The 144,179-nt window shown below is 40.3% G+C and overlaps 1 protein-coding gene across 1 annotated transcript; it reads left to right on the top strand.

The window, feature by feature from the left end:
* Nucleotides 1–46,149: 46,149 nt before the first annotated feature.
* Nucleotides 46,150–137,689, top strand: COX10 (cytochrome c oxidase assembly factor heme A:farnesyltransferase COX10). Its single transcript, XM_083597801.1, has 7 exons — nt 46,150–46,269; nt 49,104–49,227; nt 49,810–50,134; nt 54,795–54,919; nt 103,610–103,680; nt 124,627–124,859; nt 137,084–137,689. The coding sequence occupies exons 2-7, from the start codon at nt 49,135–49,137 to the stop codon at nt 137,488–137,490; spliced, it is 1,254 nt and encodes a 417-aa protein (XP_083453927.1). The 5' UTR covers nt 46,150–46,269; nt 49,104–49,134; the 3' UTR covers nt 137,491–137,689.
* The last annotated feature ends 6,490 nt before the right edge of the window (nt 137,690–144,179 follow it).

Below are 144,179 nucleotides of genomic sequence, written 5' to 3'. Positions count from 1 at the left end.
ACGGCTCAGCCTCTTAGCCATTGAGCTATATGAGCTCTCATCTGTATCAGAACTAAAAAATACATTTACGTGTCAGTTCTCCCAGTATTTCATTCTCTCTCTTTCTTTAGCACATGGCTCTGACTCTGTAGTGTAGGAGAAGAGCGAGCTAAGAATTGGCCTCAAGTATATTTAAGATTCATTTCAGTTTCTTCGGAGTTCAAGGTGCTAAGTTTAATCTTTCAGAGCTGATTACCATTACAGATGCATATTCTTGGGAGACAAACCCTTGTCCAAAGAGGCATGAAAGTGCAATGTGACCATTACACTAAATGCATCTGTCGCAGAAGTTTGGTATTGAGAACAAACTTCTAAAAGTAACTCCTGACACCGTGAGAATTGTCCCTCTGAAGCAGTTGTATGTTGTATGACAGCTTTGACCTAAGTTTTCATGACAGCTTGTTTGGGGAAAGAGTGCCATTCCTGAGTCTACTGTCTTACCTTCCAATGTAATATGAGAAAGCTCAAATGCCACAATTTCTCTGGGCAACCCTTTGGGAACTACAGGTCAAAGGGAAAAAGGGGGTGGAGCAGTAAATATGACTGTTATCATTGTACGGTAGACTACATTCTAGCCACACAAAGCCAGAGGTTTCTACACAATCCACACACACACACAGAGAGAGAGACCCTCCCTCCAGGCATGCAAGATTATCACACTTCAAGCCAGGCAAAAGCGCTTGAGGGTGCAGAACAGGGCCATTGAGGGGGTGTGGCCTGGGAAGAGGGGTGTGGCTTAGGGAGGGTGTGTGGCCTGGGGAGAATCCCAAAGGCAGGAGAAAGAAGTTTGGAGATCCACATTTCCCGCCTCAGCCTGAGGTTCCCTACTGCAATATGTGGATGCAACTGAGAGGGTGCAACTTTGCAGAAATAGGTTTTCCAAGCCTTTGGCATAAGCTTGTTCAATGTAATCATGGCAACCAATGCCATGGTTGTTTCACAGTCCTGAGTCTTTTTTAAGTTTAACAAGAAACTGAAGCTCTTCGCATTTTACTCCACCCATTGGATATGTGCCAATTAGTGGCTGAAGGCAGACCATAATGGTTTCTTCAGCTGCATCATATGGCTTCACCAATTCATTTGGGAATCTCAGCCTTGTGATGCCCTGGGGAAGTTTGTTTTTTTATATATATAAATTTTTATTAATTTTCCAACATATATTAAAACACAATACAAATGACAATACATAAACAAACAAACATAAAAACACGTATAATTTCGTAACCTCTTTTCCTTAAACCTTGTTTCAACGACTTCCCCATACCTCCCTTTTCTGCATCCCTGTTTTAAACTTTTCCAGCAACCCCTAATTTCAATTACTTATAATTCACTTTCTTTAATCCTTTTTCTCTTACCCAATTATTTATGCCCTGGGGAAGTTTGTTCCCTTTCTCTATACCCCAATTCCACTCTCCTAGGTAATGTGGACATATTCTATTCAAACGCAAGCTCTTTTGAATCCCATTAATTTCAATGGAGGAGTTTGGCTGCAATTCTACAGACACTATCCTGAACAAAAGTCCCATTGAACATGGTGGTATGGGACCTACACCTAGTAGAGATGCTTATGATTACATGAATATGAATCCCAATGAGACTTAAAATGGGACATAATTTAAGCTGGACTTTGGCCTGTTTTTAGAGCAGCCTGTTGTCTCCTGACAGGAATTGTGCTGCAGAACATCTGGAGGGCACCAGGGAGATGAAGACTGCTTTTCAGTGCCCCCATAGCACAAATTCATCTCTCATTCCCATTGGCTGACTTCCAGAAAAAAGATACAGAGCCTATCTTTTTTGGCTTGTTGGTGAACTTGTGTAGGAGTTAAGATTCCTGTGGTGTTTAACTATTTGAGGTTTTAGTCTTCTCTTTCATTCCCCATTGGAATTAATCACTCACTCTTTCAATTATTTACATACACCCAAAAGCCAAGGATGTCTGGGCAGGCACTAGGCACATTTTTTAGAAATAGTAATTTGTGCTCTTCTGCCATCTTTGATGACCACCAGAAATGGCACTGCTACATAAATTATATCCACATTATTAATGCAATAATGGATTGTTGGAATCAGTGGTGGCTGCTATGGAAGATTTGGAAATAATGCTTATATAACAAGGGGAAGTGTTGCTCCTTCCAGCACCAGATACACCTGATTTAGCTTTTAAGAGGAGAAGAAAAATACCTAAGACATTAAACCTCTTATCCTCCGCCTGATAGAGCAATATTGGAAAAACCTGTTATTTGGCAGCAAATGGGTTTATTAACTTCTAAAGGGGACCATGTGTTTGAATGTGATAGGGAAAGGAGCATTCGTCAGAGTGCTCATTGGATCAAAAGATGAATTAATCCTTTGAAGAAACCTAGCATTTCAAATCTGCAACTTTAAGCAATCTACCAGGCTACAGACACAGAGCCACAGAAATGCTGCCTAATCCCTTTCATCACACTGAAAGTTGATCTGCTGCTTTTGGTTCCAACCCCCCAGAAAGTTGATCTGCCATTCCTGTCTTGGGGAAAGAAGTGCAATCCAGAACTCTGGAAGGTAAACATAAATGACAACATCTGGTTGTGTTTGGTAGAATGAAGTAGAAATGTCTAGTGATGGAATGAATCATAATGCAAATGTCACTGCTCAGTGGATAGAGAGATTGTCCCCACACCTCTGGATTTTGGACAACCCAAAGCTGGTTCCCACTATCTCTGGATGAGAGACTGTCTGCAGCATATGTTGCACTTTCAACCTCTCAAGTTCCCTCCTACCTCCTTGACTCAATTTGTCTCGATTCAGACCCTACTACTCCTGCAAAGTGTGCCATACTCCTCATCTCACATATACAACCAGCATATATTTGACTGTATCCCGTGTATATCTCATTTTATTATATGTAAGTTGAATTTTCATACACATCAACAGCATGTATTTTGTACATATTTATTTAAAGAATTAATATCCTACTTTTTGCTCAATGTGGTTCACAATATTAATAAAGTTCGGTGGGTAGGATTTAAACTAAGTTGGTTGCGCTTAGTTCTCAATGAGCTCAACAGGACTTGACACAGGACCAAACTACATATAACATTAGTCATATTCATTCATTCATTCATTCATTCATTCATGCGAGGGGTATTAAATCCCATTCTTTGGTCAAAAAGGTTCCCAAAGCAGCTTACAAAGATCAATAGAAAGATAGTACCAGACTGTGCCCTTAAGCTTACTGTTTAAAAGATGCAGTGCAAAAGGAGCTAGCATGTGGATCCGCAATGTGCCCCTCTTGTGTTTATATTGCTCTAGTTGTAACATTTGGGGCTTAATTGGAGATCCAATGTGGTATAGGCATTAGAGTGTTGAACTAGCAGCCCAGAAACCCAGTTCAAACCCAGTTGTTTGAAGGGCTGCCTTTGAAGACAATCCGAAAGCTTGAATTACTGCAGGAGGCAATACATTGTTCAATTAGCCAAAGGCCTGGAAGAAGAAGAAGAATGTTTTTGTCTGGCTCCTGAATATATGTAATGAAGGAGCCAGGTGAGCTCTCTTGGGGAGAGCATTCCACAAATGGGGAGCCAACCACAGAAAAGGCCCATTCTCATGTTGCCACCCTCTGGACCTCTTGTGGAGGAGGCTCTTGAAGAAGGGTCTCAGATGATAATTGCAGGGTCTGGGTCAGTTCATATGGGGAGAGGCAGTTCTTGAGGTATTGTAGTCCTGAGCCATTTAAGAGTTTATAGCTCAAAGCCAGCACTTAGAATTGGGACCAGAATCTGTTTGGCAGCCACTGCAGTCGGGCCAGGATTGGTGTCATATGCTTAAACCACTTTGCCCCCGTGAACAACCTGGCTGCTGAATTCTGCACCATATGAAGTTTCTGAACCGTCTTCAGAGACAGCCCCACATACATACTTGTAGCATAACCAAAGACTGCTGGGCCTGCAGCATTCAAGTAAGTAGCCATATTAATTTTGCATGAAATTGATAATCCCTTTCCTTCTTTCTAGTAATGAATGGCACAACAGTAGCATCATAAACCACTTCTGCCACATGGTAAGCATTGCAGGCTCAATTGCTGCATTCCTTTTTTTATGTCCCCAGAGGATGACAGTGAGCAAACCTTGGGGACTTAGTGGCCCAGATGCCACCACATTGTTTTCTGGAGGGCAGATTAGATGCTATCAGAAGGTAGCCGCTAAGAATTATTAGTGATCTCGGCTGGATCAATGCCACTGCTGTTTATAGCCTGCAGGCAGTCAATCCTCTTAAGTCTTTGATCCCCATGGCTTCATTTCATTGCACTTGTCCTGAGAAGAGGCTGCAGGAAATATAACCTTCCTGCCTCCCAGACAGACAGCTGTCATTCTGCCTGGTCAAAGCTGCAGATGAGGATTTCTGCTGAGGTTACTGGCATGAATGATGAGCTAGCCAGAATCAACCGCATATCTTTAATCCTTAAAAAGAGAAGATTCTTCTGCTTCCTCATTCCCGATATAGCTATTTTGAGCCCAAGATGCCACAGTGTCACATTTAGCTATCCCATCCCTATGCATCTGGAGACCTCTGTAATTGCTTTCTTTTCTGAGGTGGTAGCTTCAAAACTCAACATAAATTATTTGTCTCATGGGAAGATGGCTTTAGAATTTATTTATTTATTTGGATTTATATACTGCCCTATACCCGGAGCTCCTAGGCCAGAGCCATAGCTATGGGAGGCAGAGGGCTAGTTGGTCTTTTGCCCCAGGTGAAGCCTCCAGAGGGGTCCCCTTTAGACTCCTATCCTGTGTGTGTGTGTCCATGCAAATTTGTGTGGGTGGGTGCCAAACAAGGTCTTTGATCCAGGTGAAATGCAGCCTCCTTTTGCCCCTGTCCTGGGCTCATGTATGTGGTTACTCCACCATCGTACCCAGCCCAGCAGAAGGCCTCTACCCAAGTCAGCTAAGCTGGGGCCCTTTGAGGAAATGCTCAGGAAAGCTGATGTGTCAGATCTATTCGTTTTGTTTTCATTCATAAAAATGTTTATATACCACTAACTTGCATAGAAAGCATCTAAGGAGTGCAAAGCAAATATAAAGTCACAATAAATAAAAGGGGGGGACATGAAAGCAGAAAATGTGGGGCAATGCATTTCAGATAGAATTGGATATGCTCACTGTTTCACATAGGATGCATGTGCGGGTCTTTGCCAAGTCTAACAGTGAGGAGGATGAAGCCGCTCTGCATTTATATCTCTATAAATGCATCATCTTTGGGATACTTGGAGTGGGGGGAGAGAGAGAGAGAGAGAGAGACCTGGCAGGAGACTGACAGCAAAACTGCTTTATTGCCAGTACGAAAGCATGACAAAGAGGACCATCCTGGCCTTGTCAACCCATTCTGCAATCCTTCTACCCCCGGAGAGGCCTTTGATGCTCAGCAATTTGTGGCAACCTTTCAAGACAAAACAGGGTGGCTCTCTAATTAAATGTGAAATCTCCCCCCATTTTGGCTGCAGCTTTAATTCATCATGTTCCGCAGCTGGTGTAATGATACTGTGCAGTGCATCTGTGATGGAATTTTCACCATTAGGAACTTCCTTTTGTGTTCCAAACAAATTCAAATACCGGTGCCTTATCTGCAATAGCTGCCTTATCAGAACTCAGAAGAGGACATAGCAAAAGAATGGCATTGGTTTGGGTTGATTAGCGAGAAAGGAGAGACAATTCACTGGGAAAGGCAGATGTAGGAGGTTTCTGAACTGTCCAGTATGAGGGATGGGCGATTCCTAATAACCTTAGCCAGCAAAATAAATTAAAAGAACCTGTAACACTGGTTTGATCATCTCCCCCTTTGGGAGACAATTTTGTGCAAAATTCACAGTGGAGACCCACATGGAAGTAGTATTGAGTTGGCATGGGTTTAATAGTCCTGTTGCCACTATGCACTTAGCACATCTGATTAATGATTTTTGCAGTGTTACATACACAACGGCAATGATGCACATGAGTTGGTCATCTGAATCTCCACTGTGTGATGATGACTGCAAGTTATTCTGCAGAGGCAATAGACTCAGTCTGTACAAATTACCTATGAGGTGGTGTTCCTGGATGGTACCACTTTAGACTGCAGGGAGAAGAATCACATGATTGTTTCCCCTCAATTATTATTTTTTATTACCCTGCCCAGAGAACATTAAGAGAAAATGAGAAAGATTTTAGTTTAGTTATTCCCTCTCATGTTAGTTTTCCATCTGAAGGGATTTATTGTGAGGGAACATTCAAACATGCAAAATATCATCCCTCTCTGCCATCACTTTCAAGAGGTGGGATAGTTGAGAAGCAGTTTACGACCTCATCTACTCTTTGTTTGTAGAAACAGGATTTCATGCTAAGGAGGGATGCTCTACTCCGGGAGTAGGCAATGTGGTACCCTCCAGATGTTGCCGGACTACAACTTTCAGCAACCCTGACCATTGGCCTTCCTGGTTGGAGCTGACGGGAATTGGAGTCCTAGATTAGAAGGGCATAGAATGGTATCTCCAACTCAAAGAACACATACTTTAAAAAATATATACAGTGGTACCTCGGGTTAAGTATTTAATTTGTTCCGGAGGTCCGTTCTTAACCTGAAACTGTTCTTAACCTGAAGCAACACTTTAGCTAATGGGGCCTCCTGCTGCTGCCACGACGCAGGAGCACGATTTCTGTCATCATCCTGAAGCAAAGTTCTTAACCTGAGGTAATATTTCTGGGTTAGCGGAGTCTGTAACCTGAAGCGTATGTAACCTGAAGCGTATGTAACCCGAGGTACCACTGTATTAAGTTTTACCAAAAAAATTAACATAAAGACTGCCAACAATATATTCACAAAGTAAGTTGTCAGTCTGTTTGTGTGTCTCCCCCCCCCCCCGACTTTCCTCAACTTCCCCTTCTGGTTTTTTACATATTCATTTCTCCTGCTTGTAATCTTACCTTTTAATATATGCAGCTTAAAATTCCACATTGTTATTATATTCTTAACATTTCATCCTCCTCTTCATATTCTATATGTTTTGTTATTTGTAAGTGTTTAGTCAAACCCTCAAAGAACACACACTTAATTAGTTGGAATGAAAGGTGTGAGTCTTGCCATCTCAAACAAAATTGGCCAGCTGCAAAGTTTCTTAAGTTGTCAGGCCCAGTCTTCACAAACAATTGCCCATGTGCTAAAACTGTTTATAACCTGTACTGTACTATTTTGCACAGGGTGTGGAGACATTGCATCTGTGCATACAGAAAATGATGTGACAAAAAACATTTCTGCCTCATGTCATATATTTCATTTGTTAGGAAATGTATATGTTGGTTTTCAGTTCCATCAAGAACAACCAAAGTGGTTTGCATAAGAAAACCACAGCATAATTTATATTAAAATGTAATCATTTTAATCACATCAAGTAAAAAACAGACACAATAATCACAAGATCAACACCAGGATCTGGCATAAACGGTCAGAAGGATGCTTGAGTACGGTATATAGAAAACATTCAGTCATATCACCACCTGCATCCAAGAGCGTTGTAGTCAAGGAACATGTTTACCATGCAATTTTCTGTTTATGTAGATGGCTTATGATATACACTTAGTCTAGAACTCCCACCTTCATTTCCCCTTCTCCATATATATACCTTACAGCAATCTCCCCAAACAGGTCCTCTTCAGGAGTTTTGAACTACAGCTCTTATCAGTTCCAAGCAACAGCCATACTGACTGGGGTTGATGGGAGTTGTAGTCCAAAATATCTAGGGGATGCCTGGTCAGTGAAGGCTGCTTCAGAGGCATTCTAAGAAAAGTTTTGCTTCTAGGTCTGAAATATTGTACAATCTGCTGCCTGTGCCAAGAAGAAAATGACATTTCATTAAGCTCTGAAATCTGAGCAGAGAGAAAAGGAAGTTTAATAGTACAATTATGTTTTGGTTGCTGCCTTTAATCCTAACGACCTCCCCCAGCATGGGGAAGAAGGGCTTTTATGAACAATGCCAGTTGCTTCTGTGACAGAAGCTAGACTGACCAAGGGAAATGAATTCACTTTTTTTTCCCATATAAAGATATCGCAAGAGAGAGAGAGAGAGCGCAAGCACGCCTGGACGCGAAATACACCCTAGCAGATGTGTAATATCATTAAAGCTGGCTCTAATATAATCTAAGCCACAGTTTGGTGTATTAATGCTTTGTTTATCTTGAAGCACAGATGGATATTTTTATTAGCATTACTCTGTTGATGCAGCTTCAGGAAAGGTTAGTCCAGAGGGCAGATGTCTATGTTATGAGAGAACATTCGCTCTGAAGCTGACTAGCAGGAAAGGTGAAGCCTTTCCATGAAATGTCAATTAGAGAATTAAACCTTGTAGATGTTGGTGGCCAGGAATGTCAGTGCAGACTTTAGAAGCAATTAAATCTAGTTATTTATTTATTTATTTTTTAAAAAATCCTTCTTTCACTCCTACTGCAGGAAATAGGTACATTTTTATCAAACACGTTATTTTTCTTTTTTTGCTGGATCTTTTCAAAGAGGGTAGTCCAAAACTCCTTTCTCTTAGATTAATTGGCACAGCACTTAATATCCTGCTGAGGGGACAATGGAAAATATTCTCGTGATTAGTATGCTAGGAAATGAGGAAAGGGAGAGGAGGGGTTGAATTTGGGGCTAACTCTGGAGTCCATTGACAATGGAAAGGACACTTTTGCGCAACCTTTTTCATTCCCTTTTAAGGAGCACTGATGTTACTTAGGGATAAGCACTAAGTCCACATTTAATACCGGAGCAAGAATGAATTCTGGGAGTGACATTCTGCAGGGCTTAAGGGTTTCATGAAATAATTAGCATAGGAAAGAGTGAGTCAGTCCGTACCTACGGTCAAATCATAACCCTGAGGATGTTGCAAGCTCTGGGTTTGATATCCTGGCTGTGCAAAGGAGTCTTTTCTTCAGGGTAGTAGTACAGACCTTTTAGAGACTCTGAAAACATCGTAGCTGGATCCAGTCCAGATCTTTTGAATACTCTGAGCAAGATCAAATCCAAAGTATCAATAAGAACTGCAGCAAGCAGGCAATTTCACAGCATGAATTATGTTTGAGCTCTGCTTCTTTATTATGCTGAATCATTTACCAGAAGCAGCCATGACACTGTCAAATATTTCATTCCACAAACCTAGAACAGTTTCCACAAAAGGTTTAAATGTAGCGAACACACCACATATTTAAACTGGCCATCTTCAACTTCAGTTTGCCTTTTTCAGTTACGTGAAACAGAGAAAGTTATTTTTTGAAAATCACTGTGTTAGTGTGACACTATGGGCCTAAATAAAAGTTACGGGGTCTTGTAGCTCCTGACAGCATGAGTTTCCTCCAAACTTCTCCATGGTAATCTCTTGTAAAATAAATACGTGATGTAACATCATTTTGATAAGTATTTTCATGTCCCCACTACAATTCACTGGGTGCCACTTGGAGAGAAAATATCTGGGAAGGCGGAAACACTGAATGAGATGAATCTTTGTTACATGTGCTGGGTTTTACTGGGGATGCCCGTGGCTGAGATATGGGCTGGAGGCAGCTACATGATAGCCACCATAGCATCCTGTTCGGTCCTCTAGGTAAAGGTAAAAGGACCCCTGACCATTAGGTCCAGTCGTGACCGACTCTGGGGTTGCATCGCTCATCTCACTCTATAAGCCAAGGAGCCGGCATTTGTCCACAGACAGCTTCCGGGTCAAGTGACCAGCATGACTAAGCCACTTCTGGCGAACCAGAGCAGCACATGGAAATCCCATTTACCTTCCCGCCGGAGCGGTACCTATTTATCTACTTGCACTTTGATGGGCTTTCGAACTGCTAGGTTGGCAGGAGTGGGGACCGAGCAGATTCGAACCGCTGACCTTCTGATCGGCAAGTCCTAGGCTCTGTGGTTTAACCCACAGCGCCACCTGTATCCTGTTCGGTCCTCTGAAGGGCCATTAATGTGTGTGTTGTGTAATGCCCCAAGGAGTAAGCATCTGACCATTTTAAGGCAGGGGAGCAGAACCTTATTTCTTTAGTGTGTTTTTTTTTTTTTTTTTTGACTATGGCAGACCAACACGGCTACCTTTCTGTAACTTATTTCTTTAGAGAGTCACATTACAGTGCAAGGAGAAGTGATATCTGTCAGGGACCACATGCTGGAGCTGGAGGTGCTAACTGATGATTGGTGGAGGCAAATATAAAAATGTTACAGATTTTGTAATCTTGAATGATGGGCGCTCACCCTGTCCATAAAAGGTGGGTGGCAATTGTGACCTGGCACGCCAGCTCCTTCTCTCTCTCACACATGAAGCACACCATTTCCCCCTACGGCCGTTGGCTCGCACCCCCCTGGCTGCTACGGGGCATCACGGGTCACCCGCCAGACCCTATTTTGAATCACTCCCATCTAATGGGAACAGACCTAGGAGTGGCAGTCTTCACTCCAGTCCACTCCAGGACCATAAAGAACTGGCTGGCGCTGCTCACTCCTTCTGATATTCAGATCGCTGTGAAGAACCACCCCATCATTAGTTTCACTTGGATTTTTGACCAACCCTGAGCATTAAAAAATGACGGTTCATATTTCCAAAAAGAAATATGAATCAACTGATGAGACTCTAAAATTGTGGTCCTCAATATCGCTTTAATTATTATTTCACTGATTTTCATTCAGATATGCTAGAAAAATAACAACTTTATCTGCTTGTTCCAAACCGAAGGTCATCACCTCCATAGGCAGAGCAACCTTCAGCACTAGATTTTTATCCGATGAGTCCCTCTCATTCCAACCTAACCATGTCTTTCTTTTTTATTATTAATAAGTGGAGATTAGAGTTAGCTTTACTCATATGCTTGGGATCAATTTGGATCATCTACCTCGAAGCTATTACAAATGAGTGTGTCATCCTTTGGTGATGCTTTTCATAATTAATGGCATAAATGGGAGGCGGCAGATTCCTTAATCTGAATAATGTGTTTGCAAACATCTGCTATGCTGGGAGGAGAAGTGGGGAGGGGAGGAACCCTCCATCATGGAACAATTCTGGAAGTTTTTGGAAAGTCATTGAGGAACAGAAGGATGGGAGAGTTTATTTCGTAGAAGACTCCTGGAAGGATTCTTCAAGATAAAGCATTCCTCATACCTTCCCTACATTACTCACATCAGGTGACTGCTAATTATATTTATGCCTTGATACAATTTGCTAGTTTGGTATGGATAGGTGAAGTCTGTGCTTCGTCATCTTGGCATCTTCTTTTTTAAAAAAAAAAAAAAAAAAGACGGATGAAAAATCATCAGGAGCATGGAGCCAGGAGCAAGAAAGATAAATAACGCCAGGAAGCTGATCGCTGCCCGTCTGTCATAAAATTTCATTAGTTCTGACAGCCTGTACAACATAAGCAATGAATGAATACTAACTATACTTCCTCCCTGTCTGCTTCCATATTTCACTCGTATCGCTTGGCCCACAGAAAGCACCAGGCTAGGCCAGCCTGGGAGGAAAGAGCTGCCAGAGCATTCACACACTAAATTATAGTCTACCCCATTAGAATTATCTATGAAGAAGAAGGGAAAGGGCGGTGGCGGCTATATTTAATATACAGACTTTCTCAACACTATGCTTTGCATGCTGTGCAGCAAAAGACAAGAGGGGAGGCTGAAATATTATAAGAAGATAGTCTTCCTACAGATCTGTGGTTATTTTCGCAATCACAGGGACAAGGGAAACACCAGTTTTACTTTAAGCATGGTAAGGCCTTTATTTCGACATCTCTCACTGTCAGAAAGCCAATCAATATCCACTCTATCACACCGCCAAAATTGTGCTGCCCTGCGTTTAAGGTGAAATGTTATTTTCCAGCTCTCGGACAAACCTTTGCAAACGTGCATCTAGAATTATGGGGGAAGGTTTTGAACATAGATTGGATATTGGAATGGATTATGCTACTGGTTTATTTTAATCATACTTTGAGTAGTGTCTGGCTTTTTATTGTACTAATATATGATTGATGATGGCCTCTGGCTAAGCAACAACATCTGGAATCCATGGGGTAAGAGCCTAACAGGAAGATGCAGGCAATGGAATGGTTAAACACCCCTGTACACTGCTCTGTTCTGCCCTGCTCTGCTCTGAATTGCCCCTTCCTGAAGCTACAGTACTTTCCCCTATAAGAAGCAGCCACTGGAGTTTAATATGCATCTGCTTGTGAAGGTACATTCTTTCACCTTTGGTGGACGTGCCCAAGAATTAAGGCTTTCTGGGAAATGATCTATAATGAAATGAAAAAGGTATTTAAATATACCTTCCTGAAGAAACCAGAGGCCTTTCTTCTGGGCATTGTCGGCCAATTGGTGCCAAAGAAGGACAGAACTTTCTTTATGTACGCTACAACAGCAGCAAGAATACTTATTGCAAAGTATTGGAAGACACAAGATTTACCCACTTTGGAAGAATGGCAGATGAAGATGATGGACTATATGGGATTGGCAGAAATGACTGGCAGAATCCAGGACCAGGGAGAAGAGGCGGTGGAAGAAGATTGGAAGAAATTTAAAGACTATCTACAGAAATATTGCAAAATTAATGAATGTTAGAATGATGGATAGAAATTAAGTGGTTTCCAGCTGTAATGCTTTAAGAATATGGAAGAAGGGCATAAATAGGTATATAAAAAAAAATAACTAAAATGGTGTTGGATTGGAAATAAGTGGTATTAGTAACAAAGTTAATAAGAATATGCAAAAATGAATTGATAATGGATGAAAATACTGGGTTATAAAATGTTAAGTTATAGAGATAAGATAAATGAAAGAGGGTAAGGATTTGCTGATTTGATTATTTAAATGGGAATACAAGAAGGGGAGGTGTGAGGAAGTCAAAGAAACAAGCAAATGAGTTTTAAATTATGAAAAAGAATTGTTTTTAATTTTTTGTATTTTTCTTCTTTTTGTGTGTGTTTACTCTTATTTTTTTCTTGTTTTCTTTCATTATGTGTTTTTGTATATCTGTTTTTTGTAAAATCTTAATAAATATTTCTTTAAAAAAAATAATAATATGCATCTGCTTGAAATGTCTGTGCAGCTTCGAAGGGGCACCTATTGACACATTTCCATTGGTTTGAACTCCTTCTTACAAAACTGTGCCCCACTTCCACACAGTAAGCCCCAGTGCAGCTCCAATTATCCTTTAGTACAGTCAGCAGTCCACTTAGAGTTGTTGCATCAATAAATGTATAATAGAATTCACAACATATAACAAATCAAAAGCATGCCGTATTGTTTGGTGATTTGTTTTCCAGTGTTCAATAAATGTCCATTTATTAATACTTCCTTTCTTTTACACACACACACACACACACACACACACACACGTTATTTTTGACATGAAAGCATACTCATGCAACTTAGTTTCCCATTAAGACAATATAGGTATCACTGACAACTTTGGGGATCTTGCGTAGCATATCTGTGCAACTATTACATACGATAAGCTGGAGGCATTTTAAGCAGGGGTGGAGGAGATACAGATCACTTTTTTAAAAAAAAATCAAATAATCTAAAGCAACCTTCCCCAGCTTTGGGTCCTTCAGCTATTGGTGGACCATGACCCAAAGGTCAGAGATGCTGGGAGTTGTCCCAGCAACATCTGGGGACCCAAGATTGGGGGTGGGGAGACTGATCTAAAGGAAGATAAATATTAAGTTAGCACATTAACCATTTTCAAATAACCCATAATGGCCCTACGCCTTTCTCAGGGCTTCCTGCAGGTCCCACGCTGTTGGCCTTTGTTGTCAGGCTGGTTCCTGCTTGTTTAAGAAAGTGATACTGAAGCAGCACTCCTGTTGGCCTGTGTTCCCTTTCCTTAACAGCAGGATGGGTAAGGCTACTTCATGCAGAGGCCCTAAGTTGCAGCAGGCTAGGTCCTTGAGAAGAGCTCATCATCGTTATTTATTATTATTATTTATTAAAATTGTATATCGCCCTATGTCCATAGATCTCAGAGGGGTTCACAACACCAGGGTTCTTGAGGCCATGCTATGGTATGTCCTGCCACCTTATCTAAATATAACTGTGTCTACCCAGTCCTTTTTTACGGCAATGCGACTTAAATTAGTTGCAGCTATCATATTCCATTGTTTTCAATAGCACTTAGTCATAGGTAACTTTAGCTGGATCTTAGGTATATGTTCTCATATGCAGATTGTATCTTAAAAGTTTAAAAAGATGTTTCAGAGTGAAACTAGGGAGGATAATTAATTTAGGAAAACAGACATGCAGTTTTGCAAAGATTTAATGGAAAACCATTATGATCTTGCAAATGTCAAGGGTTACTAATACGGTGACATGGTTTCAAGGACAGAGTGGATGAGGGCTTTCAGTGTTTCAATAAAAGGCCTCATTCACTATGGACATGTGTTTAATTAATAAAATTCATTTTCACCTAGCTTTTCAATCTGCTTCTGGCTCCAGCGTGCACTAGTTCAAATCGTTCCTTCTGTTTTATTATTTTTATTAAGTACATGGAGTTTATTAATACAGTTATTAGATATGTTTCTACAGCCTTTCACTGGGATTTTCATTTGCTCAAAACAAAGATGGCTCTTGTGTGTCCCACACAGCAAATTCACTTCAGAGAAGGAATCTGACGCAACAAACCCTCCTTTGCAACACACACCGATCCAAAACAAACCTTCGAGACACACTCCCCCCTCCAGGGTTTCTGGCCAACCAGCCAGGAATCTCACAAATAAATAGAGTTGTGGCTCCATGGGTGAGCTGAGAATAAATCTGTTTCACCCGAAATGAGATGGAAAGTAGAGGTCAAGCTTGCTTAGTGAATTGGTGGCCGAATGCCAAAACTAGTCACCCCAAGGGCAGCATAAAATGATTCATTTGTTAGCCTGACCCAACAAATCTTGTAAAATAAGGTGGTACACCTCTCTCTTCGGAATCTCGGTAGAAAAAGTTGATGGCAGCACTTTTTCTGAATGCATGTATATGCCCATTAAAAGATTAGCATTATAGCATTATAATTATTTTATATTACTTTTAGCATACAAACCCATTTTCAATGTGGACTCGTTTATCACTGGAATAATACTATCACATCATTATCTGAGCTGGCTATGCTCCATGCACTGAGGTAGCCTAAACATTCAAGCAGAGAATTTAGCTTCAAAGGAGCCCCAAATTTTCACAAGACAAAAAAAAAATTCTAGCTCTCAATGGAAATGTGAGGGAGGAGTACACTGTTCTGATGTGCTAAACTTCTCCTTAACCCTTTTATAATGTGCCTTCCAGTAGCAACAAATCTTCATATTTATTACTTATACATTCTTTTCTACTCTCTGCTCTGCATTTTGGGCAAATTTATTCCATACCCTCAGATATTGCATTCAGAGTTACATATGCCCATTTAGTAAATGCATTTAAAGTTGTTTGGATTATAGTACTCATTTGTTGCATTCTAGAAGATGGATTTATTTAATCATTTAGTTTGTATCCACTGCATCCTGGTCATTTTTAACCTATGAAGAGGGCAATCCTAACTATGTCAACTCAGAAGTCCTGTTGAATGCAGTGGGCCTTACTCCCAGGAAAGTTGGGTTGGGATTGCAGCCTAAAGCAGGGGTAGTATACCTCAGAGACTTTATCCCTTTTCTGTCTTGCTTCTATGTAGCTCCCTCCTCAACCCCACCTTTTCCAAATTTGTGCCTTACCTAGTTTGGGTCTGGTTGTCTATTGCCCCACAATATGTGGAACTGCCAGCTCATCCAGCTCATGTCTCCATGTGATCCTGGATGGGATAAGAGTCAACCAGAAACCCCATGTGATGGCCTGGGAATCTGATTCAGAGGCTGAACCTGAGGAATCCCAGCCTCCAGGGCCAGCTGAGCTGGGGCAGGGGCTTGAACCTGAAGGGCCCCCACCTGTGCTGGATCCTCAGGAGCAGACACCAGATGAATCCGCTCTGGCTCTGGAGGTGATCGAGGACCCATTGCCTGCAGGTGCTCCTCTCCCAGCCCTGTCAGGGGAAGGTGAGGTTGCCTCTGGGTCCAGTAACTCTCCAGCCTCTCCTGAGCTGCAGAGGCTCAGGGCAGAGAGGCGGAGGGAACTAAGTTCTCGCAGGAGGAGTGCTCGCCTCCAGGCCAGGAGAGGTGAGTCATCTGTGGACCGGGACCGCCCTATGCCTCAGAAGAGATAAAGGCCAGCCTGCCCAGTCCCAGGTTGTGGGAGCAACATTGTTGGTCACTTGTTCCTGCCGGCACCCTGTCCTGCTTTCTGCCAGAGTTCCTGACCATGCCCAATTCCCTGCCTTGGACCCCGCTTCAGCCTCAACCTGGACATGGACCACGCCGCACGGTAACCCCCCCCCCAGACCAGCACACCCCAAGCACTTTTGCAGGCAATCATATCAGATGCAGTGAGCATGTGAATCAAGTGTGAAACACGCAGAGATTTGTGTGGAACAACTTGCAGCCTGGTTCTGTGTGAGTTTACTTGAAAATAAATCCCACTATGTTCAACGGGGCTGATTTCTAAGTACAAGGTTGGGCTCCAAATTGCTTGCCACTCAAAATAGGCCTTGGAGTTGCTGTCAACAGCTCCATGAAAGCATCAGCTCAATGCACTACAGATTTTTTTAAAAAAAGAAGGTGAATGGTAAGTTAATAAATGGTGTATCCAGAGCTCACATACTTATTATTTGTAGATTTGGTAATCCCATCTCAGAAAGGGCGAAGTAATACTGGAAAAATACAGTGTAAGCAAGAAAAATAATCTGAGGTACAGAGCACCTTCTGTCAAGGGGGGAAAGAAACACCAGGGAATGTGATCAATATAAACAAAATTATGGATATATGGGGGAGGGGGAAGCAAATTAGAAAGAGTTGTTTATCCTTTCAGCTCCTACGGTCAGAGGGACCTCCAAAATTTTACCACACTGCAAATTTAGAATACATAATCATATCCAATACCGTTGCATTTTGAAACTTGTCTTCAGCAAAAGAAAAAGAAAAAGTGGTAACATTGAACTGGATCGCAAAATTTGATGAGTGCATAGAACACCATAATATAAGCAGTGGCTGGGTGTTGTTGTTGTTGTTTAGTCGCTTAGTCGTGTCCGACTCTTCATGACCCCATGGACCAGAACACGCCAGGCATTCCTGTCTTACACTGCCTCCCGCAGTTTGGTCAAACTCATGCTGGTAGCTTCGAGAACACTATCCAACCATCTCGTCCTCTGCCGTCCCCTTCTCCTTGTGCCCTCCATCTTTCCCAACATCAGGGTCTTTTTCAGGGAGTCTTCTCTTCTCATGAGGTGGCCAAAGTACTGGAGTCTCAGCTTCAGGATCTGTCTTTCCTGTGAGCACTCAGGGCTGATTTCCTTCAGAATGGATGGTGGCTGGGTAGAACACTCAAAACATGGCGTGGCGTGCTTAGAATGTCCCTCAAACTGCTTGGTCAGGGATGGGGAACCTGTGGCCCACAGCCCTCCAGATGCCATTGGGCTCCAACTGCCACCATCCATGAGAGTTGGCCATGCTGGCTGAGGACTAATGGGACCAGTGGCATAGTGTGGGGGCTGGGGGGCCTGTGGCCCCGGGCACATGTTTTTGAGGGGACACAATCAAGCACCCCCACGACAGGTTCCCTCATTGTGGGAAGCCGCACCTTAGCCCAGCCTTTAGGGCTGGGGTAGCAGTGGCAGTGGCTACTTCTCCTTAGGGTCACCCTGGGCTGGCCACGAGGGAGGGGGAGGACACTGCCCCCAGCAGGCCGCAGCTCCACTCCCGCATCAGTCCTGTCCTGGGGGTGGAAGCGGCAGCGAGGAGGGGAGACAGTGGCTGAACAGGAAAGAGAAGTTTTTTTCTTCCTTTCATATAATACAATAACCTGTGGGCTTCCAGTGAAAACTGAATGATGGAAGTCTCAAGACAGACAAAAGAAAGCACTTCTTCATGTTAGTTTCTGTTTGCCACTGAGCAGCTGCTTAGAGTCACAAGGCTCTGTTTACATTCCAGAGACAGTCCAGGCTATTGGAAGTCTCACGGGAGACTAGAGACGGATGTGGCGTTACTGGTTTCCTGTTTCCTTTGTTCCTTTGTTTCAGTTGCTCTCTGCTTTCATAGAGAGAGGATGTACATTTCTTTGCTGTCTGCGTAGCTTAGAAATAAAACTCTTTGCAATGTAGCCATAAATCTCATCACTTCCGCATGCTGCTGGAAACTCTGCTGAATGGGGGAACATGCCTTGGAGCCTCATCAAAGGCTCAGGTCATTAATTATTCATCGGGAGGGTGATTCCAGAGGAAGATGAGCTTTATCAGCTTGGCTGAGCGGAGATCCCGACACTTCACACCACAAATAAACTATGGGAATTTGGTACCCAAAGAGGCAGCAATGATGGCTACCAACTTGAATGTCTTTAAAATGAGTAGAATAAGGCTATCCATGTCTACTAGCATGGTGGCTGTGTACTGCTTGTAGTATCAGAGACAATGCGCCTCTGAAGACCAGTTGGGCATTTACAGACCCTGCTGCCATGATCCCAATCATCCTTCCAGACACTGAATTTACCAGGTTTCCCAATGCCTCCACAGGGCCTGTGTTTCAGTTTTGATATTCTACCTACCAGATCTTATATTTTAATGCCGGTTACAAGCTCACCTTTGTGCTACCCAAGTGGTGACAAGGACGGAGGTTGGTATCCTCATGCTAACCATATCTGCACGTGTTTATTCATTTGCAGTCTGTCAGGCTTTCAGCTGGTTATTTATGAACCTTTTAGATTTGCATATTTTCCTTTTCAGCGCAGCTAACGGGTTGGCTGCCCACCCCCTCTTGCATGCAAGGTCCTGTTATGAAGGTGTATGCAGAGTAGGATTCTAGCCCCCACAGGAACAGAGGGGCTATTAACTGCTGCTCACAAACAGCAAATGGGCTGTCATAAAGCAAGCACAGGAAGGAAATTGCTTACAGAATCTCGTGCCAAAATGTTTCAGATCGAGTCTTTGAAAAAACATGCACATCCACAAACACTAGGATGCCATCTTTGCCTGTAATTACTCTTTTACCATTGTCCTTGGGAGAGAACATCTGTTGCCTCTTTGCCAACTGTCTTCTCATAGCTCTTTATTCCCTCCCAAGTATCTTAGTTTGTGTTGCAGCAGCTGCTTTTGCTGCTAATAGCTGGACCAGTCATCCTAGGCTGAAGTCCTTTGCTCCCCAGGCTTGCTCCATTATCCACTGCAGTTCTTTATGCTTCAGAGTTATCTGTTTCATCAATACCAAGGATAGGAAGGAAGGCAGGAAGGGACAGGATCTCTTCATAGGCTTCATTTCACTCTTTGAATCATTTCAAATATAACTAGGAGACAACCTGATTTATCTTGCAAATTAAGCCCTAATCACAGACAAGGAATGATGTGATGCCTGGAAATGTTTTGGAGAACAGTTTTTCAACAACATGAAGTCTCTATGTCAGAGTCATCCTTGCCTCATCCAGAGTCATCCTTGCCTCAGGACTCACCTCTAGACCAAACATATGCTATGGGTCCCACTTCTACTAGAATTGCCCATTTTAAGCAAACTATGGCCCAGTCATAGAACCTAAGCTACCATCTTAAGGTTGCACTGTGAAATCCACATACTGAACTCACAGAGATTTATGTATGTATATTTTTTAAAATGGCAGCGGAGATGCAATCTGTGTTCAAAGCAGTGATCTTCCTAATGTAGTCCAACAAGATAATAGACATGTGCTTCTTTCAGAACATACCTATCTACACAGGAGCATCTCACACTCCTGATTGGGTGCTTTATCACCAGAATGGAAGTATGAAGTAGCAAAAAGGCATAAGACACAACATCCAAAGGTGCAACTATTATAACTCCCATTTAGAACAATGCTGGAATGAGGATACAACATTCTATCACATGTGTTGGATAGCCCTGGCCCCAGGCACCTGGGGTAAAGTCTGGGGTAAAGTGTAAAGTTTGCAGGGAAGGGGCCGTCATATATGCAGCTGTCTGCATGAAGCTTCTACATGACCTGGAACCCAGCAAGATCATACTGCTGTATGCACAAAGGTCCCCACTCTCTCTGTAGAAATTTGCATTGCCCTTCCAAAGGTCAGGGAGTCATGCCCTTCAAGACAGTCCCATCCACATCCTTGCTCCCAGGTTGCCCTACATGGAAAGTGCAATGCCTAAATGGTGCCAAAGAAGAACCTTACACAGAGCAAAGCATATATTTTTTTCTATCAGGAAAAAGGAAGAGCTGTGTACCGTATCTCTCTCTCTCACACACACACACATTTGTCCAGATTGGAGGCATGTAGCAAGTATATATATTGCCTGAGAAGTCTAGGTATCAAAACAAGGGTGACCATATTTTCATTATCTGGATACACATATCTGAGTTGCTGGTGGAAACTTATAATTGCCAATTCTAAATCAAAAGAAAATCTAGTTGTTTCAGGTGTGGTGGACTGAGCATTGAATGGTATTTGGTGGCAGATGGTATCAGACACTGAAGTGCTTAAAAGACCAAGTATTGCAGGCACAGAGGAGCCATACTAGTAAAGGCACACTGAGGTTGATTGAACATCTTGTCTGAATCTTAAATATTATTGCCCATGAAAACATTCTCAGTACACTTGCAGCAACGATCTCAGAAGGCAGAATGATTGCTGAAATTCTCAACAAAACCAAAAAAAATTGAGACAAATCATCTGACAATTGGCAGCGGCAGCAGAATGCAGATGACAGGGGAAATGGCAACAAATCATTGCACAGCAGAGAGTAAAGCCAATTCTGACTGCCTCTCTATCCTATGCATCCATAATTGGAGGCCGAAATGCTTCTGAATACCAGTGGCTGGAAGCAACATGAGGAAAGAGTGCTCTTGTGTCTGGGTCCTGTTTGAAGGTTTCCCATAGGCACCTGGTTAGCCACCATGGTAACAGGATGCTGGACTAGATGGGTCATTGGCCTGATCCAGTAGGCTCTTAAGTTCTTAAGTTTCTTATGAGAAAGAGAGAGAGACCCTAACTCTCACCTCCACACCATTCAGTGTGACACCCATTCTTTGAAGGAAGGAAGGAAGGAAGGAAGGAAGGAAGGAAGGAAGGAAGGAAGGAAGATTGCATTGCTCTGGGAGGACCCCTAATAAAAACAAATGAACTAGAAGAGGAGAGAATTAGGGGTGCCATATTTCAAAAGGTAAAAAAAACCCAGGACACCCTGAAAATTGTTAATTTGTTTTTTTTTACAAAAGCGCCAAAAAACTGCAATTTTTGATTGACTTGCCTTAAATCCAGGACTAAGCACCGCCTTTCAGGAATCCAAATGTATAGCAGCTCTAGAATAGATTAATAGATTGGCTACCAGTATAAGTAACAAATGAAACCTGATTGCAGATTTTGCACTGCAGTCCACCCCCCAAAAAAGAAGCAAGAGAAAGTAAGTTATTTGAAAATCCTTATTGGGTCAGTTGCCTTTATTGGGCCAACCAAATATCACAGAATGTGCAAGCTCTTGAGTCCCTTAGAACTTCTAATCAGGCTAGATGTTAAACAAAGCAAGGGTGGAGGAAAGGGGGGAAATGGCTGGTGGTGAAGTCGTAAGTCTGCATCTGGTAAGTGTCTTAAGACAGAATGTGGGAGAAGGCAGCAGACATTCAAATGAAGCTGTTTTAGGTGCCACACAGGTATCAAGTTGCAGCAAGGCCTACTGGGAATGGTTGATCCCCCATCTCTGGAATTACATGAACCAGCTGTTACCCAGGTCTGTCTCTGTCCTTAGGCAAAACACTCAGGTTTCTGGATAGGTGGAAAACAGGAATAAAGAGAAACTAGGCAGTCTTTTTATATTAACAAAGATTATAAGTTGTTTGAGTAGAGTCTGCTGTCTGCCTTTCAGCAAGTATGTAATGTTTTTCTTTGGTTGTCAGGAATCCAAAAGGAAGGAGAAGACAAAGACTTTCCAATGGATCCAGATTAACCATCCAATCAGTATCAAACTTCTGAAACTATGAGAAATTCATTGGCAGGGGGAACACATTTCCATGGTGTTTTCATAACTTTGAAGGACTGAACCACAAAGAACCAATGTGGAAACCTAAGTTCTATGTGGAAGAAATAAACTGATAAGAAACGAAATGAAACTTTATGCATTCAGTGGGCTCATATGCTGAAACATTCCATGGACAGTATCACTTCAGGGTGCAAGCAGAAGGCTGCATGCCTGAATCCCACCCCCATGTTATCAATATTATCATATTAGTAAATCAGGGTAGCATGTGGTAGCATTGAAAGCACTTCACAAGAATCTAGTAGCAGGAAATCCATAGCACACCAGCTAAATTCTACCACAACTAGGAATCTATTGCATGTCTTAGATACATTATGTATTATGTGGAGCACCTACAAAATTGATCAATGTGTGCGACTGACAAATGTGGTGGCAGAAGGACATAAAGTAGGTGTTGCATGTAACGCTAGCATTGTGACTATAATTGCAGTAGGAACACAAGAAGCTGCCTTCCATCAACTCAGAAAATATCTCCACCAAGCTCAAATTCAGTGATATTGACCAGCAGGAGTCTTTGCAAACCCTACCGAGAAACACCAGTGATTGAACCTGAGATTTTATTTTCTGTTGTACCCAAAGCATTCACTCTACTACTGAGCTGTGGCCCTTTCCCTATGGATGCCACGGATGTCTTTCAGGAATACTCAGGGTTGCTACTCAGGAGGAGCCACCATACTGTGCCAATATCCTTTTCACCAGTTCCTCTGATGCACTGGTCTTCAACTAGGGGGACAGCAGCCACCAGTGGGTCACAACAGGACTACTCCCACCTTGCAAATACACTGTGAAAGATAAAGAAATTGGCTCCCCAATTCATGTTTGGGGTAAAAGAAGAAGAAGAAGAGTTTGGATTTGATATCCCACTTTATCACTACCCGAAGGAGTCTCAAAGCGGCTAACATTCTCCTTTCCCTTCCTCCCCCAGAACAAACACTCTGTGAGGTGAGTGGGGCTGAGAGACTTCAGAGAAGTGTGACTGGCCCAAGGTCACCCAGCAGCTGCATGTGGAGGAGCGGAGACACGAACCCGGTTCACCAGATTACGAGTCCACCACTCTTAACCACTACACCACACTGGCTCCCCTGTCCTGGATCTGAAGAGGTTGAAGATGCCTGCTGTAATGGTCAGGGAGAGGTTGAATGCACACACACACACATCAGCAGAGAAGCTGCCATGGCCACAGTGACAGCAATAAGCCCCTGCTTCTCCTCTGTTCTGATAAATACTCTGCTTACTTGGCTTGAGAAGCAGCAACAGCAGCCTCCCAGAACATCAAGAAAAGCTGACCCATTTCCACCATTCATGGTCTGGCTTCATTCTGGGGGCTGTTATTTTCAGGCAGCAAAGCAATGGATATACCCTCAAGCCATAAATGGTGGGCTCTCAATGTGAGTCCATATTCTGCAGATAAGAGTGCTGAGAAAGAAGTAGCATGCCTATGCAAATATCACTGCACAGCAGGAAAGATGGCTGTGGCAAAGATCATAATAGTCAAGCCTTACTGCCTCTCTTGCTTTGTAACCATCTTTGGCTTCAGAGCAGCGTGCATCTGAATTCAGCACTGTACCTTTCCATCTGGGATTGAATGAGCTTTGTTTGCATTAGGCTGATGTTTGTTTTCTCCCACAGAGCTCTCTGGTGGAGTTTTTGCTGCTTCTCTCGCAAGCTGCAGGCTTCTGCTTTTCTGTCCTCAATCAAGCATTTCATTCATACACTGAATATTCTATAAAGGGTCACAGGGAGCCTCGTAGCACACATAGATGGCACAGAAGGCCTGGGGTGACCATTCAAAAGAGATACAGCACATAAGTGAATAATAACGGAACTGCCTGACTAGTGGCGACAGAGGCACACAGCAGTCCTTGCAGTTCGAAAGGGAAAAGGGGAAAAAAACCAGACAACCTTATGCCCATCTGCAGACATCATGGCACCTTGACTCCTTTATGGACCAGTTTCAAGACTGACCTCAGCATCAAATCACTCCACAGACCTCTTCCAGGTGACAGCCAAGACCCAGAGTATAATTCTCATTTGTGCCAAAGCTGCCTTAAACGATTCAAAAGTGCTAAGGGGAAACCAGTGTAATCCACAGCTTCCCAAAGGGAGAGATGCAGGAGTTCTGAAAGCATTTAGGAATTCAGTCATTCGACACGCAATTCATTTCACTTCTTTGACTGCATATGAAAGCAGCAATACAAAAAGTAGTTTTCAAAAAGAAAAGTCAGCAATGTATTAAAGCTTGAAACTTATATTAATATAAAACTGATAAATTAAAGAAGTCAGATGGAATTCCCCCTGCCCTCACCCAAAAAAAGTAGTTTGTTGTTTTTTCTCAGTAGCAGCCACAGCCAAAAATCAATGACCTGTTTTCTATAAAGTTATGTTGAGGTTCTAGACTATTTTAGAGGTCAGTTGATAAGCTGGTCAGTCCATCAGTAAATACAATCAACAGGAAAATGTAAGTTGTTTCCAACAACTAAAGAAAATAGCTAAAATAATAATACTCAAATTATTGTCATATGACAAGATGTTTTACAGGGCAATCCTGTGAGGTAGGTTAGGTAAGTGAGAGAGTGGCTTACTCTGAACTACCCATTGCACAACAACAACTGAATGAGAATTATAGCTGCATCCACACAAAACACATCCCACCCACATTCCACTGCTGTAATACTGGTGTGTGACCACAGTTCCAGCATCCATGGATAGTGGCAGGGATCTCAGCACCCACAATTGATGCCTGCCCCGCCCCTTCCTTAATGTTTTCCCTTATAGGCAGCATTTGAACAAAGCACTAAGCACTATTTCCACCACAGCACCACTCTGGGAAATCAAAATGGCACCTCCCAGTGCCTGTTCAGAGTGATACTAAAGGTAAAGGTAAAGGTACCCCTGCCCATATGGGTCAGTCGTGTCCGACTCTAGGGTTGTGCGCCCATCTCACTTAAAAGGCCGGGGGCCAGCGCTGTCCAGAGACACTTCCGGGTCACGTGGCCAGCGTGACGAAGCTGCTCTGGTAAGCCAGCACCAGCACAGCACACGGAAACGCCGTTTACCTTCCCGCTAGAAAGCGGTACCTATTTATCTACTTGCACTTAAGGGTGCTTTCGAACTGCTAGGTGGGCAGGAGCTGGGACCGAAAGACGGGAGCTCACCCCGCCGCGGGGATTCAAACCGCCGACCATGCGATCGGCAAGCCCTAGGCACTGAGGTTTTACCCACAGCGCCACCCGCGTCCCTAGAGTGATACTACTACCCACTAATGTCATTGCATTTGGGGCAAAAAAACAACCCATCACACTGAAACTGGCCCTATATGACAACTTGACCTGTATCAATCATGTGGGCTTACGGCCCACTGAAGAGACTGGTGCAGTTTAGGAAATTGCTTCTTTCATTGGCCTTGAAATCCTGTTCTCAAGCATCAGAATGCTTTTCTTGAAGGGACTGTGTTCCACAAGTGTTCTATTAAGCAGAGGCTTGACAACCATATGTCAGGAGTGCTCTGATGGTGTTTCCTGCTTGGCAGGGGGTTGGACTCGATGGCCCTTGTGGTCTCTTCCAACTCTATGATTCTATGATTGTTCTCAGCCCTAGCACCACCTCTGCTTTTTATTTTCTCTAACCCCCTCTGACTTTTCGGTGCTGGAAAGGCCGTTGCCTGCCATTTCTGGTTGTCTTGTCCATCTTGTATAAAAATATATTCATTATTTTAATCTTAAAGCATCTTAATCCTGTAAGCATGATCAAAGCTGTGCCTGAAGGCATTTCTCCCCACCCCCCACAAATCCTGCACATTTAAATCTCATGTGACCCACATGATCAGTATAAATACTTCAACCTTATATGTCTTGCTTCTCTCTCCTACCTTGATGTGGTCCAAGGTCCCACACAATCCCCAAGGCAGCTCCTGAGCCTTCTCTGTGCAGTTGGATGGCTCAGTGATTCCCATGGCAGTGTCAGTATGATGTGATGGACATGGCCTCCTCTTTCTCAGACCATATTACTGCTTGCTGACTTTTCATTCACTGTCTCCGCTAAAATAAATAATCTTCTCTCTTACACTCTGAGCTCATAAGGCGCTCTATCTGTGAGGGCCCAACGATATGTAGCATTAATTATTATTATTTATAAAAATTATATAGCACCCTTCATCCAAAGATCATAGCGTGGTTTACAGTTTAAAAAGACAAAATACATAACATAACAACAACAAACAATATCCTCCCATTTAATGGCCATTAAACAGGCTACTTAATGATGTATGTATGTATGTATGTATGTATGTCAGTATATTTCATTCTCCCGTTGCTGGATGTGTGATTGTTACATCACATGTCTGTGTTTACTTTCCAGGCTTGGAAAGTATGAGAACGGAAGTCAGTCCTATCTCTTTCGCTGTATTATACTTTTGTACTTGCTCTGTCTCTCTTGGAGAAGATGTGAGAGGACACCATGATTGCTTTGTCCTGTATATATTGCTTAATAAATTACTTAGAATGCCACACCTCATCTCCACATCGTTTCTGCTATATTCCGCTTTTTGAGTGCACGCATATCTGAGGATATGTGTCACTGATGCGCACCGGGACTGAAGATTTATGAACATCCTGAGCTGCGTTTCACAAGGAAGACGCCCAGAGAGGTTTGTCTCAGTCCGGGGGCTGTGGGTGCCCCCCAGGTGTGTTCAGACAGTATATACACATACACACTAATGGCAAACTAATGCTACTACTGCTAGTAATCCCCTATATTATGCTTTGTAGTAGTCAGATGAATGGGAGGTGCAACAGCTGTATCCTTTCATGTCGCTTTTGACCATTTCAAGGGTGCAGGCATGACCTCCAGTTTGACAATGGAAGAGTGGAACTTAGTGTGGATAGATGCAGGCAGTTGATGGTCAGCCCCAGGCCAGTTTGGGCAGCAGTCCAGAATCATGGGTTAGGTTTCAGTTAATGAGGGATTCAAGTTTGGCAGGATCCTGAATGGGTGCCCATTCTCGAAGGCTCTGGTTTATCAAATAATCCCCCTTTCTCAAACTGTGGTGTGAATTCATCAACATGTTGTCCCCAGCTTCAACAAACATGCCTTGGATCTCCTGATCTCCCAAGCATAAATGGTTGCTTCAGTGTGAACTGCAGATCCTGTGACTAATGCAAGTCTTGGTGCTGTGTTTTGTATCAACAACTCCAAGAAGGAGGTTTTGCAGCTGGGGTGATAGAGAGATGCTTTATGTATCTAGGTTGGCCTCCTTGTTTTTCAGGTGGGTTACAGTAGACTCTGTGTACTAGAAATGGCAGCAGTGCTTTCTCCTATAAAACCGTATGAAAGCCCTCCACTGTTCCTGCAGATTTAATTTTCCCACTCAGAGGCCACGGAGAAACAAGCACATGGAAACTTTTAATTAAACAGTGGGATGGGTTCCATTCTGATAGAGTGGAGTAGTGTGTTGGGTTGTTTGAGAAGCTGAGGATATACACGGCGGAAAGGAGCGGTTACCTGTAAACCTGGAATTTCTGAATTAACGATGAGCCACACTCTTGCCGCCAAGCAAAAAGACAAGACAAATGGTATAAACCACTGGGAAACTACCTTTTACAAACTTGTGCAGTTCTCATTCATTTCAATAGGGTTAACGCAAGAAAACTTGCTTTTGGAGCCCCAAAGTCTTAATAGCAATAAAAGCATCAATCTGGAGAAATAACGGTGTAAAAAACCATTAATCAGAGACAAGGTTAACTAAGGGCTTTGCAATGCAACAAGCTGAAATAGCAACAATGTTATTAATGGCAAGGCATAAGTTTTATGTAGTGCTTTTGAGTTCAAAGCGCTTCATATAACACTGTCTTCTAGCAGTCCTTCAAAACAAAAATTCTTGGGGAGGGATCATAGCCCATGCTTTGTATGCAAAAGGTCCCAGGTTCAATCCCTTCCATCTCCACTTAGAAGGATCAGAGGTAGCTGATGATGCAGAAGACTTCTGCCTGAACCCCTGGAGAACTGCTACTCTCCAGAATAGGACCTTTGTCCTAAGTCGAGCGCTTTCCCAGTCTACATCTGTACTGGAATTGTTTTAAAGATGTTTTCATTGTTTTATCATTTGTTGTTTGCTGCCCTGGGCTCCTTTGGGAGGAAGGAAAGGATAAAAATTTAATAAACAACAACAACAAATAATAATATTCGCCTGTCCCTGCTGGCTACAGTAATTCATCATGTTATTTACAACAGGCGAATGGATGTTTTAACTCATCTTTACAGCTGTTACTCCCATGAGTGGGATCAACAACCTTTGATTGGGTTGTATAAGCTATAGGAAGAGAAGAATGAAAGATATTCATCTTTTGGATTTCTAGCCTTAGAAGTAGATTTCTGTTGTATTTGGTGCAACTTGGATTATGGGGATATTGTAGGTATAGCTGTGGAACAAATTGTCCATACACAATTCTGAAGAGTTGGGAGAATAAATGCTTGCCGGTTTTTATGTTTGCATGTAATACACTGTACTTTAGGCTTGGCAGAGCCTAACATTTACACTACTTAGATTGAGAAGACAGTGTTGAGGCTGTAATCCTATACAAACTTACCTTGGAGTAAGCCTCGTTGAATACAGTGGGATTTCTGAGTAAACTCACATAGAGTTGCACCATGATAGAAATAAAAGAGAAAGAAAGATTTTGGTAGTCATGGCTGGGGGTGGGGGTGGGGGCAATGTAGAAACCATACCAGGGTGAACACAAGCAGGCAATGCATTCAAATAGATGACAAGCATAGTAACATGCATTAATGTTCCCATAGGTATTAATAATGGCTTTTAGAAATATAGAAAAGGAAAGGAAATAGCAAGACAGAAAGTGGTTCCATCAATAAATAAAGAGTAGATTATATGAATGACGACTCTAAAATGACTGAACTCCTGAAGTTCATTTAACGAAATCTCTTAGTAACTGAGCAAAATAAGGGGGGAAGATGTAAGGACTCAGGAAACTGGGCTGCCTCAGTGTATGACATACTACTCACAGTACAGACAGCACGGGGACTCAGAATGACTCTCATCCTGGCAGATAAATAAGTTGTCTCTTTAAGAGTGCTTTACTTTTAAAATTTGGCTGGAATTGTCCATGTTCCTATATGAATATAGACCTTCACTAAATTTTGGATATTCACTGACCATCTGCGAAACAACTGGAGAGAACTGCACCTATTCAGTTGCAAGCCCACAGCTTGCAGGGAGCCTGTGCCCAATTGACAAGGCCCATGTGTGAACTTGTAAAAGCCCCTGTATGGTGACTGCAGTAGTAGCATCCAGTGAAAACCCAGGGTTAGGCCCTCTTCCAGCTGTCTTGGACTACATCTCCCCATTGTTTCTGCCTGTGAGCTGTGTGGCTGGGGCTGATGAGGAACTGTAATCCAAAACATGTGGAGGGCACCAGAAAGATTCTCTTAGAAAATGCTCAGGTTCTGAACTCTTTGCGGACCTATGTGTAATCTGGAGTGACCCTTTCTAAGGTGGCTTGCAACGTAACAAAATAACTAGGAGACTGGAGAAGTCACATTTTTTTAATCAATGGATGTGGAGGACGTAAGTCTAAACTTAGTTGGATACCCACCCCTGTACCTCAAGCTTGTCTTTGGCTAAGCCTGATATTTGGACACAGGTCTCTCAAACTCATGACCAGTATACTGCTCACAAAACCTCCCTCTTTCTGGAAACACAGCAACGGAGCATGGGCCTGTGATTGCCACTTGGCAAATCAATTACAAACAAGTGACTTAGAGAAGTAGCTCAAGAGTTTCTTTCATGTCTTACCCTCTAGTCAGTCTAGGTACCTTGATATCAAGCAAGGTACATTGGCAGGACAACTGCCTAGCCAGTGTACAGGTAAAAGCATTTGAATGGCAGAGAATAGGGGGTGGGGAGGTTGTCACCCTCCAGGTATCACTGGACTCCCAACTCCCATCAGCCCCAGTCAGCATGGACAAGGGCGAGGGATAACTGGAGTTGTTGTAGTCCACAGACATCTAATGCCCCACAGATTCTTCAACCCATGTTCTAAGAAGGAGTCAAGTGCCTATGATGGCCTTGTTAACAAATACGGCCTGATTTTGGAAGGTATGCATTTTCTAACCAATCAGAGATTCAGCAGTTTCAGTAAGGAGGACATGGCCACAAAGCTATGCAACGTGGAGGTGTTACAAATGTCTGACTGCCATCATCTCCATTGGAGAGCCAAGGGTATGATTGCCACAGGTATTCCTCTTCCTGTCATTGCTGCTCTTGAAAAAGGCAAATGCTGGCTGTTCTGGGCCTTAAAATGCCAAGACTAAGAAAATCACAGCTTGTTGATTTGCTTGGTGACGCCTGGAACTATCATCCTCCCAGAGCATGGAAATTTAGAAAGTGTCAAGAAAACCCCTTGCCTACGTCAAAACAAGTCCTACCCATTTGGGCATCGCTAAGGGCTGGCAGCAATACATGGCTCTCTGTGCGACAGAAGAATCTTTGAATTATGAACTGGCAGAACAGTCAGCAAAGGAACTTCTTTCCCCATCACTGAATTAAAGCATTCAGCTATTTTCAGCAGCTTACACTTCTCACGAATAGGTTGAGCCAAGGAAAGCCAATGCTAATCGGCCGAGAGAACTGCAAATGTTTTGAAATGCTATGTGGATTAGGAGGAAAAGTCCAGATTTAGGGGGGCAGACATGAATTATTGTGTGTAGATACAAATAAATATTTTTTCCCCAGCTCAGCTTCTGGCTCCCGTCCAGTACACTGCAAATTCATTTTCTTTAAAAAAAGAAAAAGAAAAATGAATAGCCTAGTGTGTTAACAAGTGCCTGATGAATGAGGAGAAACTGCCCTAAGGGGGTAGCCTTGAAAAATTGAACCTTCAATGGGAGCTGGTCTGTTCAAAATAGGCTGCATATATACATTCTCTGATTCACACTAAGGCTTTCTTATGGCACTTCGTTAATGGAAGGGGTAGTTTTTTAGTAATCTGCCTTCATTCTACACCCTGCATTTCTACCCAAAGGATTCATATTTTGCAGGCTCTTTCCTAGCTTTCTTTCCCTTGGTTTTACAGGGAAATCATGATGAAACATACACACATGAACATAATATTTAAAGGCCAAGCGGAATGAATTTCTTCTCATGTTTTATTTGCATTAACTGGTGACCGTGGGAGTAGGAATGAGAAAATTCACTCATCTCCTCAGAACTTTTAAAATTCCCCATGTCATCAAATTCACTTCATTTCCCACTGTAGTCAAAATCTAGACACAACTAAAGGATTTGAGGAACCACTCTTGAGGCTTCCGGGTTAGCGCAATCGCTGAATGGCGGATCTCTCCCGGAGCTCCGGGAGAGATCTGCTTCGCGGGTTCGGGTCTTGTTGCTCACGGCGGAGCAAGGACCCTCAAAAGTCACAGGCGCGTAGCCTGTGAACCGGAGACTCGGCGGGCACCTTTGCCCCCCTCCCGACGTCGTGAAATAGCCTTTTTAAAGGCTACAGATCAGCCGAGGGTGCGGGGAGCGGTGCTGAGAGTCGCTCACACCCAGCCTGCGGAGCGAAGCCGCGTCGCCAACAGCGGAGAGCGCTGACTTCTTCCGAAGATTTTGGATTAAAAAAGAGCAACTTTCCGTGAGTAGGATTGAGTTTGCATCATAAATTGGACGTTAAAATTTACGAATTCGGGCACCGAGACGGATAAGTACTAAAAAGGAAGTCTGCTTACCGTCCTGCAGCAAGATTAAAGCGGAAGACAGTGAAGCTGTAACTTTTGACAGGAGCTTTTTACGAGCTAAGAAACCCAACACCAAGTAAAGAACTCCCCCCCAAAAGGCAGGGGAGGGGGGGAAGAAGACTTTAAAGGGATTTCCTGCCTAAATTAAAGGAGATTGAACTGATTACCGCTGTTTATCTACCTGGGGGTCGGACTGCCAAAAAGAGGAAAGACACCGACTAAGGACGGCTGTTACAAATAAGGTTAAAAAGTAACTGATATATAAACTCTGGTTACTCTCAACTTGAAACATCGTATTTGGTTACATAGTAAGTCATTTGCAGGACATTTTCAATTTGGATCTTTTACAAAGTAAGGGATTTGGAGGGCTTTTGCTTTTTGGAAGTGTGGGAACAATTTAAAGTTCAGAAACTGATTTTGCGCCCTCTAGAGGATTTGGTTGTTTCAGCAACTAAGTGGAAGTTAAAACCTGAGAACTCTTTATTGTTGACAGCTTAAGAGTGTGGGAATGACCTTGAATGAAAGACTTTGTTATGGCAGATGGTAAACAGAGAGAAGATTCACAAGAAACAACTCTGAGATCTGGTAGACAATACAAAGTGGACTCTTCTATGCAAAGAAGGGCCTCTGTATCAGGGGCCCCGGCAACTGCAGCTGCGACAAAGGCAAGAGTGAAAACAATGTCTTCAGAAGATGCGTTTACAAAGGCCTTGGGAAAAATAAGTGACTCTTTAGAGGAATTAAAGAAGCAAGGTGCGGAAACAAATAAGAAAATTGAAGAAATCTCTGGGAAAATTGATCTGAATACAAAAAGTATAACTGACCTTGGAAATAAAGTGAACTCTAATGCAGAAGCAATTGGGAAACTATTGGAAGATTCATCTACAACGCGAAAGATAGCTGAAGAAGCGAAGGAAATTGCTACGGCTGTGGAAGGGAAACTTCCACCGGTGTACAGGAAACTGGATGAGTATGAACTGACACTCTCGATGCAGGATATGCAACGTAAGGAGAAAAACCTAAGGATTAGACTTGTGCCGGAAAAAGAAGGAGACAACTTGGTGGATTATTTGACAAAAGAGTTTTCTGACTTTTGGAAGCAAGATTTGAAAGAAGAAGAATTTAAAATAGAGAGCGCATTCAGGTTGGGAACAAGGCAGAAGAAGAATAGACCTAGAGATTGCTTGATAACTCTAAGATCCAAAGAAGAGAGGGATAAAATATTGAACCTGCATTATCAAACAACCCTTCGGATTGAGGATTTTTATATTGAGATTTTTAAAGACATCCCTAAAAGCATCTTGGATGCAAGAGGCCCTTACAAGGATTTGGTGACACTACTGAAGAGGAACTACATACTATTCAGGTGGGAGTTTCCCCAAGGCTTGTCTTTTAAGTACAAAGGAAAGAAAAGAAGAATAAAAACAGTGAGTGATAAAGACAAGTTCTTGGGAGAACACGAGGAAGACCTACAGAAAGAGACCCATCCAGGAGAAGGACATCCTTCAAGATTAGATAAAGACACAGAACCATCGACAAAGGACGAACAACAATTGGGAGCTGTAGGAGGAATTAAATAACCCCATCATGGCTTTGCAACTTCTAACTTGGAATTGTAATGGTCTAAATAACCCTCGAAAAAGAAAAAATATATTTCATGCTTTAAAGAAAGATAATTTGGACTTGATTTGTTTACAAGAGACCCATGTGACAAGAGCACATAGAAAATTGTTAATAAACAAGAGACTGGGACAAGAATTTATATCTTCAGACAAAGTAAAAAAGAGAGGAGTGGTGATCTATGTAAAGGAAAATTTGCAGCCGAAACAAATCTTTAAAGATGACCAAGGAAGATATTTGGCAATTGAAATTCAATTTCAAGGAGAAAAATTTTTGATAGTTGGGGTATATGCACCAAATGAAGGGAAAACAGAATTTTTTAAGAAGTTGCGTGAGACTTTAACGGACTATATGGACTATAAATTGATCATGATGGGAGACATGAATGGAGTAGTTTCAACAAATATGGACAAAGCACAAAGACAGGTAGTCACAAAAGATGGAAGACTACCAAAAACCTTTTTTGAAATGACTGACAATATGGATTTGATTGACATTTGGAGAACAAAACACCCATTAGAGAGAGAGGGAACCTTCTTTTCTGAAGCCAAAATGACATGGACTAGGATTGACCAAATTTGGGTGACTAGCGGTGTGGCGTCGAATATAAAGAAAGTGGAAATCTGCCCAAAAACTCTCTCCGACCATAATGCAGTAAAGATGGTGATGAAGCAAACAACAACTGGCTCTTTTAGATGGAGAATGAATGACACTCTATTTAGAGACGAGGAGATCTGTAAAAAGGCCCAAAGAACTTTGAAAGATTATTTTGAAATTAACCTAAGGTCTAAAGTAGAAAAAAGAATAGTATGGGATGCAAGCAAAGCCGTGATGAGAGGGTTTTTGATACAACAAAATACATTAAAGAGAAGAAAGCAAAATGAGAGGAAAGAGAAAATCTTGGATAAGATAAAAGAAGGGGAAAGGAAATTAAGATTGAAGCCAAAGTCGCAAGAGATTCTAAGAGAAATCAAATTGTACCAAACACAATACACGGAACTGATGAATCAAGAAATAGAATGGAAAATTAAACAAATGAGACAAAAGACTTTTGAATCTGCAGATAAATGTGGCAAGTTATTGGCTTGGCAAATAAAGAAGAGACAAAAACTCAACACGGTAATAAACTTAGAAGTGGATGGAAAGAACATATGTAACCCAGTGGAAATTAGGAATTGTTTCCAGAGCTACTTTAGACAATTGTATACACAAGGGCCGCAGAATGAAACAGATATACAACAATTCCTCGAGAAAAATGGGCTGAAAAAGATTTCGCAGGAAAGCAAGACAATTTTGAATCAGGAGATATCAACACAGGAAATAGAAGATGCCATTCAAAACATGACGTTGGGCAAATCACCTGGACCAGATGGACTGACTTCCAAATATTACAAAGTCTTGAAGGAAGGGCTTATACAACCTTTGAAGGAAGTCTGCAACGAGATTATGAAGGGGAAAAGGGCACCCGATACGTGGAGAGAGGCCTACATTACACTTATACCAAAGACAGAGACTGAAAAGACCCAACTTAAGAACTACCGACCCATCTCCTTACTAAATGTGGATTACAAAATCTTTGCTGATGTTTTAGCAAAGAGACTGAAAAGAGTTTTGATGGAGGAGATTCATGGGGACCAAGCGGGCTTTCTCCCGAAAAGGCATTTGTCGGATAATGTAAGGAATATAATTGACATTTTGGAGAAGTTGGAAGTGAATATAAACACTAAGGCTGTTTTGATATTTGTGGATGCCGAGAAAGCCTTTGACAACATTTCTTGGAGTTTTATGTTGAAGAACCTCCGGGGGATGGGGGTAGGCCAAGGGTTTGAAAATGGTATAGGTGCAATATACTCTGAACAGAAAGCAAAATTAATTGTAAATAATGTGGTAACAGAAGAGTTCAAGATTGAAAAAGGGACACGACAGGGGTGCCCTATTTCCCCATTACTTTTTATATCGGTCCTGGAGGTTTTGCTTAATATGATCAGGAGGGACCAGTTGGTTAAAGGGATTCAGGTCGGAGTTAAACAATACAAATTGAGAGCATTTGCAGATGACCTGGTACTTACATTACAGGAGCCAGAAGCTAGTACGAAAAGAGTTTTGGAAATAATCCAAGAGTTTGGTCAATTGGCAGGATTTAAATTGAATAAGTTAAAGACTAAGGTATTGGAGAAAAATTTAACACAGACTGAAAAAGAAAGGTTTCAGAATGAGACGGGGTTGACTGTGGTTAAAAAAGTGAAATATCTGGGTGTGAATATGACAGCCAAGAATGTGAATTTATTTAAAGACAATTATGAAAAAACTTGGACAGAAGTGAAAAAAGACCTAGAGACATGGTCAAACTTGAAGCTTTCCTTGTTAGGTCGAATTGCAGTTATAAAAATGAATGTATTGCCAAGAATGTTGTTTTTGTTTCAAGCATTGCAGATAATGGATAAAATGGACTGTTTCAAGAAGTGGCAGAAAGATATATCTAAATTTGTCTGGCAGGGCAAGAAGCCCAGAATAAAATTTAAGATATTAACGGATTCAAAGGAAAGAGGGGGGTTTGCCCTGCCAGACTTTAAATTGTACTATGAAGCGGCAGCTTTCTGCTGGCTTAAAGAATGGCTGCTTCTTGAAAACACAGACATTTTGGATTTGGAAGGATTTAATAACATTTTTGGGTGGCATGCATATTTGTGGTATGACAAGGTTAAAGCGCATAAAAGTTTCAAAAACCATATTGTCAGAAAAGCACTGCTGAATGTCTGGGTTAGATATAAGGACTTGTTGGAAAATAAGACTCCAAGATGGTTATCACCAATGGAAGCTAAGGCAGTTAAAAAGCTAAATATGGAGTCGAAATGGCCAAGATATTGGGAAATCTTGGAAAAGGAAGGGGATAAACTGAGATTGCAGAGTTTCGAAAAACTAAAAGAGAAGGTGAGAGATTGGTTACATTACCATCAAATAAATGAAGTGTTTAAATTAGACAGAAAAATAGGTTTCCAGGTGGAAAAGTCAAAACTAGAGACTGAACTGTTAGAATCCAGCACTAAGAACTTGTCAAAAATGTATAATCTGCTGCTGAAATGGAACACACAAGATGAAACGGTTAAATCAACTATGATTACATGGGCTCAGGACATTGGTCATAACATCATGTTTGTTGACTGGGAAAAGTTGTGGACCACTGGGTTGAAGTTTACGGCGTGTAACGCCTTAAGAGAAAACATAATGAAAATGATTTATAGGTGGTACATAACCCCAGTCAAACTTGCAAAGATCTACCATTTGCCTGATAATAAATGTTGGAAATGTAAGGAAAAGGAAGGCACATTCTTTCACCTCTGGTGGACATGCCCGAAGATTAAGGCATTCTGGGAAATGATTTATAATGAACTGAAAAAGGTATTTAAATATACTTTCCCCAAGAAACCAGAGGCCTTTCTCTTGGGTATTGTCGGCCAGGGGGTGCTAAAGACAGATACAACCTTCTTTATGTATGCTACAACAGCAGCTAGAATACTCATCGCAAAGTACTGGAAGACACAGGATCTACCCACACTGGAAGAATGGCAGATGAAGGTGATGGACTATATGAGCCTGGCAGAGATGACGAGCAGAATCCGAGACCAGGGAAGAGAAGCGGCGGAAGAAGAATGGAAAAAGTTTAAGGACTATTTAAAGAAATATTATAAAATTGGAGACAGTTAGAATGATGTTGGACTAAAATAAATGGTTACTATTAGTAATGATTATGACAAAGAGAATAAGGGTGATTAGCATAAATTTATAATAAAATAAGGTAAGATTTCGCTGAAAAACTGTAAGAATTTGGAATACAGAAACGGGAAGTAAGAGGAGGTCGAGGAAGAAAGGTTTAGAAATTGGGTTATGAAGTGGTACGTGTTTTTTTGTTTTATTATTGTTGAATGTTTGTTTATGTACGTCTTGTTTCTGTTATATAAAAAATTGTTTAATAAAAATATCTTAAAAAAAAAAAAGAGGAACCACTCTTGAGAAATTTGCTATTCATAGTGAAATATGGCTGTTGCAACACTTAGTGGAACTTTTTTCGGTTTCACTCAAGATCATGGTAATGTTTCACCTGAAGAAAAGGCTCCAGATTTGTCTTCGGACGAGACAACTTTGGGATGTGCAAGATGACCGTGAGAAATTTAGGTCATTTCAGTGGTAAACTTTTGGCTTTCCTTAATATTTCTCAGATGGTTCACCTGAGAAGTAAGTACCAAACTTGCATTGAGCTATACTTTAGCTAAATTTCAGTGACAACTCTTATGTTAAGGATTTTGCCTTTTTCTTTAGAATATGACACTGATGGCTTGCTTTGCATGTATAATTTTCTGCACATATACCTCATCTATAATACGGTGAGCACCCTTCAACTCAGAGCTTACAGCAAACTGCAACCTGAACAAAATAGATTAATCTGTAATATTTATTACTTTTTAAATCTCACCCTTCTTCTAAAGAGCTCAAAGTAGCACTTTATCCCCACAAAAACCTTGTGAGGTAGGTTAAGCTGAGAGATTGTGACTGATCCAAGGTCACCTGAGAGCTTCACGATTGAGGAAGGATGCAGACCTAGGTTTTTCCTCATCCTAACTCCTGAATTGCACTGCCTCACTACTGTCATACCTCCGCAAACGTTCGCCCCTTCAATCGTCCATTTCGGTGGACGTCCGCGGCAAACCCGGAAGTACTGGAACGGGTGACTTCCAGGTTTGCTGCTTCGCGCATGCGTGAAAACTGCTCCACGTGCACGCGCAGAGTGATGCTCTATCAAGCGTCTCTTTCGTCAAGCGTCCAGGGCTCCGGAATGGATCCCGGACGCTCAACGAGGTACCACTGTATTTATTTCATAGGGCTATTGGTGACACAACATCCTGTCTTGCTGTGGTGTGTAATGGATGGCCTAAAAATACTTCCAGAACCTACAAAAGGAACACCTTACTCATGAATACCAGTCTTAGCAATACAGTGGTACCTTGGTTTATGAACTTAATCCATTCCGGAAGTCCGTTCTTAAACCAAAACCGTTCTTAAACTGAGGCACGCTTTCCCTAATGAGACCTCCTGCCGCTGGTGCCCTTCCACCATTCGGATTCCATTCTTAGACTGAAGTAAAGTTCTCAAACCGGGACACTATTTCCAGTTTTGCAGAGTTTATAAACCGAATCGTTCTTAAACCTGACTGTTCTTAAACCGAGGTACCACTGTAAATCCAAAGGGCTTCAAATGGAGGAGAGGCTGCACTCCAGGATCTATTTTTAAGCTAAAATCCCCAATAAAGCTTACTCTAGAATAGACTAAGAGGTTTCAGGAGAAGCATTTGGGAGCAAATGAGTGAGAGTTCTTTGGCCATTTCCCATTAATAAAATTGCCATGTTTGGCAACAAATATTCTTTATTATATGCGTTCCTGAACCACAATAGATGTCTCTACTTCCAGACACAACATTAATTAATTCCATTCCCTCCCATTATGGTTTCTGTGGAATAAGAAAGGTGTAAGGGAGAAGGTGCAAGTGATGTTCTCAGGTTCTCCCCTGGCTTGGTGTCATTCCTTGTCTTGTTGCAGACCTTTTCCTAACAACCTACTGCACAGGCTTGTTCAATTATTTTCTGGGGCTTTTAGTAGTTTTCCTATTACTATCACAACTTCATAACAAAGATGAAACATTAAGTCATTCTGAACCCAAAATTAGACAGGAGGAACCTACTCCGCTCACGGTCAACGCAAAGCTGGAGAGGTTCTGGATTTTCTCAGACGTTATCTAAGGCAACTTTTTGCTGCACTCTGGCTGTCTTGTGTGGGAGGAGTAGCAAAGTATAAACTTTAATATATTAAACAAAAAAATGACTTTAGAAGGTAAAGTAGGCCATGATAGACAGGCTGATAGAAATAATGTCACTTACTTGTCAGCATATAGATAGTCCCGCCAGCATTCTAGGATTTATTTATTTAACGAAAACATGTGCAACTCAATTCCACCAATATGAAATCATGCCCATGCAGCAAAATAGGTAAAGCAAACATTAAAGCTCTCCCTAATCTGACCTTGGGTGTTCTCAGAACTATAAAAAGGATTATTTATGGAACCTCTGGATCAGTGATATAATAGCTTTACTATGCCTAATTACAATGCTCTGGAGTGAGATTACCCTTGTAAGTCAGTCACTCATACACTTAAATGCAGTTTCTCTGGCTGGAACATCAACATCAGGGACAGAGCGTTCGCATTGTGAGAGAGCACAGTTGTAAATACAATTTTTCTAGTGACAAAAATTGTTTGAATTTGATGTTTCTGCTAACGTTTTACAATATTAAGTGTTCAAATTCAGTGCTGTGTTCACAGGTTAACTTATTTATTTATTTCTTAAGAAAATTATATTGATTGAGGCATTTTTAGTTGTATCTGTTTTAATTCATGTTGTGAGCCACCTTGGGTCCTGTACTTGGAGAAAGGAGGGATATAAATAATACAAAATAAATATAAAGCTTTGGGAAAATATTTTGTCAATGAAATGATCCACTGGAAAAAAACTTAAGATATTCTGCTGCACTGAAAGAGATGCATTATAAACAGCAGGAAATTCAGTAAGACTTGAGGCCTGTGTCACAGAATGATAGAGCAACTGGGCTGAATGCAAGTATAGATGTAATAAGATAAATAGAGATGCTTAGGTCATATTTCTCCAGTGATAATTATCAAGCAATACCTTGGTTGCTTAAAATCTCCATTGCAGGTCAGCTATCACAGACTGAGCCTTCTCATCACATGAATGATGGTAATAGGAGGCATACTGGGATACGATAAGCTTATCATGTGCTAGCAGCCACTCAAACAGCGAGTTCAATTCATCCTAAAATATGGATGGATAAAATATGTCGATGAAGTTGGATAAAAAGCAAGGAGAGACAGAGTCGATGCAGACAGAGGTCAGTGGATGAACTGTATTAGGACATGAATGGAGTGCATTTGGACAGGGCTGGATAGATATAGAGTGCCCATGGGTAAACAGATGAAACATATGCAGAGAGGAATGGATGGATAAGACGCAGTTATGGATGTATTAATAGATTCAGATAGAGTGCACGCTGGTGAAAATGGATAGACGGGCTGTTTGAAAATCAAGATGGAGGGATTTATAGGTCTTTTTGAAACCGTAAGCAGACATATTTGGAGTCGCTTGCATCAAAGCAGTTTTGGGGGTGGGGGAAGTTACCCTCATCCAAAGCAATAAATCTTCTTAATATCAATAGTATTCGGTGGTGCCATGAGCCTTTATTTTACATTTAAACATTCTACTTTGGATCACACACACACACAAACACACTCACTCATGCCACCCACAACCTCTGCTGAGCGGTAGCAAGATTCCAGGGGGTTCCAGGCACTCATGCAGGGGGTTTCAGGCACTCATCCAGTCACTCAAGGCACAGCAGAGATGAGTGTCTTTAAGAAATATGGTTTGTTTTACTCATATTGACACCTAGAGCCTTCAGTGGAGGGGGTGCAGAACATGACGCCCCAACTGTGTCTCTCATAACTTCAGCAAGCTAGGGCCCAAAGCAACAGCCAGTCATGGCCCCCAGCCTCTTGGTGCAAAGCCACTTCCGAACTGGAGAGGAGGTGGGGTTGTGGGCCCACGCCCTCCCCCCCCACACGGGGGCTGACTCACAGCCCCCACGAGAATGAGGGACTCCTCGGGCGCGTCATCGCCCTGTCCAGCTAATTGGCTGGCCAGGAAGGTGTGGCCTGGGCTATTTAGGGCCGGCGCGCCCGAGGACCGCCCTCTCTTCGCCGTTGTTATGCAAATGAAGGGGGGAAGGAAGCGCCATCACCTTCCCCCAAAGCAAAGGGTAGTCCGGTAAAGGATTCTGGGGGGCATTGCCCTGTCTGAAGCCTATGGAGGTGTGGGCCTAAGGCACGCCCCCGAGCGGTGACCCTGGGGGAGCTCCTAGTTGATGTACATCAGCAGGACTGCCCCCACTGGTGGTTAACCCTTACCGGCCTTCATGCAATCGGGCTGAAGCTGGTTAGTTGATAGGACCAATGCCTAGGCCAATACCGCTCAATTCTTGCAATCAATAAAGTTGTGGCCTTTTCCGCCCATTAACCTTAAATACCGTGTCCTGTGTCTTTATTTCCCAAGGGGGGGGGGGACTTGCCACACAACCTCCTCCAGACAGCGCCACATGGAACTCCTTTTTGTTCCCAGGACACCTTGCCAAAAAGCCTCTGAGTAAAACAGTAGTTCTCATCATTTTTTTCTCTAGGCCATACCTTCAGAATAAAAATTTGCTTGCGCCACAGTAATTTTTTTATTAATAAGGAATACATTGGGGGGGGGGGGAGTCCTAGCAGTGCTTGGTTTTGAAAAGATACCTATCCATATTCTGTAAAAACATATAAATAAAAATTTGATACTCTACTATACCATGCTACACTGAAATGTTTAAATGTTTGATTGTCCTTGAATTGTCCCGCCACACTTGCCATCCTCTCCTGCCATGCCAGTGTGGTGTACCACACCCTTTGAGACCCACTGGTGTAAAAGAACAACTTTTTTTCTATGTGACATAAGGCCCAAGTTGCCCTGGCAACCCCCCCCCCCCTACTCCCATAGGGTTACCTGTAGGGTCTTTTGCCTTGTAGATGACATCATCTCCCTCTGCCCTTCTTAATGGCAGAAAATGACAGGCAGAAAAAGCAAGCTTAGCCTGTCAGCTCTGATTAAACCCCAGCACCCAAGAATCTAGATGGGAAAATCTGGTACCCAGAGATCTGGGGGATCCATGTTCCCCCACTAACCCATAACAATACATACTTAGCAGACCAGACCAGACCAGAAGAAGAGAACTACAGCTATGCAATGTCTCCAGTACTACATCCCACCATTGAACTAAATTTCCTGGCAGTTACTTTGATAACCTTTTACACATCACTTAGGAAATGAAACAGCAGGTACCCCCACCCCACTCCGCTATTTCTTTTGCACTTAGGTTTTTTTAAACCCTGCACTGGAAAGTATGCCAAGTCTCAGTGGGGTGCTAACATCAGTGACAAATTATATGAAGCACACATGTATTTTTATAGTAGGACTTAGCATCATTTTCTGACAACAAATCTATCTAGTAAAGACTCTTGGTGGTGTTTTATCTCGCGAACCATATACAGCCCCCAGATTTGTCTTTTATCATATTAAGTCATTACATTTGAATGTTTTTTTGGAATTAATTTAAAATATTTAAATACTGGTGGCCATCAAGTGCAACGTACAATGGCAATGCAGAATACAATAGAGAATTGTACAATACAAAATACGGTAACATTAAACTTTTGCATTCTTTGTGAATCAAAACCCACATCCACTTGATATTGCATTGATACTATATTTGCAGTTGTATTAGACTGCAGAAACCTAATTAAGCCACCACTGTCATATTTATGATTTGAACTAATAGGAAAAAGGACTGCGTAATGTTTTTAATACATAGGTATAATTAACATTAATAGGGCTCAATTTGTTAAATATTGCATCATCCTGAAGTAGCAGACACTAGTATGTCTTGTTTATATAGCAGCCAGTGAAACATGAAGAATAAAAAATCTATGCATCACAGCAATTCACTGGGTAAAATTTAGACTTCCTAGAAATATTGTTTAAATGATGTCTGGTCTTGAACTCTAGTAGAATGTTAGTACAGAGCCAAACAGGAAACCGAAAACGTATTACAGAATGAAGTTCAATGTTGGAAGATTCAGAAGAGACAAAAGAAAGTGCTTCTTCACACAGCATATAGCTAACCTATGGAATTTGTACCCAACAATGAAGTGTTGGCCACCAACTAGGGTGGCTTTAAAAGAAGGATACCGGCCGTGATGGCTCTGTTCTATCTCCACTGTCATAAGACTGTGCTGGCTGAGGCTCATGGAGCTGCAGTACGAAACAGCTACAAGGCAAAAGCTTAGAGAAGGATGCCCTAGCCATTTCAGTACAGATACAGAATGAATAAGGGGAAACATGCAAGCAATATTCTAGCTATTGGCTCAATAGGCAACCTGGGTCCAGAGGCTAATGGTTGTTGTGACATCAAAGACAAGTGATTGCATTTCCAATGCCTTAAAAAAACAAAAAACAAAAAAAAACACTAAAAGCAGCCATAGCATCCTCCACCCCCAGTTTGGATCAGAACCATGGTGCCTGCAGGATTTAACCCTACCACCTTCTTTCAGAGCACTGATGTCAATAGTCAATGTCAGCAAACAGTTGCTATTAGCCATGAAAGCGAAAACATACGGACCTAGTGAGTTTGTATTGCACCTATATTACCCTCCCCATATCCCTCTACAGCAAATAGCAACTTTGTGGGTGCGTGGCTTGCACTGGGGCTGCCGCAGCATGGGGAAGAAGGATTAAGATCTCCTTCGTCCTGATCCAAACTGGAGCAGTCATGGCTTCTTTCAGCCAACTGGCCAGCCAGTCAAGATGCTGGGAAGAAAGGAGTGTGACCTCCTAGAAGCCCTTCTTCAGCAGCCAAGAGGAGGACTCTATGGCACCAATCATAGTGGAGGATTGGCAGACAGAAGGGAGTGCTGAACCTCTTTCATGCCCCCGCCCTTAATCTTCAGCAACAATTTTGAGTGGAATAACAGTCCAGGGAGAAGGGAAGCGTTAAGTGTCTCCTACTCATACATCAGTCTTCGCCTATGATTGGTGCTAGGCTTTTGCTCCTCTCACTTTGGCATTTATAGCACAGCTTTCGTCAGAGCTATATGCCTTGTGACTCACCAAACTAAATGCTACCCATTGGCTACATATTGTGGTCTTTCGTTTATCGGACTCCCTCCCTTCATTACTATCTTGGAAAGACAGTAAAAAGAGGCAGTTTAATGAGATCCTGATGAGATAGCACAAATCAGCGAGGGTCTGCTTTTAGCTTTGTAGGTAAAATGCATTTATTACAGTTATAGAAAAGTGTATTTTTCATTATCTCTATTGGAACTGTTCTTTGGAAAAAGGAAAAAAAAGCCAACCGCCTCTCAACAAGGAATCGTTTCAGCACTTAATTGTTGATGAATGTGAGGAATGTCCAAATAAACTACAGACTCCAGTGGGGAAAGGTTATTTAAGGTTCCCAGCTTTTTCTTTTGCTTCCAACATTCTACTATAAAGTCAGAAAAGTCCCCAATCCAGTTCAAAACTCTCCAGGGAAGGTAAATGCCAAAGCCTTCAGCCTGTCTATAATTCTGAAACCAAAACTCGGTTACTTGGCTGTCCAAAAGAAAGAAGCTTCTGAATATTTCTCAGCCTGAGTTTCTTCAGGGAATTTCACTGCAACATTTCACACCACAACCACCAACACAGTATAAACATGCTAGTGTCCAACAAAAATCGCAGTTGTGGGATAAAAGAAGGCACTAAGGGTCAAGCTACATGTGACTGACAGCTGTGTGTAACTGTTGCCTTGTCTGCAGCTGTGGGAGGTTGTAGTCTTGAGCAATGGTGCTTAACCCTTTCTCTTGAGTGATCTGCCTATTCTGAATTCTCAGTTGCTCCAGCCATGAACAGTTTTTATCCCAGCAAGAAGGTAGCAGTAGTCTTGAAGGAAGCAGCTTAACCCTTTCTCTTGAGTGATCTGCCTATTCTGAATTCTCAGTTGCTCCAGCCATGAACAGTTTTTATCCCAGCAAGAAGGTAGCAGTAGTCTTGAAGGAAGCAGCACTGTGTTGGCCTGGGCAGGATTGTAGTCCACTCTAAATGCACACTTAGATGGATTAAACAAGCTGATACGTACAACATTCCACTAACCGCCCTTCTTGGTTTTTGTCATCAGGAGGCGAAATATCGCCTTTTGTGATCCAGAGAGTAAAGAGGGTGGGATTTTCCTACTTTTGACTTGCATGGATGCCTCTATTCGCATGCTCACTGGCTGTGGTACCTAACTCCCAGCGTCAAATCCATTCCTGCCTAGAGCTTGGCTCAAACTAGCTCATTCTGGCATGTAAGTGGTATGTAAACAAAAGAATAAACAACCATCAATAACAACGATCTGTTTCTGTGAAACAGAATTGACCCAGGACGTTTCAGCATGTCAGTTTTTCTGTGGAATTGCTGGTTGAGCAGCACCAACCCTACCATCAAACATCTGCCTGGAAGCACCCTATCTCTTGATTTTAGGTACTTTGCAGGATAGAAAATAATGTGCGCTGCCATCCTATATTATTTGTAGACGTTGCTGACAAGACCGCCAACGCAAAACACAGCAGCGTGGTCGGCCCGCTTTTCTCCCACGATGTCCTTAACATCAGGGGCAGAAGTTCAACCGGCGCAGCTTCGCTTTTTCCCGCTAGCCAGGAGCCACTGCTACCCTCCCCGAGGCTGAAGCATATTTGGAGACACCGGGTACGAAGAGGGACCCGCTCTGCACCACCGCAGCGCCTGCGCTTCGAGCAAAGCACCTGCCAGGTGCAGCGCGCGACCTCCGCCCGTTCTTTCCCCCCGACGCGCGCGCCTAGCGTAAAACGCGACTTTCTCCAGCCGCGCGCCCCGAACTCGCCCACCTCCCGGAAGTCCCGCCTTAGCTCCGCGGAAGTGAAGCGGAATCCGGAGGGCGGCCGGGTGGCATCATGCCGGGCAAGATGGCGGCGCCCACGGAACCGTGCTGAGGGGAACGAAGGGCAGGGCGGGCACCGAGTCCCGCTCTCTGCCCTTCCTACGCCGCGCACCGCCTCGGGCTCCCGCAGGTACCAAAGGGAAGTGGGGAGGAAAAACCTCGGGGAGCTCTTGCCCCTTCCGCCGGGGCGGGAGAAGAAGGGAGGGGAGGACAGGGACTCTTAGGTGCCAAAATAAGGCGAGAAGGGGCAACGCCTTTTCGGAAGGTGCCAGAGGAAGGAATGGCTCTCTCCTCCGGGCTTCTCTGCCTGTCGCCTCTCCTCTTTGCACGGCTGCTTCTGCTCCCGTGTGTTCGGAAGGGCGATTCTAGGTCATAAGAACCTGCCTTGCCCCGTGTCAGACCGTGGCACCGCTTACTAAATGTTATGTGAGGTGCCTGTCAGTGGCTCTCCAGGATTTCAGGCAAGGCCTTCCCTTATCCCTACCTGGGCATCTGAACCTGGGACCTTCTACGTGCAAAGCAGAGGCACTGCCCGCTAAACAGAGGCGGAGTGATGGTAAAAGAAGCCGAGCCGGAAGAACGAGCGACTAGTCCAAAGCAGTCTTCTCCCAACAATGCTATAGATATGATTGCTTTTCCTAAATGGAAAGGGTTTGCTTTACGGGACCCAAGGCATGTATGCTTGATTACTGAGCTGAAGCCGGTGTTGTTGGCTACAGCTTCTGTTTCATGGTGTCAGTTTTAGATTACAAGCCTGTGGTAACTTCTGTGTACACAGGTGGTGCCAAATAAATAAATAAATAAATAAATAAATAAATAAATAAATAGCTAACATTGGGGGAGAAAGCAGCCCCCCATTCTCTTCTGCTGTGTTTGCTGACAACAACAACAACACCCCACCCATCTGGCTGACTTGCCCCATCCACTCTGGGTGACTTCTAACACGTATAAAAACATAATGAAACGTTAAACATTAAAAACTTCCCAATACAGGGTTGCCTTCAATAAAAAGTGCAACTTGCTAAAAATCATAACTTGCTGGGGTTTTGGTTATTATAGGCAGGGTGAGAAAAATCTTTCTCTGCTTACCCACTCTTATTCAATTATTTTCCTATACTGTACTATCTTAGTTGAACAAAAAGAAAAGATGGTGGCAAGGATACACAGGGAAAGAAGGTGCATTCATTTCAGTTGTATGTTTTAAGGCTTATGTTTAGTGGGAGGTGAAGACTAAAGGGCTGTGTCTAAGGCCTCAAGAAGGATTTTTGAGGGGGTTGGCAGTCACACCATCCCTTAAAGTTCTGGAAGACAGTTTAGGGTACAAGGGGGCAATAAGACACAAAGGGTGGATAGTTTTGAGGGAGCTGAGATCCTTTGGATGGTCTGTGGTGATGGAACAACAGGTTTAAAGGTCAGTGTCAGAGATCTCTTGGGATATGAAAATGCAAGATTAACAGGGTAAGGTCAAGGAGGATTTGAAGGAAAGATTTGTGTGGATCTGAAAGTAGGTAAGACATTGGCAGTGGATGCTGTTCACTGGTGGAGAACTTCCTTTGCATTACAGAATACCCTAAATTCAGTTCCTGGCATAGTTGGTTAAACCACACTGGGAATTGTAGCTGTTTGAAAGGAAGAGGGGTAAAGCTCTCGTATGGTTTGACCCTGGTATAAGACAGTTTCCTATTTTCCTTAAGAAGGGGTGTTACATGGAGGTAAATGAAAATGTTGGCAGAGTTCTACGCAGAAATATGGCAATGAAGAAAGCTTCAGGCACTTAGACTTACTAGTGTCTCTTTTTCAGGACTGTAGTTAATGTTGTGATGGGGAGAAATGAGCTTCAGTTCTCTAAGTGAATTCCCTGGTTCACTGGTTTAAAATATCAAGAAAGGGGCAATTTGGCTAGGATGTTGCACACCTTCCTTAGTGACTTTTCCCCTTTGGCCTCACGTGTTTCTTTAAAATATGTTGATTCTTTTATATATTATCTAGACAATGTATCCCTTGCCCTTTCGGTATTTCAGTTGCTTGGCGTGACTTGCAACAATTAAAAACAAATCAAAACAAAACCGTCCCCTACAATAAAAGTTTAAACAACAGCATAAAAATGGAAACAGGTTCAGCAGGTTCAGGGGTTTTGTGATGGAGAGAGAGAAAATGTTTTACTATGTAGAAGTATTTAAGTTTTCTTTACATTCTCCTTGTTCTCTCCTTTAAATGTGTATATGACTAAAGGTCCCCCCCCTTCACCGTGGATTTATGTTACTTTCTTTTCAACTCAAGATTTGTGTTCCTTTGAGAGAATATGCACTTTTCCTAGTTAAAATAATGTGTGTTAATAGGCATACTTTATCTGAGTAACTTGTGCAAGCATACAAAAAAGCATGTTAAATAAATGAAATTGTTTGTTCCAGACATAGAAGCTACTTTTTAGTGAGCATTCAATGGAATTGTGATGTGTCGACTTGACGAACTGAAGCACGTACACCAGGCTCATAAACATTGCTTTAGTGTTTGCCTTTATTGTCATGAGACTTTTTACTGTGACAATTAAAAATGAAGTTTTATGGTTGTCTTATATCATAGCTGTAGTTTTTAAGATCTGTAATAAACACACACATTGCAGCTGGTGCAAAAACCAGAAATGTTCTCCTGATGTGAATGTTCAACTCTGGTGCTATTTTAATGGGCAATACCTACTTTTAAGTAAATATTCCATTTTGTTGATGCTTGTCTAGTTATAAACAGTTTTATAGCCAATGGCAGTAGCAGGAGTGGAAAAGATTAGCTTGATCGGTTGTTTGAAAGGAAACACTGAATGACTTCCCCTTGGATTTTGCAAGGATTTTTTGTTTTATGCTTTGTTTTCATTTGCATCTTTTCCTGCTGATGAAACTGAGAATTTGTAATAGTTTCCAATCTAATCTCTATTGTAAGTAAATTCAGACTTTCCCCCCTTACTTGTAGGACTTTTTCCAGCACCTTCAAGAAAAAAGCCATGCAGCAAATGCCATGCAAGTTTGCTTGTTTCTTTAGGGTCACCAAAGAAAGAGGAGTTACATTTCAACAGTTAAATTTCATCAAGCGAATGGTAAGTTGGTGTAATACTGTGTAGTGCTACAAAAGGGAGTGAAAATCAAAACTGCATTCATTGTACTGTATAGATTTCTCGCATAATAGTATTCATTACTTACAAAGGGAAAACAAAGACTATTCCATGAAACTTCTTGAGGGGAAAATAAATAAGTAATGTGATTAGAGCAGTGATGTGAGGTGAAGCTTTTTCTATAAATATCTGGTGTTAGTCATACACAGAATAGACTGATTAAAACCAGTTCACTTAAATCCCCTGATTTCATTGTGTCTACTCTTGAGTTTGCTTTAGTTGCATATCAGCAACAAAGAACTTTCCTTGTTGAAACAGCATAAACAGTTTACAGCTCTAATTAAAACTACTCTCTAGGCCACATTAGCTCAAGAGAGGTTTTCACCTTTCTGTGTATTTAGGATAATGTGACCTATGTGTCCAAGCAATGTGATAGAAACCGCATAATCTAAAACTTTTGAGAATCTGAATTAAATTTGTAGATACTTACATAGCTTCATAGGCCCACAGAATCTATAATAAAAAGTAGTTTATTTTATTTTACAAATTTATATTGGTTTTTTTCAGTATGTAACGCAGCATAGCAAAGCCCTCAGCCAGCGAGCAAAGTTGAAGTCAGAATCAACTGCACCTCCTTTCCTTGAAGGCCAGCATTCAGGTCAGGGAAAAACGGTTATCCATGAGGTCAGATCGGTTTTACCTCTTTTGCCGCCTTTATCTGAGAAACGAGTTATTAATGAATCTGAAGCACTGAAGTCCACAGTAATCACCGGAGGCACAGGAACTGTAGTAGGACCTGCATCCAAGGAAGAAAAACAATGGAAAGAGATGAAACTAGAGCTGGATGATTTACCAGGCATTTTGGCTCGTTTGTCCAAAATCAAACTTACAGGTAATATTGTTATTCTTTCAGAGATGTAGGTTATTGCAATATATATATATATATATATATATATATATATATATATATATATGTTATTGCAATATATATATGTGCATGCTTCTCCTATTCTTGTTGTAAAAGTAAGGGCTGCAAAGTTCAATGGCATTACTCTAAAATATGCATGTTTGGGATGTGCCATGTAGCCAGGCTTTGAAAGGTGAGTTCAATTGAGGGTGACTCAATTGAGGAAGATGGAGACATGTACTATAAAGTAGTTGTACTCTGATATGAGGAGTTCTTCCTTTATTACCTGTTTGAGCTGCCTTTTTTACATCCTGATTTGGAGTGGAGCAGAGATTTCTATTTATGTGCTTGTACCTGGAATTATCAAGCAGAGTGTGTTCAAGGGTTTAGAGAAGAAATTTGAAAACCCAAGTTTAATATGCCCTTCCATCTTTGTGCAAGCAACAGACGGCTAAGTCCCCCTTCTCCACTGTTCCCTTAAACAAAGTGATGTGGAGAGAGAGAGTTCTATGCTATGTGCTTTCTAGCATGAGTGGATTTATATACTGCTGCTGGTGTGCAGTAATGGGCAGTTATATTCCATCGTGGCTCCGAAAATGGCGTGGGAGAAAGGGGGAATTCTTTTTGGTTCTCTGCAGAGCTTTTTAAGAGTGCATTAATTTAAAACACCTTTCTTGCTGGTTCATTATGTTTTGTTTCTGAGTGAATAAGATTTGGGTGAGCATGTGACTCTAAATCCTGTTATTTAGTTATAAACCACTGCATCATCAAGATATATCACAGTGGTTTACAGTATAAAAACAAAAATCCAAACAATAAAATTATAAAATGTTAAAAAGAAATTAAGAGCAAAAAGAAATTAAAACTTCCCTGCCTGACCTTTGATGGTGCCCATTTTTTTGCCCTTGCATCTGTTCTGGATAGGTATAACCAGGGTACTACAGCATGGTAATATACCTGATGTTGGTGTAACCTTCGGCTGTGCAGGCACAAGGGAACTTAGTTTGTATCCATTGCTTGTGCTGCCAGCATAAGTCATATCTTTCTTTGTGCAGTTTAACCTTGATTAAACACACCTAAAGTTTCAGTACCTTAAGCTGAAACCGTCTCAGGCCAAGTAATTGTGTGAGCAATCTATCTGTTAATACAAAATCAAAGCACTGTATCCAGTGGTCACACAAGTAGATTGCAACTCACACAACCAATCTTTCTCTTACTTGTTTCCCCTTGCAAAACCTCTTTGGAAGGTTGGGAGGGCCTTTGCTAAAGAGTATGTAAGAGGATGAAGGGAAGTAATCACCTCAAATCAGGCAGGGAAGCTTGGCACAACCGAAAATAAGCATAAATGAGAACCCATATTTGCAGCGGTTGTGTGGGTTGAATTTTAGAACTAAATATACTTGCTACACATAGTGGATGATGATTGTAGATGCTAATACTGTGCCTCACATGGGTCAAGTAGGCTATTACAATTTTAATTCATTGATTTATTTAAATTAAATACCGCCCTTCATCCAAAGATCACAGGGCAGTTTACAACACACAAAAACAAAATGCAAAACATAACAAAAACAGAAATAAATACACTCCCCCCCCAACACCATTAAAAGGCCATATATTGTTTTAATACCCAATGGCCTGATTGAAGAGGAAGGTTTTCCCCTGGTGCCTAAGGACAAGTGAACATTCAAAAGAAGTAATTGTTTTGAAGCTTGGGAATATTGTGTGTTCACTTTTTAGGAATTTGGGTTATTTATACCAAGTACTGTAAAGTCTGAATAGAGAATAAGCATTGTCTTATATTTTGCTTCATTGATAGAATGCTTCTTTATTTAATTGAGTTACTGAGAGCAGAAATTAGTTCTTAAACATTTAAATCTCCTAGACGTTTTAATAAAAAACTCATTATCTTATTTCGTTCCCTAATACTGGTTACAAAACGTTTGGTTTTCTAGGCGGCTCTAATTTTAGTTGTTGTTCTCCTACCAAGAATACAATATAGTACTCCTAGACTTTGCAGTGGTGCACATTCCACCAAAGGTATTCCATAGATTTTACAGATTCTTGATAGGTACTATATTGTAGTTTCATAAAGAATTGCTTTTCTTGATGCACAGAGGAAGCAAAATAAAAGAGTTTGCACTTCAGCTTCTCTTCCTCCAAAAGTTCCCTGATATAACATAGCGTCACAATCTGCTTTATTTTTAGGGCTCCTGCTTAGTTTCTGCAAGAAGTGTTATGAACATTTGTTTCAAATTACTGTTAAATGCAAGAATGCTTTAAGTACTTAGCCTCTTTTTAATGTTCATGCTGTAACCTCTAATGAAACATATATAACTACTCCAAACAAATCTAGGCTTACTAAGTAAACAAATTGGTGAGTCTCCTACCACTAGCATTACTCTTATATTTAGTGTTTCAGTGAACAAAGTGTGAGAATGTAAGGAGAAAAACATTCATGCCAAACGCTTTAGGAGAATGGTAGCTTTCCTTGGGGAAATATTAAAACCTGCAGTAATATGATCAAATTCCTCCCCCACAAATTAAATAAGAAACACACCTTTTTCTCCAGCTTAGTTTTAGCATAGAAGTTCTGAAGCGTAGGGATTTCATTTTAAAAGTTCAAATGAAAAAGGCTGGGATTAAAATTTAATTTTCCATATTTTAAATGTTCTAAGAGTTAGGGTTTTTATTTTATTGCCGCTATTGGAAATTCATAAGCAACCTTGAGATGGGCATATATGGATTTTTTTTTAGTGTACAGTATATGACAAACTAGTAGAATGCGGGTATGTTTGTTAAAAAAAAATTCACATTTAACTTTAGCTGTCAATGTGCAATCTGCAGACTCTTTTCCTTTAAATTTTGGAGTCAATGGGAAAGGTGTAGCCACTTTTACATCTAGATGTAGCTGCTTTTTGCAGGTATTGGCTGTGTGACCAAGTTCCCCAAGCACTCCTGAAGTTGCCACCCATTAGCTGATGGGTGGTGACTTCAGTCCTTCTTGCTGTAGGGATCAATTTCCTCAAGGGGAACCTGATTGCACAGGCAATCCAGCCATGTCTCTAGCTACCCCACCCTATCCTTAGGGTATGGATAGGTACATATGGAAGGATGCATTCCATTAGGTACCGAGTTCTCAAGCTGTTTTAAGATGTCATGGGCCAAAACCAGGACCTCTACCTGGGTTCAGCAATGAAGCTAATGCACTTAAGGGAGGACTGAGAAAGAATTAAAGAATTCTGAACCAATGATTTTGTTTTGAATACAATAACTGAACTGAGATCACAGTTCTTCATACAAAATTAACTTCTGCCCTAACTCCAATTTTCATTTGAGCAGTAAAATGTAGGGTTTGGTGGGAAGAGTCATTTTGTTGCCATCAAACAACAATGTTAGAAGTTTGAAATCTTTGCTGATCTATTTCAAATCACCCAGAGTTTTACCTCCCTACCCACTCTACTTTATAGTTGTTGTTGTTGTTTAGTCGTTTAGTCGTGTCCGACTCTTCGTGACCCCATGGACCAGAGCACGCCAGGCACTTCTGTCTTCCACTGTCTCCCGCAGTTTGGTCAAACTCATGCTGGTAGCTTCGAGAACTTTATAGTAGGCAGCTCTAAAAGTTAGAAAGGCATAGATGAAGGTCTCTAGGTCTGAATTTGAGGCGTGCACTTTAGCCAAGGCCCTGATGATGCACTTGACAGCATAAACTTTGTTTTATGAGTGTGGGATACTGGGCAAGCTTACAGAAATATCTTTTCCAGTTGGATAAATGAGAATGTAGTGCAGCTGCTTTTAATGAGATCCTGATAAGTTGCAATGAAATGACTGCCTGAAATTAATCTGGAGAAATCAATGGAGACTTTAATTAGAACACTGGCTACAGTATGTTAGAACTTCTTTGAGGGTCATTGTAATGATAATGTCATACAGACAGCTCCCCCTCCCTCCTCCTATAAATGAACTGGTGTTTTGTTAAAATAAGTAGATTTTGAGTATTCGCTCTGATAAATTTAATTAAAATTTCTTGTCAGAATTTAAAGGAAGGCATTTACCTTTACTAATGGAAACCCAGTGTTTCTGACAAAACTCAAATAGGAAGGCAGCAAAATATGTCGTTTGTGATTTTTTTCTGGCACCACCATTGACTTACCTCTCCACCTCCATCTTTCCTTTATTTAATTTCAGCCTTATTTTTTTTTATTATGCTGTTTTTTAAACTGTCATAAGGCTAGGAGGGTGGAAGAGAGAGCTGAGTAGTGTGATAGTGGTTGCACATGTGACTTTAGCTTCCTGGTTATGGGAATATTCCTAGTTGCTTGGTGGAAATTGATACTCACCCTAGGCAAGTTGCTAAAGGCCACATGCAGAGAGCATACTACTATGTGCCAACATGGGAACACACCCTCATATTTCTGAGAGCAGGAGCAGCTTCTTCTATTTCCCTTGTTTTAATCATGAGGCGGGGGGAGGACACTGTTTTCAAGGCAGTATTATCAAAGAGAGTAAGGATGATTCAGAGCTGGAAGTTGTCTGTGATGAAGTTGTCTTTATAATATTGTAATTTATATGCAGTGGTTCCAGCTGCAAAACTGTGATATATTTTATTAACATGTTGGTACTAAAGTGTGTGTTTGCATTACAGCCCTGGTTGTGAGTACTGCCTCAGCTGGATTTGCAATGGCACCTGTACCATTTGACCTAACGTGTTTCCTACTTGCCTCCCTTGGAACAGGCCTATCGTCCTGCGCTGCTAATTCCATCAACCAGGTTGGTGCTTCATCATTATCTTATCTTCACAGCTCAGTGCTATGAATATACAAAGTTACTCATTTTTGCAATTCCTGTGTGATGGTAGATCAAAATATGAACATCAAGCATAACATGTTTATTTGGGAACACGAGTTAAGACAGCATTAAAGCCTTGTCAAAGTGGTGCTACTTTTGATGGTATAAAAGCGGCAGTCAGGGTGCAAGCAGTTTTTCTGGCTCCCAAAGACTTCACCTATTTTGGCAGCAGTAGTAAAAATAAACAAAATAGACTCAGTGTTGGCTTGGGGGGAACTGAGTAAATTCAGGTGTACATTCTTGAAACTATGGTTTATTGTTATATGAATAAGGTGCTTCTTCTGCCATATAATGGGAGGGAGTTTCAAAGGGTAGGTGCTGCCATGCTAAAGGTGCAATTCTGAGATCGTGTGGAACGGACCTTTGGATAGGTTTGTATCAGCTGGATGGCCTCCTGCAGAATATAGTGGTCAGCTGGGTATGTAGGGGATGAGATTATCTTTTTGGTACCCTGTTCTCATGCTGCATAAGGCTTTTTAGTCCAGTACAGCACCTTGAACCTAGCCTGGTAGCTAATTAGCAGCCAGTGCAATTCTTTCAGCAGTGGTGTAATCTGATTGTGATATTACACCCTACTGAGTGATCAAGCTGCCACCTTTTACACTAGTTGCAGCTCCAAGGGCAGCCCCACATAAGCACATTACAGTAATCCCATCTGGAGTTATGAGCGCATAGCCAACAGTGGTCAGGCTATTCCGATACACAAATGGCTGGAGCTGTCTTACCAACCCAAGCTGGTAAAATGTACTTCCAGCCACCAAGGCCTCTAGTGACAGATATAGATCCAGAAGTGCTCCCAGATTATGAGCCTGCTCTTTCAGTGAGAGCATGACCCCATCCAAAGCAAGGAGTGGATTAATTTTCTGGACTCGGGAACTACCTACCCACAGCAAGTCCATCTTTAGAGGTTGGTTCATTGGCTGTCATTCAACCACTGAATCCAGGCACTAGTCCAGGGTTTGCTTGGCCTCTCCTGATTCAGATGTTACAGAGGAATGGAAATGGCTTTTAGTAGTAGTAATACTACTAATCATGTGTATAGGGCAGAGTTCACAGAGCCTTTACAGTGGTACCTTCGGTTACAAACTTAATTCATTCCGGAGGTCTGTTCTTAAGTCAAAACCGTTCATAACCCGAGGTGCGCTTTCACTAATGGCGCCTCCCGCTGCTGCTGCGCTGCCAGCACACAACTTCTGCTTGCATCTCGGGGCAAAGTTCACAACCGGGACATCTACTTCCGGTTTAGCGGAGCTCGTAACCCGAAGCATTTGCAAGGACAGTACGTAACACGAGGTTCCACTGTACAGTGGTACCTCGGGTTATAGACGCTTCAGGTTACAGACTCCACTAACCCAGAAATAGTACCTTGGGTTAAGAGCTTTGCTTCAGGATGAGAACAGAAATCGCGCAACAGCAGCGCGGTGACAGCAGGAGGCCCCATTAGCTAAAGTGGTGCTTCAGGTTAAGAACAGTTTCAGGTTAAGAACGGACCTCCAGAATGAATTAAGTTCTTAACCTGAGGTACCACTGTATAGTTTTTAAAAGAACACATTTCTTAGTTTACAAAAGTATGTGCAATGTCTCTTTTTCCAGTTGCGTTTTCTACAGATCAATTTCATTTGTTGTGAGACGTTAGTGTTACATTAGGAAGGAAAGGGGGAAAGAGGTAGAGGGGGGAATGGTGAGTGGGGTGGGGTCGGGTGGCAATGCTTCTATTCTACTTAGTGTATGTGAGCCTTTATAGTTTTTGTGCTTTCCCTCAAAGTATACCTGTGGAGTAGGTCACTGGTTGTTACTGAGGCTGAGTGACAGATTACTTTCGTGTGATGTCGGCATCACAAAAGAGCCAAACTACACATGACATAATATCAGAATTTGCAACTATGGTGATGCAGTATAGTTGCAGGAGGTCCTTCTTGCAACAAGGCAGGTGGAGGCAACATCACTGAACAAGTGACAAATACAAAGTCATAGAATCGTAGAATTGTAGAGTTGGAAGAGACACTGAGCATCATCTAGTCCAGCCCCCTGCCATGCAGGAATATGCAGTTGTCCCATACAGGGATCGAACCTGCAACCTTGGCATTATCGGCACCACACTCTAACAAGCTGAGCTCCACCAAAGTCTTGAACAAAAGGCTTGTTGAGCTACAAGATTTGTATATGTGTAATATAATGCACCACCCTCAAGTCCAGGGGGTGGGGGTGGGGGGTAGAATAGGAAAGAAATCCCAATGATTAATTGCCCATTTCTGTTTTATTAAACAAGTAGGGGGGGGGAATGGAAATCCCACCCTGTGATGTGATCCTGGAGGCAAATTATGTTTTCCTCAGTCTCAGTCGCTTTACCTAACCTGCTTTTACTTTAGTTCAATACCCCTTTTAGGGTTGTAAACCTGTTTTCTGATCTCCTTATGAAAACTGAAAATCAAGCTTTTGTAGTGTCAGATCTTTATGTAGAAAGAATATCTTTTTTTGGAGTTCAGAGATTGATTTATGGCACTGCCATGCAGATAAAACGTGTAGTGTTGTTTACAACAAAACGTACAACATTGAAATATTGAAAGATTGCATGTTCCTCTTAGAAGTCAAGTGCATTCTTCTGAGACCGTGGAATGGTTCAAAGTGGGAGAAGATTGTAAAGATGAAAGCAGGATGTTTAAAATGGTTTGAATTTAGTAGCTGAAAGATAAACTGCTATGGTTAGGTTTGAGTGATAGTACCTTGAGAAAGAAGCAGATGGAATTGCATATCTTGTATTGAACTTCTAAAACTTACAGTGGAAATTAAAGAAAACAACACACAGGGAAAGAGAACAAATCAAAAGTGATGATATACTAACCCCTTCTGATTTGTGGGGGGCAGGAAGGGGAATGTTTGCCTCAGATACTTGTATTGCACATCTGCAATAGCTGTACTTCTGGCATTTGATATAAAATGCTTGCTAAATTTTGTTCTTATAAACATTTCTTAAAATTAATAAAGAAAAGCCAGAAGATGGGTGGTTGTGCCTAGCCTAGCCTGGCCTAGCCTAGCTCTCCATGCACTGGCAGCACTAAAATGCATTGTACCTGGGCTTCCCTTTGAGGACCAGTTGGTTTTCAGCTGGTCCCCACTGGAACCCACTGGATCCCACTGGATCTGAGTTCTAGCACCTCTTCGTTGTGTTCCGGCAGCTCTGTAGTGTGGTGGTCCCACCCCCCTGCACAGCGCTCAGGGCTGCGCAACAGGGGTGGTGGGTGGCAGGGCAATTTCAGTGATGCAATGGCGGTGTAGGTTGGTGGCAAAAGTTTTAAATTTTTTTTTTTTAAATATTTTTATTTTTCCATATAAACACAATACAACAAACATAAACATACAAAAACAAAAACAAAACAAAAAACATGTATCATTTCATATCCTAATTTCATATCCTATCTTCCCCGACTTTAAAATTTCCCCTGCGGCTTTGGGTGAAGCGGGTGCTCCCCCTAAAGAAAGCTCAACAACTTTGGGTGGGTGCTCCCCCTAAAAAAAAGGAGAGCTCTGGAACCTCATTTTCTATTTTTTTTTAAAAAAGCCCTGTTGAGGACCATTTGGAAACTACAATTAGTGCAAAACACAGAAACATATTTATTAGGCAGAAATGGATATTTTCCAGTTTTGAAACAATACCTCAGATTCCATTTCATTTATCACAGAGTGTTGGTTTTGATCTAGATGTAACCCTAGATGTAGGCTTCCACATTTTGATCACCATGACAACTGTGCCATTTCCCTCTAGTGAGCATGATGGGCCCCATTTATACTCTAATCGTGATGCTGCAGAGGTGTGCAGGGTTCATCCTGGAGGTTGTGCAGCCATCTTAGTTCCAACTTTGGCAGGACAGCTGGAGATGGTTTGCTGAGACACCATACAGGGCCAAAGTGGCGCTCGTTCCAATTCCCTGCTCTGGAGCACTTCCTTAGTCAAACTGGTAAGCTCCATGCATCTCTTTCCTACAGGAAAGTGTGGCGGTGGTGTTCTTGGCTACTGTGGTGTTGAGCTCTTGACATTTGTTTCATTCTATAGTTTAATTTTGTTTTTTGCCGTCTGTTAGGTTAGCTTCAGTTGAAGGACAGCGATTCTTATGCCTGGATACATGTGAAAATGCTATGTAAGATTTTTCCTATGTTTACACTGGGCAAGATACAAGTGCAGACTTGGAGCAGGCCCATTGAAGTCATTGGACTGAAGTCCATTAATCATGAAATGGATCTGTTCTGTTTATCTGTTCAGTTTATTCTCAACTGCAGATGACCAGGTTAGGAATGAATACCAGGATTTTAATATTTTGACATGTTGAGTCTTCCTGAACTTCATCTAGTTGAAGCTTAGAAAGACAAAGGGAGGCTATTCAGTTAGTGGTGCTTGTTCTTGGTTTTGCCTCTGGCCATCTGCCAGACCAGAGAGAAAGCGATCTGAGTTATGTGGGCGCATGGTGTGGTTTTGGTTTCCTGCGGGAGGGGTGCCAGCAAAGCAAGAAACCAGTGAAAACTGATGGGGCTTCCTGTTGGTCACAAGCCTTATCAGTCCATACCGGCTGGAGTGTTGGAATGCACAGTCCACACAGCTAACCACATTGTATTAATTAGGAGGGAGCAGGTCAGCTCACTGCCTTCTGTCTTCAACAGAACGTAGAAGGAGCGTGTTCTTCACTGCCTTTACTTCCTTTGGAAGGGGGAAAAAAGGCTTTAAGACAAGGTTTGAACAACCACAAACATCTGAATACTGGATTCATTTAATTTAGAGAAACTCTTCTGTGAGATTCTGAGCAATGTGCTGTCACACACACACACACACACACACACACGGAGGAAGTGCTTTTTCTCCTGTGTATGGCATGGTGAGACAACTTGTAGCTGCCTGGAATTTTTTGAAATTAATAGAGAATGGAGAGCCAATACGCTTGACTTCTGTATAGTTCATTTGAGATTAACACCTGATGCATCTCTGTCTGTCTTTCTCTGAAGTTTCCTTTTGTTTTGACTGAGCAGACGGCCTGCAGCAGGCAGCGCTTCCTTTCATCTTCCTCTGATGATCAAAAGATTGCCAAGTGGTGGTTATTAAAACCTGGTGTTTAAGCTCTGGAGTGCAAGGCTGTCAGTGTAGGAGGCAGCCAATGATGTAATTTACAGTATATAATAAATATAGGAGAAGTGCAACACTGGAAGTCTATCTCCGTGCTCAAAAATGTTCTGATATATGCTGCTTTGATATTTTAACTGCTTGGCAACCTTCATTAGTGGTTACTGTGAGGATCATAAGTTATGGCTAGTCCGATGATTCATAATTGTAACTCCGCTAAATCGGTGAGCATCAAGAAATCCTCAATACTGAAGACGAATGGTTTGACCAGTGATGGTATTATTTCATGAGCTGCGAAAATGATGAGCACTTAGAGACCCAACCTCCACAAGTACAATAAATTTTAAATGCAGAGATCATCTTTCTAAAGCATAAATTATTTGACCTGTGGCTGAAACTTGATAAAGGATCTTGGGAAGAATGTTATAAATTAGTGGGTGCCGTTGTTAGGAGAGTGTCTCAGATAATAAGCATAACCAAGGGAGGAGGGAAACCTTTGCAAGCATTTGTGTGGTGTGCATGCATTATATTTTGAATTAAATGTCCTGGCAAGGGTGAAAAAAATAGCTGTAGAAACAAGCTGGAGAAAGTAACAAGTTATTTTCCTTTTCACAAATTGTTTCATTTAGTCATGCTTATTTATAAATATGAAGCATGTCAATGTGGAGCAACATTCATGCTGCTTCTTGTAATCCTGTGAATCCCAGGTATACTTTCGAGACGGCATGGCTGATGAGAGTTTTGAGTGTGTGCTGGCAAACATTTCTGGTATGAGTCAGGGTAACAAAAGCCTGACTTACCTGCTTCATAACAAAGCACTGTATGCAACAGAGATGTAAAGTGGGACTGCATCATATTTTTCTGCTATTTATACCCACACTGCTGTTTTAACATTGCTTGATAGCGTCTATGTGCACAAAGGGAGATGCATTCCTATATAATTTTTAAAAACAGGCTCTGATAACTCACTGCAGAGACCCTCTTAAAATACTGTAGCTGAGAGCAGCCTCCTGCATTAACTTAGAAAGCCCATTGTGCGTGCGCATGTGCGTATACAGGTGATTTCGTGTTTGCATTACAAAACTTCTAACAAAATTTTGGTTTTGTAAGAAACAATGTAAAGCAAAATTCTCCCATCATAATAAACATCAATCAGAAGAAGATCAGAATGCAGCTAATATGGGAACAACTTCCCCTTTTCTTTTGTACAATAATTAATAGAAGATTCCCCTCTTTAAATTAAGGATTGTCTGAGACACGTGAAGATGGGACATAACAGAAAAGTACAAAATAAGGAGACAAAATACATAATAAAACAAAAACAAATCAATAATCCCCCTCCCACAAGCATATTTTAAATGCCATGGAATGTTAATCAGCCAAACGGCTGGTTGAAGAGCAATGTTTTTGCCGGCACCTAAATATATATAATGAAGGCACCAGGCAAGACTCCCTGGGGAGAGCATTCCATTAACAGGGAGCCACCTTCCAAGATCTCTCATCGAGGAGGCACACAAAGAAGGGCCTCTGATGATGATCACAGGGTCTGTGTCAGTTCATATGGGGAGATGGTGTCCTTGAGGTATTGCAGTCCTGAGTCATTTAAAGCTTTACAGGTCAAAACCAGCACTTTGAATTGGGCCCAGAACTGTCTTCAGAGACAGCCCTACATATAATGTGTTGCATTAATCTAACCTAGAGGTTTACAGTGCATAGACAACAGAGGCTAGGCTACCCCTGTCCAGGTGGGGTACAGAAGGGCCACCAGCAGAAGCTGATGGAAGGCACTCTGCAGCATGAGGCCACCAGAGCCTCAAGCGACAGCAAAGGATCCAGAAAGAACCCCAAGCTACATACACATTCTGGATAATCCCACTCAGCAGTTTAATGTAGATGTTACATGACTACATCATTTTTTATTTTGCTAGTAATTGATTTTTTATTTACCTTCTCACCTCCTTCTAATCTAGTGGGAACTCTTTCATTAACAATACTGCCAGTAGATGTTTCATTGACTGTTTGTCTCTAGAACTTTCACTTTGGATAATGGCTGTCTCATAAGTTAATAGTTCCAGACTTGGTTAAAATCTCACACCAACCAGCATAGAGTCTGGAGCACATTTTTAATAAGGAGCTGGAGTCCAGTGTCAGGTTATGCTTCCTACCCCTTAGGCCACATTTTGTATGTTATCCTCATTCCTGTACCATTTGTTCAATTACAGTAACTTTATTCTTGAGGGTCTGGATTCACAAGTACCCAAGATCAATACATAGACAAAACAGTTTTGGTATAATAATTGAAATATGCTAATTAGACACCAACAGATTTGATGGTAAACTTTCTTCTAAGGTGTTTGAGCAGAGCAGGTTCACATGAGTAAACCTTTTGACTGTACTTTCTACTCACTTATATGAGATTGCTTATTTCACTTTTAGCCAGTCTTTCATTCCATAGAGTCCCAGGACAGCATACAGCATACAAACCCCAACAAAATTCTAACCCACACCACACACAATAACATGGTGAAAAACCAACAACATATATATAGAACCATATAGCAGTTCAACAGCAGGCATAAAAATAGAGATCACTAATCTCCACACCCAAATACCTGGTAGGGAAAGATGCATCTTCAGGTGATGCCAAAAGGTCTTTGAAGAGGAAGGCAACGGTATCACCTTTGGGGGAGAGTTCCACAAATGAGGTGCCACCACAGAGTGTTGTCTTGCAGTGTATATGAGTGTGGGTTGTAGATCTTAGCTCTAGCAACTTCAGTCATCACTGACACTCTTTGACTTTGCTGTTGCTGCAATTTGTAAGCTGCTGCCTCTCATGTTTATTTCTCTCTCATAAGCTCATGATTCTTGTAAAGTGATGAGAAAAGCAGCACAAGGTAGTTTGTGAACTAGATATTTGTTGCAAGCCAGTCTTAAAATAAAACATGCACACACACACTTGCTTCATCTGTGTGGTTTTTTGGTGGAGTATATTCTAAATTAGGTTTACGACCAAGGTTAAGTTATACTCTGTCCAGATGTGGTTAAGGCTGTGAGAAACTAGCATGTTGTCAATTTACTTAACTTTTTTATTTTTTAAAAAATGGAAAGTTGGGAGAGGGGAAACAATTTACCTTTATGATTGATCTTCAGGAAAACTTTAGTTGTGGTGCTCCCTTTAGATGCAGTGCCAGATTTACCCCCGGAAGCACCGATGGCTGGAAGAACAAAGACTTATTAAAGGGTTGCAGTGATGGAATGTAGAGATAGCATCAGACAAAGAGAAAACTTAATAGTTAATAAAATTAATCTGCCTGTGTAATCTGCAGTGGCACTACATTCCCAAATATACTTATCTCTTAAAATACAAGAATGATTAGGTTTTGTTCTCTAGCTTGTAGGATAGCTGCCTGAACTGTTTCAGATTAAGAATGCTTCTTGCATGGCAACGAAATATTAAGTGATGAAAATATTAGTGGAAAGCTGCTTATCTACCAAAAGTTACTTTAAATAGCATCAGAATTGGAATGTCTATGTGTTTGGGGCCTTAAATATAATGTTTGGAGCCCGGGAATAACTTGCATCTATTTTCTCAAGAATAACCCAAGATGTGAATTAATTATTATTTTTATGGTTTTAATGATATTAAAAGCAAAATTTCTCATCCATTTTCAGGAATGACTATTTCACAATTCCAGGAAAAGTAAAATATACACTAATAAGATGCCCCCCCTACCTACCAATAATTGTTGTTTGTTGTTTAGTCGTTTAGTCGTGTCCGACTCTTCGTGACCCCATGGACCAGAGCACGCCAGGCACTTCTGTCCTCCACTGCCTCCCGCAGTTTAATCAAACTCATGCTGGTAGCTTCAAGAACACCATCCAACCATCTCATCCTCTGTCGTCCCCTTCTTCTTGTGCCCTCCATCTTTCCCAACATCAGGGTCTTTTCCAGGGAGTCTTCTCTTCTCATGAGGTGGCCAAAGTATTGGAGCCTCAGCTTCACGATCTGTCCTTCCAGTGAGCACTCAGGGCTGATTTCCTTAAGAATGGATATGTTTGATCTTCTTGCAGTCCATGGGACTCTCAAGAGTCTCCTCCAGCACCATAATTCAAAAGCATCAATTCTTCGGCGATCAGCCTTCTTTATGGTCCAGCTCTCACTTCCATACATCACTACTGGGAAAACCATAGCTTTTACTATACGGACCTTTGTTGGCAAGGTGATGTCTCTGCTTTTTAAGATGTTGTCTAGGTTTGCCATCGCCTTTCTCCCAAGGAGCAGGCGTCTTTTAATTTCATGACTGTTGTCACCATCTGCAGTGATCATGGAGCCCAAGAAAGTAAAATCTCTTACTGCCTCCATTTCTTCCCCTTCTATTTGCCAGGAGGTGATGGGACCAGTGGCCATGATCTTCGTTTTTTTGATGTTGAGCTTCAGACCATATTTTGCGCTCTCCTCTTTCACCCTCAATAAAAGGTTCTTTAATTCCTCCTCACTTTCTGCCATCAAGGTTGTGTCATCTGCATATCTGAGGTTATTGATATTTCTTCCAGCTATCTTAATTCCGGCTTCGGATTCATCCAGCCTAGCCTTTCGCATGATGAATTCTGCATATAAGTTAAATAAGCAGGGAGACAATATACAGCCTTGTCGTACTCCTTTCCCAATTTTGAACCAATCAGTTGTTCCATATTCAGTTCTAACTGTAGCTTCTTGTCCCACATAGAGATTTCTTAGGAGACAGATGAGGTGATCAGGCACTCCCATTTCTTTAAGAACTTGCCATAGTTTGCTGTGGTCGACACAGTCGACCACAGACACAGACACAGACACCTACCAATAATATCATGTAGGAAAAAACACATATAGTAATATTTACAGTAATATAGAAAAATATTACTGTAAAACAGTCGGTTTCTCACTTAATAAATGAAATATCTGAGGGAATAGCATGACACTCCTGTTCAGTTATCGCTGCTGTTGCCCTTTGGATATGCTTGTGCTCTGAAGTTACGGAAGTTGACAACACCAAATGTTTCTGTACTGTTGGTTTTCAGTCTATTAATTCTTGATAGGAATTAAGACCATCAATGGTACAGCACTGGCTCTGTCACAAAGCTATTGTGTGTATGTATTCTAATACAAAAGCAGCAAGATATCTGCAACTTGGATGCTTGGGCATCATCAGAAGGAAAGAGTAGGTGGTAATTAATGCCTGTAGGGCCAAGACAAGTGCTATACATTTTTGAAGTACCACAGGCAAAACATCTCTCTTCTGTTTATCTTCTCTACATCATCTCGTTTCTTATTACAGCCAAGCTGTATGTAATGTTACCAGTAGACTCATGACAACCCATTTCATGCAGAGGCTTTTTCAGTTAAGTGAAGGGGCTTCATTTCACGTAATCCTTTATTTTATTTTATTTTTTTAAAAAATAGGTGGGAACTTTTTTGGAATGAGCTTTTACAAGGTACATTAGCAGCTTCAGAAAGTAAGTCCTATGTTTATTAAATAGCACAGGAGACAAAACAGTCCATTTGGAAGTGCTTCTTTTTACAAAAATATTTGAGAAATGGTTTTGCCCAACCAGACTGCATTAAAAACTGGGAGAAAAACATTATACATCAGCTAAACATCTGCCCTTTTTAACTAGGCAGTTAAAATAGCATGATTCTCTGGATGTTTCCTTCAAGAGTTCTCTAAAGTCTTAGACAGTTTAAATGTACTTGGTAGAGGACAGCCTGCTTAATCCTGGCTGTCTACTCTTTGACATTACAGGTTTTCTCATCATAAGCAAGTTACAAGTTTCTTTATGGTTAAGACTAGTCACATCTGCTCTAGTGGCATCTGTCTGAAGGGTAAAACGTTTCCTAAAGCATGTTCAGTTGTCTTGATTTTATATAAGAACACAAACTTGGCTTGGCCTTTACTCTTAACCTCATTAGTAAGAGTACAGTGTTCTGCATGTTTACTTAGAAGTAAGCTCCTAAATAAGTGTGCCTTGGATTGCAGACTTGGTTGGAGTCATCACTGCTTCTGCTGGATAACCTGGTGTTTATGCAAGAGAGATAGAAAAGCTTGTGGCCATTTCCCACATGTTCTTTTCTACACACACAAAATGTGTCTTAAGGGCAGTGTTTAAACTCCCATTGTTCTTGGCGCAATTTGTGACAGGGAATTTCATTAGCATGAGCAGTTTCTGAGCTCTGGGCGCAGTACTGCGACTAAGATTTCAGATTAAAACTGCAGAATGGAATGAAAGGAGGACCTCCCCATTTCTAGCTACTCTCTGAAGACTGGAGCAGAGACCTGCTTAAGAATATTCGGGGGGTGGACAGGGGAAGGACTAGACCATGTGAAAAATGAACATAATATTTTAGCTGTGGTTCATTTTCAGCTTTGTATTCTTGTTATTAAAAAGTGTGCCTAGACATTCTGTTGTTGTGCCCATAACCTAGGTTTAAGGTGCCATTTAGCTCCTAGCTTTCATAGGGGGGAAGTGTACACTTTCTGCTCACAGAATTGGTGGGGGGAGGTACACTAGAAACATGGAATGACCTTTTTGGAGGAAAATGGGGTGCAATCCACATAACCTTTAAAATGGAGAGCAATTAATGAAGTAATCACATGTGCAAGGCTTATTTTTCTATGTGAACTAAGTCTGGCTTCTTATTGGTCTTTATGTTTCAATGTAGTTAGCCTTCACAGGAAAAGTGAGAGTCATTGTATCCCAAGTTAGTCCATGCTAAGTAAGCCACTTTCAGTGTTGTGTTGTTGACCAGTGACAGCTACTAACTTGATAGAACATACAAAAGAAGTGTATAATTAAATTTGGGGAAACTCTTTCAAGGCACACCTAAACCAATCTCTTGATTCCTTTGAGTACCCAGGGCTGATTTCAGAACTATAGAAATGACAGGATTTAAATGTCTCAGTATGAATTTACCTGACCAAGTTCTAATCTTACCAGAATTTACTCAAAAAATTCCTACAAGGTACTAATGCTTCTTTACAATTATTTGGTACCTCTGAGTTCCATTTCTTAAAACATTGTGACAATATAACACATAGCTGCTCTTTGTGAAATTTAAGTCTGTTTAACACTGGCATCTTCAAAGACAATAAAAATTCCAGCCTGCCGTTTATCTATTCCCATGTGAAGAGTTACTGTACTGTATATTGTATCATTCCATGGGAAATTCTTTGGCTTAATAGTTTCATTTATACAGTTGTCCGAGGTCAATTTTCTATTTTGCAGTTGTCAAACAGCTGCCAAATTAAGCGGCTATACTCCAAAGTTCATTTACATTTTATGCCATTCTTAGGGTGTCTGCTTCATATCTTAATATAACTAATGATTTAGCTGTGGATCTCCGTCATCCTTCCCCACAGATGTTCACACCCTCATGTTCTTTGAGTGCTTAGCAAGTAGCTTTGTTTCTCTTCCAAGGCTTTTTTAAAAAGGTTTAGTCATTTTAGAAGAGAAAACTATCTCCCTAACAGAAAACAAACATGAAATGGCTGGTAACTGTGATTAATTTGGTAATGCTTCAGTAGAATAGGTTTTTGTTTTGTTTTTTTACATTCTCTTCCATTTTTTTATGTTGCTGGAGTAGAAGGTTGGGGGGGGTAGAATTAACATCTGCAAAATGCCCACTGTTCCTTGGGTTTACTAATTGATCACAATAATTATTACGTATTTTGGTTTTCTACTTTGTAATGATTTTGTGCGGTTCCTTTGAAAAGCACACGCTGGAAGGAACTTTATCCAGTGAAGTATCTCTGCAAATCAAGGCATTTTTTTATTGCTGAAATATCAAAGGATTCCACTTTAATAAGGGAACATAGACTACAGTGGAGTTCATTTGTGGTTTTGTAGCATATTTCTTATTTAGTGTAAATGTACAGGCATGGGTGAAATATTCAGGATTTTTAAAATGTAGTGCCATGATCAAAGGAATATCTCTCCTAATGCCATTGATGTCTTACTACAAAGTAGTCAAATAGCCTGGGGTCACCATCCACTTTATAAAAATTCCTTAAAGACAGGTAGGACCCTTGGGTGTTAAATGGATACTTGAGAGTTTGGTATATTTTCTGTCGAGGGAGCAGCAGAGATATATTTACAAGTACTGCCATTCAGGATAGTGCTGAGGTTTAAAGGGGCCTTGTTAAAAGGTAGCCCTAAATTACAGGCTTGCCCCCAGTGCATCATCCAAAAAAGTTTCTGTCTCGTTCCTTTCCGAACTTGGTCAACCCTTCTCAGGACCATGCATAGACAATATACTCTAAGAAGCAGCTCATATTTAAATGTTTTAAGAGAAGCATTTTAAAACCCCGTTGAGGTTATTGTGAGCAAATCATTTGAACTTACTGTGTTTGTACTAGGTAAAGGAAAGCAATACGCTTGCTAGTTGTATACTTTCTTAAGCAATGATTGGTGCTTTCGGTTGATGGGTTTGTCATTGGGATTGCAATAAAATGCAAGCCAAGGTGAAATTGGATACAGGTTGGGAGAGCAGATAAAACTAAGTGAAAATTAATGGCAGATGTAAAAGTTATCAGAAAAAATCTAATAGACTACGGTCATCTGTTAGTAGCGCTTTAGTAAAAGTATTTTTTTCCTTTACCAGATGTGTCTTGCAGCATCTTCAGAGTAAATCATCAGTTTGACTCCTAACATTTTACGTATTGTACGTGGTTGAATTATGCTGTCCTTTCTTGTACTGGTTTGTGGTGGTTAGAGGAATAAAGTGTGTGTTCTTAATCTAGACATAATCATAAATGTAGCATCTGAATTCCAGCTGCTGAACTGTTTGCAATGGTTTGTTTTAAGAAAAGGACATGGAAATATTTTGTCTCTCTCACTCTTAACTGACCTGTTGTTCCATCTTCAGTATTCTAGTACCTCATGCAAATATCCCTCTATTATATGGGATGGCCTGTTAATGTCTTTCTCTTCCATTGCCTGGTGAAAAGTTCAGGTGTGGTTGTTGTAAGTGGGTAGACTGAGGGCAGGATTCCTTGGCAATTGTGACTGGTTGAAGGAGTGTGGGATTTCCAGATATGGGTGGCAGGGTGAAGCACTTATAATCAATCTGAGATTAAGGGATTGTTAGTATGATCTCCAGGGGAAAATGCAAAATTAAGAGTGTGGGTATTTAGACACTAATTCAGTTGCTCAAAATCTTTTGACAAAAGAGTGGGTAGAAATTATTGATAGCTGCTGTGCTTATGTATCCTTTACTAATTGATCTTAGTCACAAATAACTTTATCTGAATCATAGCCATAGGGTATTTCTTTCCTCCCTTTATTCAGTGATATTTGTTTTAATGCAAGCCAGCCCCCCTCCCCTTTTTGCAACTGAGTTATCCTTATTATCTGCAAGTTCATAATGAACTAAATTGTGCAATCACACATTGAGCAAATTCTTGATCTCATAACTTGCGTTATTTTGCTGGGGTGGTGGGAACTGATCAGCATTGACAAAAATGCCTAGGGTTTCAGCTACACAAGAAATGTTTTTATTTTTCTAGTGTTTTATACTTTAAATAATGTATTTTACTTTCTATTTAGGTTTAATTTTTAAACCTCAGGTATTTATTTAAGTAACTTATATGCCACTTTACATTTCAGGAAAAATATCTAAGTAGTTTACAAGTGTTTCATACAAAATAGACTTAATAAAATATACATTACAGATAAAATACATAAAACAAAAAAAATAGAATTCAGTCATTAAAATAATACAGTCAGCAGCAAGACAAGTTAACATCAGAATAGGCCTGAATGACCCTTTAGTTAGCTGTGTTGGTTTTTTGGTTGGCATACTAAGAAAGATAAAGTTAGCAAATATGGGTTGTAATTGATGAAGTTGTTATGTTAGTGCAAGTACTTCTGCCTGTACAGTTGGACTTCCTTTCTCTAGCTCCTCCTTGTTCATCCTGCACCCCCCCATCTGTTTGGGGGTGCTCCAAACCTGCCAGAACAGATTTAGGTGCAGGGGTAGGTTTCCACCAATACCTTTTCCCTAAATATCTGTATTTGACTATAATTCTACAAAAGCAAGTAAGCTATGTATAGATGACTGATGACAGATAGATTTGAGAAGTAAATTTGAAGCGGAATACCAGTGATATTAGCTTTTTTCAATTTTAATTACTTTATTTGACTGCCCAGAAAGCTGTGTGGGAATAAAATAACTGAATTTATTGATATCTAAAATTAAGCCTGGTAACAGGAATTTTCTCTTTTAATTCATATAACTTGGCTGTGGAAAGACTGCAGATACATAAAGCAAACAAGAGGCTGATAAAACACTTTTTTACACAGATCATAAAGTTAATTATACAAATTTGTAGTAAAGAGTCTAAATTAAGAAATGTTGTTTTTATGGTATATTAGGTGGAATTATTTTTATGTAAATGGTTTACCCCAAGGAAACTGTGAAATTGATGCATAAATCTGCTCTGTTCCAGAGCTAAGCATTTGAAATGCAATCTGTATGGGTTTAATGTCTGTAGACCAGCATGTTCTTTTTTTGCAGTGAGGTCTAGGTGCTACTAATACTGCTGTAACAGGTGCATGTAATTTAACTGCAGAGCTAGTCAAAATATCTTTAATCTGTCCATATTAAGTTGAACCATGTGGGTGTTTGACTCGAGTTTTCAGTGATGTATTTTCTGTGTTTCTAGATTTTATTCCTGCCAGTATGGAGGATAAGTCTCATTACTATAGCTACCTTTGCTTGTCCCTGTCCTTTAGGAAGCAACTTAAACTGGGTATTGTCAGGAAATCTGGTTTCTTCATCTTTTATGTTATATAGCTGTTGATAGTTCTGGCTAAATAGGCTTACTCTTTCTTCTGAACACCTCCTGTAAAAGTAAAACAACTTTGTAGAAGAGAGGTAGAGCTTTTCTCCAATGAACGCAGCATGTTTTATTGCCCTGAGCTCAGTGGCTGTCTTGCAGGGGAGAAACAAGGTATCGTGAAGAGAGAATAATAGCATGCAGCTATTTGAATGTTGTTGGTTTTTTTAAAAAAAATACTTAGGGAAATCAACGAGTAAAAATAGCGGGCCATTATTGTGTCATCTGCTCCAAGACTCCAAGAAGGTTATGGGATTCTTTAAGCCAGTCCAGGCTGTAACTGGAAATAGCTGTTGCCTTTTTCCTTTCATAAATGTATCTAGTGCTTTTCATGAACTATCACTGGTGTAATTGTGGTAAAGTGAAATACGTTGTTGTGGAATGTGGAGATCTCTGCTAAACACTAGAGTTTCTAGCATGGAAATCATCACCCTAACTCATAGCAGCAGGTAAGTTGCTTTCTGCCCCCTTCCTGATTAGAAGCCTTCCAAAAGAAAAGTTCTTTAGATTGCATGACTAGTTTTTGTAGCCGAATTATTTCACAGTGACTGGTGTTGCAGATTATTTATTTTAAAGGTAAATAGAAGCAGACTACAGCTAGCATGAATATGTTCCTTTAAGCTTGCAAAAGGCACAGATTCCAGCCTTAAATGCCCAACTATATTCAGTGTTCAACAGTCAATTTTATCCTGCCATGAGCTCTTATTAGTTGACAAAGAGGAAAAATTGTTATTGCATGCGGCTATCTAGCTGGGTGGTCTTCCAGGAGCTATAATCAACACTGTCTTTCTCATCAATACGTAGTTCAACACTGCAAATTTATCTTATCGTGTGGTAACAGCAAGGGTTTACTCTAAGAATTGTGAGAAATTGCAAATGGGCTTTCAAAAGGAAGCAGGATGAATTGCATTTAGACTTGGGTTCCTTTGTGGCATAGCAACTGTAAAGATTTTTTTCCTTACTTTTCATGCTAAATTTGCCAGTTGGGTTTTTTGTGTTGGTCTAATTTTTTAAAGTTATTTCTCCTCTGCAATGAGTCATTACCGCTACTTTCAACAAATGAATAGCCATTTTAGTTAAGATTTATTACAAAGAAATGCACATTAGAAACAATCATCTTGATAGACATGTAAAATTAGTTTGGTGATTCGTAGGCTGTGAAACTGTTAAGTACTGTTAGGTAAATTGCCATGGCACATATGCACTATTTAATCCATTGCATAAATAAAATAGTTTTGAAATATTGTTATGCATGTCTAGAGAATGTGAAAATGCTGACTGTTTAAACACAAAAGAGCATATTTGCAAAAGGAAGCTGAAAATTAGCTTGTCAAATATGGTAGACTATTATGGGTAAGAAGAAGAAGGTAATATTGAGCAAGTTATTAAGGAAACTGCTTTCTATGGTTTCATTATTGTAATGTTCTGGAATGTTATACATTTGCTGGGGGGCAGAAGGGGGGGGAGGGATCTTTTTATTTCTTTCATTTTCCCCTTTTTGTCTTCAATGAAAATGAAGAATAACAACCTCAGACAGTACCAGTAGAGTATGTGCATGTATATTGACCTGTTTCCTTTATGGCACTTGTGAGAAGGCTCCACTTTTATTATGCAGACACTAAGAAGACTTCAGAATTAATGTTCTGGGTATCAGAAGACATCCCACCCCACTTTCAGTTTTTAAAATACACGTCAACACTTAAGTTGGGTAGACAGCAGCACTAATCATATTAAGCACAGTCTCCAAACTCACGGGGAATGCATAATTAATTCATTGTTTTAGAGGTGCTCATTTACTGGTCAAGGGCAAGCAGTCCATGCATAGCTCCCCATATGAGTAAAGAGAAGAGAGCCAGTGTGCTGTTCAGTGTGACACTGCCATTCCCTCTGCCCACTAAATCTTGTTTGTTACACCTCTACCATGAGCCAAAACCATCAAGCGGTTTCCATTAAAGTGTTTGCCACATAGAGTGCAGTAGGATAGTAAATGCTAATTCAGTGTCAATTAGAAAAATGCCTCTAATGGGGGGAGGGGGGGTGTAGTTAAAAAGAGGCACTTCTGTTGATTCATTGCTGAGTCTCAAGCTCTCTTCCCCCCTCCCTTCTCCATTCCTCAGTACTGTGCACTGTAAGCCTCTTTCAACACTTTATGTTTATTATTTTATAGCAAGTTTAGCTTGGATGCACTTTGCTCTGTCCTTTTATTTTACTTTAAATGTAATCCCAGAGTTTACCTCTGTACTTAAGCCCCTTTAAAACCCTGCTTCACAAGTGCATCGTTACATTCCGCAAGTCTTAATGGTTAAAAGGTTTAATATGAATTTAAACGTAATCCTAGCATTCGGGAAATCGGTGGTCATCTGAATTAATCCTGTTTAGTTTTACCCCTGCATTTCGGGTGCACGCTAAAAGTGTGCTCAGAATTAAACTAATGCACATAATATCTGCTTATGTAAACATGGACTTCATTAATATGGCTGGTGAAGTTCTGGATGAAAGGCAGCTTATATCAGCTTCATCTCCGTTACTTTTAAATAGGCATATGAAAAGCATTATGTTTTGACTGTGGCTGACTCCAGTGCGGTTACTATGGGTGCAAGTCCCACAAAAGCTGGGTCTCATTGATTTCATTTGGGGACAGTTAACTCCATCTTTAAAATCAGTGTGATTAATTTTGGAACTGGTATATATCCTCAGTATGAAATATACACTGTGACCTATTGGTTAGTAAGTCAGAACAGGAAGACAGTTTGGGAGTAAAATTTTGTTTTCTATATTTGTTATGTATAACTCAATCCCCCCCCCCCTAAATCTGATAAACTAGTGCATCTTAAGTTATTGTTTTTATACAGTGATTTTTCAAGACTTTTGTTTCCAACCATGAGATATAAAAACTTCATTACACTTTTCTTGAAACCTTGAATTCCTGTTTTGAAGCAATTACAGGGAAATGAAGGCATAATAAATTGGAAAAAGAAATTGTGCATACATATGATGCACTAAACCTCTGCCGACCCTCAGATAAGCACATTCTGTCCATTTATTCCTCTGTCATTAAATTGACTTCACAATTTATTCTTTTCTTAAGTCAAGGGCAGCTTTACACGTACAAGGAAAAGGCATGTGCACTTCATTGTCTAGCATTGCAGTGAATGGAGATGCTCTTGGGTGTGCAGGAGCCTAGTGCATTGCAGATCTTGCCTGTGGGGAAAAAAATTTAGGTCTGAAGAAGCTACGACATTTCCATGGCAACCTTCCTATGTACATTTGCATGTATACTTACAATACTCTGTGTTTATGTAACACATTCAAAGCAATGTACACCTAGATTCTCAGAAATTCTCACAGCAGTTTTATATAGTGGCCAGTATTATTATTTCCCTGTTTCAGCGGGGAGCCTGAGACGGTGGCTTGCCTAAGGCAATCAAGTGAGTGCATGGTTGAGATGAGGTTTGAATCAAGGTTTCCTTCCTTACAGCTTCTTCTTAATCATTGCACTCCCCTAACTTTCTCATTAACTAAGCATGCATGGATATATAATATGGTTTTCTAATGTTTTGATGGTAGCACACAGCAGTACTGGATTGAATTAGGACATAGTTTAAGTTGTATATTCTCCCCTTGGTGTCAGTACAGTATGTGGATGATTTATATGGGAACTAACATAGATTGCATTTTCTCCCCTCTGTTGCTATATAATGTGTTTCTCTTCCAGAGTGTCAAAATGGTGCTTTATAAAACCCACATTAAAGTTATTTTTTGTCTTCCCCATGTTTGTGTTTCATTAATTTGAATTACATTTCTAATAGAGCCTTTGCATTTTCAACGCTGTGTGAGGTTTTAAATTGGAGAAGCAAGCCGCAATATTTTTTTTTTATAAAAGAAAAAAAGAAACACACACCATTGCCTGAATCTCTGCACTTGGATGCAAGTCAGACTGTCTTTTTTTCTTTCTTCTGTCTCTCTCTCCTTTTTTGCAATGGATAAACTTCAAAGGCATGTTGTCAGAAGAATTTAAAGTTAGAACTTACATGGTGGTGTGTGCATAGACTGAAAAATAATTAGGCGTCTCAACAGTAACAAACTTTACATGCTATGCTGTGCAATTCACTCGCTGTGTGGTTTATTGGCCCATAAGCTGAGTAATATTGTTTCTTTGTACAAAATGTAATTTGAAACCACATCCTCATTTTTCCAGTATGTTAAATTGGAATAATGAAGATTAACTGAATATGTTAAGGTACATCACACGGAAGTACTCTGAAACAAGGACTTGTGTTGCTGCAACTCAATGTAGCATCTTGAACTTGATCCTTTCAAGCTCTGCCACACTTGTACTTAGAAACTTCTTTGAGTTCCGCTACCCTCTGTTGAAATAGGTACGTAGGATTGAGTTTGTTTTATTCAGGCTTTGTTTTATTATTTTACCTATCTGCGAAATTTGCTCGTCTTTCTTAAGGAAAAAGGTCTTAGGTGAAACCGTCATGAATAAACCAGGGCTATATGAGCCTCACTGAGAAGGGAATGCCAAGAGTGGGGTTCCATGATGGAAAAAGTTCTATCTCTGGTATCCACCCACCTTCTGGTGGTAGTGACAGGACTTCAAGAAATACCTTGCAGAACTATCTAAAGAAATGGGTAGGTTCATATTTGAGGAGAAATTCACATGCTTGTATGAAACTACCTTATGCCTACTCAGACTATTGATCCATCTAGTCTCCACCGCCCCCCGCCCCCAAATCATCATCTTCCTGGTAAATTAAAAGAGTTGCCAACTATTGAACCTGGAACTTCTTGCATGCAAAAGTGAACTGGTGGAGTTGTTATGAGTGTGTTATGAGTGTGTTTATTTAAACTATTTACATAAAACACCAGCCATTGTGTGTCTTCACCTCATACAAGAATGTGCACATAGCAGCAGCATAAGCAGTCCAGTAAAAATAAGCCCCATGATAGTAATGCTTTTGAAAATTTCACACAGTTACTGGTGAATGTGTGTAGAGTCTAAATGTAGACTGTGCCTTGTGAATGGGCAATGTATGAAATACTCTGTTTATGCCACCAGGCTCTGCACATTCCCTAGCATTGTTTGACAGGGCAATATGCACAGCTTGATGAACTGTTCATTTCTGCACATTGTTCTCCGTGTTCAGAGAAATGTCTTTAAACACTGATGGAACACAGATCACGAAGAAGATGACCTAGTTTCTTGTGGCTGGCGTTAACATAATGGGGTCTGCCACAGGGAAGACCTTCCACACACTGCCTCTACCTGTGTCTCAGAAGGCAGTGGCACACACAAGAGGACCGCATCAGCTGATCTTCCAGTAGCTTGGCCCCAAAATGTTTAGGACTTGAAATGTGATTGCCAGTGCCTTGAGTTATACTCGGAAACAAACTGGCAGCTGGCGCAGCTGATAAAATAAAGGGGCGACATGATACCACCACTTGGCATGCAATGGAGACATGTGGGATATTATTGTATGGAATATTTATTGACCTCAATGCAGCAGGTGCTTCTGCACACAGGAAATAAGATGTGAACCAAGGGCCTATCAGCTCAAGACATTTTCTGTTTACTTCACTGAAGTAAGCACCTTCATGTGTGAATCTTTGGCACATGGAGCTGTTTGTGACTAGGGAAGCTTACTCTTGTATGCTAGTTCAAAGTACACTGAAGTGCACCAGAGTTGTAGATCAGGGAAAAGAGCTTTAAATGTAAACAAGTAAGGTTGTGGTGTGTGTGTGTGTGTGTGTGTGTGTGTGTGTGTGTGTTACAACGTTGCTATCAGAATTTCAATTCTAAATTCAGAAGTCACAGAAATTCAATATCTACCCTAACTTTCTTCTTCTTTTTTGAATAGCAACTACTGATGTTTCACTAAATGTTCCCTTCTCACACTTTTTATTGCTGAAAATTGAGTCGTTGCTTGCCTCTGTAGTCTTCTGCTTATATGCCAGTGGGCATATAAGACTGGATTGTTGGCAAAGCTTGAAAAATTAACTGTGTAATCATTCTGTACCTCAGAAGATTGAGATGTCTGTCTTATGTATGAGAACGTGTGCAGTTTTACAATGCAAGAGTTTTCCTAGAAGCCAGCAGTGACTAGGAAATATTTTACAGTCATCCCAACTATGAAGATTAAAAGCTTTTGTCATCTAGAGTTTCAGAGCAGAGTATAAGGTTCTGTTGGAAGCCTAACTTTGTTTTCTATGTGACCCACAGATGTTTTCATCTCCAAAAAGGGACACCATTGCTCATAAAAGGTGATTAAGGCCGTTACTGTAGAACATGTGTTGGTGCCACATATTATTGGGGAGGGATTCTGAAATCCATCAGGCTTATTGACCGGTAAAGTACTACTGAAAACAATAGCCTGCAATTTTAAGTAGTAAGAATTATGCTGTCTTCAGTGGCAGCTCTGTAACTAATAAAAAGTTTTACTTGATTTTCATGCTCTCGATGTTCTCGTTTTGAGGTGATCCTTATGTTCTAATTTGCTGTGCGCAAAGCACCCTTCTCTTTATTTAGTCTATTGTCAAATAAGAAAAACAAAGCATACCTATTAAAATGAGCACCCAGAGATGTTGGAAGCATTGCCTAATATCTGTGCTAGTTGCATAAAAGAGAATGGTTTTAATTGCAAAGTGATGTCTGACATTTTCAGCTGTACATGCCGAAATATTCTAAATATTTAGAGTAATTCATTTTAGTACTTAGAACTGCATATTCCTTCACATAACAAAGAAAATATATAAACCCAGCTCATACATTGTTGGTTATTCACCTCTTCTGAAATTTGTCGGTTGTCCTTGTAATCTCTGTTCCAAAAATAATGTGGGGAAACATTTAAGGGAGGCATTTTGTGGTGCTTTTTAAAATTCAATTAATCACTATTAAAAATCTTTTCTAAAAAATTTTTATTGTGTTCTTTTTGGATTGATGCATCCAAAAAACTCTTTTGGGGGAGCCAGATAATTAATTGATTATTATTTTTAGACATGTCCTGTGATCCATTATTTTTACTTCACTCAGAAGTATGTGGCTTTCTCCAATGATACGATACCGCTTGTCACAATGGTAGCTGGAGGAATTTCTTTTTATGCAATGCAGCAGGCTTCTGTATGGTGGCATGTTGCCTTTTTTACAGGTAGAGCAACACAACAAGTGATAATCCTATATATCAAGTCACTTTTTCAGTTTTCTTGTTTTTATGTGTGTGTGTGTGTGTGTGTAACAGTAACCTTTTTAACATGGCCATATCAAGAATACGTCAAATGTAAAATTTGCTCTGTTGGGTGTGCTTCCCTTTAGAACTCTTTCATAATATAACAGTGCTGCTACAAAACTGCTTTCCCAAGTTATACAGTGTTGGAAATTTTGTTGTGTTCAATATTTAAATGAGAAACTGCCCGGGATTTCATTTTTCCAGAGTCTGACCCTGAAAAAAACTTTTAAGTGTTGGGTTGGCTGAAACCCCCGATAAAGCAAAAGTCTAGTTGTGTTAGATAGCAGTAGTATATTCTGTGAATAAAGGTTTTGAGTTGGGTCGCGTAATGCAGACAAAATCTATTTAACTGCCCTGAGGCTCAGGCCAGAGTATGACCATTACTAACATACAGCCCATTTCCAAAAGTGATTTTGAAAGTGATCCTTTCCCCATTGAGTTCAGTAAGATTTTCTTCCTATGACTTCAGTTAGTTCAAATTGCAGCCTTAGGCAAGGCTGAAAATATTAAAGTGAGTACCATATGAGAAATAAAGCCACAGAGAGAGCTTGCTCACTTATGATATGACACCCCCTAAATATAAACACTAGTTCTACTTATGTATAATGCAAATAATATATTTAACAAGTAATCGTCTTTTGTGCTAATCTTTGTTAATCAGCTTAATTTAGTACAATTACAAATTGTTTAAACTTGGGTATTTCGCTTGGAGTATGAGAAGAAGAAATTAATCCTGCAAAACAAAATATTTCCACAGTTGAAGGATGATGGTAAAACTTGTTGATAGCATTTGTCTCTGTTTTTGTAAATGTAAGCATTATTATGATGCGTTCTGTGACTCTTACATTCCAAGATATTTCGATAATTCTCTTGAAAAACAAAGCAATAGCAATTACAACAGCAGTTCACTGTATTTCAGCAGTTTATTTCAGCAGTTTATTTACTAAATTCCCTTTCTTTTTTCAGACTATTCTACATTATTTCAATCTCATTTTAACATGTGATGTTACTAGTTAAAGGCAAGCACTGCTGCAGTTTTCTTGTTTAGAGCCATATTCAAAAGCAATTCTAAATAATTTTCTTTAACGCTCTGCATTATTTAGAACCTCTCCTATTGAACTTAATAGCAAAATTTGTGTTTTGAACCAGAAATCTGTTGAAATGTAACAAAACAATAACAGATTGATACATGTTTGGGGTTATTTTTTTTTGGGAGGGGTTTTTTTCTTTTATATTTTGAACCTATAGGGTCTATTTTTGTGTTTTTATATTATCTGTAATCCTCAGATGAGGGTGGCATAGAAATTTTTAATAATAAAATTGTTTAAGCTCCAGTGATTATAATACAGTCTTTTATGTATTTGTTGGAGGTTTATTTGTTAAACACAGTCACTCTGATTAGGCAGTTTATGAAGATCCTGTGTAATATCTTAGTTGTTGAAAATCTATCGTTGCTTGTGAAAAGCAAAGTCATTAATGTTCCTGAATTTTCTTTCAATAGCTCTTTAAATAATATTGGTTTTAAAATCTTGTCCAAAGTAAGCAGAACAGATTGATACATTTCTGATTCATCTTGATACCAGTGTTCCAACTTTTACAACATTGTAATATATTTCATTGTGCCAAATCGTAGCTTCTGTGTTTGAATATTTGCCCCACTGAGTTTAACAGGAATCACTAAGGTAACTCCAATTCCTTCTCCTCCTCCTCTTCTTCCTACTCCTCCTTCCTTACCTGCCTTTCACTGTAAAGTCCAGGGGCTGGTTACAACATTAAAAACACCATTAAAAACAATTTGAAGCAACTGAATTCTTATGAATTACATCTATTAGACTTTAAGGCCAATGAGCAAAACTTATAAGGGATTACCTATGTTGACTGTATATTGGTTGACTGATAAAAATTGCCCACTTTTGTTGGTTTTCGAAAAATATATATCACTTGGATCTATATCTCTTTAAGTATAAAACCTTACTTCTTTAGCCAGGTTTATAATAATGCAATAAGCCACTAATATTTCAAGAGAAGAGTAGTTGTACTATTTATGGAGTGTGTGATGTAACCCACCCTAGAATCACTTGATTTGTTGAAAGCGGAGAAAATAAATAAGCAAATCCTTGTTTCAAGCAATTAGAAAATAAGTGCTCTTAAAATGAGATACATTTAGCCTATGGATGCACTTTGTAAAATTAGTGGAACTGAATAAATTAACACAATATGTTACTAATTGAACAATATATCGGTCAAAAATAGAAATGTAGCAAAATAAATTATTTTTATTACTAAAACAAAAGAATCTATTTTCTAAGGGGCATTTCAAAACTTTGGGAGAATGTCTACAGAATCAATTATTTTCTCCCACTTTTGTTTTTCCTGGTATGATATTCACTGATTAAAATGGCATAAGACTGTTAAAAGCCAATTACAATTTATGAAGGATCCCCCTTCAATCATAACCCCCAAACTAGAATTTTGACCTATTATTCAGGTGCACTATCTCCTTAGCAGCATTTCTGGAGTTGCATTTGTGATTTGAGATATATGTGTAGTCTTGTTAGAGAGAAATACTCTGGTTCCTGAGAGTAATCTGGTTAAATCAATGCATATATTGCTTTTCAAATTGAAGCCATTGCTTTAAGTCTAGGCTTCATTAATCAAGTAACTGAAAACAATAGAAACTTTACTCCCCTATCTATGGAACTTTTCCCCAGTACGAGATTTGACTGCCCCACATTTTATATTTATTAAGCAAATAGCTGAAGTCCTACCAATTTTTGCCCTTTGGATCATAGCAGGAGTGGCTCAACTTGTTCAACTGTATTGCTCAATTTTCATAAATTGTATTTTATAGTAAATAGTGTTTTAAGTATATTTTTAATGAAGTATTTTATAAATGTTAGTTGCTCTCGACTGTGTATGAGGAACAGTAGTATACAATAAATTTCCCATGTCACATTTTGAAATATTAAACTGCCTATTAATAGACAATAATAGGTATTGCCATATTGTTCAAGGACTTGAGTTCTTCCTTATATTTACAAGAGTTTGTAAAAGAAAAAAGTCCAATAAACTAATAAAGATTTGAGTTTTTTGAAGTGAAACTAATTTACTATCTGCAAGATTGTATTCGTGTATCTGTTACCAGCTTTGAAACAAGCCCAAGAACTTCAGCTCATTTAAGATCCTTACTTGTTCCGAAGTTGTAACTATAGAGTGGCATTCTCACTAAGTCATACTTGGGACAGACCCATTGAAATCAATATTCCATTTATTTGAATTGGTCTGCTCATTATGGGCAAAGTAGGAAACTATGGTTAATTGGAGAATTTCTGGTTTAATTTTAGTTTTCACAAAGGAAGAGACAAAGAGAATACCTGTTTGCAGAAGAGTCTGTTAAATAAGCAAAAAAATGATCATCCAAACTGAGCCAGTACATCAGGCTCCCCACTTGATTCTGTTGTTAGCAATCCATTTCAGGACCATTTCATTGTTTGCTTTTATTGGTTAGTTATTCGCAGGGCTTTTGTTTTGTTTTGTTTTTTGTTCCGGCACGTCTCAGATGGGCGCATTGCCACTATAAGACAAGAAGGTGAGTTCTGGCACCTTTTTTCTAGAAAAATAGCACTGGTTATTTGAAACGAGGTATTAGAAGTATAATTCTCAGCAAACATGTAGGGTTCCCCGCCCCCTCTTATTGCAGCAATATTTCTTCTCTCAGTATATTCAAGGAAACCAACATTATTTCCTCCTTCACTTTCCTTTTCCCTAAACATCTGATAACCGTTTGTTTTTAATCACCCTTACAGTGTACCCTCTAACCCACAGCACTTTCATTGTGTATTGGGGGAGAGGGTTGTGCCGGAGGGGATTTGGTTTACACTGTATACTCCCAATTTATCCTAAAATCTTTTTAATGTTTCCTGTGGCAGTCCCCCTCCCCCCTGTTTCCACATGCATATACAGGAAGCTGAGAAATGCTGCAAAAAGTCTCTGGAAATTTCAGGAAAATCTTTGATTACAAGTAGGTGTAAAATTCCACGGACCTGCTGTGTTCTTATGTGACTTTTGGAATTTGCCAGATATTTTCTGAAGAATACACATCAGAGTACATGGTTGGAATTTAAAGAAGAAACCTGGTAACTACTCGTTCTTTTGGAGCGGTTCACAAGTTATCCAGTTGTATGTTTGCTGTTGGGAAGTGGAATTGTGGTTATAATGCAAGCTAGGAAGCTATGTCTGTGTACTGAATTCTCAAGTAATTTTAGCAATTTTAATATGCCACGGTCCCCACTCTACTCCAGTGTCCGGTTTTTAAGAAGACCATTGGTCATTTCTTCCATTGTACTCCATTGTGTTGCTTTAAGTCATTGTACATAATTAAATTAACTTATTTCTTCTTCCATCCCATTCTTCCATCTTTTTCCCTTGTAAATTTTTTATTGTTTATGAGCCTGTTCAGGATCTAGTAGAAATCTTTTGTGTAGATGTTCCGTTCTGAGGCTTATGTCCGTAGGATATAATGCAAACATAGACAAATACTCTCACACTGAGGAAAATTGATTTTTGGCAGTTGCCAAAACCATATTCTGTCCTGTACATTGTGTAAACTACATGTTTGAGAAGGGGGACAATGTCTAAGAATTTATGGAGATGGGGGATAGATTTTCACTTCTCCCCAACTGCTTTGTGTTTTTTCAAAGAACAAAATATCATTCCAATAGACATGTGGAACACTTACAGATATGTTCATAAATATCTGATATTAACTGTGGGCAGTATTCAGCAAAATAGTTGTGCACATGCAAGGATTCACATTAGTGCAACTAATGCAACTAGTTGATAAATAAACCTTTTGTTTGAGCTTACAGCATTTAAACATTTGCTATTTGGACCTGAAAGAAGAAAAACATTCTGCATGTGATCTATACATTTTACACTTTATATGTTGCTCATCATGTTTGTGTCTTTATGCTTAGTGATAATTTGGAATATTAGTTAATTTATTATATTCTTCCGTCACAAGCCCTGGGATGTGTGTGTGAATCTCTTAAGAACACATGATGAATGATAAAGCCTCTTGAGATACTGCTAAATGTAGAATACTCCAGCCATCATATGTGTGGCTTTTGCAAAAGATGTGTAGGGAAAGGAGAGTGCACAAAGCAAGAATTTTTAAATTGTTCAGCGGCTCTTTCCATGGCCCCATATATGTCCATCTAAAATGTGAACTAACAGGATTTTCCTATGTTGTCTTCATTTGATATGGACATCGAGTGGCAGACAGGGGATTGATGATGATCTCAGCAGTTGGCATGATTAGAGACAAATGGTAGAGACCACAGGTACAGCTGTTGAAAGCTGTCAGAATCTTGCCTTTTTTCCTGCTTAGATGATCTTCCTAGATTGTCTTCCTTCATAGCTGGAGACCTTTCAGAGTCATGTGGGTTTTTTCTCTGAAAGCATGACCAAGATTTTGAACTTTTTTGCTTTGCATGCAAGCATCTGTGCTTTTATTCCTTCAACACCCTGAATCTTTGTTCACTCCATGTTGCTAACACTTATCCAACTTTTCTAGGCTTGGTTTCCCAGTTGTTTCCCTTGTGGGTTTCTGTGGCATTTCTGTTGCTTGCAAAATATCTTAGTAAATAGCATTCCTGTCTTTTCTTCCAAAACATGCTTCTCACCTATCATATACAGTGTGTTTTTGTGTTTGTTGGTTGGTTTGTGTGTACAAAGTTAAGTAGTACTCCAGCAGTTAAGTCTCATCTCATGTGCTGTGAGAACTTCTGACTTGAATTGTAAACTCCTGGACAAACAGTGCCATGAAGAACTACAGTAAAAAATATTAGAGGCTATTTAGATGTGGGAATATGTGCATCATATAGCCTGTACTCTTGGTACTCTTCCCTGCAACATTTCAACAAGGAGCAATTAAGTGTAATACCTTTTCTATTCATTTCATGCTGGAGAAAGATGGGGGCACACAGTTGTGATGCATGTGGAAGTCCATCATTGATATTCAAGTGAATGAAACACTTCTTGCTCACAGTGCACAGGAACTCTGGAGTTCTCAATCACTGTGGTTATACATTATCCCAAAAGCTCACAATCTAAAACAAAGAATACAAGAAAATTAAGGAAGATTGAATGCAAGATGATGTTGGAGTACAAGTTCTATCATCCCTGGTCATTGGCCATGCTGACTGTGGCTGATGGAAGTTGGAGTCTGAACATCTGGATGGCCAGCCGACACCACTATAGAGGCATTTTCCTCCTAGCAACACAGTTATTATGACGCCTTGCACTAATGGATTTATTGTCTCTGTTTATTTGAATCCCATGTGCTTTCTGAGTATATTCTGTTCTTGAAAAAATCATAGAATATTTGAATTCAGCTAGGCTTGCCAATCTGACGCCACAAGAATAGAGTGGGTAAGCAACCTTCCTCCTATTGTTAGGAACATAGGAAGCTGTCTTGTGCTGAATCAGACCATTGGTACTGCTGTCTGGCAGCAGCTCTGCAGGGCTTCAAATGGATCTCTCCTAGCCCTACCTGGACATGCCTGAATGAACCTGGGACCTTCTGCATGTAAAGCTTGAGTTCCACTTCTGAACCATGGCATATGTTCTTCGTCATTTCTGTTAGAGGATATATAGGTATAAATATATTGGAAACACTACATGCATCAGACAAAACAAAAATAGAAACTTGATTCCTTAAAGGCTTTTTCTCTTGCTGCCTTTTCTTAATTATACCCTACATTTACTGTGCGAGGTTTCCACATAACTTTGTCCTGAATATTTATGCTTTTATGCTGCAAGTGTTATGCAAATCTTTGGTCCTAGGTTTCCAATTGGACGGTGTAGGTGCATAAATGTTGTTATAAATGCAACTCTCTCTTTCCCCCTCTCTCTGTGTGTGTTTGTGTATGAGAGAGGGAGAGGGAGAGAGAACAGCCTAAAGTCTGCATACTCGAGCTACAATGTGTGGTGTTCAGTTCACATATGTTTGAGGTGCACAGGAAATTGAAATATACAAAAGTTCAAACTCCTGCAATGCAACTTCTCATAACCAATTCCCCTATCACACTAAATTCCCATAAAGCACATGCCAGTTGCCTCTCTAGCCTTCTCTGGAGGTAGGCAAGCCTTTCTAATATAGTGTTTTCCTTTCCTCTGTGCCACAAAGTGGTAATATATTTGTTGATGACAAAACCAACAGGTGCCAGGGCTGTTGGGTACTGACGCTATTTGGCTCAATGCCTACAGTCGCACAGTGGATATATTGTATGTCTGTAGGTTTTTGTGTCGTTCTATGTCCTTTTGAGGGATGGGATAACCCAGTTGAAATACATACTTAAACTCCTGAGGGATTAGATGTGTTTCCTTTGCTTTACAGTTAAGAATTTTACAGTTTCTTTGTTTGCAGGTTCTCAGATTGCTTAATGATTCCTCGCCACCCCACCCCCCCTTTTTGCCCAGGTGTGTATAATAGCTGTATTTGAACCTTTCTAGGTTTGCCAGTTTTATTACTCAACATATGGTATATCCCTTTATTTCTGTCTGCTATGTCATTCCTTTGCTTTAGGGGCCCTGCTATATGCTGGGAGTTTTGCTTTAACAATTGGATTTCTAGAATCTGACATGATTCAAGCTGGGAAAGACTGTTTTAGGAATCAAGATACGTTAATGAAAGTTATTTACAGGTCGTTGTCTTTTCTCCTCCCACCTTCTTGATGATTGTAATATGGCTTCCCTAGTTGTGAAGATAAGAACCTTTTGGCGTCTGCTACAGTTTTCATAAATCTGACTTACAGTACATTCATACTGCCATTATGAAGTATTGATGCAATGGCAATCTCCTTTAGCATGCCTAAGACACTGTTCTCTGTGGGAGTCAGCCTGCTCTCAACATCAGCTGTGGCTGTTACCACTTCAGTACCTGTGTTGAATTTGGGGCTTACATCGCAGGCAGTTCCCCTGACACAAGATATCTTCTTGACCTGGCCTATCCATCATGAATTTCTAAGGCTGCACAGTCTTCTTCCTTGAAGCTTTATCCAGCAACTGTTGGCGGCTTTGGAACTCCATTACATAATACCAGCTGTAGGCACCAGGGAAGCAGCTCCTACTGTTATAGCTTTAATAATAATAATAAAATCTAGCAATCAACTGAACTCGGAACCCAGCTAGTAAACACTATAGCCTCCAATGGATAGCAGTGTTTCAACTATGCTAGTCATCACCATTACCTCAATTTTTATTAAATAAATAAATAAATAAATAAATAAATAAATAAATATCTCACCCTCCCTCCCAAAGGAGCTCAGGGTGGCAAACACTTCTTTGTCAAAAATTTAAAAACCTGTTTTAAACATTTGAAAGCACTTTGATGCAATAAAGCACAATGAAACATCCGTAACAGATTTAAGAACACATGTTAATCATGTGGCTGGATAGACCCACTGAAACAGGAAGATTTTCAGAATTAGCGTTCAGTAATGGTGTCTGCCTAATGTCAAAAGGCAAGAAGTTCTAAAGTACAGGTGCCGTCACACTAAAGGAATGACTTCTTACAAATGTGGAATAGACATTGCGTGGCCGTTGTAGAAGTGCAAGTTATGCAGATTGGCGTGAGTGAGTTAGGACGTATGGAGTCAGGCAATCTCTTAAGTAAATTGATTGCAAGGTGGTGAGCACCTGAAATACCAATAATAACATCTGGATCTCAGTGCAGTAGTGACCTTGCTGGCAGTGCAAATATTTGAGCACAAATGCTGACACTCCTGTCAGCAATTGTGCTGCAGCATTTTGCATTAACTGTGCTTTCCAAACCAAACACAAAGGAGTCCCCACGTAGAGTACTTTGCCATAGTCCTGTCTTGATGTTACCAGTGCCTGAACCAGTAGTCAAGCAGCCCTGGACCAGGAACCGTCACTGTTGTCTTACTAGCTGAAGGCTGTGAAAAACACTGTTAGCCACCAATACTAATGTTTTCTTTGGACTTAACATATTCTGCTTGCCAATTTACTGTCTGATTTGAATTTTCATCTATGAGAGTCAACATTGTATCAGTCTGTCTTACAGAGATACCATCTTTTAGATGGCTCAATATTAAGGTATACTCTCATCTTGAACAAACACTTAATCTTGCTCTCTCTGTGTGTGTCTTGGTTACTTCATCTGTGAAATTGGAATAATTAACCCCCCACAAGTGTACTCAGAATTAATGTTGGTAATGTTTGCGTGTAGTTTTGAAAATAGGAATAATTGTTAATAGGTCTCTATGTCTATCTTTACTGATTTAAAGAATAAGGCATCTAACTCTTACACACTGGGGAACATGAAACTGTTTTTGCTGTTACAATTAGACTTGAGCACTTAACACGTATGTGTCCTCCCTTAAAATCTATCCTTCCTCACTGACCCATCTTAACATATCAACAAATATGTCTCTGAGTGAATTCACTGTATTCCTATGATTGTTAAATAGAAAAGCATTTTTATATAATTACAAGCCTAATATCCCTCTTAAACACACCAACATTACCTATCCAGGGAGTTCTGAAAGACTGACTGTCTTCCTGAATTTAGCATTGAACTGTGAAAACCTTCATTTGCTAGCCTTAATAACATTAAACTTTTTTTTGTTGGCTCTTTTTATCAGGAACTTAATATCTCTGCATTAGAGGCAGAAAGGTCTGTATGGAATGCTAGGTACTGTGCACTGTTTATTGCACTTCCTTGTTCCATTTGGGATTTTTGGGATTTCTGGTCCTTTGTCACCCTAGCTGAGAAGTAAACTGAAACCTTATGTACTAATTCAAACCAATGGCTTGATGTCACCTTACTTAAGTACTTTGACTTGAACTCTGAGTTGCCCCCAGGGACTCTGATCCAATGGAGGCTCTCAGTGGCAGAAACAGGAGGTGATTGCTGCCTATTTTCCTTTTCCCCTGCATCCCCCAATCCTCCAGAGCAGATTTCCAGAGGCACAGAGAGCTACATGTCCTCTCTTCCTGCCCTCACCTTCACCAGCAGGAGTACCTTGTGGGTGAAGCTCACACCACTATATGCAAAGTCCACTTAGCACATACCATGTATTGTAGCCCATCAGCTCTTTGCTTGTCACCAGAGTGGTTAGTGGTGTGAACAGGTATCTACCTCTCAGATAAATACCATTTAAGAAGGGTTGTGCATCTCCTTATCAGCACGGTTGGCTTAGGTGACCATGTAGAGTATTTTCAAGCCTTGAAAATACAAAAGTATTTCCCACAAAGGAAGTATCCTGTGTTTTCTTTATAAAGACCGGAAATCCTGTTATAGGCTGAGATCCAAATAAGTACTTAAAGAGCCCGGGAGTGTCCACTGGGAAGTCAGTGGGAGCTCTTCTCTTTAGTACTAGCTGCTTTTGGAACATCCCCTTCCAAAGTGTTTTGCTACGTGATATGGCAAGCATTCTGTTGATATCCAGAATGGGTATTCTGCCAAGAAACAAAAGTCAAAAGTCCCTTGGACATGCAGAACTAGTTTTCCCTTGCTTTAAAAATCATGTTTTGTTTTTCAGTTAACACAGGGGGAGGACTTTGTGTATGTGCGGAGGTTAACTTTCTGCATCTTCCCTATAATATCATAAGGACATATGGGAGTTTATTCTTTCATCTATATTTCCATGTACAGTGTTCACTGAATTTGATGTTATCTGCTTGAGTAGGCAATTAAATTCTGATTGGATTCCTTAATATTTTCCATAGATAGAAGAGCAGTCAGTTGCGGTGTCAGATATCTGTGCCAGGGTATCTCTCTGCCAGCTTTTATAAGCTTAGATGAATTGTCAACAACTTGTCTGCAAATAAGTACAACTGTTCCTCTGTCAAGAGGGTATGAGCAAAGCATCTGGAAATGTGGTAATTTAGAAAGAGCTACTAGTTTAAAAAAGCAAATAGGGAAAAACAGATCTGAAGAATAAGGCACCCAGCTTCAGCATTTTTAAAATAAATATACAGTTTATATGAATTATGTATGAAGCATGTATGCATGTCTCTAAAACAAAGTCTGTATTCACTCTTAAGCTTTTTAGAGTTGAATGTCCACCTCCCCCATATTCTCTCTTTTCATTTCAATCCTGAAACAAAATTCTAGGCCAGGGGTCGGCAAGGTTTACCTCGCCTGGGCCAGTTCACTCTAGTGGAGATCCCTCCATGTGCTGGATTGTGCGTGTGTGAGCATGTGCGCCTGCGATTTCTGGTGTCTGTGTCTGCACAGATGCAATTTCCAGCACCGCAGAAGCGAGTCCCCGCGCCTGTTTAGTGCCGCGCACGGGGACTCGCCAAGTGGGTGGCTCGGTTCGGGAGCGGCTCGGGGGCTGGTTAAATGACCCTCGTGGGCTGCTTCTGGCCCATGGGCCTTAGGTTGCCTACCCCTGTTCTAGGCTTACTCAGTGGTGCAGGAAGTGATGTGCACATATGTTCTCAGATTCCACATAGAAGACTGGGGTGTATGTTTGAAGGGTCCCCATGTGAATAGTGGCTCTCTTTTGAAGTATAAGTTACTCACACACCAATGTTTTCAAGCAAAGCGTCATCCTCCAGATGTGAAACCTGAAGTATGAGAGTCATACAGTGTCAGTTCTTGTACATTTGAGTATGTGAATTACCTCCTCCGGAAGTTTCAGCCATTTTCACCCTCCTACCCCAAAGTTCAAAAAAAAAGTGGGGTTTACAGGAGCAGCTACTTTCTCATTTCAGTAGTGAAAGCTGGCATAATATGATATATATTCCATTTCAGTTGAAATATATTTCAACTTGGAAATTCTATGAAGTATGGGGACAGATTGTAAAAACACCCCCACCTTCTATTTGTTGCTAAACATGAAACACATGCATTTGTACCTTCTTACTTTTTTTTCAGACAAACTAGATTTCTGTTGGGGCTGTTTGTTTTTAAGCAATATTCATTTCCTCCCCACTCGTCTTTGTTTAGTGCTTTTTAATTGTCAAAGTAGATTTCTTTCTTCAAAAGCTTTGAAATAAAAGTTCTGGGATTTTTCAGATGATAAAAAAAATTCTGGACAACTTCCCAGAAGAAAATTCCACTAATTGAAGCACACTGTTCTTTTACAATTAATATTTATAAGTATATGCAGCATGTAAAGCAGCTTTGTAAAGTGTGTTACAAGAGTTTTAAAAATTAAAAATAAGTTAATTTAAAAGCTACATTGGGTGATAGAAATGGGCTTAGTGGCTGCTCCTTGTGAAGATTAATTATGAGTGGTGGGAGCAGAGAAAGAGTTTACTTTTATTCCATAACTTTCTCTGCTCTTTTTAATATCACGTTTGTGGGTTGTGTACTATTAAGGAGGCAGGACTGAGTTACTTGTGGCTGTCAGGCAAGTTATGCCATCTCTTTCTCTCTCTCTCTCTCTCTCTCTCTCTCTCTCTCTCTCTGTGTGTGTGTGTGTGTGGCATACACACACACAAAAATGGGGTTGTACCCAGTGTTAGTCCTCCTCAGAGTAGACTCATTTAAATTAATACTAAATGTACATTTAGATGAGAATTCATCAGAAATGACTGCAGCCATGGCAGTAGACTGGTTAGTTTGCTTCAGTTAAGAATAGCACAAAAAATGTGCCTTTCAGCTGTGTTACATTGTTGTTTATTATCCACCCTTTACCCTAAGATTCCAGGGCAGATCGCAACAGTTAGTTTTAAAACGCAATGTTACAATACTAAAAAAGAGTTTAAAACAACTTGAAACAACATTTTCCCCATTTCCTATGATCTCATCCATTGACAGCCATATATAACATACAGAGAGTGTTTTGTGTTGGAGCTGCCCATTCCATATACTTGGAAAAAAATAAATTATTGCAGCTCACTTCACACATAATGTAAATACGTTTTCCTAACCAGAATTTATCCTCCTGTAAGAAAAACACTCATATATTAAAGTTATTGAAAAGGTCAATTATGCATCAATAAGTGACAGAGGTTTTAACGGATAGGTCGGACAGGGTGAGGTAGAGGTAAGCCAAACAAGGTTGTAGAGAAACCTTAATGCAGAAGCCACTGGCACAGCTCGCTACTTGTGAGTAACAAACTTCTAAACTCCTGGAAGAAGAAATTTGAAATCTGAAACTATCTTAAATCCAGGAACCTGCACTTTTGCTCACTCACTCTAAGCCATGGTTTTACTTAGTGCTACTTGTGAACTGGATCACTATGTTACACCAGGTCTTCATGTCACACTGGAATCAATAGGGAAATTGCTGATATTCCCCATACTTTTTTTACTCAGAAGGTGACACTGGAAGACATGATGACAATTTGTCAGTCTGATGCTTCTATTTCTTCTTCATCTAAGCACTCCTTCAATGAAAATACCTTTTCTTATTTTGCTGCTTTCCAGAATTTTTTAAGGCTTTTAAAAGAGTCTGTCTTTCATTGTATTTATATAGAGGAAGTTGTGCCAGAGATAGTTATCCTAAGTGGTTTCTAAGGTGAAGTTAATAGTTTGTGATATCTTTTGTTTAGGAAAGTGGATCTGGTGGTATTTATTTGTCAATCTTTCCTTTACCTTTTCTGTAAGATTGATGGGTACCTTATCTTGCCCTTTTATCTTTGCGTTTGGGGGATTTCAGCAATGCTGGAATTACAAACACATCTTGGCAGCTTTCAGATCCCCAGCAACAGGTTTGTATGCATGTGTTAACAAATGAGTCTCTGTGAAGTTGTCAGCTTGAATTTCTGACATAATGAAGATGAGAGAAAAGTGAGACCTATTTTGTTTAGTTCAGTTATCTTCATAATGACTTGGAGCAGTACAATTTACCTACTAGCTAACTTGAACAAGGGAGATTTTACATCGACTCCATTAAATCTAAAGTATAGGAACTATGAAATAAAACAGAAATCTTCTCCATTTTTTTCTTTCAAGTATTGATCCATTGGCACTAATTTTATGCCTCTACCACTGGTCAGAGTTGCAAAGGCATTGGATGGTTGCATCTCCCACACCTTTCAGGAAGATCACCACAAGAGAAACACGAGCCATCTGCTACAGAAGGAGCAGCTGCAAGGAAATGTGAAAAAGATCATTGCTCTATCAGTTGCCCTGGGATTGAAGTAAAGTTGACCCACAATTTATGTTTAACTTGTGCACATTCAGCTAAATAAATAAATAAATAAATAAATGGAAGCAGGTGTTTGGGGGGGAAAGACTTTGGTGATCTTACCCACCATTGCACTGTATGTGCTTTGCCAATATGCAATTTTGGCTTTATGCACTAACCCCAGAACATAACCCCCATGTAAGTTGCAGGTCTACTGTTTTGTGTGGAAAAACTGTAGCCCCTGTCATTGGCCATAGGAAGAAGAGCCACTTATGTCCAAGCAAGAGGTGGAAACAGCTTGGTGTACTATTATATAAATGCCTGTTTACAATCTAGCATTATGTTCTGGCATTGCAAAACTAATCTCCCTACTCTGCCTCTTCCTTCTTCTCTCCTCTTGTTCTTCTTGATTTTTTTAGCTTATAAGCCTAACGGCATCCTAAATGAAGTGAGCCAAATGTGGTGTTAATCATAGGCTTTCTTTCAGAATTTAATAGGAAAGGGAGTGTGCAGAAATTCTACATTCATTCAGTAGCAGTCTGTACAAAATAACCTTCCTAAATCATGGAAATGTTTCCTATGTTCATCTGTGTCAAGATCATTGAATCAAATTTAGTAGCAGGCACACAACAACTTTTGCTTTCATTCACTTCTGATGTCTGTGTTTCAAAGAGAAGGGTCTGATACGTTTTCTGCAAAGATTTCAAGTTAATTAAAATTTTCTGTTGGTTCCCTTTAAAGTGAAGATGAGATGCTGCTTTTAAGTTTACTCCTTGGAGAGTTTTAAAAAGGAGGATGATTAAGATGCCATGGATGATGGTGTCAGCTTTCAAGCATTGTAGTGTCTTAGATTATAAGAAACTAAACATCTTGGCTCTTGAGAAGCACAGATGCCTGAGGAAGAGAATGTGAAAACGTTTAGATCTTGCTTCATGGTAGAAATGGGGAAAACCCCACTGAAAAATGCACATCGTACTTTTTCAAAAGCCATCTGAATGGCTTTTGAAATGGAGGAAGGTAGTTAAAATAATATCATCCATTAAACTATGGATTGCAGATGATAGTTTCCTCAAGTTCCCATATGTTAAAAATGTGATTTGAGACTCTCCTAATGATATCAGCTATTAAATATTTTAAAGGGAAAGGGCCTACAGTCTGCTTTTATTATTATTTTTAAAAGGTAGGGATTGTTGTAAATCAAATTTATTTTTCCTGCTATGTTCTGCCTTGGAACTGTTGGACCATATTTCCGCTCTGTGCTTGCTTTGAGGTGCACTAAATATTAATAAATGCCAGTGTCACTTTACACCTTGGTTTATGTTTCAGGCTTTTTATTGGTTGAATTATAGTAATCTCTAAGGGAGTATGTAGCTTTTCATTGCCTGGTTTTCCAACAGTTAACATGTTGCTTAACAGATAAAATGGCTGCATTAATGTTCAGTAATTTAAATAGGTATGTCTAGAAAAATTATATGGAAAAAACCCTATTGTACAACATACGTTAATAGAAAGAAATCATTTTCAGTCAACCCTTCATTTCAGCCAGAGCAAGTTCATTGTCAAATTTCAGCATGTAAAAAGTATACAAGCTTTTCTACATATGTAAATTGCCTGCTGTTATTTTGGCATGCTCAAGCATATACAACTATAATATTCTTTAATTATCAGCTTAGCCTATGTCAGTCTATTCCATCTGAAATCTGAAATTGTTCTGTTAATAATACAGTTAACATAAAATATAAAAGTAGCAGAAAGTATCAACTCGGTGTGGATGCAATGAGAATACATTTGCATATTAATACAGTCAAGTAGTTTGTACTGATTGGTATTGAGGTTTCTAACTTCATGAGGAAATGAGCTGTGGTGATTTAATGTTCTCCATATTTTAATGACACCAAACTGATAGGAAGCTGGATGAACAATTATGGACAAGATCCTGAAGTAGAATATGTGGAAAAAGTAATTTTGGAGTGCAGTCCTGTTCATGTCTTCTCAGTAATAAGCCCCATTATTGTGTTCTTTGGGTCTTACCCTCAGGCAAGTGTTTATAGGATTGCAGCTTAAATCCACTTACCTTTTGAAAATAAAGTACTAATCTGACACTAGGGACATGTTTGACAAATTAAACTAAAAAAAATATGAAAATTTATTCGGCATTATTGTGTTATAGTACAAGGACTTAACTATATAGAGATGGTATCTGATAGTACTTTTGTGGGATATCTCTGACTTTCAATACATGCTTTGTGCAGTTTTCCTCCCACAAAAGTTTTTGGAAGTTTGAACAAAAAACACACGCTTTGCTGGACTAAATATTCAGTCAAAAGGGCAATTAAAAATAAGAAGACGGTATCATAGGGAAGTAATTTGCTTTTTAAAAAAACCAGCAAAGCCGCTCTCTGATCAAGAGCTCAGCAGTCTCTTTTCCACTCCATCTCACCCCTCAAAGTTCATTGAGAAAGATGAGAGAAGAGGGGATGAATTCTCTCTTGCCAACCCACATGGCTAGGTTTCACCCACTAGTGTGAACCGAAGATACCAGGATGTAAATGCCCCAAACCCACTTTCTCCTTGATAGTTTAGAAAGTCAGCTGATGTTTAGAGAGTCATTCCTCTTACAATTTATAGCAGGAGGTCAATAAGCAATCTGCTTGGAATCACCCAACACACCTTCCCACCCCCTGTTTTTACCCTTAATTAAGTAAATTTTTGCAAACAAGGCAAAGTATTTTGCCCCCATTCTTCTAAAATTATTTTTGTCTAAGTGTGTTTCACAATAGCATTGCATTCCCACATTACACGTTTCCCTTGTGGAGTTTTAGAACTAATTAAAATTTTCTATCGATCCTCTTTAAAGCGAAGATAGGACTTGTATCATGAACTACCATATTTTTCCATCTATAAGATGCTCGCACCAACCAATCGCCAGTCCACCTTTGGCCCTATCCATGTATAAGACCCCCCCCTAATTTTTGACATTATTTTTTAGGAAAAAAACCTAGTCTTATGCACGAAAAAATATGGTACTTTAAAGTTTGTATGTAGAGACTGCCATTTTCTGTGAGTCGCTTTTATCCAGTGGTTCAACTGCAGCAAAAATTGCCATGGTGCTGAAAGGCACTCACAGAAGAAATTAGCATGACTGACTGCTGCTTCATGGTATCATGAAAATTCTTAGGGACAATTCTTAGGGACAATTCACACCCTGGCCAGCACCTCTTTAATCTCCTACATCTGGGCAGGAGATACAGAAGTATAGTCAGCCACACCAACAGGTTAAAGAACAGTTTTTATCCGTGGGCTGGTGGGCTGCTGAATGGAAAAAATAGTGGCGGAATTGACTTCCGACAAGCACACAGAGCGCGAACAAGACTGAGTGTATGGGGGGGGGGCTCGTTTAATTTCACTGCACACAGGTGGTGTAGTGACAATAAAGGTTGTTTTTATTATTATTATTATTATTATTATTATTGGAAGAAGGATGAGGGCAGGACCCCCAGTATTGAAGGGGCAGCTCATTTTATATTCCCTTGTGTTGATTAGATTAAGCTGCATTTCATATGTCTGTCTATCATCTATCTATCTATCAATCAATCTACCTATCATCTGCCTTAAAATTATGCAGAGTAGGGAACTGTGTAGCTCATCAGAGTGATGGTGCAGACTTCCAATAGTTGTCCATGACACTCTTGTAACCACCCAATATTTTACTACAAATACTTACCGGAGGAAATCATGGCTTGTATCCAGTTAGACCTATTGAAATTAATGGAACTATGTTAGTTATGTAAATGAATTTAAATAGGTATACTTTGAGTATAACTAACACTGAATAGAATCCCATGTCTTCTCGGGAACTCAGATTTACCATTTGAGTTTAAAGTAGCAGAAAAACAGAAACAGCATTTGAACTCGGTACAAGAGTAACCCCTGTGTTCTCCCTGTCCTTCCTCCCTCCAGAATGCTCCTTATTTGGTAAAATGTTGTGGATCTTTGTCTGGTTAATAGAAAACTGTTTCCCTCTGCACACATTAATTTAATCTGTAAGTTATCCTAATTGAGACATTAATCCTTTCATCACAGTTTATATTAATGCCACAAATAGATCTAAACATGGCATAACTGTGAATCTGTAGCCTTCTATCTTATTGAGCATCTGTGAGGTCATTAATTAAGTCACACATTGGGGAGGTGAGAATATAGCAAAGCTTGACATTTTGTGACAAGGGGAGAATGGAGTATTAGCAAAAATGTTTTGCCATACTCCTTTGTTTTTGCTGGAGAAGCAGTCATTTAAACACTGTTACAGAGTGCCAATAGGTACATTTTGTTATCTTCACATGACCTCCTATTGGACTCTGCATGGTTTAGAAAATGTATAGATCTTTTATTCATGTTCAGTACAGTGGGACCTCGGGTTAAGAACTTCATTCGTTCTGGCATTTTTAACCTGAAACTGTTCTTAACCTGAGGTACCACTTTAGCTAATGGGGCCTCCCACTGCCACAGCGCAATTTCTATTCTCATCCTGAAGCAAAGTTCTTAACCCAAGGTACTATTTCTGGGTTAGTGGAGTCTGTAACCTGAAGCGTCTGTAATCTGAGGTACCACTGTTTACTTCTTTTATTCATGTTCAGTATACTTCTGTGTCACTAAAAAGGCACGCTTTACCTCTAATTAATATTTATACCTTGCAGGCTTTCTAATGGGGTACTGAATATGTGTCGCAGGAGCTGTACAGATTTCCTTATGTGCTGGTGGAATGAAAAGTAGTTTTAACTGTCACATACTTTCTGGGCAGTCCCTGTTTTGTTTCTGTCATGAACATTAGTTTAAAGGCCCTGTTGAATTCCAGCCATATCACTTTGACATTTCAGAGTTGTTGAAATAATCGTCAGCATGTCTGTCTTCCTTATGGCTTGATATAGATCTGATAGTTGCAAGATGGTACTACCTGGTGACAGCAGAGACGGTTAAAACAGATGAGGTCTCAGTTGATGGAATTTGCCATTTTTGGCCAGTTCCAGTGAAGTGGTGTGACCCATACATTTAAGAGAGAACTAAGCCCCCCAACTGCTGTAGAACACTTGAGTTTTAAAGTGAAAAATACAGTATATGTATACAGATGTGTTGACTTGTAAAGTCAGCCATTCTGTTGAAAGCAATTAGATAATTTGGGAAAGGAAATGGCTTCTAACTGTTCTGTTCCTTTTATTTGCATGGTGTTTTGCCTTATTTAATTTCCTGCTGCCCCGTGTAATCAAAATATACCTTATAGTGAACAAAACATAGAGGTGGAGACCAAAGCAGGGCTTGATCTGCCTGCCAGGAAAATAAATGCATATGCCTCTTTTGTGGAAGGGATTGATCTGCCTCTATGTAGAGTTGTTGCAGTTTTTATTATTTATTATTGAACAGTATGTTGTAGAATTTAATTTATGTCCCTTACTGCAGGCGCAAGGCCTTGCTTGTCCCTTATTTTGACATTTTAGCCTGATAAAGCAAGATGCGACAACCACAAAGTCATAGTATGCAATGAGTTAGGTGTTACTGATCTTACTGTTGGCAAAATAGCAGGTTGTGATTCCTTGAATTTTGTAAAAGCTGAGGCCACAGTGAATATCAATATGCTTCTGGGACAGAAAATGTGTTAATTAAAGTCTGTGACTTTTTCAGTACTCCTGTGTGAGAGCACTTCCTTTTGAATTGACAGTATCAACACTTTTTTGTAGCTATTATCATCTTCAGAATGTGACTACCTGGCTTTGTAGCTCAAGTGAACAAGCATCTGCTATGCACAAAATCAGCAATGTGACACTGTTTTACAGAATAACATAGTGTGGTCTTGTTTTTAATTTGACACTAATTTGAAGCGGGAAATTATGAAGGGATCTGTAAGTAGCAATCCAGATTCATGGGACAATATGTTTTTAGATGCCTATAAGATTCCAAAAGAACAGCTTCTAATCCCATTTGTTCTGCTTCATGTTCACATCTTCAAGACAGACAGGTGCTATGTGCCCTTTCTGAAATCAAAAGATCTCCTCCCTTTACCGTACTCCCCAAAGGCTCCCAAGCCTTTCTTCTGTTAAAATTGTGTGGGATGTTTCTAGATTTACTCTGGCTCTGCTCTCTGATAGATAGAAAGAATTAACTATTAATGGTATACAGGGTCAATAGAGCTCCACCAGATTATTCTATTGTTTTTGGAACACAAGAAAATGTTGCAATGTGGAGTGTTCATGTTTTTGTTGACCATGTCATTTGCTTATTAAGTTTTGGGAGAAAGTATTGAATTGTATAAACATGACTGTGCAGATAAATTTTTCAGAGGGAAATATTATTTCAAATTACATACCTACTAGAACCTTGTGGTAAAAGGCAGGTGAGAAATAAATACTTAGATAAACCCTGGGTCTTCCTCAATTCTCCCTCTTGTGGTTGGGTGGTGCCATTTTGACACTTCAAGTCTGAGCATAGAATGCAGAGAGAATTATTTCACTCTCTGAAAGAGAGAGGACAGAAACCTATTGAGAGTTAGTCAGTTTAAACCAAGGATTAAGGTTTTACAATTGTAGTTTTAAACTATAATTTATTATTTTGGAGATCCTCTTTTTAAACACTAAAACAAATATCCCTGTGCCTCAGTGATTAAAGATTTGGTTTTTTAGAAAAATTATTGACATCGGCATTTGTTAATTTTTAGAATAGGTTTTAATAGTAGTCCTTTCTGAATCAATATTTGTTTCAGAATTATAACAGAAAATATTCTGGTCCACAAATTTAATAATAAAAAGTGACAGGTACTTTGCCAAACTAGGATTACAAATCAGAATTTCCAAAATGCACTGTTTCTGTTTCAGGAAGCATAAAATATCCTTAATGTTTTCTTAGTAAAGTAGGAATCAGGGCTCATGGGTACAGTTGCAAACTGGATAAATTGTCATGGGCACCGCACATACACTATAACCAAGCACACACCTTAGCCTTCGCTATTGGCTACAATAAAAGGTTTCCTTCAAGTTTAATTTCAATGGGGGCAACAGGTAAGTGGTTCCTTTGGATGTCAGGGAAGGCTTCTCTTGGTACATATGCACCAAAAGGCACCATGTTGCTGATCCTTCCAGTAAAGCTTTTTCTGTGTCCTGTTTTACTATCCATTCTTACAAGCCATTTTCTCACCCAATCTGGGGTTCCAGCCTGAGTGAGTTTACATCAAGGATGGTTTTCAAAGTCTGTGAATGTTCTAGTTGCTCAATTCCTTTTTTTCAAAACTGGGAGAAAGATAATTGCAAGTGAGACGTTAAATTTTTTTTTCATATCATACCCTTGCAATAGTGAATTGAGAAGCTATGCATTGACGTGAACTGAATTTGTCTTTTAATATAGAAGAGTTATTTTCTAACTTTAGTTCTTTAGATATTTGGAAAAGCATGGTAGTCAATTATACACAATAGTAAAAGCAAACAATGTACCATTTGAACAGCTTTGGTGACCTTGGGCTGTTCTGAGTAAAGTTATCAGCTTCCCTGTGAATTCACATTATCACTAGTTTATGCTGGAGTGTTCTAGGAACAGACTTTGAGGACAGTCACACCAGCTGTATCTTTGCTCTCTATGCAGTTTCAGTTATATGGAAAGCACTTTCTTAGAGGGATAATATGAAATATTGCTTGGGACACTTGCGCAGTTTGCTCATTCATTGTTTATGTACAAGGAAGCCAGCATGTAGTATATGCTATGAATGCACATACTTGATCACTGATTGCAACAATCTATATGGAGTTTTCACACTTCTTTCCCTACATAGAAGTACTTTACGCAGCTCTCTCTTCCCTCTTCTGTTGCCCACACAGTCTTAATTAAGTGCCTGGCTGCCAATTGCTTAGCAGAAGTGATTAACTCTGAAATCAAAACTTTTTTTACAGAGGGTAACATTCAATTATCGGGTGGGTTTTCCTGGCTTATTTTGATTCCGCAACCACCTAATACAGAAACTGGACATCTTTTTACTTCATTAGCTTATGTTAGACAATCACATCCCTACAGCCTTAACAGGCGCTCTAACCTTCCAGCAGTTTGACTTCACCCCAAAGGCACGCTCCTCCATCGTCTCCTGAGAAAGACAGATGCCAACCTCAACCGCTACCTTACACCTGGATGGTGGTAGGAAAATATTGTTCCTTTAAAGAAAAAATACATAGAAAACAGTTTTTTCAGGATTTTGTAAAGACATTGTTAATGTCATTTCTTGCAATAAAAAAATCTAAATGTCACAAAACATTTATCAGCTGCATGCACACTTTCCATTTACATGGTTAACAGTTTATTTACCAAAAGGCAGTTCTCTGTATCAATTAGAGCCATCATCTTCAGCCTTTTAACCTCAACCTGTAACATGCAACCCATGTATTGTTTCTAATAACTCTTCCTTTTTCTCACCTTCCGTCTCTCTTTCTTCCCCTCTCTCTTTCTTCCTTTCTCTCTCTCTGTGTTAAATATATTCATGTACTTCTTCCTTTAGAGACTTTTCGAAGTGACTTTCAATCAAAGGAAAACAGAAAAAATAAAATTGTGGTAGTAATGCTAGTGTGGTCCACTATAACTTGATCTGTGTCAGAGTCATTACTCTTCAGTTGATAATCACTTACTAGAGGGGTTTTTTGCCTGTTACTTAAAGCTGATTGATACTCAAACATCAATTTTGTATTTGCATGGTGAAAGTTGACATTTTCAAACTGTCTTAATGCTTTGGTAAACATAACAAGTGAAGGCCATTGCAAAGAGAACTGATGAGAAACATATGATTGTACATAACACTAAACAGCAATATGACAGTTGATCTCACACTTTGAGGACCACAGAATGTAATTACTTTGTCAATTTGATGAAAGCTATGTAAGGGGAATGATCTGCAACAGAAACCAACCACAGAGTCCTATTTTATGTGGTTTTTCTCAGCATCATGTTTTAAATATTTATCTCTACTGATTTAAAATGTTGTGTATGGTCTCAAAATCACTGCCAAGTTATGTCACTTGGTGGTGTTCTGTTGCTGTAGATTTAACCCTGCGCCTGTCCTCCTGGTGTCTAGATTGCCAAAAATGTAGGAAAGACAATATTCTCTTTCAGCCAAATGAAGTGATGCATTCAGACTTCCTGAGGAAACGGCCTCTTGTGAGCAGCTAAAATATTTATTTATCCAGGTTTCTTCTTACTGAATTTGTTGTTTGCTAAAACAAGCAAAACTCTGCAGGCTGTAATGAGATAAACTAAAACTGAGTGTTACCCCCTGCCTGGATCTACAGATGAATGGTATTTGAGACACATTTTTAAAGGGAAATGAGATTCCCCCTCCTCTGAACATCTGGGGGGAAATGTGGAAAGTATGACAACTGGTGTCTTGCTGACATATTTGCATCAAAAGTGCTTGTGTTGACTATTTTAGATACACAAACTATACATACACACACACATACACACACACACACAAAATATTGTGAAAAGGCCTGGATGCTGATATGCATTTAATACAAATTTCCTAAATCTTTATATACTTCAAAGCTATAGGACAGCCGGTTCTTCTACCACCCTTCCCTTGTAACTTGCTCACATTTAATTATTCTTTTCTCCTCCCAATCTTTCTCTTTTCTGCTATCACCTTCAGATGAGTACTGTCTGTCACAATATGGGTGGGAAAACATGAAGTGACTTCTGTTTTGCCCTAACAAACATAGGCACTTCTAATTTTATGTATGTTCAGCTTTTTATTCTTCCTGGGAGTTGCTTGCAAGCTATAGTTGCAAGCTATAGTTAATAAATATAAAAAATACTTATCTCTCGCAGACTCCTATCTCAACAGCTTGACAGTGGTGTAGAAAATGCACAGAAAGACAACCTGGTTACTTAAGAAGTAACCATGGAACATATTTAGTTCTTATTTTGCAAAATCTGTGACACAAAAGGCATTTCATAAAAACAAACAGGATTCCAGCAAAGAGCAAGCCGAACCCCTGAGCAAGATATGCTGTTTGTGCTGTAGCTATGCATATCTAGGTCCGGCCAGCGCATGGATGGGTGACCATGTGGGAACCACGTGTACTCTGCCTTAAGTTCTGTGATGAAAGCAAGATGGTTTATAAATATAACTAAGAATGTGTTGAGACATTTTGAAATTCCCTCCACCCCCACTACATGTCTAGGCCCTGCTCCCCCCCCCCTTGCCCACTGTCCTATGTCTGGCTGTCACAAGTTAGTGCTGTTGATGCTGCAATTCCTGCACCCACTTGCCCTGCTGTCCCAGTTGACTCATTTAAAAAGACTGTGTATTGTACATAGGAAAAGAAGACACTTGGTGGCAGTGACTAGCTGATGTCGCTGTACTGTTTGCTGCTGTCAGCAGCTGTTGACAGCTGCGTACTGCAAAAGTAGACCGTGCCTTCTGCTGTTTGCAGGCAGCGGAGAATGTGATTCTACGTCTTGCTTTAGATCCTTTCTATTACTGGAATTGGTCACAAAGTCATACTAGAAGCTCATATAAATACTTAATTTCATGGAAAGAGGTTGCCGTTCACTGAAGTTTGGCAATTACTGAATACGTTACTGATTACCTCTGTGTGATTTACATGTTTGAATAAAACGCCAGTCTCTGTAGTGCTGTGTCTTGCTTTATAGGGGTGGTATTGGAGGGACTCACTGTACCACAAAACTTATCCGACAGGCAGTGTTTAAAGTTCCATTGAGCTGCCATGTTAAATAATTCCACATGGCTTCTTTTTTAACTGCTATCCGTGCACTCTGTTGCATGCATTTGCAGTTGTCGGAATTGATTGATTGTAGGGTGGGTCATAAGTTTCCAAAGTTGGGTGATCTTGAAAACATTTATGACATTAATCTTTAAAAGTAGGAGCATGTGATTAGCAAGGATTGTTTGTTCAGTGATTTTTTTTTAAAGAAAAGGTGGGGGACAGTAGGGAGAAGACGGTTATTTTCATAATATACATGCATCATCAAAGTCTTGCCAAACTTGTCAAAGATAGAACTTGAAGGACCTGTTTAAATTAGTTTGTCCTACGGGTAGGGTCCCCCCCCTTTTTAAGGAAAAGCCAAAAGTTTTAATGTAGACTTGCTTTCAAAATCAATGTAAAATTTGCTGTTTCAGTTGTGCTTGGGAATTTTCTGAAATGAAGACCAAAGCACCTGCAAAAACAGCCTGTTCTTTAGCTCGGATGGTCTCTTGCATCCCTTAAAGTCATCTTTCTTCTTTCCCTTTCTCTCTCTTTTTTTGGCAGTTCTTTGAGGTTCCTTTTGACTCTAATATGAACAGGACAAAAAACAGACCCCTGGTGCGAGGACAAATCAGGTAAGGCTACACACACCTGCTCTCCAAAATGAGTAATAAATCTCATTGTTCTTTTTATATATTTCCCAGCTTACTGCCCTTCCTTATGTTTAGATAAGCAAATATGTCAACTTCAGAACAAAAGACTGTGAAAGCGTTGCCGTTTTGTGCTTTGAAGATTCTGAAAGCTTACAATGCCACATGGAAAACATATTGGCTTGCCCTCTCATCATATTCAGCAAGGGCTTTTATAGATGTAGAAATTAAGAATTGCAAGATTCCAGGTGTTCCTGTGTAATATCATAGACAATTGTGAAGCATGTACCGTATTTTTAGAAGCAAGTGGCTCTGCCAAGAAAATCATTCTGGATCTCCCACAATAATTCTTTAAAAAGAACAACAAACATTTCTAAAGTCTTTAAAAGGTCCAAGTTAGCCTTCTATTTGATTTTCCTTTGAGCAAAAGGGACAGGATGGAACTTGTGAGTTTCATACATGACAGGTCACTTGCCCACCATTACTTCCCACCTTGCCCACCTTCTACCACCACATTTCTTGCCAAGAATTCCAAAACCTGCATTGCAGTCAGAATAACTTTCATGGACTTAAATATGTTTTTTTCTAGTTTGTTTAATCCGTTTCAGACAAAGAGGCCATGTTTCCTTGATGTAGAATTTGGATGTATTTATTTATTTATTTAAAATGAATGTTAATTTAAATTCATGATTAACAGCTTTCCATCTAAATTGAAGGTCAGACATTAAAAATGATAAATTATTATGTTCATTGTAAAAATTACATTACAAAATAACATGCACACAAAAAAGAAAACTAAGTAGAAAGACGTTCTGGAGAAATAAATTTGTTCTAGTCTATCAGTGCCAGCACTTCCTGTCATGCAGCATAGTTTAGTTCCAGTATCTGACAAAGGAACCTCACTGCTCTGCAATATTTAGTTTAAGCTCATTATTTCTATCAGCTTATACATTAAAACAACATTCAAGTTGTATATAAATAATACATTATTATTTAGGTTAACTACAGGATATACTACAAATGCAGAAGATATTGTTGGGATGCAGTTTAGTAGCTTTTAAAGCTACTTTTACTGTATTTCTTTGATGAAAGTGCACTCCTGCCCTCACCGTGCTTACTGGGCAGTTTTTAGAATTGCTAGTTATGCTGGTTCTGCAGCAGGATGGTGGCACAAAAAGCATAGTTTTATTTTTAAAAAATATAGTTGTAAACCACTTAGAAAAAGTATAGAAATTATTAAATAATAACCGCTATGTTAAGTATTGTGCAGTACAGCAACAGTAACTAAGGGCAAATACCTTGTCTGTTTATGAGGAAAATCCAAGAATATTGAGAAGACTTCAAATGTTATAAAAACATCACATTCAAAGGCTTATTGGAAAATGGGAATTGGCCTTATTAAAACATGGGTGAATCTCTTTCATGGCAGGCATGTTTTAAACTCAGATCAAATTCTATATATAATTTTGTAAGACAAGTTATGTCGTTTTTAACAGCATCGCTTAATTTGTCACTGTGAACTCCCTACAGAAAATCTGTAGTTCCCAGCATGGACACAGTAAAAAAAACCCTACAGGTGGTTTTTTCCCCCCATCTATGTCTGATAGATGAAATATATATAATATAAAAATTGCCATTCCCATATTGTGAATTGCAGATTCTCCTAAGAGAGTTCACATTGACAAAGAAGGTCCATACACAAAACGTTTTGCACCAAATACTGTTAATATAGAGTTGCGGGGGGGAGGGAGGGATTGGCCACGGCATGTTTTTAAAGGAAGCTACCACAGAATCACAATCAAACAGATTAGAACCGTTGTGGAAAAACAGGACATCCTTGGGAACATCCATTATCCCAGAGTGTCTAAGGGCATGTCAGTCATTTTAACAACTTGGCTTGTCTCACAAACAGGAGCCAAAGCAGCCTAATATGACAACAGCTAGAAGTGCTTGGGAAAATGCCCCTTCTGGAACAGGGTTTTGCACTACATTCTCTCCATATCCTAATACCACCACTTATCACACTTAGTGATGGAGCTCCTTTGTATATTTCTATTTTTTTGTTTCACTGTAACGTCTGACCTTTGTATTTTCTGAAAATAATTAGATGGTTGGGTTTGCTATTTTTTATTAGACCTAGAAAAAAAACACACTAAACGTTATATATCTGAAATGCCCATTCTTTCATTCTGTATAAATCGTTACCAGTTTGTATTTCTTACTTTTTCCCCTTCATGACAAATCATAAAGCAGGAATCAAACTTCTTATGATGTTTTACAAGAAGAATTCTGAAACATGTGTCACCTTTTGTGCATGCTCTCTGCTCCATGTATACATACAAATAAAAGGCAGTATCCCATGGGGCTCCTGTTTGAACAGAAACTTAAAGCAACCTTGATTTCTGTTTGTATATCTGTTCAGTTTTGTATAGGATTGGATTCCAACTTGACGAAGGTTGGGGAGCACTACACCTTATTTGCAAACTTGAAGCTAAAGCCCGTATTCATAAACTATTCAACAAACAATTTTCAGATAGCATTTCCATGATTTGTGCCAAGGATTATTTATAACAAAATTATGTTTTCCCTTAGGCATCTGTGAACAGTTGGTCCTATTTATTTCTGTGTTTTATCCATCATCTTTGGAGGATTGAAAAAAAGTGATGGATGAAATTACATGAAAATTGAAACAAAATAGTAAAGCAAGCCCTGGGGGTAAACTCACTCTCATTGTAAATAGAGTACTTTGGTAAACTTGTTCTGATTTGTTCTGTAAGATGGTGCTAATTACAGATTTCTAAGTTCAGTTAATTTTATTTTAAAAACATCATGGGGAATATTCTAATGAGAACATCTGTTGAGCACACAGTGAGCCAAAAACTAGGCTGAGCCAAAATTCAATTGAATGGAGGTATCTTGAATTTGCTTAGGTCAGTGTGTGTGTAAACTTTAAACTCCTCCTCCTTTCTCACCCCCAAATAAAATTAAAGCTTTTCCCCCACATCTGTGCTGTATTCAGAGCAGCGCCATACTTTACTTGAAAAACCTGTTCGATATATACAACAGTGTTTCCCACAGAAAATACTAGAGGGCATAAAGGGTACAGCATTCCCATGTTGGGCCAGAGTGATATGAACACAAGTGTTTAAGTGCACATCTGTTTGTCCACAGTTTACCTATTTGCTGTGGGAAACATTGGTATGCACATAGGATTGGGTTTCCCATATTAAAAAAAAATTCTCATCGTTTTTGTATCCTAAACACTATTTGACTATGTTTATCACCAGCACAGCAGAGGAACAAACAACCATTTAGGTTAAATAATCAGTGACACACGTTTCCAGAGGCATACATTTAAGTCATGGCAATTTCATTTGGTCAAAACCATATTCACCAAACTTGAAACTTTATTATACTCTCTTCTCTGCCCTTTGTGGTCATTGTGGGGACTCCAAGGCAATCACTCATCGATCTATCTATCCAACTGTCAACAGCTAATTTAATGTTCTTTAAAGTGTCACTTAACCTTGAATGATGTTGGCCTAAGTCCTTATAGACTTCAAGCTAGACGTCAACTGGCATTATTTCTTCAGCTGGCCAAAACAACGCACTTTGAGAGCTGTAATCTTCTGCTACGTATTTTCCCAGGGTTCAAACTTTTCTAGTTAAACTGAATGTTAATCAAAACAGCAGAAAAATGGGCAAATTGTATTTAAAGGGCTGGTGTCTTACACCATTCCAAAAATATTTGGGGCATGTAAAAAGAGTTATGGAGCATCTTCAAGAGTGTTCTTGTTTTGATGATACATTTGACTCTTATCAAATTTAATTTTTGGTCTATTCTATTCTCATCCTCTTAATTTACCTCATTGGTGCAATAAATCTTGAAGTCACCTACTCACAGAGGAAATGCTGTTTTACACAAATTTTACACAGGCTACTTAACAGCAAAAACCATTGCCAGCAAAGCTGGTAACTAAAAATCATGGATGTACAGAAGATCTGCAGCTGACTTCTTATATATCTTTTGATTCTATCTTCAAATCAGCAAACAATGGGCCCTTTGCCGTGGGCTTACTTCCTCCAGATGTTCATCTTTATTCATCTCCTTTAAAGATTTCTGGATACCTTTTTATTAAGAAAAAAAACAACCCTCCAGTTTTAGGGAACTCCCTTTTAGGTATTTTTCCTTCCTTCCTTTCACTTTGCTTTGGTTGTATTTCTATAGGATTTTATTGATACATGTAAAGGGTATTGTGCTCATATGTACTTTATCTGAGCAAAGCCAATTCAAATAAGCTATATCAACCCAAAGATTGAAATAGCCCAGTCTGCATTTCCCTGTTGTGACAGTTTTCAAGGTCTTCAATCTAGATATTCCTTCCTCCTCACAAAACTTCAGTTCTCTTTCAGTGTGAATGATTCTGAAAACAGCTATAGCTTGTTTATATAGCCAAATGCCCAGGGAGCATTCTGCGATTTGGGTGTTTTTACTTATGCTCCAAATCTAGCCCTGCTGTGTATGGGTTGCAGCTAACAAAGTCATTGTGTGAGCAGAATGACTTCAGCTTACACACCATAACTTCCCCTTTTTATCCATCTTTCCACCCCCCTCAAACATGCCTGTTGCTCTCTCCCAGATCTGCTCTGGGGTTTACACCAGTCTTCCTGGAGGCAACTCAGCAGCCAGAGCATTAACAAGAGCAGGAAGGTGTGAACACACAACACTGCTTCTAGCTGCCAGTTTTTAAATGATTGTTTAATTTAAAGTGTTTCTTTTGACCTTACAAAGCCCTATGCAGCCCATGACCCTACTACCTAAAGGGCCATCTCTTCCCATATGAAAGACAGACACAGGCCTTCTCTATAGTAACTCCCTTCTCTGGAAAACTCTCCATGATAAAAGAAAGGCATGCCTGGCACCAACTTCACTCTAATTATGCAGTAGATAAAAATGTTTTTATTCATTCCAGTCGTTCCGGACAGCTTTATGATACTGATGCTGCAGTTCTTCAATCCGGGCTTTACTGTGTTTTTATAATTGTTACTGCACTGAGACTGCTCATTGTTATAACATGTTTTATTGTATGAGAGAGAGAGAGAGAGAGAGAGAGAGAGAGAGAGAGAGAGAGAGAAATCACTTTGAGACTTTTTAGTATTATGCAATTTTATTTTTTTAAAAAAAATCACTACTAAGGCCCTGCTCCAAATTGTATATTGCTAAAGCATGACAAATATTAAAGTGGTTTACAGCAAATTATCAGTAGAGAAGACTTTATGACCTGAAAATAGAGACAATGCACTTACTTTTGTAACCCAAGAAAATCTTTAATAATAATTGTGTTTTTAGGTGGTTTACAGCTATAAAAACAAAACAGTGCAATAATACAATAAAGCCATCAAAAAGTTAAAAACATATCTCAATTAATCATTGTGGAAGGGTGTACTCTTAATTGCCTGCATAGACCTGGAGGAATAGAAAAGTCTGTTGGTGGAGTACTCCACAGGACTGAACCAATGACACTGAAGGGATGCCCTTGAGCTGAGTTCTTAAATGCATGTGAATTCGCAAAAGACTGTAGTAGAGCGGTAGAGCAGTAGAGTTCTTCTTTGCATACAAAAAGTTCCAAGTTCAATCCCCAGCATCTAAAGGTAGGGCTTGAAGATACTATTGTCTGAAATCTTAGAGAGCCACCACTGGTCAGTGTGGACATTACTGAGCAACAAGGACCAGTGTTCTGATTCAATATGATGCAGCTTCTTACGTTTCAAATATTACTGGTTTCTTAAAAAATTGTTACTGGATAACTGGCTCAGAACTGAAGTTGCAAATGCTTTTGTTTAACGTGATGTGGGGGAAGAGATGTTCCCGTTTGAAAACAACATAGTTCTAAAGCGACACCACAGCAGTGTTCTTTTCAAATAATGTTTATCCTGGAGGTATGCAACTTTTAATATAACTGTATGAAAACAAGTGTGTTCTTTCCTGCTGAGTTCCTTTTCTTCCATGCATTTCCTCTGAAGAGTGGGAAGCTGGCATTGCCTGAGTGTTGTAAACAAGAAATTTTAATAAGGCTGTTTTATATTTTGACATGTCCAATTACTCGTGAAAATGTTGCCCTTGCATTTTAAGCAGCAGGACGCTTATTCACTCCCCTGCTTCAGATAGCTACATTTACAGGCAATGAAGGAAAAATCCTTAAGGCTAGAACACAGTTTAAAGAGAATAAAACCCACATCAAAGGATGAACTAATGGATTGCTGTAATGCTTACTATCTTGCTTTCCCAAAGGGAATAGGAATGGCAGTAGCTATGTATCCATACACAGTGTTGATTACATCCTTTATGGTCAATGAGAGTTCCTGTTTTATGTTCATAAACAGAACCTGATAACTGTTTTTAAGATACATGTGTGTGGCTGGGTGTGGATTTGTGTTTGTATGTGTATTTCTTTGATTCCCCATGCAAGATACAAAATTATTGCACTTTAAATGGAAACGGCAGTAGTTGCCAGCTACTCAGCTCACTGTTTCAGTTGGTTGTGCTGTGTGAAAAAACTCTGCAGCAGCGCAGTAGAGACATTCCTTTATAAGCAGTTCTGTTTGTTAAATAGAAATCCCGCGGAAACATTTGACCCCTCACGCCTTGCTGCTTTTCAATTCAGCTGTGAGGCCTTTGCCATGGAATTATTTATCAGGGCCTTTAATTGCATGTGGGACAGTTGATAAATTTGAGTGCATTGTGCATCACATCACGTTAGGAAACATCCCAGATGCTCATGTATAAGCCAGGAGTCATGGTGCATTTAAGTAAATAGCCCTCCATCTGCTTCTGAGGACCACTGCTGAGTAGCGATATGCACTCCTAATGGAGTTGTCTTAGCCTCCTGTGTCAGCTGCGCAGTAGGAGGTAGGGCCCAGTTCGTTTGAAGGAGTACAGCGATTGTATACTATAATCCTTCTGATTATGACCTCTAATATGAACAGACCTTTGGGGATGTACCATTTATGCCAATTCCATTTTTTTCTTTTAAAAAAAGAAATAATGGCAGATAACTTCCTTTTCTTCTGAACTAGCCATGGGGAAGTATAGTCTGCTGTGGCACAAAACCAAAATAATTAGCTAGTATGGTAGACATGCAAATACCCAGTGGCCTTGATATCCAAGCCCCTTGCAAATCTAATCTGGATAAACATACATCTGTGGTGAAAGTGTACGGGAGTAGAAAGGCACAGAGTACTGGCAGAACATTTCATTTATACTTGTTAGCTTAGATTACTATATAGTTCCGTACGATTTTCAGCAAAACACACTGCCCACTTTTATTGCTGAAACACAGTCACTAAACAATTCAGTTTTCCAGAAAGTCAAGTCCTAATAATTACAGAGGCAAACCTTCCCCCCAGATGGTTGAGCTGTTTCTTAAATGCAGTATGTGACAATTTGTCACCAGGAGGTCCTCCTAGGGATAGTGAAACACTTCAGTTGAACTGTCTGTGTTTTCAGCACCGGGGAGAATTCCGAGTGGCAAGAAAGACTGTTGCCTGCAATATCCCCAGGATATATCCTGTAAGTGGGTTTTGGGAGCCTCCAAGAAGAACTGAAGACTAGAGCCAAGGAAATAGGGATAAGCAACTAGGATAAGCTGTCTCATTTGAACATTGTCTTTATTTCTGCCCTTGTTCATAGCTGCCCATATAAATCTGCCTGTATGCATTGTTCAGATGAGAATGTAGGTGTGTTGCGACTGCAGAGGTGTATATCCAAAAGCAGAGTGTAACTAATAGTGGGAAAAACACATCAAGAGTGATGTTTCTTAGGGGCTACCAGATTATTTTTATAAAGAATATATCCACCCTGCCTTGTGAAGCAATACATCTTGTCTCTGGGATAAGCCTGCCATTTTCTCAGTGTTTAGCCCTTATGGAGTCTGTCAAATTTATTCAGATTTGTGTTTGTACATTTTGTTTTAAGACAATCCAACTCCCTAGCACTCAGTTCTGTTTTTAATAGTGGGGCCTTATCTTACTTAACCACAGCAGCCCCGTTATTCAACATGTGCCAAGTAGTTTCAGAAATGACACCACTCAGCAAGTCCATTACCGAACTGCCAGGGATAGTAAATGGCTTGCACCTTGAGTTCTGTTTACAGTAAGTCACGTAAAAAGTGCATTTCTTCTATAAATGGTTGAGTTTATAAGGCCTTTAAACAAGGGACAGCTTACACATTATCAACTTGGCAAGTCAGATACCAGAGCTTACACTTTAATTAGGCATTGCTAGAATAGCCGTTGCTGCACAGTTTGCATTCCAGAGGCTAAGATACACAAAGAGCCCTCTCACACATTTTATTGGAATCTTCTTGATAAAGTCACAGTGAATATTGTGCTATAAATCCTGCTGAAAGGGGACCCTGGGCCTTTTCCTGTCCGTGCAGTGGAATTTGGGTTTTAACTTATTTGCTAGTTTGCCTTCGTTATGAATTTCTAATGGCCTGCTCAGTTCAGGGTTTTCTGCATAAGAATTTAAGAGGGTCTGCAGCTATTACTGTGAACCTGAAGATGGTGATAGGCCAGCCTTTGGCTTCAAAAGTTAGTGTGCTATATGCAGACACTATTAGAACCTAAATGGGATAAGGGTAGCAGAGGAAGCAAAACTATTGGGAAGCAGAAAGAAGCATTCAAACCCAAAGCAATAATGTATTGGTATTTTTATACATTTAAAACAGATGATGGGCAGCTTTGAATATTATAATGTTACAGTAACAAGTGGGGCCTGCTATACACTGTTTCTTGGTGAAGTGCTTCTGTTCCTTGTTTCAGCCAAGCAGCTATCATTTTTCCATTCGCCCTCATTTTTTCTCTCTCTCCAGCAGTCAAGTCAGCATTTTTTACTTCCTAAGTACACTCAGTTACCATTGGCCTGTTTTAGAGATCTTCTCCCTCACCCCACTTTCGGGGAGTTTTTTTTTTCCATTTAAAAAATAAACCCCACAATGTGTACTTCTGCAAGTCTTGGGCTTCCCACTGTAATTTCCCTTGTGTGTATGGATGGTACCATTTTGGCCACATAAGGATAGGCAGTCAGAGAATGCATTTGCAAATAGTATATGTAGGATGTTAGGTTAGTAATAATGGATGAAGATAAGGCTGGCATATGCATGCTGCCAGAGAATATCCTTGGCAGCAGAAAGCAGCATGCAGCCTGGGGCCTGAGAGGGAAGAGAATTGGCCTTTGGCGGACTCCCCACCCCACCCCAAATAATCCTTTTGGCAGGGAGGGGAAACTTCCTTTTGACACAAAAGGGATGAAGTAAAATTGACCTTCTGAGAAACTTCAGAACCATTTGCACTCAGATCTTATTTCAATACAGTGCAGTGGTACCTCGGGTTACATACGCTTCAGGTTACACACTCCGCTAACCCAGAAACAGTGCTTCAGGTTAAGAACTTTGCTTCGGGATGAGAACAGAAACCGTGCTCTGGCGGCGCAGCGGCAGCAGGAGGCCCCATTAGCTAAAGTGGTGCTTCAGGTTAAGAACAGTTGCAGGTTAAGAACGGACCTCCGGAATGAATTAAGTGCTTAACCCGAGGTACCACTGTAATGTAATCAAACTCAGCTCTAAGTAAAATGGGTTGTGATAGTGTCTTTTAGCATTGGATCATACTTTCAGCCAACACTGAAATAAAGTAGAAGAAGCACTTTCCTTCTACCATACAGATGCAATAGCTCTGTATTTGACTATGTAAGGATTGCACACTTGGAGAATGGTTTGCTCTGAGTTGCACTCAGACCTAGTTCATATGATTCTTCCCTTGCTTTTTCAAGGAGGAGAATCACACAATTGGCAGTTTGCCCAGGGGGTTGGTTCACTGCACACTATCTGTACTGGGGAGGGAAGGTCCTCAGGCTACTATTCCCACCACACTTTCACCTCACACATGTGTGAACTGGGGTTTCCTTATACAGTAGTATACGGTCTAGTGATAGCTTTTTTGGGGGGGTGTAGGATTGAAAGCTAACGTCGGTGTACAGATTAGAAGAGCAATTTTTTCTGTTCCATCATTCCAATCCTTAAATTTCTTTGCAGTGCCCTGCCAGTGCACTATCCTAATAAAAAAACATTCATGAAAATGTATTGGTCCAGCACTGAATTATGTAAGCTTGAAAAATAGACCGGTCTGTTTTCAGAAAACAAAGTGACTACTTTAAACCTAGCTGATTTGTTTATAGTGCTGCTCAAGTCACTAATTCTGAGCAGAGGAGATGGAACATCTGCAACTCACATTGGTTAGGATCTGGGAAAGCTAATTGCCTCCAATTTGGTTAAAATACAGTGTCAATTACATTTTCAAACAACAGCTTCTATACTCTCTGTTGACAGCAAAGCTGGGGTGCCATCCATTGAGCTATTTCCTTGCTTCGAAAAAAAGTGAATTCACACAGCTATGTGATATTTTACCACAGCCAATACAACCAAAACCTTTTCATTCAGATTGGATCACTAAAAATAAAATAAAAATCAAAGTTATTTAAATAATTGTGTGGGGTTTTTTTTAAGATTCTAAGTTTTTGATTAATGTATTTCCTGAAAAACATGCATACTGATAGGTTGCTGAAACACAGGTTAACTATTTGTACAATAACCAATATAATACATAATGATAATAATACTTTATGTTAGAAATCTGATTTAAGAGATTTGAGTGTTGTGTTTAGTATCCTTTGTTAAATTAGTAATTTTTCTCTAGCCAGATTATTTTTAAGATGCTATATCATTAGTATACTAGACAATTTTTAAACATGCCTGCTAAACATGTCTATACATTAGACATTCCTTATCTCAGCACAGCAGACGAATGACTGGGAAGGAGAAAAGCTACCACAATATCCTCTTTGGTAGTCTGCACATCTGCTATTTCATGCTAAGTCATATTTGGCTTATTGTTATGTGCCATCCATGAATTGTCTGCAAGTTAACAGAAATGCACCATTGTGTTGGGATATTCGGCCTACTGTCCATGCTCCATCTCTCTCCAACAATCAAGATCAATCAAGACCACCTTCAAGTTATTACTGATGAGTCTGGATTGCCATGTAGACAAAAAGAGATATTAGCAGCTCAAGAGTGCTTCTTTTCTAAGCCTGTGCACATCAAAGACAACTCTGCCTTTTCAGACAATTGGCTGTTAAATCCTTTTATCAGGAGATAAAATATTATGATGACCGTCAAAATTCCTTACTTAAGTGCTTTTAAGCATGGAGCCATTTATTACGTCCCTATGGAGTTTTAGGAGCTCCACTTTACCACTTGGTAGAACTAGCCCCCTTCTCAGCTAGAAGGATGTATGCAATTATCAATATCTTTGTTGTATGTTTGTACTATTTTGGGAGTTTACAACCCAGCTTAAAATTTTTAGCAAAAGCATTTTAGACGTAGTTATTTAGAGATAGTTGTATAGAGATAATTTAGAGGGATATTCTTCTGAATTTCCTCATTACCCCTGCCCCCTCCCTGCCACCCAAGCAGTTTTCAAAATTATATATCCACACACTAACTTTCAGGTATTCCACAGGCTGCCTAGGATATTTTTTTTTCCTGCAGTGTAAGGTCTGATCGAACTCTAACCCAAAATATATTCCAAAATATTTTTTTCATGTGGTTATGAATATTTGCAGCCAGCATGAAGTAGTTGATGGTAAAGTACAATAAAAGAAGGGGAACATTGTCCTAAAAGAGAAATCAAAGGGCGAAAGAGTTGCTTGAGTACTTTTCTAGGTGTCCTCAATCTCTTATCAGTTTTATAAGTGTGTTTTACCTCTAATGCCTGAAGATCTTAATAATTCTGCATTTAATACATTAGAAACTCAAAAGTCTGTACAGATTACAACAATGGCAGATTTGGGGTTCTTTATTTGCCTTACTATTGCCTGGTGGATTGAAGCCAAATATTATAACTGAGCTGCTCAGTATTCTGCCAAGAACTTGCATAGAGGGCTTTCTGCTGCATCTTGCCCTACTTGCCCTGGCACCAACTACTATGTTGAGAAGATTAATACAACTCTGGATGTCCAAGAGCAGGCATACCCCTAATTTATTTATTTCTAATGTAGAGAGGGAGTTAAATAATTCATGGAAAAGAGTTGACAGGATTTCTCATTTTTGTCCCTCCCTCCAAGGGCAGCACCATCTCTCAGGCTTTAGGCATGAGTGGCCGAGAGGAACCCCTTCTCCCAATGCCCTGGATTGATGGGAAGAAGCCTGAGTTCTCAATTAAAGCTGTAATTTAGTTTTGCATTTCAATTTTAAAACCAAACAGCCTCCAGTCTTTTTCATGAGCCATGAACCTTTTTGCATGAGCGAGTGAGGAAATAAGTGAATATGCATATTAGTATTTTTTCTTCCTCATGTAATGCCCACTTTGTTTGCTTAAATGAGTGCCCTTTTACTTCATTACACTGTTGGTTAATGTAATTCTGTGTCTTTGCGAGAGCAGATCCCATCATCAGTTTTCCTGATTGTTCATAAGCGCTTGAAAGCCAGGGAAAGATGGTGACAAAAAGTGCGACACCAGCTTTCCTGCTTTTAAAGGCTGTAATTGATATTGCCTCTGTGTCCCCCATCAAGGAAGAAAAGGTAGCTTTAGCAATAAATCTGTAATCCTTGTGCTTATAGCTTTTCCCCCCCTTTTAATTAGAAGATATATCTCATTAGACAAGAAGGAAATTTCTGATTAAAACCAGTAATTGAATGTAAAAACATATTTTTCTCTATCTGTGTTTAAGTGTTTTGTAGGTGACAAGCACCACATACAGCTTCATTAAATGATTACATAATGTGCAATTTTACAACGGTTTTGATTTAAAGCTTTGGGTCTATTTGTTGAATGGCTGGTGGTCACACACAGATGGGCTGTTGATCTGCTGTAATTCTGACACTATGTGCCTATAACGAGAGTTAGTTCATGGGCTTCAGGTTTTTATTTATTCTTCTTCAAAACAAACAAACAAAAAATCTTCCACAAAACAGCTACTGGTATGAGGCATATTTCTTCCAGATTTAGTTTCACTTTTATTATTTTTATTACTAGATTATTCATCCCTTCTGAAAATACTAGTAAATGTGGTTTGCATTACTCCCGATGTAAATATAACTGCCTCAAAAGATGTGCTGAGCAAGTTGCTGTGTGCTTTCAGCACTGAGGAATTGCCAGGATTTGATTATTTGTGGTGACACCTTAATTTGTTATGAATGCTGCCTTCGTTGTAATTTTCAAGTTAGTCCAAACCTTGTGGAGGCAAGCAGATACATCTGTGTGTGAAGACAGGCTAATGCCAACCTACCACATGGGAATTGTGGGAAAGTAAAGATGACGATGGCTAGGTTTGAACCATGTCATGGTTAGTGTTGCTCCACCTGTAGTTCATGACTCATTCTTTTGCTCAGAGTTAAGATCTGCCCATACTTTTCTCTCGTGTTTGGTTGCTTCTTCCTGGTTCTTGGCATAAGTATTGTATTATCAGTTTGTTGTACTGATTATGTTGTTTGTATTGGTTTGCAGATACTCTGTATGTCTTTTCAAAGCACATTTACTCAAGTGGATTTTGCTTTATTTTATTTTTTCCCCATTGTGCACACATGTTCACACTGCCACCACAAAGCTGAAAATAAATAAAGGGGAAGCCTTCTCCGTCAAAAGTTTTAACTTTACACAAACCCCACCCTGCACCCAGCATAAACTAATGTGACTTTGCATATATCACAGTACAGTCTCTATGTAAAGGGGAGAGAGCAACTTCAGATACACCAAAATATAAATGAAAATAAAGAATACAGATGTACTTCAGGCCCCACAAAATCTGCAAGTGTTTCAGTATTTCAAATATAAACATTTCCTATCTGAAAACCATGGAGGAAAAGCAGGAAAAACACACTGGACCTTAAAATGTAACTCTAACCATGAAACTCTGCAGTTCAGGGAAACATTTTCCCCACTCAGCAGCACCAGAGATGACCTTCCAACCACATAGGTGATACAGTATTTCTCAAGACAGTAGGTTCAGGTGTGTTAGATTCATGCATGCTGGGAACTTGTGATGGCAGACTTGTGATACACCACAGTAGTGCATCCACAGGTGGTACTGGCACAAAGAGTTGTATGCACTTGGTGGGATAATCAGTACCAGGCAATGCACAAGAGCCATTTGTGTTGTAAATTAATGAGTGACAGGGTACTGCCCTTGTTGCATTTTGATATGGGAAAGATTACCCTAGCATATCCAAAAGTACTCCTATATTGATTTCTACCAAAGGTTGAGACTGGTAAGGTTCTCCTCTCAGTCCATTCCACCTCCTTGTGGATGCCTATCTCCCTCTGAAATTTGAACAATTCTGTTACTTCAGGAAGTGTTTCCTTGTACTGTAGGCGAGTGTTCTATATGGCTTAGGTGGCAAAGACCCTGATGTTACTAACTGTAATTGTGCAAAATCATAAAAGTCATAATTTTTGAAAATTAGTGGTCATTGTATATTTGCTTTAGGTCTTTAAATAGCCTTCCTTGGTCATGAGGACTGGTGACTTATAAAAAAAGTTTAGATAATAAAATTCTGGAGTTGGATGTGTGGGTGAACATCTGCTCATAGTTCAGGGCTTTCTCATCTCCCCCTTCTCAGTGTAGACCCCTGGGGGGGGGACTTTAAAAATGTTGTTGAGAATTAGAAGACCCTCCAGAGTGATGCTGAGTGTGGTAAGAAGTGGAAATAAGGGAGGGAAACCCCATGGAAACGGACATGCTTTTCTCTCACAAATGCCTTTAGGTTCAAGTACTGAAACATACATACATCTGAAATAATATGATAACTATATGACTTCTAAAAGTAAAGGCATCAGTCATCTGTAGAAATTACTGAAGTTTCACCATCCATGAACCTGCTGTGGAGAAGGTGTCTAGAGCTCTAGAGCAACTGCATACTGAATGCATTGAGAGCACTGCAAAGATGCAGGTCTTTGCTTTCAGTAGAGGTCACGATGGTACCTTGGGAAAAGTTGTTTCTAAAGATCTTGGAGCTTTCAAAACTTGTCCACAACACCGCTCTGCAAGTGTGAACAGTACAGTGGTGTGGTAATTATGCCCAAACATCCCCTACAGATGTACTTAATGTGGTTTAGCTTTGCTTACGTGAATGTAGCCGAAACTGTAGGAGGGACCCAGCCTTTCAAGTCTGAACAGCATTATATGAGACAATGTTGACAAGGGGAAAAATAGGCTTGTGAAGTCTGTTTGCATTTATAACTAATTGAAGGTTATATGCCTAACACTTCTGCCTCAGAAACCAATATGTGAATACATTGTTCAAATGAATCATCAAATTGAAAACCTTTCCAGCATCATTAAGGCTTCTATCTTTCATTCATGTTCTGTCTTCACAACAACTTGTTTGGTGATTCTGCCTTTCCTAATCAGTGCAGTGTTGACATCTTAAAAAACGTGCTCACAATGACTCTTTTTATTACAATAAACTGTTTTGACAGTGTTGTACGCAGATGAAATTCTTGTCTTGGGGAGCATCCATCTCACATTTACTGTTATGCTCCCACTTACCTGTTGGTGCAGAACATAATGAAAGCAAAGTTAATTTAAAATTGTTCCCATTGTCAGCAGCAACAATGAAACTATAGCTTTGGGGGAGAAAAGTGTTTTATTGCTGGTGTACCTGCAACTGAAAAGTACAGTGGTACCTCCGGGTGCGAACTTAATCCATTCCAGAGGTCCGTTTGTAACCAAAAACCGCTCGTAACATGAGGTACTCTTTCCCTAATGGTGCCTCCTGCTGCTGCCGCACCGCCAGAGCGCAATTTCCGCTCGCATCCCAAGGCAAAGTTGACAACAAGGGACATCTACTTCCGGGTTAGCGGAGCACGTAACCTAAAGAATTCGTAAGGGGGACGGCTCGCAACACGATGTACCACTGGAAGGAAGGAAGGCTGATTAAATGCAAATGTATAGACTAGCATTGCCAGCTGGTTAGGGGCATTTGCCTGGTTGATGCCTATTTTGTCTCATTGCGGATAGCTGTCTCAATGCATGTGTTAAAGTGTATGCCATGGAGCACTATAGAATATGAATACAGTCTCAGGGTTGTTGTCTTGCCTGTTAGGTAGGAGTCTAGATAAAGAACAGGTTTTTGTTAGTTTTTTACTGTTGTTTTACCCTTATGCTCTCTCTTTTTAGTTTTTTTTTTTTAAATTCTTTTATAGAAGCTGCCGTGGGAACTGGAAAAATGAGCTAAGACCATGTTAGATAAAATAAAATATTTATACGGTCATTTGTTAGCATGATGGGGGGAAATCATCCTTAAGGCACCGTCTGCTGCCACATATTAGAGTTTGGGTGATCTGTGTAGTTACCTGAAGCCTACGCAATTATGGCTTCCTGGACATTTTATCTTGCGATCCTTTCCGCACTTACCTGGGTGTAAGTCCCATCAAACTCATTGCAGCATTCTTCTGAGGAGACATTTGTGATGTTGTTGCTATCAGTTCTCCCAAGGTGAGGCAGAGTGCCTGATTTTCTGAAAGTGTTATCCTTCATTTTGAGTTTTCTTCAGTTTTAGATAAGCTGCCTTGAACATGTCGACAATTAAGAGTCTGTTTTGGAACAAAGTGGTGTGCAACCAAGTTTCTATGTACGGTGCTTGATTCAACATACCATTTCTTCCATTTGGAGGCTCAGGGCTGTGCTGCCAAATGAAATAGCAGTGCTCAAGCACAAAGCTCTGGCATTTTGTCTCTCACAAATGGGCCCCTTATGCTGCTGGTGTTGTCACTCCTGTTCAGATGGAGGTATACATGTACCCATTAGTGAGATTCCATTATTTATTATAATAAAATAATAATCAAAATTCCATAATATTGGAAGGTTGAATTGCACAAGCATTTCCTTGAATGCACTTAAGAGTTCAACGACCGTGTGCGTGCATGCATGCTTACATCTCCATTTATGCAGCAGAGAAAGTGTAATAAGCACTGAGAAGTTAATCAATGCCTGTTTTTAGGCTTAATTTATGGATGTCCAATCTGTAGCTCAACCTCCAATTCATTTCTTAATTATGTTTGTAAAGAACAGCGGAAGCCTGTTTTCACCAACTGTGTTGTCTGCCAGTTCCTATAGATCGATTTTTTTCTTTCTTTCATGGCACAGTGAGAGCAGCTGAGCGATACATTGTGATGGACCTGGATAAATTCAGAAATAAGTCCATGATCATGTTGCTATTCAGCACTGGAAGACAGTATTTAGCTGTCTCAAAACAATAAAATATAAACGCAGTTTAACCAGTTCATTGTAACAAAAGCCCTTGATTCAAAGGATTTATATTATAGTCTCACATGAATTAGGTGCCAAAAAAAGCCTCTGTGGTTTTGGTTTGGTTTTGTAATACTGACTGCTGTCCACTGCCCAGGATGAGTAGAGTTCCATATGAATGCCACCAAAGCTATCGTTGAATGGTTCTTTCCCAGACTGACAGACAATTTTTGGGAAGCCCTGCTGTGTCAGTGGCAGCTTGATCTAAATGAGCAGGAAAGCAGCCTTTTTATTTCACTGTCCTGCAGTCCCTGTTGATGGCATGAGGTTAGAGGGGCTCTCCCCCAGCCAAACGCTATTAGAGACAAATGTCAGTGAGCTTTGGACGGAAAAAGCTCTCTGATTATTCGCTCCATTCAGGCGTATCTTTCCCCAGTAAGCTTTTAGTCACTCCCACTGCCTGCGAGATGTAATCCTTGCCGAGCCAAGGGAGAAGCATGTTGCATATTCCTTAAGATTACATGGTGTACCAAATAATACACAGACAGTGGCTCTTAGCTATGCAAAGGTCATGGGCTTCCTTGACACAGGTTGCTTCTCCTTCCTGCCATAATGTGATGGTGATTTAAATAATAGTAATAATAATAGGCAGCATCTTTTTAAACTAAACTGGCTGTGCAGAAGCAGAGGCCTAAGAAAATGGTTCCCATGTTGAATAGGAGCTGAATGAGCAGGGCTGGGAAAGACCTTTACCCGAGACCTCAAAGATCCACTGCCAGCCCGAATAGACGAGTGGCATATGTTCATAATTTGATTTCTGGAATAGTGCCTCTTTGTTGTCCACTATGCAGGCAGCAGACAGCAGCTCTCAAGGTAGACACACTGGATACTGCTATGGCTTTGGGTATGTTCTATGTTCTAAAATGTGCAGCTGTTTCTCTGTGCTTCCTTTCTTGAAGTGCAGTTTAAAAAATGTAGGGTGGCATATGCTGCACTCTGGATCATCTGTATGTAGCTTATGAAGGTCCCTGGCTTGGTAACTGTGAAAAGCAAGTGAAATAACCTGTTCTGTAAAGTAACAATATTCTCTGTCTTCAGCAGAAGCTGGTTGTGTGCCCTTGGGCACTCTTGAGGTGGTGGTTCAGAGCACTGCCAAAGACAAGGCAGCTGTGCAAATTTTCGTGGAATTTACTTGTTTTGTGAATATGAGCTGGCTTTGACAGCCTTTTGCCTTACAGGGTGGTACATCAAGCACACCACGTATATCCTGTTCATACCTCATCAAAGTTCTCTCCTAACTCCCGTTTACACCCATACATACACACACACACACACACACACACACACACCCCTAGTGATTTTAGAAATGGATAAAACACACCAGCTGGATCATCAGGTCCCAGGCTATGTCTGCAAACAGGAAAAAAAATCTGCTTATGACTTGTCAACAGAGCAGATGTTACACTAAGGGAAATGGAACATATTGTCTCCCATGGGATCTGTCACTGTCACACAGGTACTCTTCAGAGTGTGACTGCATTGAATTTCCAAGGGCGGGTGGGGGAAACGTGCCCCTGTTTTTCTATTGCACATTGTGAAAAAAAGTCTCCCCTTCTGGAATTAAATATTGCAGAGTCAAGACTGCAGAATATTGTTTCCTGGATGAAAGAAGCTTTTCCAAATTCCAGATGCAAACATCTAGTCCATGTAGAAAGTGCTTCAAGTTTTACATCTCCCTAGCATGAACATGGCTTTTAATATTAGGCCTTTAGCTGTACATCACCTATTGCAATAGCAAAGGATATTTGCACATTACATCTACTGGGGTCAATTTAGTAATATGGAAAATTGGTAAATAACAGCCAGCCCTATTACAGGCAAGTAGTTGTGTTTTTCCATAAAAATCTCTCAAGCCCTATAATATTGGCTTTCACAGAGTGTTCTGCCAGCTCCTCAAAGAGTTGACACTTGACTTATTTTTATGCCACATGAAGTGGTGCAAACCTAAGAAAGGCATGTCCAGAGCGTAAATAAATATAAAAAATATAATTCATATTTTTTAAAGCAAGTTCTGCATTCACAAGACAAGATTTTCCATTTGGATTTTAATTCTTTCATGTTCGCTTAGTTTGGAGAGATTCTTTTGGAGCTCATCACAATCCCTTTTTGTTTTAAGCACCGTGGACAATTTGGTATCATCAGACATGGCTACTCACTCCTAACTCTAGATCACATTAATCCACTTTATGAAAAAGGGGGGAACTTACTGTTATCGTCTGCTTTTTTTAAAAAAATGTTTCAGAAGTGTCACTGAACAATTGAGGAACATGCTTTTAAAAAATGTTTCAATGTCCTGTTTTTGATATTTTCCGTTTCAACAGTGTTCAAAGTACAGCATCCTTTATAGCTCATCTGAAGTGGTAACAAAATTCCTGTCTTTTTCTCTTCCCTTCCCTCTGAACTTCATCATCAGTCCATTCAGCTATCTTTACACAGATACTTGAGCCAAGTGATGAGCTTGCCTCCATTTCCAGGGTGCTAGATTCACATGACAAAACTCTGTCACTTGTTAACTAATGTTGTTGTGTAAATATAGGCCCAAGTGTTACAAGATTAGTGCTTGAATGGGTTCACTGAAAGCTGCATGTATTCAAAAGAACATTTTTTCTTGGCTCAGAAGCTTGTGAGAAAAATCTGATAAACATTGCATTCCACTAAATTAAATCGGCAAAATCCACAATTGGGTTTGTAAAGCTGGTAAAATCATGTTCCAGCTTATCAAATTGTTGGCCTGGTCCATTTAATTAAAAGTTAAATTGAAGGCAGACATTTATTCCTTCTCAGCATTCTAACACGATCCGTGCATATCCATGCTTAGGCTTATTTTGCAATTGTGTATAAAACACTATGAGGTGACTGGTCTGTGTGGGGCTATAAAAATCTACACCAAACATTTAGATGCTTTATTAAAAATAGTTTCTTCCCCACTGTCAAGAGTTGACGTAGCCAGATCTGGAACTTTAGTGAAACCCATAGTTTAAGCTTCTAGGATTCCGATAAATTCTGCTAAATCGGGGCAATAAATTTTGAACACAAATTTCTGTTGAAAGTATTACATTGTGTAATTAAAGCTTGGATAATATGTAGGCATGTTTCTTTCACTATGCTATAAACAATGTAATAGTTGTGTGTGTGTGTCTCTAGGTGAATGTTTAGCTTTAACATGCCTAATGGCAACTTGCATACACACCTGCCTAAATTCCCAGGAAGGGAAGCTCTGCTGCCTATATAGCTTCCTCAAATTCCCTCAACGCCCACTGGCAGGAGCGAGAAGACAAAAGCTAAGTCAAGACCAGTCTGCATTGGACTGTACCTGACCTGTTTTGCCTGCTGGTCAAATTTGCTGATTGTTCTCTGTACATCAGTGAAGAAGTTATGCTCTAGTAGGTGTTTGCTAAATGTACATTTATTCTGTGGTTATCACTGTTGCCCGATTTAAGATTTCTTAATAAAAAAGCATTATCGGGAAAGCATTGGATAAAAAGGTAACAGCAATAAAAATCTGCCCTCAGATCCTTTCACTAACATATTTTTACATTTTCTTGTTTGTTTCTTTTTTTTTACAGCCCTTTGCTTGCTGTGTCTTTCGCTGCCTCCTGTGCTGTTCCAGGAATAGCTCTGCTCACCTTCGGAGTAAATCCTCTTACTGCAGCCCTGGGAGCCTTCAACATCATCCTGTACACATGCTGTTACACACCGTTGAAAAGAATTAGCATTGTCAATACATGGGTAGGAGCTGTGGTTGGTGCTACTCCCCCAATTATGGGTTGGACAGCAGCAACTGGCAGTCTGGATGCAGGTGAGAATTACTCTGGAAGGGAACTGGGACCATGAGGAGGAAGAGAATTGAGTGTCTTCCTCTTAGGGCCAATTGAAAGTTACTATACTGTGGGAATGAGTACTTGTTTCACATATGACTTCATTCCCAATAGAGAGATGTCTTTTTAACCAATGCCCACTAGTATCATTCACATTATCTAAGATCTGCATATTTCACTGTGTACTGCATGACTGTCTCTTCCACTGACCTGGCATTTTGCAGTAAAAAAACCCAAGACTATCTTAGGTTCGGGACCCATTCAGTTCTTTGAATCTCAGATCCAGTGATATTTATGGGCAAAGCCTTCAAGAATGGGATTGCAGAGTGGCAGCTTCTCTGCTATCACAAAAAATAGGATCTTGGGGGGGGGGCAGTCTACAGAACAAGGTAGCAAACCTTTAGAAGGTATGACCTGGGGGGGGGGCTTGTAGCAGTGAGTAAGTCAAGCCTTAGAAACACAGAGAGATGGGTTTGTGACAAGTGTGTAGACTGCAGTCAGTAAGACTTCAATCAGTTTATTACGGTCATAGGCCAACAGGGGTGTGCAAACTGCATAATGACTTGCCTACCTGTGTGAAGGTTGTGGAAGTCACATTTCATCTAGTTAGATTGGTAGATACTGTCAGAGTGAAGATGACAGTCATGGTGCAGGTCAGCACCAGTGAAATGGGGAAATGTAGTTGTGCAGTATTGGAAGCAAACTTTAGGTGGGTAAGCAAGAAGTGAAATTCAGAACTTCCAGAATTCCTTCCTCCAGAATTCTACCTGTTCTATTTGCAGTGCCAGGTAGACAGGCAAAGCTGAGGCATTTCAATGCATGCCTAAGATTGCAGTGTCAAAGGACAGCTTTTGATTTCTTAGGCACTGGAGAAGGTTTTGTAATAAGCCAAGCGTATACAAAAGGGACAGGTTCCTCTTGAACCAAAAAGGAGCCAGGCTACTAGCACTTAGGATCAAAACAATGGCAGAGAGTAGGAATAAATTGACTGTTCTCACAGTGGAGGGATAAGAAAAGTGTGTTCTATTAGAACCAGTACTTTTTAACTTGCTCATAATTAAACTTGCATTAGAGCTGAGCAGTGAGGTGGCCAAGTGGTAAAAACAAATAAGAATTTCAAAGAGTTCCAAAATGATCTTTCTTAACTGGGTGAATTAGCAATAAAATGACAAACGCAGTTCAGTGTAAGTCAGCATGAAGTGACTTACATCGGAGCAAAACATCCTTAATTCTCCTTACCACTTTCCCTCTTCAGCTGCTGAAGACTAGGGCTTAAAGGTCTGAAATATGGAGAGCCTGGTTCTGTGCAAGTAGGCACAGGATTTTAAACCATTCAAGGAGCCCTCAGATCTTTAGGACACAGGGCAGGGCCACAGAGTGCAGCCCTGCTCTCCTCTCTCTTGGTTGTAATCATGTGAAAGGATAATGATTAAAGGGAGCTGCTAAGTTGGTCTTAGTGGCCCCTGAATAGCAGTTGCTAGGGAACAATTGTCCTGCTTTCGAGCTTTCCATTGGTCCAAAAGTGAGCTAGTACTAGCCCTCATACTAATAACACTGCAAACGGACAAACTTTGTTTAGATCACAACTTGGGATGGAAGGATTGAAGCTGCGGGTCTCTCCCCTGCACCTGTTACTAATTTTTTTTAGTTAAAAAAACTTGCCATGCTTCCAAGTGATGCATTTAGTGTTGTGTGCAGTTTGGCCCTCAGGCATATGTAAGTGCAAGCCTTTATCCTTCTCTCCCTCTTCTGTGCTCACATGCTCTGTGTTTCTACAGGAACTATTCATCACCGAGTCAGCCAAAAGTCAACCAGGATTATGTGACTCCTCCTAGTTTGAAGATCAAACATAACCTTCAGTTTTGCAGTGCTCTTGTGATTCTCTTTGCAGTGTGTGTCACGATAGGATCTCAGATTCATGCAACAAGATCAGAGAAATGTTGTGTTAGCTCAGTGGGCCTTCTCCCTTCATTGATTTTGCTGCTTTTGAAGCAAAGGCTACAGAGACTTGAAAATGCAGGGTCAGTCTTAATGAAGCTTCCTGAGATGACCAGCTTTTTGGGGGGCATGTTGTATTCTTCTTAGCATTGCAAAGCATTTGTTGTTCTAGGCACAAGAGATGAGAGTAGTAGAAAGGAGAGACAATGTGAACAGATTCAGTTATGAACGAGGGGGACATGGTAGAGAAAATCAAGATGAAAATGCAAGAAGGTCATAACTCTGTTGGCTATTTGCAGTTTAGTAGTGCTGCAGAGAGCTTGCTGGGGAGACCATGTATTAAAAAGGGACTCAAAAATAACTTAAACAAGGTTTTAATAACAAAAACAAAAACTCCTTATACACTAAATACATCAACAACAAACCAGACCCAACCACCAACCCATCCCCCAGGGTCATGAGAGAGCTAGGTGCAGCCGCTTATATACTATACCCAATTGCTGACACAACTTGATTAACACAACTCAGCAGCACCTGCTATGTTTCACAGCTGTAAGACTGGGTCTCGTTATTTGCCCTGGCCCTTAAAGACATACACAACTTGTGAAGCAATAATGAACCTTCACATTTTAAAGTGACCATTCAACAAACTCTAGCCTTTCTGCAGTGAAGGAGACAAAGAAGTTTAATTCAAATGATTAACTCATATTAGAAGCTGTGTGTCCTTTGTGACATGACTAGTGAATGTTCAACAACCAAAGCAGGGCTTCTGCTGTACAGTTGTCATGTTCACTTATCTGCACTGTGTTTCTGGCTGCAATTACAAGTCCTGTGGCTTCTGTTGCCTCTCTGTCTTCCCCTCTGTTCTGCATCTCACTAAAACCAAACCCAAATTCCTTTAAAATCTCACTGTTAAAAGGTACAGATACCTTGCTAAGCAAATACATGCCGTGTTGGTAATATACACAGATAACTCTGACAATGGAATTTGGATTATTCCCTAATGCAGAATCTGAATTTTATTTTGTTTCTTGATATGGAAAATGCCCAACCCTATCTGTCTCTCTCCAAGTGTCAGAAACTAGACCAAATGTTGGCTTCCGCAAGCAGGACTTGTTAGTTGAATCTAGGCCAATTATACATGCTATTTATATACATAACTCTGAGTAGTTATGGCAATGCTCATGAAGTTATTACAGTAAGTGCCACACTTTTAATATTTGGAAGGAGGGAGAGGTCCCTGTACTGCATACCCTTGAGTACCCCCGGGGGGGGAGCACTGGAATAGGTAATAGTGGCCAATCTCAGAAGAAGCTTTTTAGCCCACGTTCTCTCATAATAACTAAGCATTGGATCTTCTCTGCCCCTTCCCACTCAAAACGCTCAACCATAGGCTTATTTGCAGGAGGGCGAGGGGAGGTATCCATGCACAGAAACTATTTCTTTGATTAAAGGCTCATGCCTGCAGTTGGTTGATAGTTTCATATAGATGTTAGGAATGCTTTTTGGTATGGACAAGCAGAGTATGCCATCTGCTTCTAAATCATGTAAGCCACATCTCTGGAACCCATTAATGTTTCCTAATTAACTAGCTGAAGCAACCTGGCTTTAGGTAGAAGCGTGGGAATACATTTGCACCTTGTTAAAAAGAAGGGGAAAGAGCCTACCCTACTGAGCAGCGATAAGGAACATAAAGCCGGGGAGAAAGAAATTTTAAGGCTGCCCATAGTGCTTGCCATGTTTTACTTTTTATTAGGGAGCTTCTTCTCAAGCAAGCAGTCTTTTCTGGTTATTATGCTAAAGCCAGTCATGCAAGGTGAATCACTTCTTCATCCTTCCTTCATTTTACTATCAAAACTGTCTCCTGCTTCTCCAGGGAGGTGGGGAGGAGAGGGCATCTAGCCAATGCTGCCGCCGTTGCTCAAGCAGACTGTATGTTTACTTGATCAGTTCCAGTATTGCTTGCCACATCATATAACTTTTTCCTAGGGAACAGTTCAGGATCAAAATATGAACCTTTCTCTGTGAGCATTGGTTGGCTAAAATTGGCCAGGTTTAAACTGACAACGCTCAGAGTCAATTTTATCATCAACTGTGGTAGCAGAAATTGCACAAGTGTTAAATTTAATCAGGTTCATGGGCTGGGACCAGCATCTCTCAGCAAGGTGAACGCATGCACTTGCCAAGGCGGGTACAGAGAATTTCCCTCCTTGAAAGGGAACCCCATCTCCAGTATCTTTTTTTCCCCTGTTTCAAGGAGGAAGAACATTATCATGACAGGAAATGGGAGGCTGGTGGAAAATGCCAAAAGAACAAAGCAGTCTCATTTTTACAGAAGCAGTAAGACCCAGATCAAACTTCTCTCTTGCTGGCAGGAGATCATGGATTGTGTTTAGTAACACGGCCAAAAAGAGGAATATTAATAATATGCCCTTTTTAAAAGAAGAAGAAGTTTAAATATTGTAATGGGGAATTTCATACTGTGTGTTGTACAGCCTGGGACTCAGTCTTGGCATCACCACATTTCCTTATGAAAGCAATAGGGTCTGGTATCCTTTCAGGAGTGGTGGCTAGCTCCCAGCATCTGAAGTGTACTCAGGAGACTGCAGAACATAGCAACCCGGTGCCATGAAAGCACATCCAATTCTGAGCCACCCAGTTTGCTTGAAGTGACAAGCGGGGATCTCTGCCATAATGTGCTTTATCAGTTAAGGGGATTTACTCTGGGTAGGCGGTGGTGGCAGAGCAGATAACAGCCTCGCAAATGTAACAGATGTTAGAGACCCACAGTGGCCTGGAGCCATTGGTATTACTGCTCCCAAGAATGTTTATCTCAAGAGACTATTTAGTTTATCTCAGATGCCCCACTTTTACCTTCTGTTTTCCTGAAAGACATCTTGTCCTGATTTTCATTCATTTTCTGAAAATTTAAATAATTCCTGAGGCTATGGAATTTATAGACTGCCTGTGTATGTACCAACGGTAATCACGCAGAGGCTGATTTTCAAATTGCCTTGACTTTGTAATTCAAATTGGGTTGTGGGCTAGACATTAATTATGTCAGCCAACATCTATTTACAACCGGGGGATTTTAAACTGGGCAGTTCTTATCAGCAAGTGACATTTGGCAGATGGATGGGTTTAGCAACAAAACAGTGAAGAGAGAGGAAAAGGACAATTGTGTAGAGCCTTTCCTCATTTGTATAGCCCTTGTCTGCCCGGAAGGAGAGCAGTAAAGAGAGGACCTCACTTTGTTCAGAATAAGTGACACTGAACTTTGTTCCTATTTCCTTCAAATTTTTTTTTCTTTTTAATTAACTGGATCATGTTTTGAACAGCCTGCTGGCGAAATGTGTAACTGAGCAGTTTTAGAGAAAAAGACAATTTTTTGCCTGGAGCAAACTATCCTGGCTGTAGAAATAGAGGCCTAGAGATGTGGGCTGGCATTGATTGACCTTAGCAGAGGCTTGAGACTTCTCTTCCTCTTCAAAATGATGATCCAAGAAGCCTCTTACTCAGTTTTTACAAAAGACAGAGGTATGTCATCATTGATCTGTGAGCACAGGACACACAAAGGCAGAGGGCCCCGTTGCTCCATGTAGTAAATGTGGAGGCAGATGGGCAGGGCTAGTAGGCAGCTGTTTTAAATTTAATAAGACAAAAGTCAGTCGATTATTTGCCTCCCCCACCCCCGCTTTCTTTTGCAGACACAAAAGCGATAGTGATTCTGCTATTGGGACACCTGAGGGACTGATGCAATCAAAGTCGAAGCCCACTCAGTAAATTCATTGTCACCTACACACTGTACACAGCTGTGTTAAGTTCCAAGTGCTTTCATCTTCCAAATAAAGAATATTCAATGGCCCATATGGGACAGCTGCTCCAGTTCACCTCACCTCCCAAATATGCATTATGAAGTAGCCAGTAGGGGGCACCAGAGTAGTAGCAGGAAAATTGCATTGGCTTAAGAAAAGGCAGTGTTTGAGGTTTAGAGAGCTAAAATTAACGTTTTTAAGTTGTGTTAACAAAAGTGTTAAAAATATCTTCTTGCAAGCAAGTTGGTGAACTTCCCTTAGTGCCTTGCAAAAATATAGCCCTTCCTGTCTTGCAGCCTTGCTGGAACTTACAGTCATCTCTCACCTTAACTGCTACAGTCTTTGCATCTCTACGATCACATTCCCACCTACTCCCTTGCCTCTGACCAACGTCATTCACCTCTGTCATCACTGAGACCACATGGCACCCTTTCTTACCTCCTCCATTCCTGGATCTAGCACAAACATTGTCCTTGCCTTCATTATTCTGCCTCCCCTGATTATTCTGCCTGCATATCCATCCCCATAATCTTCACTCTTCCATCTCCACCATCCTTTGTCCGTCCCCCACATCTTCAATGCCTAGAACTGCCTCCAGAAACTATTTGATGCTGCATCTTATTTCCTTCAGACCCTTTCCCCAAATTCAGTTTCCTTGAAGAACTTCGACACAGACACTTACTGTTCTTCCTCTGCTGAAACTAAGCCTAAGCACTTGTAATGAAGCTCAAGGCATAGCCTGCCCATGTTCACCCTTACTGCCAGTTTATGTCTCTCCTTCTATTCTTCCCATCCACCCCACGGCAAGTCTTAAGATGATAAGCTGATCAGGGTGCTGCGTTTTTTTAATTCTCCATTGGGAACTATGCATATTGATGGTGCTATATAAATGATAACTGTTAAATGCTGTCATCATTTCCTCGCTACAGCTGGACATGGTTTCAAAACAGTGGTCATTGGAAACAGCCGAGACTTGCCTTGACTGGATTGTGGTCAAACTTCTAGGCTTCCAATTCACAACCTTTATTTTGACAGTGTTTTTGGTCTTCATACCCACTGCTACATTCAGAGGCACCAACATGATCTATGGGTACCATAGAAGAAGTAAGACTTTGAATATTGCAAACGGATTGTTTGCCACTAGCATATATAAGGACTAAGATGTAGCAGATGCTAGAGAAAGAAAGTAACATGCAGTCAACATCATCTACGGAATATTTATGCCGTGTTCTGCACTTCACCACATGCCCACCCCTTCCTTGTGAACCCTCCTGAATGTTGGTGCTCTTATCCACCTATTGGACCTGGTGTTGATTTAAATAAAGTTTCTCACTTTCTCATTCATATGTTTCCCAATCGACCATTCTAATTGGTTGCGGTAACAAATAAAACATGTTTTAAACTTGGCCACTATTATTCATGCATTGGTAACTTTACAATTGGACTCCTATAATTTGTTCTTTATGGGACTTCCCCTAAGACTGGTCTGGAGGCTTTTGGAGAATGCTGTGCCCAGGTGGTTGAGTGGAACACCTTGATGCACACATAATTTTACACCTGTGCGCAAGGAACAGCTGCTGTGCAGCTAGCCAATCATGTACAAGGTCTTGTTACTAACATATAAAACCCTGAACAACTCAGGGCCAGGTTACCTGAAAGACTACCTTCCCTGTCTGCAAGAACATTTAGATCATCTGGGGAAAATTTACTTGTGGCACCACATCCTACAAAACATCACAAGGCACCCTACAGAATAACACAAAACAGGTATTTTCCATCATTGCCCCTACACTTGATCTCCATATGTGTCTATGAGAGAGAGAACCTTTGTACTCAAAACTTGCTTAAACTTCACTTGACTGTTTCCATTTGGTTTGATCAAGGGTTATCGATTCTGTTTGAAGAGATTGAGACTGCAATCTTATGGTCACTTTTGGCAGTAAGACCCATTTGAACTCGCTTCCCCCTTCCTCTCCTCTCCCATGCAGCTCCCTGCGTGCCCCAAATATCTGCTCCAGAGCATTCCCCAACCCAAAGGTGAAGGAAGAAATGGAAAGGAGGTCCTGTTGTGGAAACAGATATATTTTAGATTTCCGTCTATTCTTGTACCCTAGTATTTCTTCCTTTCTCCCACCACAAAACTTTCAGTCCTATTGAGTTATGCAAAATGCATCTTGACAAATTGCTGCATTCTGTCTTACAGTATTAAAAGTAGAGCAGAAATTGGATTTTTCTAACCACATAATTTGGAGGTCTTAACCGATCTCTCCATCCATCACTGCTATATCTTCCTTGCTTCAGTGTGGGCAGGTAGTGTGTTGTTTTTGCTGGATCAGCTTTTGCTGACGGGCATATTCAGATGATGGAAACCTAATTCTGTAGGCAAAGATAAGGTTCAGTTATACTTCATCTCATTTTCCAGGTTGAACATGGAACAACTACAGCTACATAACCGCCAGCCGTGTTTATCCAAAGGCAAATGGGTGCAGCTGGATTTGCTCTTGTTTTCCAGCTCTAATCTCCCTCATCTGGACCAAGGAGGAGTAATTTGTTTTAGCATCTTTTTAGCTAAGAGTAGCTGGTTTGTTACCATACCAAGATAGAAGAAAACAACCACACACAGTTCTAAGTACAGGCCATTAATGGCTAAACTTAGACTTCAAAATCCCTATAACGTCTTACATAAACTTAAACATTTAATTTATTTCCTAGAGAGACAAGAAGCTGGTGCTTCCCGCCCCCACCTCCACTCTTAACCTCCCCCTCATGTGTCAGTCAGCTACCAGAATCTGGAAATGATTTTAAAATTCCTTCATATTATTCAAGGCAGAAGAATTACCAAAATTGTGCTCTAAGCAAAACAGCATTCTTGGGTTGCCAAGGCAGTAAACAATGGCTTTAGGAAATGCAATAAGACTTCAACATCTGTTTTGGAGCTGATATTTTAACCATTCTGTGTTTATTTTACATGCCTGGTTGGTGATCTCTGTCATACATCTGTGAAGCCAAAAACCAAGACAATGAAAGAGGTAGCAAGTCAGTTTGGAGCTCCAACTATAAGCCTGGTTTTCCATGCTGAGTTTTTAACATAAAAGTGCTTCTGGCTTTTGTCTTAAGTTTGTGAATGATAACATAGTTTAGCAAATCATGCTACCATTACAAGACTTTTTGCATACACCTAAGACAGTCATGAGTTTTAAAAGAACATCATTGTGCTTGACAGCTTTAGATAGAAAAGCACGAATATCCTGCACCTTCTGTCTCATGTGGAACCTTAAGGGTTGCTGAAAATATCCTCCTGAAACAGTAACACCACTCAGTAGCAGAAGTACTAGATTAAGTAGCTGTACAAGTTAACCACAGGAAGTTGACTAACAGCCAAACTTGTCATGGCACCAAATGCATCATTGGCACCCATATTACATGGTCAGGAGAGGAAACCCAACTGCTTCTCAGCGGCAATCCTGACAGTCTCCCAGCTGTTAACCAGTCCCAAGAAAAAAGCTCCCATTGGCCCCAACACAGCCATGGGAAAGGGATGATCTCCATCAGCACTGCAATGAGGTATGAAAGGGCTGAACATCTGCTTCCTACTTCTGCAGTCCTGACAAAATCAGACATCACCACCTGCGCCTAACATCACTTTTTAAAAAACAAGCATGCAGGCATATTATCAGTGTTGCACCTAGCATCATGCTGTATGTAGTTCAGCATTGGTGGGTCTTTTTCCATAATGCACACCTAAATACACTTAAATTGGAATCTTAAATGCAGTAGGGAGTAAGAACCATTTGGCAAAATCATACTGACTTCCAAGTAATTTGGAATTTGGAAACACTTTCTCAGCGCAGCTGACACAGTGTAGTAAAAACAGTAAAAAATAATTTATATTCTCTTAAGATTTAGTTTAGAGTGCATTTTTTATAGCCTCATCCAAAGGAATTTGCACAGAGGAGCGCATAAAGATTTATGCCACTGCTACTGAAGCACCATCCACTGCATGGCAATTGAGATAGGGACAGACAACGCTGTTCCAGTTGCTATTGAATCTCTGAATCTCCATGTAGGATTGCTAGGAGGCTCCTCCCGACTAAGCCTTCAAAATAGCACCAGTTGCTACTAAATACCCCCAGAGTGGGAACACAAGTGGCTATTTCTGCATCAGCACTTTGATTAATCCCAGCATCGCTACAAGATTGTGCTGTCAGACAAAGGTTTTGAAAATGTAAAGGTAGAGTCTGGACCCAGTTGCACTAAAAAGCCTAATTCTGTACTGCACAGCAAAAAACGAAGCCATGCAAGTTGCAATCAAGTTGACTTTGCAGTATCTCCTGGAAAGATTGCGTGAGAAGGCAGGCCCCTCATAAAACAACTCTCCTTGTTTGGCACATCAGTTGTCTGGTTTGGAGCTGGGAGTTTCACCTGAAATGTTGGTTATTTTTTGACAAAGAAGTGAGAGTTGGAAGTTATTTCTGAGACAGCGTTAGGACATCTTGCCTTCTTGTTGCTCCTAGCATCCATCCCTTTGCAAACAAAATGGACTTTGATTCATCTTCTACAAGAAGGCATAACTCCACTGTAACAACATCACTTCAGAAGTTGAATCTGTGAAAATCAGTTAAGCTTTATTAAAGTGTAGGCCCTAAAGATGTCCCTTGTGAAACAGAATGAAGCAGATACTAATGGACATCTGTGCTAAATTTCAGTGGAGCAGGATCTAGTCTTGTAGCATATGTTTTTGGAAGACTGCAGTTGTGAGGAAATATTCCCATAGTTATATTCAGTGGATCTCTGGGCCTATTTTCCCCTTTAATTCTTGCTTCTGTATAAACTTTTAGGTGGTGTACAGGGATAGGTAACACAGAGACCCCGAATGTTGAAAGAACTGAAACAACCTTACAATTCTATAATTCTATGAATTTTTTACTCTTCAGTTTCAGGTTTCCGCCAAGCATTCATGGATCAACAGAAGGTCCTATGATACTGAATTCTAAGATGTATGGAGTGTACAGAACTGAGAAGTTAGTTACTTAACACTAGGCATTTTCAGCCCTCTGTAGCCCTACATTATGTGGCTGTTAGAGGGTTGGCAACATACATTTCTGCTTAGGAAACCTATGGCAAAATATAGCAAGGTAACATGCCTGTGGTGACTGGAATCTTCTCTAGATTTCTGCTGAGCAAACTTTAAAAAACTTATACCATTCAATAGCCAAAGTTTATTGAATATTCTTCACTGTATTTGTTTTATATTTGTACCTTTGCGGAGTGGGTTCTGTGCAGAGCTGATGGACAGTCAGTTTGGACTATGTGAAAATATATTGTGTGTAGTATCAAAAAAGGTGGGACCAAATGGGGAAACCAAAGGATAAAATGTATCTTACGTGTTTTCTACAACAAATGGAAAGTGTGTGTTTCTCACAGAAGAGTTTAAGATGAGATATATATATATGCAGTTCATAGATATTTTGCTCATTGTCTTCTACTTAGTCTAGAATTGGTGATGATGGCTTAAGACGTAAGGTGACCATTTATGCATCACCAACCCCCCCCCCCCAGATTTGCATAACATTTACATAATGTTATTTTATATGCAGAGGTGCAGATTTAAAAATAATACTTTAAATAGAAATACAATGCATTTCACCTTAGTGGGGAGCACTGTGACCTGTGTGCCTGCTCAGTCGGTTGTCCAGGTTGGTAGCTATTGTCAAGCAACCTCAGGGGTCCTGCTTTCCTTTTTTATGATTCTTTATCTTTAAAAAGGCATCTCTTCCAATAGAGTACTGTCCTCTGAAAAGTAGAACATGTGGCCACCCTATCAAGAAGTTATAGTCAGTTAGTCCTAGCTGGGGCCCTGTCCCCAAATCATCATCTTTTTATTGACTCCAGATGAGGCCTCAGGCACTGTTTTTGGTTCCGAAAGCCTCAGTTTCTTGCTTTCTGCAAACATATAATTGTGTGAACAAAAATACAAACATTGCTGAATTCAAAATTGTAGATAAGAAGTGTGATTAAATTGTGTATGTATGACTTGCCGGAAATGCACTAGAAGTAAACAGGTTGGACAAGGAATGCAAAAAACATCCCTGCATCCCCTGGAAGCAGCACATACATTGCTTGGGTTCTAAGCCTTTTGCAAGTGTTCTTACTCCAAAAATGATAGAATGATAGAAGCATCTTTTTTTAAGAGTAACATTTAGCCACTCCTGCATCTGAAAAGGGTATTTGGAGTTTATGTGGAGAGTCGAGTAAACTGTTCCACACAGCTCCATTCTGTATACCTTTCACTGCCTTGGGGCAAGCTGATTATATTAATGAGACTTCTGCACCTGCAAGTGATTTACTGGGTGTACGAAATGAAGACGCAGAAACTTCAGCCAAGTTATCCAGATTTCTGTGTCAGTGGCCCTGGCGTACACCCTAATGCCTTGATTTCTCTTCGTTTGCAGGAGCATTGCTGCTGGGGGGGATTCTCTACTCCTGGCAGTTCCCTCATTTCAATGCACTCAGCTGGGGGCTCCGCGAAGATTACTCCAGAGGTGGCTACTGCATGATGTCTGTCACCCACCCAGAAATGTGCAGGCGGGTGGCTCTGCGTCATTGCCTTGCCTTAATTGGACTTTCATCACTGGCTCCCATCCTTGATGTCACCACGTGGACTTTCCCCATAATTTCTCTTCCCATCAACCTGTACATTTCCTACCTTGGCTTTCGTTTCTACAGAGACGCTGACCGTGGCAGCTCCCGGAAGTTGTTTTTCTGTAGCTTGTGGCACTTGCCAATGCTCCTCTTGCTCATGCTGACTTGCAAGAAATCTTGGTACAAAAAGGACAACGCAAAGGAATCCTTGAGTTGAGGTCGCATCATGTTGGAAAACTCACGTTGCCTTTGTGATAACTATTGGCTTCAGAAGCTCCTATTCAAAATGGCATACGTATTTCAGTTATCATGCAGCAGGGAGGTTTTCTGTTGATATATTCAGAGAGAATATTTTGTGTCCAGTGAACACTCTCTGTGATTTTTTTCAAATTAAATAATTTGATTTGGGACACAAACATGACTCTTGGATTTGATTTTCGAATGTGAGATCCTTTCGTTGACTATACTGAGATGATGCTAAGATGCATGTTATATCTTAATAGCATACTGATGAAAGAACAAATCTCTATCTAATTCTTAAGGATGTATGGCAAGCCTGCTGAATCTAGTTCGGCAACAGTTCCCACAGGTGACTCATATGCATCTGCACTTTTCCACACCAGAACAGGAGGATTAGCTTAACAATATGCAAAAATCACTCTGCCCTACTTCTAGGAGTATATTCTCATTCTGTATGGAAAGTGGAAGGGAGTAACAGTATTTGGAGCTGAAAGAAACCAGTAGGGAGTGTCATCCTCTCAGAGATGCTATTAACCTATGAGGGTTCCCAATTTCCACCTTTATTTAAACTTTTTTCTGAATATGGTATAGACAGTTCATAAAGGAAACATACAGAGAAGTTTGACTGGAGCCATTAAAAAGCTCTTAAAAAGGAAAAACAGCCATGACTACGAGAGAGAGAGAGAGAGAGAGAGAGAGAGAGAAAATAATAAGGGGTACACATACATTTTGTGTGTGTGTGCACGCGCGTCCGTATGTGTGTGTGTGTGCACACGCACACATGAAACATAAAGCCCCCAATGTATGTTTAAAGGCAGACCACTATGCAGAAATACATGGCTTTCCCATCAGCCAGGTCTTTGCTCTGTACAAGCCCTCACCTCATCTCTGGTTACCAACTTAGAAGTCCTTTCGGCATTTAAGCAGATCATAAATAATAACCCTTAAAATAAAGAATGTTAGTACCTGGTAGGATTTGTAGTCAAAGCCATGGGGTTAGAAGGGCCCAACAGTTTGGGTAGCTCCAGGAATGACTCCTAGCACAAAAAATCTGCCCATTGACTGGAAGTGTACAGCTCAGTTCTTGGTTTTCTGACAATCGGCCTGCTTGAAGGGAAACAAACTTATGCCCGGCAAATTTCCACCCCATCAGACCTTTGACAACTTTCATGCCACCCTACTTTCATAGCAGCCTTTTTGCTAGTAGGTTATGATTGCCATCCTCCATCCAGGAAGGAGCTATTTGTTGTCTGAATTTCCGTTTCCTAGAAGTGCCTCCGACTCTTATTTCCTGCAACACATCATCAAGCAACCCTGATGGAAATGGAAATACAGAGCGGATGGAATCAGCTCAGTCTGGCCACGGAGAAAACATTTTGAACCAATCTGAAACAAGGAAATAACCTTCAGGGTGTAACTACTGTGGCTGAACAACCACAGAAACAGAAGCTTGTTCACTTTATATGCCAATCTTGTTTATGGCTTCAAGATGCTAGGTTAGTTGCGTATAGTTTATTGCATTCTTTTAACGCTAGCTTTTATATCATAGTTTTTCATGTTTCCACTACTTTCAAAAAGGGTATTCAAAGCACAGTGATCATCTTCCTTTCATCACATACACCCCACCAAATAATTTAAGTTCATTTGGAATGTGAAGGTTTATTGGAATATGTGTGAGATCAAGGTGCCTTTCTTGGAGATAGGGGGACCTAGCATAGAACAAGGACAAAACTGTTGTTATTTTACCTACTTGCATTGTTGTCTAATTGCAGGGAATGGAGAGTTACCAGAAAACATTTGGGGTGTCTGAATGAACAATTTGTAGGTGAGAATTGTAGGTGAGAACTGAGGGCATCATGGCAATTAATTCACAATGCTACTCTGATCTATATTTGCAAGAATGAGTTGAGGAGAACCTGCACAACCAATTTAACTGTCATATATACAGGTTGATCTACTTCCCCACGGATACATACACACACATCCTCAGAACACAATAATACTATTAAAAGTACAATTCTGTATGTGTCTACTCAGAAGTAAGTCCTACTGAGTTCAGAACTTCCACACAAGTCAGACTACTGCTGAACAAGCTGTAGAAGAGGTCGTACAAAGAAGACAACTAATTTATTTGGCACGATTTCATGAATCCAGACCAAGCTCCCACTTAAATCAGTGGCCTGACTTGTCTATTTGCAATGGTTTCAATGGGACCAAAGTAGGCTGGATCTAAACTATTGTGTCCAAAAGGCAGTCAAATCCATGGAGTAAGGGCTCAAAGGTTTTGGGTAGGCCCAGGAGTGACTCCTAGCACAAAATCTGCCCATTCACTATAAACATACAGCTCGCCTCTTGTTTTTTTGACAACCAGCCTGCTTGAAAGGAAATAAACTGCTGGACTAATTCCCATTCTGCCAGTGTTAGATTCTGCTATAAATTCATAAGGAACAAATTCTGGCTTCCAACTGCAATAATACTAGCCTAACTTCCTGGATTATTTTAAGAATTGCTGAAATAATGTATGTGAAGTACTCTCAACAATCTAAAATACTAAAGAAATAACATGCTAATTCTGCGATCCTATGCTTACTTGCTAAGATTAAACCACAGAGCCTAGGACTTGCTGATCAGAAGGTCGGTGGTTCGAATCCCCATGATGGGGTGAGCTCGGGCCCTGCTCCTGCCAACCTAGCAGTTCGAAAGCACGTCAAAGTGAAAGTAGATAAATAGGTACCGCTCCGGCGGGAAGGTAAACGGTGTTTCCGTGCACTGCTCTGGTTCGCCAGTAGCGGCTTAGTCATGCTGGCCACATGACCCGGAAGCTGTACGCCGGCTCCCTCAGCCAATAAAGCAAGATGAGCGCCGCAACCCCAGAGTTGTTCGTGACTGGACCTAATGGTCAGGGGTCCTTTACCTTACCTTAGGGCTTGCTTCTAAGTAGTCTCCTTAAATGCAGGGGTTTCCAATGAAGAACGAATGAATAACAGAAACATGGGTCCTCTCAAATACAACTAATTTCATTGTTCCAATATGGAGTTGTCTTGCTTCCACTATCAATTTTGCTAATAAAGCTTTTGTTGGCCTGGTTGTCTTTATGTGCATAGGTTCCCATGAGATCAAAGTTGTGGGCAGGCAGGGGAAGCATAGGAAATACCATGCCGGATCAAAACATCATGTTATCCATTTTGGAACTGCAACAGATTTCTTCCTTTCTCTGTTTTAAAGTGTAGCCAGTGGTTGTGTGTTACTTTGTGCAACTACACCTTCAATCCAAAGTAGGTTTTTTTCTGAATTTGAAAAGAGCTGTAGGATAATGGGCAATTGTGTCCATGACCCTTTTTCTTTCCCAGTAAACCATTAGAGATTGCCACCTGGCCAGCTTTTTCTGCCACCTGATTGCTTTTCTAATACTGAATCAATGACAGTCAATGGACAGCTTCTAAATGTGCATATATTTATATTAATGAAATACCACAATGCACCAGTGGCTATTATTTTGTTTTCCTTAGGGGTAGGGGAAGACTACTGATCACAGAAGTGAGAAAATGGGAAATTATTGATTTGATCTACCATTGCTTGAGGGCCTGTGGCCATTAATATTCCCAGAAACCAGCTTTTGATGCTCAAAGCTGGGAGCTCATGAAATCATGTGTTACCTGGCTCTCCCATGTTTTTCATCTTTTTAAATGATTCTAAACAAGGAAATGGAAGAGGTGGAGGTAGAATAAACACACAGCTTGCCCTAGTATCACCCAAGCATCATATCCCATTGTAACAAATGTCCAGAACAGCAGCCTGTTGCAGTGAAAACAACTGTGGTTTGTGGCAGGCTAACGACTTAATTGATTATGGCACAAGCATTGTGTGTACCACAATATACACCTCTGTGAAACTGATTGCTACGAACTTGGCCTCACAATTCATTTGAAGGGCATATGCAGTGGACAAGCCAGTTGCTCAAGACATCTCTCGGAGGTGGATTTAGGGCAGCATGACCAGTTCCCCCACATAGGGCACTGAGCCAAGGCAATGCCTTCCTGCCTACTTCCCAAAGCCTTGTAAGCACTCAGTTTGGGTTGGAGACGTAATGGCTCTGGCAGGGTCCTAGAGTCCCCCTCCTTCCTTCTCAAAGCCTAGTTAGCACTTGCCCTGCTTTGGAAAGGATGAAGAAGGGCTCTAGGACCGCGCTAGAGCCCTCATGCCTCCTTCCCATAGCCCAGTGCCTTGTTTACTCGGCTTTGGGAAAGCGGTGTGAAGACTGGGAGGAGGCATCAAATTTGGGTCTTGTTGGGGCACCATATTACCATTTTTCTTGCCTGTTTTATTTTGAAGAAGACATTCCTCATTTTGTTTTGTTTTTTGAAGGAAGGTCAAGATGTGGACACTGCAAGAATGACTTAACACTTTGCTGGGGCGGTTCCGCCGGGTTTGGTTTTCATTTATTTGAAAGGCTGCATGTTTTCAACAGAACAAGGCATCAAGACGGATGTGAGGCAATCATCCTTCCAAATGTTCCCAACTAGAAGACGGGATTGCACTGGAAGCAGGGGAAATGGTTACAAGAGGAGATCAAACATTAAGTGATCTGGATTTATTTAAGTTAACTTGGGAGCAGCGGGGTATTATGTCTTACAGTGGAAAATAATAAAATGAAACTCAACAAAGAAAAGCATTAAGCATGACACATTGGAAAGAAATGGCAAATGTATAATTACCAAACTGGGGAGACGATTGTCTGGGCTCCAGCATTACCGAGAAGGAATAAGAAGGAATGAGAGTCTATCTGAAGCTGAGCCAGCAACGTAGCATTTCTTACAAGACAACAGACACTACTTGAAGCTGTATTAACAGCATCTTCAGCCTGCCAGACGGGAGGGGGTAATAGTCTTGTTTTATTTGGCACTAAGTAGGTCTCCAGTGCAGTATTGTGTCCAGTTGTGGTCACCACTTTTAAAGACAGATTAGACTAAACTGAAAACGATTCTGAGGGAAGCAACAAAACTGACACTTTGGAATGCATGACACAGGAGGGGGGGAACTGTAGAAACTTGTCGCGGTTAGTTAGCCTAGAGGAAAGAAGGGTGGATGGAAAGAAATGATAGCAGCTCTCGGGTATCTAGACATGCAGGGAAGGAAAACCTGGAGCAGCTCCTCCCCAAAGGCCCACTTCTCACTGAAGTGGTAAGCCAACATCTGCGTTGCCTTGCTTCGAATTGCAGGTGAGGGCTAACAGTTGTGCCAGTGGTATAGTGGCATCATGCACAGTGTAACCCAGATCCATGTTCTGGCAGGTGCATGCCTTTCTGTCTCTTTGGAGAAGGAGTGTCACTCTGTTGTAGAGCACCTGCTCTGCATGAAAAAAAATGTCATTGGCACCTCCATTTAGAGCTGGGGAAAACTTCTGACTGAGAGGGACACTGCTTGTTGGTGTAGAGTAGACAATAATGGGCTAGATCAGGCATGTCCAAAGTCCATTTTGGGGGCCTAATTCAGCCTGCCGGTCAGTTTAATCCAGCCCCTGTGGCAGTTAATTTCCTGGGGTAAAATCCTAAAAAAAAAACGCTCAACAACTTCACTCCTAAAAAAAGGTTAACAACTTTGGTCGGCCCTCACGGCCCTTCACTTCATCATATCTGGCCCTCTTTTGAAAAGGTTTGGACACCACTGGGCTAGATAGACCAATGAATTGACCTGTTATAAGGCAGCTGTGTTTCATAACTGCATACTTCTCCAATTGCATACTTCTCCAGAAAACTAGATGTCAAAGAGAAATCTTCTAGAATATCCTTCTGCCCAACATGCTAGTTTTCTATGAGTAGAAAACTTTTCTTTCTTTTTCTTTCTTTCTTTCTTTCTTTCTTTCTTTCTTTCTTTCTTTCTTCCAACTCAAGTGGCACTGTCAAGAGACAGGTTTAAAACCTCAGGGAAACAAGGACATGAGGGAAGCACTGAAAGGACAAGAGGCATCAAATTAAACTTTCAGCAGAGCTGAAATCAGGTGAATACCTTCCTAACTGTAAGAAGCGGGCCACAGAATAAGTTGACTGTGGAAGTTGGGCAATCTGTTTCTGGAGACTTTTAAAGGGAGGCTTCATGAGGTCAGATCTTGTGGTTCTATGCATTGGCATTCTTATAGATCCCCCAGGGAAAATGACACATTGCTAGGCTTTCAAATTAAGAGCTCGTTCCAATGCCCTGTTTCTTTCTTGCCACCTAGTTATGGCTAGAAAAAAACTTTTGCCCAAAGCACACCAATTTATATAACATAGGTATAGATGATTGATAGATAGATAGACAGATGACAGATAGATAGATAGATAGATAGATAGATAGATAGATAGATGATAGATAGATGATAGATAGTTAGTTAGTTAGATAGATGATAGATAGATAGATAGATAGATGATAGATAGATAGATAGATAGATAGATAGATAGATAGATGATAGATAGATAGATAGATAGATAGATAGATAGATGATAGATAGATAGATAGATAGATAGATAGATAGATAGATGATAGATAGATGATAGATGATAGATGATAGATAATAGATGATAGATAGCCTTTCTCCCAAATTGGTCTTACGACATTTAAAATAATTAAATGCACAGGACTAAAAACAAACTAGTTAAAAACAATAGATTTGTTGATGTTGATGTTTTG

Source organism: Podarcis filfolensis, assembly GCF_964270895.1.
Source record: "Podarcis filfolensis genome assembly, chromosome: 2".
Classification (NCBI taxonomy): Eukaryota; Metazoa; Chordata; class Lepidosauria; order Squamata; family Lacertidae; genus Podarcis; species Podarcis filfolensis.
The sequence above is the reverse complement of the archived record's forward strand: the minus strand, read 5'-3'. Positions and strand labels throughout refer to the sequence as shown.

Coding starts and splice junctions, on each gene's coding strand:
- COX10 (XM_083597801.1), top strand. CDS start 49,135: ATGCAGCAAATGCCATGCAAGTTTGCTTGTTTCTTTAGGGTCACCAAA. Junction 49,228..49,809: donor TAAATTTCATCAAGCGAATG/GTAAGTTGGTGT, acceptor GGTTTTTTTCAG/TATGTAACGCAGCATAGCAA. Junction 103,681..124,626: donor CTGGTGCGAGGACAAATCAG/GTAAGGCTACAC, acceptor TTTTTTTTACAG/CCCTTTGCTTGCTGTGTCTT.